Below are 144,179 nucleotides of genomic sequence, written 5' to 3' on the forward strand. Positions count from 1 at the left end.
CACTCTGGGTCTTTTGGTTTATGTGAAAAATGCAGGTGCTTACGCTATGCTGTCTGAATTTCCCACGTACACCAAGAAAGAGGGGTTACATCTTGGTTTCCTTGAGTCACAGAAGCCAAGGGGAGAAAAGAGGAAGAAGCAAGGGTAAGCAGTGCTCCAGAGCGGGCAGCAGAAAAGGGAATGTGGGAAAGTCTGGGCTCCAGAGCCTGTTCCAGTTGCCAAAACACAAGTATCAAGGATGAGTTTACATTTTCACATCGTACCATATGAACAATTATTCAGGCAGACTATCCAGCGCTCCCACACAAATCACTTCATTGCTTGGTAGGACCACCAACCGACAGTAAGACTATGAAGCCTACTTTCGGCAACTTGAAACCCACTGTGGAAAATTCTCTATCCACTTTATGTCCACAGTCTGGACTATCTGCTCAATGACACAGCGCTGGTCATGGATTTTGTCCGTCTGGGTTTTTGTTGTTGTTCAACAACAAGACCTTAATTTTATAAAGCACGGGGATGTTAGGCAAGTTTCAAGGTTCCTGCAATTCACCTCCAGAAGTCAGGAATGAAAAAGTAGCCACTAATTTTCAGGTACTCTGGGTTTTGTTAACAAAGGTCCAACAAACATCTAATGAAGTGATTGATCCGTTTCTACTGTCAGGGAATGAGAAGATAGGATCTTCCAGAAAGTCTTGACAGGCAACTCATGGAGGAAGCAAGCTTTTTTAAAGTTGTGGTAAAACACATGCACATAAAGTTATAACCATTTTAAGTGCCTAATTCACTGGCATTAAATACATTCACAGGGCTGTGCAACCATTTCCACTATCCCTGATCTGGAACTTTTTCATCATCCTCAACAAATTCTGTCCCCACTCAGCACTCACTCATTCTCACTCCCCACCCCAGCCCCTGGTCATTGGTACTCATTCCATCTCCAAGCATTTGACAATATTTATTTAGTTAGTTATTTAGTACTTATTTGTTGGAGAGAGCACAGCAGGGGTTGGGGCAGGGAGCCCGATGTGGGGCACAATCCCAGAACTCTAGGATCATGACCCGAACCCAGGGCAGATGCTTAATGACTGAAGCGCTCCAAAAGCACAGGTGCCCCAAAGCACTTTTTAAAAATTTTTTATTTTTTATAAACATATATTTTTATCCCCAGGGGTACAGGTCTGTGAATCGCCCGGTTTACACACTTCACAGCACTCACCAAAGCACATACCCTCCCCAATGTCCCTAACCCCACCCCCTTCTCCCAAACCCCCTCCCCCCAGCAACCCTGTTTGTTTTGTGAGATTAAGTCATTTATGGTTTGTCTCCCTCCCAATCCCATCTTGTTTCATTTATTCTTCTCCTACTCCCTTAAGCCCCCATGTTGCATCTCCACTTCCTCATATCAGGGAGCTCATATGATAATTTTCTTTCTCCGCTTGACTTATTTCGCTAAGCCTGATACCCTCTAGTTCCATCCACGTTGTCATAAATGGCAAGATTTCATTTCTTTTGATGGCTGCATAGTATTCCATTGTGTATATATACCACCTCTTCTTTATCCATTCATCTGTGGATGGACATCTCGGTTCTTTCTGGTTCTTTTGGCTATAGTGGACATTCCAAAGCACAATTTTTAAAGGCAGGACAGTGCAACAAAGGCAGTTTCAACTTCAGTAGGACCTGCGTGGTAAGGTCAAGAGAGCCTGTTTTCCTAGCATCTCCATCACAGTTAATTTTTTATGTCTTTGGACCGAGAGACCATACATGTTAGACCATACATGAGAGACCTTATGAATCCACCAACTACTGAGTGCCCGCACGTGGCAGGCACTATTTCAGTCCTGGCACGTGGCAGAAAGGGAGCTAGACCTATTCTCTGTCCTCCCTGACCTGCTCTGTGGTCACCCATGCTTCTCATTATTGCCGACCTCGGCAGAACACAGGGATGGCTTGCGATGCAGGGAAGGTTCTGGGGCCTGACGCTTGTACCAGTCATCACTGCCAGCAGCATGGCAATGCTCGGAGATCGTACAACAGAACATTTTTCACCTCTCGCTGTTCATGCTCATCGTGGCCTTGGTCAGGAATGGAGAGTCAGAGTCGAGCTATGTTCTTACGTGTAACTTGACACATTACACCCTTAGTGTGGCCTTCTACATCTCCATATCCCTTCATTCAACACGTGATAAAACGTTGTATATCATAGGAACTGCTGCTTATGGAGAATTACGTCAGGTTTTCTCTTATTTCTGGTTTTAAATAGAGAATCTGGGATGTCATTTATATGAAATGTCCAGAATCGCCAAAGCCACAGCGACAGGAAGCAGGTTAGCGGTCGCCAGGCTGGGCAGAGGGGAGAATGGGGAGTGACATCCCTACAGAGTTTCCTTTGAGCATGACAAAAGGGCTTTAGAATTACATAGTGGTGATGGCTGTAGGACATCTGTAGGATGAGAATATACTAAATATACTAGAATATACTAAAACCCCCTGAACTGTATTCTTTGAAAAGGTGGGTTTCAGGGGCGCCTGAGTGGCTCAGTAGGTTAATGCCTCTGCCTTCGGCTCAGGTCATGATCCCAGGGTCCTGGGATCGAGCCTCACATTGGGCTCTCTGCTCAGCGGGGAGCCTGCTTCCTCCTCTCTCTCTGCCTGCTTGTGATCTCTGTCAAATTAAAAAAAAAAAAAAAAAGGTAGGTTTTATTGTTGTGAATTATATCGATAAAAGCAATCAAGTCAGCTATTCCATGAATGTGGACACAATGGCAGTGAGAGGCCAGACTGTAAAATTCTGCTCGGAGCTAGCAGAGGACTGGTCTTCAGACTGGAAGAACAGGAGGTATGTTTTGTGAACTGATACCTGACATTCATGCTGGGCAGCAGTGGACAGAGCAGTAGGTGGTCCAACCAGACTATTCTCTCCCCCAGATGTTTCTGTGGTGCCCCAATCCATCCTTAAGTCACACTCAGACTCCCCCATCTGCAAACAGGAACGCAGGTCTGGTCGAAATCACTGGGCTGCAGCAGTAAAAGAGCTCTCCAGGTCTCCAGACCCTGCACAGCCCTGACTTGGCCTAGGGCAAGACCCTGACTGACCGGGCACAGCCCTGCTGCCCCCTTCCCACGTAGCAGGCACCAGCCTCAGACGTGGAAACTGGGCTTCCCCTGTGTCAAGGAACCCCAGACATCTTGGAGGGGAATTTTGTTTCACATAGAAATACACGACGAGAGGTCTGCCGTTCAGTGTGGTAATGAGGAAGCCACCTCCCTCAGCAGGCACCCCCCTTCCTTCACCTACCGTGCTGACACTCAGTTTTCCGACCCTGGGAGGGTCATGAAATGACCCTTGTGCACGAATTGGCTGTTGCTGAAAGACTGCAAAAGATGGCACAATTTCAGATGTTCCCCAGTGCCAGACCTATGAAAGCACGGGTAATGTACGCCCCTAAGAACCCAGCCCACAGGGTGACAGGAGGCGCCGGTCACGGGCCTGCTCTGTGGAGGCACAGAAGTAAGAGACTGCTGGGGCACTCCGTGTCCGCAGGATTCTGGTTTTTATTGCTGAAGCTACAGAGCCAGAAGCTAGCTTTACAGAGGGCGAAGTGAACCACACACCGGAGAAAAGTCCTTTTCATTTCTCTAAATCTGAGGCCCCCTCTAGTGTCGGAGGACAGTCAGGCGCCGCACACCAACCTCCCGAAGGCACAGGGGCTGGATTTCACCAGCGCCCTCCTGCAACAGAAATGCTTGGTTCCACGCGTGTGGCCCCTGTGGCCGGAGAATCAGTGAGAGAAATGTCTAACCATAACGAAGTTCACATTCCTGCTGGGAGTCAGAGTTGTTAGTCTCTCATTCAGTCATTTTGGTCTCTGTCATTGTACTGCTGGGGTGTTTTTTAGAAGATTAATACTTTGTTATTAAGGAAACAAAACAAAACATAGACTGCGGCTGGGACTTTGCTTTTCCCCCAAAAATACACCTTCTTGAAAACGATAGAAAATTTTGTTTCCATCCTATTCTGCTTTTAGGGAAGTACTTGGTAAACACTATATATTTCCTAAAATCTACTTAAATGTATTATATCTGGGAATCAGAAATTGCAAACTACTTCTATTTTAAGACTCGCATAATCTGTGAATTGGCTAACAGACTCTGGAAAAGGAGGTGGAAAGTGCTGCCCTAAGGGCCAAGAAGGGCTATGAAGCCGAGCCCTGTAGGAATTCTCAGAAGTTCGCAGGGGAGGGCACTCCAGAGGGAACCCCCAGTGACTGAATCTCGTGTACTTTAACATCCAACTGATCAAAATTAGTGGAGTAAAAAATAGTTGTTTCTCCCTCTTCTTTCTCAGCAGAAGCCTTTGTGTCTGTTATATTACAGAGGGTTTAGGTTTTCAAGAAATCAAAATACAATCTGGGGCATGGATGGGCAGACAAGCATCTTTTTAAACTGTGACTTTGACTTGTATCTTCCTAAAAGTTAGGAGCACAGTGAAAATTTGGAAATTCAATGGGTGTGGAAACAAGTTTATTCTGTATTAACTTTATTTAAATAAATGCCTAGGTTGTCATTCAATAGAGCCTAGCGCTTCTCTGCATTGATCTTGCTTTCTGTTTTCAAACCTGTCCAATATTATAAGTTAAAAACACAAGCTGTCTAAAGTAAAATAAAATTGTTTACAATTGGCCTCAACTTTCAAGATAGCCATATTCAAATGAATAGGATGCAGCATTTTTAAAGTGCAACATATACTCTTTCGGCTCAATGTGAAAAATTATACAACTGGAAATTACTGCAGTCATTTCTCTAAGGACAAATCTCAGGAAAAGCTGCTGGGAAAGTTAGCCAGGAAATTATAAATTATGAGAAACACTGAAAAGTCATTTAAAATGAGTATATAAAATGCAATTACAAATAAAACCAGAGTGGGAGAGGTAGCATAAAGTAAATAAAATCAAATAAATACTGTACAGTAACATACAAAATTTTGCTTATAAAAAATTGAAAATTGATTTTAAAATATCCATTTTCCCTTCTTTCGAGGGTTTTACAATGAAATTAATATTCAGGCCTGGAGTCTCTGTAAAGATTTTCCAAATGGTATTAATTACTGGCATTGTTTTTTGCCAAAACCTCTCTGATCTGTCGGTCTAGTTCACTTATTATTCGATCCTCGTGATTATACACACCCGTCCTCATCAAAGTATCCCTTTCTTCTATGAGTCGAGTCAAATAATCATCCAAACCCTCTTCCAGGGCATTGCCACGCGGGCTGTCCAGTTTTCCGCTCGCAATCTCTCTGGAATCCTGGTACTGTTTCTGTTCTTGTTGCCTTAACCTGAGAAGTCAAGAACAGACGCCACTCTAAGCAGGCAATAAATGCTGTTTGGGGTTTTGATTTTTTTTTTTTTTTTTAGTTAACAAAACACCGTTTCAAAAAATGATTTAATGGGAAATTATGCCTGTAGCATTATTTTCAGGAAGATAACAAAAACCAGTATTCCACTTGGCTAGCCAGAGTGAACATGCTCATAAAAGACAGTTTTGAAAACAATACTTGTTTTTCTAATTATAAAATATGTAAGAATTGTAGCAGTTCTAGAAATGTGAAATTCTAGAAAAAGGAAAGGAAATCATGATGATCTTATCTAAAGATAACCAATTTAAGTAATAATTTTCTGTATTTCTTTTCAATTAAAAATGCGTATGTCTTAAATATTTTTCTAAGAAGCCGATGATAGGATATAGGCAAGACTGTGTACTACTTTTTTCCACTTACTGATAAAATGTTTTCCTGCATCTTTTATTGTCTTCTAAAGGGCTTCACAACATTCTCTCACTTGGATGTACTCTTATTTAATCACCCTTTATTGCTGGCCTTTAAGTCGTTGGTAAATCCTTTTGGTTGTTTTAAACAGAATTTTCCCAAGTCATTCAAGCAATACCTCTATATACCCCACAGTGCTAGGTGTTGGAGATAGCGTTTCGATGCGAATGCCTGGTTTAGACAGCATGTTCATTGGAAGATCTTGTATGTTTGTGATGCCTCATCTAGAGGTCAGAGAAGCGACAGCAGGTACCAGCCTGGGACTTGGGTGTTTCCAGTGGAATACTGTTAATCGCGTGACCTTGCGAATGTTAAGTATACTTTGTATACTTTCCTAAGTGAGAGTAATACCAACTTGGACAGTGGAGTAGGTTTTTAATTGAAATTGTACAATAAAGAGAGAACTTTATACTCCCTTATGCAAGTGGCTATAAAAATGTTTTAATTTGTAACTACTAGATTTTATCTTTATAAAGATGGTGCTGTGACAGTCGTGTCACACCCCTGGTCGTGGCCCCATGTGTCTGCCCAGGCCCCCTCACATCAATGGTCTGCTCCTGCCTTTCCCATCACTTAGGTCAATCGGGTCTGCCCTGTAATTTATACAGAAGACTCTGCTTTTATTTCTAATGTACTTAGTGGCTTAAGTTCTCAAAATTCAATTGTGCTTGATCTGCAAATTTGATAGCCAGATGGCTTACTGGTATTTCAGCCACCAAAAGAGTGCTTAGTGAACAGCAGAGGCTTAATACCTATATGCTAAAATAAAGTAAAACAAACAAACAGAAGTATATGACTGCAAAATTTTAGAAAGCAAGGGTCGTTTATAACATCCTCCCTGTTTGTAACACATTGCATACTAATTATCTGCGGAATAAAAGGAAAGAGTCAAAACTGACCCCTGTCGCATGGTACTTGACCTTTTCCAAATGACACGTATACAGCAGTATTGTAAATGCGGTTATTTACTTCAGCTCTGAAATGACCTGATAGTGACTGCAGATGTCAAACGTATGTGCTCTGAACTGAATTTTGTGTCCCGAAAAGTAAGAGGCTAAAGCTCTCACCATAATGTGATGCTATCTGCCAAATGGGTCTTTGGGAGATGATGCAGTTTGGATGAGATCCTGAAGGCGGGGACCTTATTAGAAGCTCTTATTAGAAGAGACACAGTATGAGGCAGATGTGAATAAGCCAGTGGGTCCTCACAGAAACTAACCATACTGGTACTTGATCTTGAACTTGCAGCCTCTAGAACTATGAGAAAATGAATTTGTTGTTGAAGCCACCCAATCTATGGTGAAGGCAGTCCACGTTAAGAGAGTAGGCTTTGCTGGGACAAAAATACTAGTGTCTTCACAGACTAAGTTAAAAAGCCTTCTCCCAAAACCCCTCCAAAAAGAATTTGTTCTTAAGTTGTTTTCTAACGATGGCTTTTCAAACATGAAGTGCTGCTGAAATTGTCACTAAGATGAACAGGACATTACAGAGAGGCCTGGTGTTGAACGATAATTAAAAAATACAGCCACAGGGCCAACTGGGGGTGGTGTAGTCAGTTAAGCGCTGGACTCTTGGTTTCAGCTCAGGTCACAATCACATTCCTGGGATCCAGTCCTGCCTCAGGCTCTCTACTCTTCGGGGAGTCAGCTTGAGGCTGTTTCCTCTGCCTCTTCCCCCACTTGTGAGCATGCTGGCTCCCCCACCCCCTCTCTAAAATATAAAGTCTTAAAAAATATACATAGCCATAGAACCACATTTCCATGCTGGCTCTATGATGTACTAGCTATATGACCTTGGAAAGGGTACGTAAATTTCTAATCAGCAGGTTCCTCATCTCTAAATGGGGATATCTTCCTCAAAAAGTTGTTTTTAAGAGAAAAAAAAAATGAGCAAAGAAAGCACTTAGCATAGCTCCTGGCATACAGTAAGGGCTTAATAAGTAAGGGCTATTTTATTTATATTAATAATATAACTAGATTTGAAGTGTCTATTGTTATTAAAAATTCAGTATAATCAATTACCTTGAAGTAGTAACAACAATCCTACATTAGTCACACAAAAATAAAATTTAAAGTGCTAAGGATATGAACAGGAACGAACCAGCTAAATACAGCTACATTCATGGCAATAAATGTGAGCAGAACGGTCTTTTGGGTAGACTTGTGGTTGTGGCAGCCCACGTACCACAGCTGACATGGGAAGTCCTTTATTTCGGACAGCCCTGGCCCCATGGCTAATGAAGAGGTTTTCCTACTGGAACTCCCATTTCTGTATGGGGGGCAAAAAAAAGGAATTTTTTGGTTATTGTACCTGTTTAATTCATTTCTGATATCCAGCAATTCCTGTCTCTCGGTCTTCACCGTATCTTTTTCCTCAGCAGCCAGGTAGCGTAGTCGCATCTGTTCCAGCTCTTCTTGCTGTTTTTTTAGATGGGCCATTTGACTTTCTTGCTCCCTCTGGAAAGAAAGAAACAAGCCAGAACTTGAATGTGAGGAGTAAATATATTTCATATGACTCTGGCTTGATACTAATCCTATCAGACAGGACCCATGATACAGCCATGTGGGCTCATTCCGAATCACACTGTCTAGAAAGGGCCAAGTTCTCTTCAGAAGCCCCCTCTTCGGGCACCTGGGTGGTTCAGTGGGTCAAGCCTCTGCCTTCAGCTCTGGTCATGATCTCAGGGTCCTGGGATTGAGCTCCACATCGGGCTCTCTGCTCAGTGAGTAGCCTGCTTCCCCGTCTCTCTGCCTGCCTCTCTGCCTACTTGTGATCTCTTTCTGTGTCAAATAAATACATAAAATCTTAAAAAAAAGTCCCTTCTTCTTGCGGTCAGCCACAGTCATTCAAGGCCCAGTCAGTACTGAGGTTAGCGAAATACCATAAGAGAACCCAGGATGAAGGAGGGAAGAGTCTTCTGGCAACACAGTGAGTTGCCAAGGGACCAGTGGTAAAAGCATCTACGAAATGGTAAATTATACAAAGATAAGATACACCGTGAAAACCCAGATGAATGGTCTCTCCACTGGTCACTAAGTTCACGTCCGCCTCAGGTCAGAGTATGCCTTGCTCCTCCTTTCTCTAAGTTCACACAAGAATCTCTGCACACAGGACAAAATGTCTTGGAATAAAATGGGCGAGTTTCCCCAGAATGGCTGGCCCATGACTGAATCAGCCGGTCTCAGGAACGGACGGGTCTGGTACTGCAGGCGGGGCTGTACACCCCCACCATCAAACAGTTAGCTCAGAGTTCTTTGTACAGATTGCTGTAGGGACATTTCGTTTGAGGATTGCCATTACTACATAGTATCACATTAGATGAATATACAATCTGTTCATTCCGCTGCTAAGGGACATGTGGGTTGGTCTGTAGTTTCGTTCTCGAACACTGATGTAAATACTATCATACACGTCTACAGGCCTAGGTTTGTATGCCTATGTTGGTATGCCTTTCTACTGGGGAGATACCTAGGACTTAAACGGAAGGGCCACAGGGTGGGAGAATTTCCGTATTAATAAGTATTGTCTAACAGTTTTTAAAGTAGCAGTACTAATTTATACTTTCCTGTGAGCACTCCAGTGCTCCATATTCTTGGCATAATGTGATTTTTTTTTTTCATTTAAACCATTCTGATAGGTTTATGTAGTGGCATCTCGCTGTAAATTTTCCATTGTTTTCCAGCACTAATGAGGTTAAACATGGTTTAGTATTTTAATGGTGTTCTTCTTTTGTAAAGTTCCTGTTACCATCTGGCGCTTAGGTCTACTTGGTTATGCATTTTTCCTTACTGATATATTCATTGTACCTTATATATACAGGGGTTAAGTCTTTTGTTGGTTATTTAAATTGCAAATATTTTCCACTAGTTTTGTCTTGCATTTTTCATTCCTGTAATGGTGTTTCTGACTTAATGTTAACATAGTCCAAATTTATCGATTCTATTCTAGCTAGTGCCTTTTATGTCCAATTTAAGGAAGTTTTTGCCTGCCTTAGTCTTAAAGACACTTTTGTATGGGGATGCTGTTTTGTAGCATCTTGAAGCTTCATTTAGATCGATAATTCATATGCACTGGGTTTTGAGTATGTGTGAAATCAAGTTTCTCCCCCACCCCACCCCCTGCCAAAGAACTCCAACTGATATGGCAACATCTACTTAAGAAATATCCTCTCCTCCTGCTTGGCAGTAACCGCACTCACACACCACTTCTGTCCATATATGTATGGGTTTGTTAATGGGCTTTCTAACCTGATCTATTTCTCTACCCTTGCATTAAAGCATATAGCCTTAATACTGTAACTTTTAAAATAATGAACCTTGATGAGGGACAGTCTAAGTCTTCCATATTTTTATATCAATTTCCGTTTCTGTGGCTGAAAAAAAAAAAAGGCTCCTGGGATTTGATTATGATTATGCTTAATCTTCAGACCACCTTGGCCAAACCATTATCTTCACAATATTGATTCTTAAATCAGTGAACAACATTTACTTCAATTATTTAGGTCTTCTTTAATTTCACTGAGTATTTTATACTTTTTTATATAGTAAGGGTAACAACTTTCTTAGAATATGCCTCTGGGTGTTTCTTCTTTCTGGATGTTATAGTAAATGGCAGAGATTTTAAAGTCTCCTTTTCTAATTGGCTCTAGCATAGAGAATTAACATTGACATTTATATACTGAATTGGTTTCCAGCAAACTTGCTAAACTCGCTAATTCTACTTGGTCATCTGTAGATACTTTCTGGTTTTCTAAGTGTAAGTGTCATCTACAAATAACAGCAGTTTTATTTTCACCTTTCCATCTAATAGACCTTCCTGATTTTTACTCCCTTGTATTTTTTTAAGGTAGTAAACCCCCATGTTTGCTTTTAATTTTTAAAAATTTTTTTTATTTTTAAAGATTTTGTTTATTTGACAGACAGAGATCACAAGCAGGCAGAGAGGCAGGCAGAGAGAGGAGGAAGCAGGCTCCCTGCCGAGGAGAGAGCCTGATGCATGGCTCGATCCCAGGAACCTGAGATCATAACCTGAGCAAAAAGCAGAGGCTTAACCCACTGAGCCACCCAGGCGCCCCCATGTTTGCTTTTATTTAATAAACTCTGTTGTGATTGTTATAAGTGGTTTATCAGTGTTCTTGAAACGGTCCCATTTATTTTGTTCTTAAATGTTCCTGTTGATTTGGGGATCAAGAGTATGCTAGTCTCATTTTAAAAAAGAAGTGTTCAGACTTTCTACTTTCTGAAACAGTTTGTCTATGATTAGTGGTATTTCTTTCTAATGTTTCTACTAAAATTCAAATGTGAAGCCATCTAGGTCTAGAGCCTTTATGTGAAAGGTTTTCATTACAGATTCGATTCAATTTCCTTAATAGCTACCCAATTAATATTTTGTTTCTTCTTGTGTCAGCTTTGTAAGTTCTGTTTCTCAAAGTTTACAGAAAAATTGTATTACCATTCTCTTATTTATTTTAGTGACTATGGGATCAATAGCCCTGTGTCACTCTTTTCTATTCTTGATGCTGGAACTTAGTACATCCTCTTTTTGTCCTTGAATAGTCTGCCACGAAGGAGGTCTTTTTAAGAAAGAACTTTTCATTTTTTTCATTTTGTTGTATATTTTCATCCTATTTCATGAATTTTTATTCATCCCTTTCTTCTAGCTGCCTTAATTTCTTACTCTTCCTGACCATCTGAAAGGAGTATTTAAAAAATAATTTTTTTGCTTTTACTTTTTAAGTGTACTCAAGGTTATAAAATTTCCCACTAAGCATAGCTTGCATTAAATGTCCTGTCTTGATATGCTGTTATTTTTTGGTTCAAAATGTTTTCTAATGTCACTTGTGGTTTTCAGTTTAGCTATAGGTAATTAGAAGTATATTACTTAATTTTCAGTCTTTTGGGGATATTAACTTTTTGTTATTAATTTTTAGCTTAATCTCACTGTGGACAGAAAATACTCTCAAATACAACCATATGAAATTTGTTGAGAATAGTTTGATCTTGCATGTGAGCAATGTGGCTAAATGTCCTGTGGGCACTAGAATATGTGTATTTTAGACTTCTCTCATGAAATAATTCTATATATACACCAACGGTTGTACTGATTAAATCTTCTAAATCATTACTGATTTTGTTTGCTCTATCACGTCCCAGGAGAGTTAGACTAAAATGTACCATTTTTATGAATTTGTCTATTTCTCCTTTTATGTTTTTTTTTAATAGTAAAGTTTATTGCGCAATAGTAGAAAGCTCCCAAAGAGGGAGGGGACCCGAGAGGGTTGCCCCCTTTTAGTGCTCTTGATTTTTTACTTCGTATACATTTGTGGCTGTTGCCAGGTGCATACACAGGTGGAACTGTTGTCATCTTCCAGGTGAACGGACCCTTTGATGATGAGGAACACTACCTACAATAATCTCTCTTGCTCTCAAGTCTTTGCCTGACAAAAGTAGTGCTAGACTGGCTTTCTCGCGATTAGTATTAATGTGTAAAATACTTTTCCTTTTTCAAATTTATCCATTCTATATCTTGACATTTAAGCCACATCCCTTCTAAGTAGCATACTGCCATTGTTTTTAGTTTTTCATGTAGTAGTTGTCTCTAATGACAGTATTTCGTCCATTTATATTTAAAGCAACTGGTCATATAATTGGTTTAAATCTTTACATGTTAGGATGCTGTATTTCTTCCATATTTTCTATGTTATTCTCTGCTCTGGTCTTTTCTTAGATTAATCCTTTGTCTTTCCACCCCCACCCCCCCAATCAGCTTCTTAGTCATTTTTACTTTTTTTTTTTTTTTAAGATTTTATTTTTTTATTTGACAGACTGAGATCTCGAGTAGGCAGAGAAGCAGGCAGAGAGAGAGAGAGAGAGGAGGAAGCAGGCTTCCCACTGAGCAGAGAGCCCAATGCGGAGCTTGATCCCAGAACCCCAGGATCATGACCTGAGCCGAAGGCAGAGGCTTTAACCCACTGAGCCACCCAGGCGCCCCATAATTCTACATATATTTTAAACCCAACAAAGCCTGTGAGGGTTGTTTCCTACAATCAACAACTATTTCTATTTAGTCAGATATTTCTTTCCATTCCTTTTTATTCTCCTGTTTACGTTCTGGGATCATTTTCCTTCTGCCTGAAGAAAACCCTATATTTTTACTTGAGGTTTGCCACGACAACGTCTCACAATTTTTGTTAGTCTGAAAAGTCCTATGTCACTGTTATTTATGAAGAACACTTTCACTGCATAAAGCAATTGAGGTTGGCAGTGATTTTCTTTCAGTACTTCAAGGATGGTATTCTTATGAATTCCTGCGCTGCTGTTGTGAACTCATCTGTCTGACTGTTGTCCCCGTGTAGGCCGTGCCTTCCTCTACCCCCATTCCTTACGGTTTTGCTCTTTCTGGGCAATTTTACTATGATGAATCTAGGTATGATTTACTTAGTATTTATTCTGCTTAGAGTTCATAAACACTCTTCTATCTACCTTTTTTTACTTTGAGAATTCTCACCTAGTATCTCTTCAAATACTGCTTTCTCTCCCATTCTGTTGTCTTCTGAGGGCTTGCTAGAGGCTTAATATCTGTGTCTCTCCAAAATGCATACAGGTTTCCCACCTTTTTGAAAGTTGCTATTATATGGCTTCATTATTCCAAAAAACCTACGTTAGTACCGGCTTTGACTAAACGAATCCAAAGAAGAGTTTGACTACTACTGAAAAAGCCATTACCATACATGTAGGTCTTTTGTAAAAGCCAAATGGCAAAACACCAACTGGGGGAAAGTTGGGGATACTCTCTGCTTTGTGCCATCTCAACTTCCAACAAGTTTCTCAGGAACTCTCTATTTCTGGATAGCTGGGGAAATGTGCCTGATGAAACTCAATTCCCATTTTGAGCTGTTAGGGGATGGGGCCTTTGGGAGGTGATTAGGTCGTGAAGGCAAGCCCTCATAAATGGGATTGCTGCCCCTATAAAAGAGGTCAAGGGAAGCTCCCGGGGGCCTCCACATGAGGACACAGCAAAAAGGTGGTCATTAATGAACTGGGAAGCAGACTCTCACCAAACGTAGAGCCTGACATGCCAGCACTGTGATCTTGGCCTTCCAGCCTCCACAGCTGTAGAAATCAATCTGTAGTTTAAGTCTGTGATATTCTGTTATGGTGCCCAAACAGACTAAGACAGGGGCACAGATACACACAAAAGGAAGCCAGTCTCATATAGTCGATCCCATGTGATGCTCATGTTCTTGACTCTATTTTCCATCCTTTTAAGCCCTCTTTCAGGTTGGATGCCTTTTACTGACTTCGGTTGATATATTCGTGGTTCTGCTCTAACCAATATGCTATTAATTCATCCACTGAAATCTTCCATTGCACTTAAAGTACTTCTCAGTTCTAGAATTTCTGTATCACTCAAGATTCCAATTTTCCATCATATCACCTACTTCCTATCACAAGTCAAATTTGAAATAACTATCACTGCTGTAATTTGAAAATCTGGATTACTTGTTGCCTTACTTCTACCTAAAAAGCCATTCCCCAGGGACGCCTGGGTGGCTCAGTTAGTTAACGGCTGCCTTTGGCTCAGGTCATGATCCCAGCGTCCTGGGATCGAGTCCCACATCAGGCTCCTTGCTCTCCCTCTGCCTCTAGCCTGCCACTCTGTCTGCCTGTGCTTGCGCTCTAACAAATAAAATCTTAAAAAAAAAAAAAAAAAAAAAAAGCCATTCCCCAGTGATACCACACAAGTGGTTAATAAAGAAATGAAAACAGGGACGCCTGGGTGGCTCAGTTGGTTAAGAAGCTGCCTTCAGCTCAGGTCATGGTCCCGGCGTCCTGGGATCGAGTCCCACATCAGGCTCCTTGCTCCGCAGGGAGCCTGCTTCTCCCTCTGACTCTACCTTCCACTCTGTCTGCCTGTGCTCGCTCTCGCTCGCTCTCTCTCTGACAAATAAATAAATAAAATCTTTAAAAAAAAAAAAAAAAGAAATGAAAACAATGCTCCAAAGAAGTAATCAGGGATATGAAAATTGAAGCCACAAAGTGATACTATTTCAGACTCACCAAAATCGAAAAAATTAACACGTTATAATAGCCAAGGGCTGGACATGGTATGGAGAATAACAATTAGCACGCTTGGGAACTGAAAAGTTGTACCACCACTTTGGAAAGTAATTTGGCCATATTTAGCAGAAGAAACCAGTGAACCCTATTACCAGAAACTCTACTTTTTGGTATAAATACAAGAACAACTCGGGCACATATAAAAATTTTCAGTGTTGTCTTATTCTAAGTTAAAAAAATAAAATCACTGAAAAAGGACTTGATAAATGGTGCGATATGTTCATATTTTTTTAAGTAATAAAAATTAACTATAGCTAAATCTTAAAAGCAATTCTAAGTCCTATAAGGTAGACAACAAAATGATTCCATCTATATAACGTTTAAAAACACACTAAAGAAAAGCAAAGGAAGAATAGCTACCAAATTTAGGCAAGTAGTCGGTCCCCTCTGGAGGGGACACAGTTGAAAGAAGGCACATGGAGAGCTTCCAAAGCCCCGATAATGCTGTTTCTTAAAATATAAAGTTGGAGTTGGGGTGTCTAAGAATCATCATCTTTTCTTTAAGTCCCCTCTTTGGACTGTTAGACTATCTTAAAAAGTAATGATTAAAAAACAAAGAACAAGAAAGCTCGACCAAAATATACCAAACTCTTAACACTGGCTAAGGAGGGGATAAGAATACTGGTGATTTCGTTCTTCTGTGTTATGCAGTGTTGCATAATTTGCAATTGTTTACAATAAGCAAGCATAATTACAAGCAGAAAAAAAAAATACTAAAGCCAATTATATGATACGAGCTTTACCTACAAAACTGTCATTTTACGAAACTGGAAACATTCTAGTTCTAAAACACTAAAGAAAAGCCTTTAAATGCCTTGCATTTTTCTTCAGGTCTGTGGCATTAATAATCATCGCACATGCACGCACAAAAATTAGAGGTTAGAGCAAGAAATCCTCTCTGTTGCCAGGTGCTCTGGGTTAAAGGCTCCTCCATCAAGTGAGTATAATCTTTATTTTGCCTTAGCTGCCTATAAATCCAGAGAGGAGATGTAAACATGCATACACTAGACTAAACAGCGGCTAAAAAGTGGCCACTACTGACTCTCCCACTCACACATACCATGTAAGTCTGTGGGAAAAACTTACAACGAAACTAAGGAACTCAAGTCAAGTTTTCTGAAAATAACCCAGAGCTGACAAGTCAGTAGGAGGGCCTGGATGGTTTCAAGACACAGTTTTTAACCAAGACTTGGACCTCCAACTGTTTTCTTAAACAAAGATTTACATCCCCTCCTTGGCTAAATTACTTATAAATTAATCAAATTAATTACCCCGAGTGGATAAGCAGGAGGCTGGACAAGATAGTGCTGATGTCAGCCAATGAAGTCTGTGTTGTTTTAACTAAATACATCAGAGCTTAGTTTTAAACAGATCTACTGGGCACAAATATGGTAAGAGACCCACACCCTACCCCCAAATCTTCGTTCTGTTTCCTGTCCTGGGAACAAACGTACCTAGTGTTAATGGAGCTGACATAATGAAAATGTTAAATTTTCTCCAGCACCAAATTCATATCTCTTACTGATTTTTGTTTTTAAAATAGTGGCTATCATGCTACCTAGACAATTATTTTATAAGGTGACAAGAAATGCTTTTAAGTAAACATATTATTTATAAAGCAAAAATTAAAGCCACAACCTTCAGTATCTGTAGAAAAACGAAACTCGAGCGTTTGGGTTTAAAAATAGCTGTAGAGTGTATCTTGGTGGACCTGCGGGAAAAAGAAACTAAATTCCCCCTTAACTGTCTAACAATCAGAATTCTTTAAAGATCTGTGCTACACCCTGTAGGAAAGACATCAGATCCAGAATGTCTGGGGCTCATTTCCTTGTTTTCTAAGTTCGGACCCATTTTACATTCCATTTTACAGCTTTTGTCTCCCCCGTTTGCAAAGACCAACAACAGCAACACAAAATTGCAGCTTAGAAACACAGATTTTTATGGGTGTGAGGCAATAGAAAAGATTTTTTTTCCCCCCTAAATCATTAGAGGAGTATGATTTTTTTAATTCACAAATTGACTATACTGGGTCACCTTTGAGTAATGGAAATCTGTTTAAACATTGTTTTGGCAAAAGGCACCAAGCATTAGATCTTATTTCCAAGCTTTACCAGCTGGGTTTTGTCATTAACATTTATTAACAATCTAAGATATGGCTTTCCCCATCTAATCCGTACTACACAAATGTTTTGTATGGCCCTCCAGAGGATTTTGCTGTGACAAATTACTGGCAGAGATTAGAGCCCCGTGGCTATTCACCAGAGGCAATGTAAAATTAACATGGTACTAATCCAATTTAAACAAGAAGTTGCACAAACAATCATCTGAACAAAAGCAGAGAGAGGATTCCAATTTTATATTCAAACACAGTAAATGTGTTTTTAATAAAAAGTTCTAAAAAATTGTATTTTCACACATACAAATTGTGCTTAGTTGAAGTTATTAATTTTAATCCTGCAAAAACAGTGAGTGGCAGAGCACAGTTCAGTCTGGCTCTTGCCTTTCTTCCCAAGTGCCGAACCTCGAAAGTTGTCTGCAGACCATCAGTGATTCCTGCTGACCTCAAAGTTTGTTTACAGTGTTGTTTCCAAAGCAGAAAGTTTGTGGGCTAAGGATGAGAATCAGTCTGCAAGGAAGATCACTGCACTCCAAGAATGAGATTTTTTTTTTTTTTTTTGGAGCAAATAGTTCCGAGGTAAACCAGCCATGTAGGGCTGTTCTGTTCTTAACACAGACACTAAGTCAGAGCAGCGTCTGACTTTTTTTTTTTTTTTTTAATTTATTTGACAGACACAGATCACAAGTAGGCAGAGAGAGGAGGAAGCAGGTTCCCTGCTGAGCAGAGAGCCCGTTGCGGGGCTCGATCCCAGGACCCTGAGATCATGACCTGAGGCAAAGGTAGAGGCCCCAAACCACTGAGCCACCCAGACGCCCAGCATCTGACTTTTGTGACAATAACTTCTCTGGAGGAATAAACTGCCAGAATTACTTTGCCAGTGGTTTTTAGGCAAGAGGGTAGAAAAGATGAAGGGATAAAGTGTAACCAGAAAAGAAGGCATTAAATAGGAGGAGCCAGAAAGAGCCAAAGTGTACAAGGATGCCTGTGACAGGAAGGAGGGGCGAGGGGGGGCAGCCTTTCCCTGACAATCCCAATGAAATTCCATTTCAGTACTTAGGGTATTTGCTTTGGAGAAGCAAGTCATCCCTAGCCAACAGCTAACCCTTTTCTACCTTTTCATTATGGCTTTAGCCCTTCTCTGAGTCTCTGAGCCTTCACTATGTAACTTTCCTTCAGCTGCAGGCAGGGTCCTTCCACGTCTTCTCAGTCTACTCTCAGTTTTAAGACTGGAAATGACTGCAAATCTAATCGCGGTATTGCAAACACGGTCTTTAAAACATTTTTCCCTTAGCTTTGAAGGACAAAATACAATGGTAAGCCCATTGTCCTCGAACTTTTCTAACAATATTGTATTATTTTGGCTCACTTCATTCGCATTTTTCACCACCCGGCAAGACCCTGGGGAATGATCAGGGCTCCCAGCTGGACATGGGACTCCACAGGGAAGAGCGCCGCTCAGTGGGGAGCAGTCACTCCTGGGCAAGGGGCACCACAGGCTCCCAGGAATGACATGCTGACAGAGCCACGGCTTCCGTGCACTCTCATCTCTTTATACCCAAACTTTAGGAAGTTCTACAACCTACCTGGTATATCTGCACTTTAGGATTTTTTTTTTCCCTTCTACACAGTTTTCTAAAGAACATCTATAAAGCTACCACATCAATATAAAGTACTGTTACTACTCAAACTATAGCCTGCCCACTTGCCTATTTCTATTATTATATAATCACATCCACCGCTTTTGGAGACTTAAAAATCTGAGATTGTTGAGTAGAACACTGTAGTCACAAATCCCTCCAATATTTTTCCCCAAATACCCAAACCTAGCAACCAATTAGGTCCCCGATGACTAAATCTAAGAATACTCCAGGTTTAGAGCTCATCTCCTTGTAACAGTTCCCAGGTAGTGGGCACATCCTACAACCAAACCTTTATTAAATGCTGTATGAGCCACTCATTCAATTCTCAGAAAAACTTGTGATGAGAGATTAGTCTCCTCATTGGTACGGTGAAAAATCAAGAAGTAGAGCCCAGATTCCGCTCACCTCTTAGGACTCCAAGCCATGTTCTAAACCAACCCCGTGTGCCGCCTCTGAGAGAATTTTAATCCTGTTACCTCTAATAGCTACTCTCAACACATTACTTCCTGTTCCCAATTCCTTGGGACTCCTCCTTCTCATATGGCATGTAACCTAAGGACCTTGGCATCACGACTTGAGCTTCCTCCTGTCCAAAGTCCCTGAATTCTCACCATCAGAGCTCTTCTATCTAACATTTTCCTGGCTGGGATGTGCCAAACTGTGACCAGTACCTCAGTCCTTGGTCAGAAATCTCTAAAGCCTTCCCTGGGTCCCTTTGTTCTTCCTGAAATTCTTTCACTATTTGGCTTCTAGGGAATAAAAAGCTGACTTTAGGGCCCTGGAGTGGCTCAGTGGGTTAAAGCCTCTGCCTTCAGCTCAGGTCATGATCCCAGGGTCCTGGGGTCGAGCCCCACATCAGGCTCTCTGCCTGGCAGGGAGCCTGCTTCCTCCTCTCTCTCTGCCTGCCTCTCTGCCTACTTGTGATCTCTGTCAAATAAATAAATAAAATCTTAAAAAAAAAAGCTGACATTATAAAGGGGAAAGAGCCTGGACTCCAGTTCTCAGTCACTGTATGAGCAGGTGCACCTGACTTGACCTCTAAGTCTCAGTGTCTTTCCTCTGGAAAACAGAAATAAAATGACCTGCTCTGGAAGGATCTTGGTTAGAATGGAATGACAAGTAAGGGGCTAGAAATCAGGATCACTCTCTTTCCACCTGCTGCCTCCAGGATTGGCTCTCATCTGTCCACTGCAAACCTAAGAATGCTCAGTTCTGCCTGCCCCAGCTTCAGTTCCCACCCCTGCAAGGGAGTCCTTGCTGTGTTCTTCAGCCACGGCATCCTCCCCACGTCGGATCCGCATTTCTGATTGCTCGCTGAATGTCCCTCTGCACGAGTTACAGGGCCCAACTTTGTAAGTCCTTTCTCCTTCTCGTCTTAAATTTTCAGATTGTAAGGCTTACGTCTTGGGCATCATCTTTGACTGTCTACTCCACGTTAAAATCAAGTAGATGGTGCTACACAGCATCTACCAAAACTATGTGTGTTTTTGTTTTTTTACATGAGTCTGCATGTCACGTTCCCAATGATGTTCCAGTGCTTCTAGCCTCAAATGACTGCTATGAGGGGTCCTCCTCTTGGAGTTCAAGTACAGCCTCTGCTTTCCAATTTGATCCTGTTCGCCATAATCATTTTGGCAGTTTTATTTCCAACATTTCCCTCACTACTCTCCTCAATCACTACCCACTCACCAGAGCTGTATCTCACATACCTCCCCTTCCATAAGCCCCTTCCTAAAGTGCTGTAAAACAGATGTACTTTCCCCTCCTGACTACTCTGGATGGTTCTTCTCAGGGCTCTTAAATATATATGTTATACTTGTAATTTTCTTCCCTACTAGCAAATTGCAAGCTCCCTGAGGGAAAGACTTAAGTTTTACCTACATCAATCAATCTAGGGCAGTACCTTGAATACAGGAGGCCCCCAGTTACACTCATCTATCTTTAGTCCTGCGAACTTTCATAGTCATTCTGTACAATCTCAACTCTTCTAGGAGCTACGTTAAGGCAAACTGTACTATTAATTCTTCTACGGTCTTGGACATAATTCTCTTTGAGGGCAGGAAGTGATCACTACGATACCACGAATTTGTTTAATAGCATTTAATGGTCATGGAGACAGATTAAAAAGAATACAAATTTGAAAGGCCCAAGTGCCAAATTTCCTTCAGAATAAAACTGACTGTTAAAGAAAAGGCAGAAGTTAGAATAAAGCTAACCATTATTGATCCTTAGAAGTGTCAGGTCAAGTAGGTTGAATTCCAAAAAACCTGCTCATATTTTACTTGACCTTAATCATCTGAGGAAATTACATCCCAAAATGAGATTAATTTCTCCTGAGGCTTATGGCATTTGTTACCAAAGGGGGGGGTGGGAGAGGTAACCTAATAAGAATTCAGGAAACCACTATCACCTTTTAAATTCTTGTAAAATTACGCAAAAAATTGTCTCTGATTCCTTTTCTTCACTGAATATAAATGACTATGAATTCTAGGAATAACATTTAAAATAAGCTGTTCAGTTGCAGGACATGTTATATTTTTAAAGTTATTCTTAAAGTTCTCTCCTGAAAGATACTTTCAGTGGAAGGAATTTCTACTAAGAGAAAAAAAAATGACCATTTTAGAAGTGAAAGTAAAATAAATTATTCCCACTTTCTTCCAGGGAGGATAGCTGGCTATTACTTAAAACAAAACAAAACAAAACAAAAAACCCTAAAAGTTTTTTTTTTTTTAATTAAGAAAAAGCTCTTTAAAAAAGCCCCTAACCTCCTAATGTCAGAAATAGCCCTGACAACTGAAATGAACACATCCGAACATAAGAGATATTGCCAAATATGCATACTTGTAAAGAATCAAGGGGGAAAAGACATAAAACGACCAATCCATGACCAGCTATCAACTACATACCTGTTTAAGTCTGGCAAGTTCTTTCAAAGCTCGTCCCCACTGCTGCTTGTAATGCAGTTTAGACTTAGTTGCAGATTCCAACTTCCTTTCAAGTTCAACCTGACAGTGATTAAAATCGTATCAAGTGAAACACTATACCACTGTGTACAATCACTGAAAGATAATATATACAAAGAGTCTGTCTTAAGAAAAGAGTTTATACAGTGTAACATACGACATCATCTAAAACTGTTATATAATTTACTATAAATATTATGGCACATGAACATTTTCTTGTTTAAAATATAGTCGTATTTTTACTGCCTAACAGCCTATACTAAAAGGAACTGAATCAGTCTTAACCTCCAGACAGTTACTATAAATGTATTAAAACGTGTAGAGAGTGCAAAACACATTCATTTTTTACAAAAAGCAGTTCTTACTGTTAGCATTCCAATTCAGCTGGCACTCTCAATCTGAGAAACCAACTTATTCCTTTTGGAGGCCTCTCATGACATGGAACTTGGTCTTAAAACAAAAAAAGCTAGTAGAGATACTTTTGTATTTCGGCAAAAATCAGAAAATGTCGAAAACAGTGAAATGTTTTATCAGAGCAGTTTACGAAGCGAGAGTACAAAGTGAAAAATATTTTAAGAATGTTAAAATAAACCCAAGAGTAGGGAAAATAATGTTCCTAAATACTCATCTAACTCTTATTTTCTGTTTTCCCTCAAATATATAAAGAAAAACATGAAAGTGATTCCATTAAAAAAATGGTTATTTATACTTGCAGCAGGCAATCTGTTGTGCATGAACTCAAGCCAACTTGGCTAAGTTCTGGAATGTACTCTCTCAGTGTTTCAAACCAAGTACCAAACAAATTCATGAAGCCAACAGACAGTTTTACTATTTAAGTGATAATGTAATAATATGCCTGAATTACAGTAAAATACTGTGACTCTAAACGGGTCTAAGTTTTTTTATATCAAGTCTAGTTTTTCCCATACACACAGCTCCTTGTGTTTTGCAGGAAAACAAACCCAAAGGCACTCTCCCAAAATTCAAACTCCAGAAAACTTTTGTTTTATTTTCCTGTAAGGAAAAGCTGATTGCCAAATTCCCTTCATAAAAGACCAGAACCATTCTCTGCAGTAATATATGACTTCATGGAGTCAAGGTTTTTTCGGCTTTACAAATCCCTGGTGCTTGGATTTAAAGGTGTTGACATTTCACAACTAGACTTACATGTCCTAAATTGAATAATACTGTGAGATTATCAAAGATGATCTCTTCTACTTATGCCCTCCAGATTTGTCCATATTACTTGGTAATTTAACAACAGGGTGTCACTCAGTGGAATAGCAATATGAGATATTGCTCTGAGATAAAAGGGTCTTTTTTTTTTTAAAGGATAGTATTTAATTATGAATTTTAAAAGTATTAATCATGTCCATGGGTCCTGGAGAAGGTATAGTAGTCTGGACGGGACCAAGGAGGAGAGTCAGGACGGGACTGAAACCAGAGGGGTCACATAAACCCAGGGATTGACTCAACAGAAAAAGCAGGATAAGGTTTTATCCGTTTTGCCATGAGTCTCAAAATAATTCCCATTTGCGTAGCTATTCATGCTTAAATAAAAAACTATAGTTATCAAATTTCAGGTTGAAACCTCACTTTTCTGAGTTCATTCCTTTGGCCCAATCAATTATTCCTACCTTTATTTTAAGAATATAGGAGCCTCTGTGATTCTAAAGAAAACGTACCAACCCAATTCCCAGAAACATGCACCCGAGAGAAGATTTGATCTACTTCCAGGACACTCACAGACCTCAAGCTAAGACGTCTCCCTGTGAGTAGACGGGAGGCTTGAGCTAGTCCGTACACATAGATCCTGAGCCCAGTTACAGACCTCTGGTGTGCAAGCTCACTTCAGGACCTGGAGTCAGTTGAGAGGCTAGCATGGCAGTAGGCACAGAGCCGTGCTCACTGCTGCTCCCATCTGCCTGTCTCTATGCCCAGAGCTCGCATCCCCTACAAGACAGAGGGCACTGCCTTCATCACTGCTGCTCTACTCCCTGGTTTGAGTCTGTCACAGACCAACGATTTAGATTTCTTCCTGGAAAACCTTGGTGGTTTTATTCTTCTACTTTCCTACTGCCATTTCCTTACCCCAAGTTCTTTTCCTCTTCTCTGGTTTCTTTAGCCTGAATCCTTTCTATCTACACGCCCCACTGCCCTCTCTGCTAAGAATCATCGACCATCACTGCGACTTGCCTATAGTCTGGAGCCTGTTCTTCTCTGTCTAGGTTTCACGGTGTTCCAGAATCACACCTGTTCTCTTGCTGAACCTATCTCCTGGGTTTTCCTCAACAGAAGACCCTCTCCTCCTGCCCTCTGGTCCATGTCCTATACATCACCTCCCCTGCCCCACTACTTCCTGAGCCGGTTACTTTTCTACTCTAACTTAAAACTTGAAGCTGTCTTAAAACTGTTTCTAAATTGCCAAGAGTTTCTATCACATTCCCTGGTAGTTGATTACACACAATCACTTAAGGCTGAGTCATCTCCCTAATTTCTTTACAAACTCTTTCAAAGTGAGGTCCCAAAGGATAATGTGTTTTTTCCCTTCATGTTTCCCTCTACCTTAAGACACGAGTAGACAGGCAGTAGCTACCAAATAATAAGAAAATTTCAGCATTGGGGTGCCTGGGTGGCTTAGTGGGTTAAAGCCTCTGCCTTCGGCTCAGGTCATGATCTCAGGATCCTGGAATCGAGCCCCACATCAGGCTCTCTGCTCAGCAGGGAGCCTGCTTCTCCCTTTCTCTGCCTGCCTCTCTGCCTACTTGTGATCTCTGCCTGTCAAATAAATAAATAAATAAAAATATTTTAAAAAAAAATTTTAGCATTTTTTTTAAAGATTTTATTTATTTATCAGAGAGAGAGAGAAGGGGAGAGAGCAAGCACAGGCAGACAGAATGGCAGGCAGAGGCAGAGGGAGAAGCAGGCTCCCTGCCAAGCAAGGAGCCCGATGTGGGACTCGATCCCAGGACGCTGGGATCATGACCTGAGCCGAAGGCAGCTGCTTAAGCAACTGAGCCACCCAGGCGTCCCTTAGCATTTATTTTTAACTTCAGTTTGCCCTACTAAATTGTTTTCCATATTTTATTTAAAAACTGGATTATTTCTAAGCCATTGAAGATACTCCTACCAAAAAGCAAATCATAAACTGACTTCTTATATAACGAAAGGAATCAGGATTGTATTTGGTAAAACTGTATCTTAACTTAATGTTACACCATTTCATGAGAATAGAAATACTTCTTTTACTCCGAAGAGAATGGGCAGTCAGAAATGAAAAGCTCTCAGTCAGACATAACCAGAAAATTATATGGAGAACTAGATACTTTTTTCACTTATGCCTTCCTTTTTGTGCTTTTAGGTCTTAGTTATTATGTAGAAATAACAAATAGGATTCTGCCCTCTTCTGGCTCCAAAAAAAATTTACCAAGAATTTTCACAAGAGCAGAGAAGGCTTGTTTTACTGAACACTTACACATGCTGGGTGAATTTGTTAGGTCTGGTGAACTAGTAATTTCTTCCCTCTTGCTCTTAATGACAGTTTACACTTGTATGTTGAGTGATTTTTACCCTTTCACTATAAGTACAGTTGGAAAAAGAGATTCTGAAAATCCCTTAAATGTGTTTCTAAAGGTGGGAAGTGTCAGGTTTATATTTGGAAAAGATAGTGCTTCTGTTCTAATTTTGAGATAGACAGTGTCTAAAGGGAAAAATGAAAATCCTGACACCTACATAACAGGGCCTGTGAGAAGGGCTGAGAAGCCATGCATGTCACTTGTCCTTGGCAGGTACCACAGAATTCAGAGTGGTCAACATGGAAGTAGCTGAACACTTGGTTTATCAAGAGGGGTTGAAGAGGTCTAGCTGCAGTCAAATTCACTGGCAGACAAATGAACAGGCCACCAAATCCAGTGGAAAAATGCAAAGATTGTCCCGATATGTAAGAAGCAGCATCAACCAGGCTGGGCAGTCAAACCCACGCTGGGTAAGAAAAGGAACACAGCACACAGACGTGGACAGGCCGTGAAAACATTTACTGAGTTTGGAAACAGCAGCAAAAACTGTTTAATTAATGTCCACTTCTAAAAAACTTGTCTTCAACTTTTCTATGTATTCTCTTTTCTGCCTCTTAAACAGTGGCTCTATTTCCCAAGAGAAACTCTTACATGGTCCACTACTCCCCTACTCTGTAAAAGCTCAATTTGTTTTTAATTGCTTTTCCTCAATCTAAAAATATGTGTAGATTTTCCTTCTACCATTTAAGGTTTTTTTCACCAGTGTGAAGCCCTTGGTTTAGATTTTATTTTTTCCTGTGCCCAACTTTTCAATAAGCCCCACCAATTTGGCTTCTCCAAAGTTAGTGACTTCTTACCTGTCAAACCCATGACCTTCATTCACCATGTTTGACTTGCCCTTCATGAGGTATGGCCTCTACTACTGATTCTCAAAAGTCCTCCTCTCCTGGCACCGCACTGGACTGTTTTTATTACTCCTCTCAATCTTTTTAGCCTCCTTCTCCCTCACCTTCTGTCCCTGAGGTTGCACGTCCCAGAAGTGTTCAGGGGTCCTTCCTCAGCATGCCTGAGCCCATTGCATCTGCATTATGGTGTTTACTTGATGCCACTGACTCCCCAATCTATAAGTCTAGTTCTTTTCTCTCTTCCTACTATACTCCCCATTTTTTAACCACTCCATCCACTGTTCCACTTCCCTTCTTCTGCTAGCATCTCAAACGTAGTATGTCTAGAACCATAATTCTCTACAACTTCCACGCCCTCAAAGATCTTCCTGAAAATTCTTCACTTCCATTAACATCCATGAAGCCAACCTGATAAACTTGATTGTCATCTCTGACTTTCCTTACCAGATGAAATACAAATTCTTTAACTTACTATCTAAGGTCTTCCCCTGCCATAGAACCAAAAATTAAAATTCCCAGCATTCTCTTAGCAGTCCTATTTTTATTTTGAAAATACGACAGTAATGATTAGGTTCTAATCAAGCTATTACCAAAATACTAAGACTTTCTAACCTTGCTCCTTTGCTTGCATACCTCTTTCTGGAATATCCTTCCCTACACATTCACCCATTAAGAGGTCATGTGTCCTTTAGGTTCCACACTTCATGTGCGGATTTCACTAGAAGTAGCTTTGTCTCCCCTTTACATTCACGGCTTTTAGTAAGACAAAGTCAGACAGTAGGAGCCATCATCTTCCTTTCCACTGTTATGACCACCTAGGCTAGGTTCCCTGCCTCTCCATATGACTTGCCGTTTAAGTAACTCTATCCTGACTGTTTTTTAATCATTCAGAACAGGATTTAACAGTGTCAGCGTACATCTTTGCTGGATAATGAAAAATCAGTTCTGTCCATCAGGATCCTGCCAGGAAACCAGAAACCACTCTAGGTCTTCCAAAGAGATTATCTTAATACAGGCAACTGGTGAGACAGGTGAAAGGCAGAAATGCGAGAGGGGATGAGCCCCCACCCCACCCCCCTGCCCCCCACCCCATGATGAGCTGCAGCAGCCAGTCCCACCTCTCCCAAGTAGGAGGGACTACAGAAGGAAGGAGCAGGAGTAGTAGTTTTTCCTACCCAGAACCCAGATACAGGGGTTGTCCGTGAGCTAGAGCCCCAGTGGGGATAGTCCAGGGCAAGCTGAGAGAAGGCCTGGCTGTTGGGAGAGGAAACCATAAAGTACACCTACTACCTGAGAAAATATGAAAAGCCCAGGGACTACCCTGGCATCTTCCCAACTTCCATCCTGCCATCTTCGGGTGGTGCCCCCTAGTGGCTTTTAACTTCCACAGATTATTTTCTTCTTTATAACCTCTGCCATGTTCTTATGTAGGCTGTATCTTTTTAATAATGCCCAGAGAACATCTAATGATAAAATGCAAGAGCCTATACTGTCAAACTTAAATTGGCTGTTGGACCTTACAAATTTTTTAATGCCTAGAACCAGAATATACTTCCTGTTCCCTCTATATAAACAGAGGGAGGACCTGGATTCCAACCACAGGAAACAGAAGAGGATAGACGTCCCCCCTCGAGAGGGACATCATCCTAGAGGAGTGCGGGCTCGAAATGAATCCTCCTGTCGGAGAGTAATACACAGAGAGCATTCCCAACAGCAAGACTGGCACCAGAACTGGGGGATACAGAAATCTAGGGACAGGGCCATGATAGCACCAAAAGTAGCAAGAGAAGAGAGTTTTGCGACAGGACAGGCCATGCTGTGCTCCCCTGGTTCTCATTCCTACTCTGAAACCTGTTCTGTAGCCTTCCTCAAAGTTTCGGGGATTCCTTTATTCCTACATTTAGTCACTTCTGTTGTTTACAACAAACAATTCGGATCAGTACAAGCTAGAACTGAGAAAACTGAGAAAAGCCAAGAAATTCAGGTACTGACAATGTCTCAGCTCTAGAATTCTGTTCTTAGTTGACATCAGAACACTACAGTGAAATATTATTATATTTTATATTCAAATAATACTTACTGACTTTATAAATTATTAGAATTAAATTGCCATGATCTGACATGGGTACCTTTTCCAAGGTGAGAAGATTTATTTCAGACTGTAGACGAATTTCTGGTTTGTTGCTTTGCTGATCCTTGAACTGAAGAAACTCTTTTTCCAAAATCTTATACTTATTTTCAGCATCATTAAGCTGTATTTAACAAAGGAAAAAGTACAGCCATTAAAAAATACCAGTATGCTAAGTTCAATACTACCAAATTCAACAGGGTCATTTTTCCCTTATGCTAAAACATGTTTATAGCAGAAAATTTAGGAAATCCCTAAACTATAATGAGGAAAATTAACAACATACAAAAGCTTTTTAAAAGTATGAAACTTGTTACAAAACCAGTATCACCAGAACATTTTTGGTAAATTTTAGATGGCAAATGAAATTCACTTTACAAAAACACCAATACTACTAGGAGGGCACATATAAGAACATATTGTGCATTATATATATATACCAGCTAATTATGGATGAAAACATAAACTTTTAGTGTGGCATTTATTTTATTTATTATTTGAAGTTAAAAGAACTTCGTAATTCAAATACTATTACAACTTAAGTCATTTTAAGATGATTTGCGCCAATCCCTTCATTTTTGTGAGCCAGGAAGTAGCAGAGACCTAAGTAGCATCGAATGTCTTCATCCCCTAGAATAATGCTCTAAGGAGAGCAGGCAAATACTCTGTTAAATTAAAAAAGCAAGACCACCTTTACTCAAGTCTATATATAACTCCCCTCTAAAGAGTTTCAGAACTACCAACCCCCGCCCCCCCTAAAAAACCAGGATATTAAAATGTTCTTTTTGATTTGATCTGGGTTTTTTTTTAATGAAATGAAAATAAGCACTGTTAAAGATGCCTTCCAAAAACACGTCACACTATGACTACCAATCATTAGATAAACCCATTTATCTTCTCACTAAGACATAAGACTTAACTGAATTTGAAATACTGAGAAAACCTGTGACAGAAATGGAAATTCAATTATCAATAACAAATTCTTATTTCATGCCAGTCAATACAAATCGTTCTAATTAGGATTCATCTAGCATCTAGGTATTAAGGTATTCTGTTACCTGAAAATTCTTCATATGACTGAAGTTTACCTCTGCATATCTGAACTTTTATTTTTAAACTTGAATTAGAACCTTTCTCAAGCATCTCCATCATACTTATTTCTGTTTTAAACAAAAGCTAACAGACTTGATATTTGTTATTTTTTCCAGCATTCAGAGAACTCATCATAAACAATTACTGTGGCTCCAATCAGGTTGTACAAAAGTAAGCTATGAGGCATAAGGGCCTCTTTCTCTTGTGCTAAGTGGTCCCTAAACACGGACGGAGCTGTGCGACTTGCTTTTCTATACGGGCACACAGACACTTGACCACCTTTCACTGACAGGGTGTCTTTTTGTCCTTTCTACCTGTCTTGTTAGAACCGTGTGTTGAGTATATGGAACCTGGTTCTGAATCAGGGCCGAGCATGTTTTCTTTTATATGAACTGTGAAATGTTCCCAGGTAAGGGCTGAGCACTTTCAGCTCCCTGACATGTGTGCTGCCCCACAGCTCCCTCCTACCTCCCCACTAGATTTTCCCCAGGTCTCAGACTATGTTTTAGGAGAGTACTTGGGATAATTTTTCCAAAATACCAGTTTGTGCCAGAAAGGTTCTTCCCACAAAGATGTGAGCTAATTACGTCAGTCTGGGACAAGATAGGAACGGTTTTTTTTAAAAGATCCCGTGATGAGTCTAATACACATTAGAAGCCTCGATCTTCCTGCAAAGTGGGAGAGGCACTACCTGTGAATCCTAGTCACAACTGCCCACTTACATAACTCCATCTTTTATATTTTAAGTGAGGCCTCTATAACAATCATGTTTGTATTTACTATTGCCTAAACAATGGGACTTTAACTGGCCCTGAACAGTAATGGAAACTATTCTTCATGCCAGAATTTACCGAAGAAGTCTGGAGGCATTCACTGTGCATATTTAATCTATGCTGAAATTTCTGAAGAAAGAGAAGCTGAATTTTTAACAGCTTGATCCTGCTTTTTTTTCAGCAAATATTAAGCTCCTATTATGTTTTGAAGACTGGCTGGACTCCAGGCATACAGATACAAACCCAAAGAATTTTATGGAGCTAATCATTTGACCTTGATCAAACTATCATGCTAATGAAAATAAAAACAAACTGCTCTAACATCTAATAAAAACTCGACTGAGACTTAGAAAATAAGGGTCAGGGAAGATGGCTCTAGGGAAGTGTGCTATAAACCCAAGGAGGCTAAGAGAAGTAGCAGACACTGAGATGCTCTGGGGAAGGCAAGCACAGTCGGCCTGAAGACCGAAGGACACCCAGTGTGGCTGGAGAGCCTCCAGCAGAAGTAAAGGACTGGGAGAAGTGGTGAGAGAGGTAGGCTGGGTCCCCAGGGATGCAGAGGTTTGTAGGGCAAGCTTATCACTCTGATCTTTATCCTAGAGCAGTAAGAGGACACTGGAGGATGTCGGTGGAGGAGGTCAGGCTTCCCAAGTTTCAAAATTACCACACTAGCTGCAAGAGGAAGACCAGAGCAGAGGAGTCCGTGACTGCAGTGTATGGACAGGGGCGTGAGGGTGGGTTTCCCATGCTTTTAAGAGATCCAAGTACAGAAGCCAAAGGGCGATTAGATATTTGGTTCTGGAATGCAAAGGAAAGGGTTGGTACATAAATGTGAAAGTCCCCGAGGTGCACAGTGTCTCTGAAGACACAAGCACGAATAAGACTGTTCAGTACCAACTGAAGCCTGGGCCGGGAGGACGTCCAACACTGACTGGCTAGAATAAGGGAAAAGAAGCCCACGGAGGAGCTGGAGGGGTGGCCAGCAAAGCAGAGGCAGACCAGGAGACCAATGGTGCGCAGGGTGAAGGAAGACAACACACCAACACCAGGATGGACAACAGCGAGGAAGCCACGAGGAAGTGTGAGTCAGAGGACAGGAGTCAGAGGAGAGGTGGCTTCGCAGCACCTGGGCTGACACCTGGCTGCAGGGACAGGGCCGCAGAGGGGAGTGGGAGAGGCAGACAGGGGAATGTAAGGTGACAGAGCACACACCGTTTGTTCCCCAAGCCTGGCTCGCAACTGAACCAGGTCCAGGGGCACATGAACAATGTATTGGCCCCCACGAAATTTACCAGAAATAACAATCTGGAGTGAAACTTAGTTCCTTCTCATGTCAATAATGGTAAAGGAAGGAACATTATCCCAGCGTCATCTTTCACTTTGATTTAGGAAGACAAGCTCTGACTTAAAGTATATCTGAATCCCGCCGCAATCAATATGATCAACAGTTGGATTGACTGTGTATCTTTCTAACTTTTCAGCGACTACAGCTTATCTCTGAGCACTGCTCCCACCTGCTGCTGCAGTCGGAGTTTGTCCTCTTCGAGCTGTCTCATCTTCAACCTCTCGAGTTCAACTTGATGCACACAATCCTCTTTGGCTCTCCGGATAGAGTCCTGAAGTTCTTGCAGGTTCCGTTCACGTTCTAATTTCAGTTCCTTTCTTTCTCTTTGAACCTGACAACAGATGCATCCGTCAGAGGTTGGCTTGCTCTGGGCTACATGACACTTGTCCAGTACTCTCTCATCCTTATATACAATGTTCAGAATATGTACAAATTTATCTCCATGTCCTTTTCCATTATTAGAATTAATGTTTAAACATACTGAAATGCCAAATTTTAATCCATCATTTAATTCTAATATAAAAAGTACCTCCAAAACTCCATACATGACTTGCAATAAACTCAACCAAAAAGGCCCTAATCACTTAAAATTCCTATTTGAATAAAACCCACTGTATTTCCTAAGCAAATATGCCCAAGTTTCTTTTCTTCTTTAGCCATTTCTTATATTCTGAGGGTGCCTGGGTGGCTCAGTCGGTTAAGCATCTGACTCAGTCTAAGATTCTTTCTTCCTCTTCCTCTACCCGTTTTTATTTGCACATACTCTTTATCAAATAAATAAAAAATCTTTAAAAAAAAAACAGGGCACCTGGGTAGCTCAATGGGTTAAGCCTCTGCCTTCGGCTCAAGTCATGATTTCAGGGTCCTGAGATCAAGTCCTGCATCGGGTTCTCTGCTCAGCGGGTAGCCTGCTTCCCTCTCTCTCTCTGCCTGCCTCTCTGCTTACTTGTGATCTCTCTCTGGGTGTCAAATAAATAAATAAAATCTTAAAAAAAAAAACAAACCACAAATGGGGCTGCCTGGCTGGCTCAGTTAAGCAACTGATGTTCAATCTCAACTCAGGTGTTGATTTGCGGGTGAAGCCTAGCAAAACGTGGAGCCCACCGAAAACAAACATTCTGCCTAGTAACACAGAAGGTGACTCAGCCTTAGTATTGATGTTTGACCTTAAATATATCAGTTTCCAAATCATTTTAGAAATTCCAGAAAATATATGAGGACAAAGTCAGGGAGATATGCTGAAAAAAATTTTGAGAAACACACGTGGTTAGGGAAGGGGCATATAAATTTAATGTGGAAGAAATTCTAATTATTTTGAAACTTCTGTAGTAATTTAAATAAATACTTTGGGTAAAATTCAGTAAGACCTAACAAAATGGCTAGGTAGGCATAGCACTAACAGAAGTTTTCATCCATCCTTTGGAGCTAACCTTTAATGGTCAACCAAGAAGGGTATTCAGTTCTTACTGAGAACAAGGGCAGAAGGCTGGGCCATGAGCTTGTACTACATTTTCTCTATGTGGGAAACTTCACCAAAAGTCTCTACCATTGCAGATGTCAGCCAAAGCTGGCTGAGTAACAACATTTCTGATAAATACTTTGTTATCTACTCCGCCCATTCTGACCTCTTAATGAATAGCACTTTTCTCCATCATGCCCACAAGACCATTTCCATGAGATGGATTTCGTACGAACACAAAGGAAAAGTAATAGCATGTACCTAGAGTGCAGATTCTGGAAAATGAAGACATAAGACAGGAATAGTTACCTCCGATTCTGCAAGGACAAGCTGCTGCTCTCGCTTCTCTAAGTCAATTAGGGTTTTTTGAAGTTTTCCTTCTAGAACAGTATATTCAGCCACCTACAGTACAATAAAAGAAAAATTACCTTTTCCCCCAAATCAAAACATGAACAAAGTCAACACTGCATACATTTTAACATACTGAAACATATGATGTGGGAACAGGAAAATCATGAATTATATCCACCAATTCAAAGCAGAAATTCTTGCTAGTACTCTAAGGAAGGAAGCCCCTCTAGCGTCTGCTTGGCTATCTCAAGAGACATTCAGTTTCCTGAGGAAGCTCGTTCTCCCACTGGACAATTAAACTGCCAGTAAAATCCTATGTTCAGTCAACATCCAGTTCCTTAAAAATCTGCCTTGGTCACTATGCCAGTATTTCTCTGATGCCCCCTTCATCACTTATGCTCCTTCCCTAGAACTACTTCTGTTGCTAGGTCAGCTCATCAGTTTCAAGTCCATCCTCCTCATGGTTCAGATCCAACTCTTCCCCGCAGTTCCAATAACTGACCTCATGATTACTTCTGACCTCATGATTAGCCTCGTACCCTGGCTGCCGTAGGCCTGCAGTCCTGCTGTGAGTCCCGTTCACAGTAAGAGGTGTGCTAGCACAGCCTACACAGCATGTAGGACTCTTTGACAGTTTCCTGTCCTTCATTTCTAACTGATCATTTTTACTAGGACTTTCTGAACCTCACCAATTAGTCTCCACAGCCCAGGCCACATATTAATCATTTTCCCATAGTCAACAGGAACTCAGTTTTATTCTCCCGAACCTTACTTGTAATCCTTAGAAGAAAAAAATATCTGTCTTCACGTATTTGAATCTGGTGATAGCCATCATATATCCTCTGAGTCTTTTTTCTTCTCCAAGATAAACACAAGTTTTAGCAATTATTCACATATTACCATTTTCACATCTAGTATCTTGGATTTAATCTAGAGTCTAGATTGTAGACTAGGTCTTTTCCAAAAAAAATGTGGTACCCAATGTGATCTCACTACTTCAGAAGCCAAAGAATGTTCCCCGCCAGCGACAAGAACAGCAAGTACATTACCTTGGTCTAAACTCACATGTGCTATTTCAGGATCCTAATCACACCATTTGCTATGTTGGAGAAATTCCCCCAAGGCTTTTGTTTTTAAACCTGGGATAACTATACCCACACATCTATTGTCCAGAAGACTGCTGTAACTACAGAATTTGACATCTGTCCTCATTAAACTTTATTTCAGTGACTTAGGCCCAACATACCAACCAATCATGATCACTTACGTAAGAATTCTGTTAATTCTACCACCTACTTTTGGTTTATCTAAAAAAACAAAACAAAACAAACAAAAAACCAACTAAGTGTGCCCTACCTCCTTATAAAGTCATAGAGAGACACAGAAACAGGATGGTGAGTCAGAATTCCAATGTTCTGCCCCTGGCAACGCAAATGCGTGAGTTCCCAGAGCTCTGTCTCAGGTGGTGTCCTTTCCTGCTACATGACCTCTGCAGATGACCTGAGGCACCTACCATCACGTATATGAAGAACTCCCAAATCCAGACTGCCAAGTCAACCCCCTCCAGAGATTCAGACCTCGAATCTACTGCATATACCATTACTCCCTAGATTATCTCAAACTCAAAAATGTTTAAAAACTGGAAATCACCATCATTTAAGTAACGAGTTTTTATGGCAAACCTAGCAGGTATGGGTAAAATAAAGTCATGTGGTACTTATATTTTGAGGGAAGACCCAACTATGAACAAGGAAGTGGATATTTAAGGTAATCTGAAGTAAATGCCAGGATAAAAATAAGGAGAATGAGTGTCTAGTTGGTGGCCAGGAGCAAAGGAAGAAGGCATATTTCTAAAAGATTATCCTGAACAGAGACCAGAAAGTACTTCTAACAAAAGGACATTCTATAGATCCTGACGTGGGGGAAGGCCAGGTTGTTAAGAACAAACTGTAGCAGCAGGCTGACAGAAATGAGGTCACAGAGGCAGCCAGGAGGTAGATCACATAAGGCCTTGAGGCCTTGTAGGACCCAGTAAACCATGGGAGTTTTACTCTATGTGCCAGGAGGAGCATCACAGGTTTTTAAGTCAAGGAGTGCATTGTCTGACTTCTGGTACCAGAAGTGAGCTACTGGGGTCAGGAAAGAGAAAGGGATACTGAGTTAAGAAGTAAGAAGTAACTAGTCATCTGTGAGACACATAAAGTCATAAAGGAGGGAGCTCAAAGTGGTTTGTTTCCAGGATACATATTCAACGTGGAGCCATGAGGATTTGTTAATAAACTAGATGTGGAATCAGAGAGTCAAGGATAACTTGCCTGTAGCCTGAGGAGCAGAGTAAAAGGTATCCCCATTTATTTATTAAGAGGTGGAATCAACAGGAACAAACTTATACAGGAGGGAGATACAGAGCTTGTTTTTAGGCAGGTTACGTTTGAGTTGCTTATGAGACAGTCAATAGACAGTGTCAACAGCCAAGTGCAGAGTCCAGGGAAGACGCAGGGGATGCAAGCAGATAAAAGTTATATATAATACATGTATATTATGTACACTATGCGTACTTGTACCTAACTCATATAGGACAATCAGAAAGTGGATGACAACACCTGAAGAAATGTAAAAACAGAAAAGAGATTTAAGGACTGGGCCTTGGGGCAAGCCAATAAACCCAGCAGAGGCTGAAGGGAAAAAATGTCTCAGCACGAAAGTGGGGGAGACAAGTGAATTCAGTAGACAGGAGGAGAGGTCAAGCAGAGAAGTGTTTTAGAAAGGGCAAGACCAAACTGGGTGAGCATGAGGGAGAGGGAATAGAGTCATCAGGGAAAGCAGGAGTGGAGGGTAGCCGTGAGTATTCCTTAAGTCTTCAGATGGTAAACCTCGTTAATGCCTTTTCTTTAACTCCCATTCCGCTTTTCTCCACCACCTTATCACAGCTCTGACTTTTGGGCCTTCATCTCCTTTTATATCTATTATTGCCTCCCTGGTCTTCCTGACTTGAGCTTTACCCTCCTCCACTCTCTGCCCACTAGACTTCCACCAGAATAACTGTCTGAAAATGAAAATCTCATTTCCTTGTTCTCTTACATAAAAGTCTTCATTAAAAAAACTAAGTTTCTCAAATTTCTACCTTTCCCAAGCTGGGTTACCAGCTGAACCACAGAACATAACAAATGATTCAAGTAAGTATTTTCTCTGTCTCCTCCTAAAATGGCACACGACTATACCAACACATAGAAGCACAGGCTAAAATTAATCCATCAGCAACCTTGGATGCTGGCAGGCATTAGGCCTTAATTCTCTCAGGAAACCCTGGCTGAGAAAGTCTGCAGCATCAAGTATAACCTCCTCAAAATGGAACAGAACAGAATTTATATTCCATAAACCTCTCTATACCTTATTTCTTGAGGCATATTCTTTCCTCCCTCCTTCCCACATCAAACTACATACAGTTTTCTTAACGCCAAGCCAATTTCAAACTTCTTTGTTTGGAATGTCCCTTGAGTCCACCTAGTAGTATCTGCTAATCTGTATCAAAGTGAATGCATTATCTTATCCATAAAACACTTCCTCACATTATTCCCTTATGTAGAACTGAGGTCTTCCTTCTTTGTGGGTACACGATAGCAATCTTTTGCTATCTGATGGAAGTTATGCAGAAGACAGAAGAAACATGATGTCAGCTATGCAGAAGGCAGGACAAGAGTATCATACTCATACAACATTAGTTTAAGACACATTCATTACTTAACAATCACTGGGTTTAGCTCATCAGTCTATACAACCAGGTCTTTAGCAATATACTGGATTCTGGAAATACAGATTTGGAATATTTCACTTTTCCCACAAGGCCTCAAGGCCCCAAGTGGATGGTAGATATAGGTCAGTATGTTATCTGTTTCAAGGTTAACTAACCCTTCATTTATTTGGGGGGAAAGTTTATGTATAACTCCAGAGAATAATAAATTATTTTATCAAACAGAAAAATTTCCACTAAAATAATCTGCTCCTTCTCAGGGAACAAAATAATCCCTCCAAAATGGTCCCAGAACATGACCACAAAATATTAACTGATAGACTAATAAACCCAATCACCCACAAGGATATATACAATTAGATGCCTATCATAAGCTTAAAATATTAATTTGTTATTATGAAATACTGGTGTCTTGCAGATCTGACTCCATGTAGTTTTATTTACTACCTATACTCCTTCACCACTACATCCTGAATTGGTGGGCTATTAGCTAGTTAGCATCTTTTTGGTAAGGCAAGATGGAAGTTCCTCATAATAAGCAGATGAGTTCCATTTTACTATTAACTAGTTATTTTGTGCCAAAGAGCAGAAATAAGAAGAACTTTAAATGGCTGCATAGTATGTTCCACCAATATTACCCAGACTCCTTCAGATGAACTTTCTAAGTATTGAAAGAGTTATACATTGAAGAAAACAGGTAAATAAAGTGAAAATGAATGAACAGAAAAGGCTCACACATTTTAGACCTAAAATAGTACAGTGAGATTCTCAGAGAATTCAGCTTGAAAGGTTTCATCCTACTAAGGAAAAAATTGTTTTTTTCTCCCCTAATGGACTTAATTTTACAGTAACTTATCAAGTTTTAGAAAACAGATCTCATCTGAGTTGACCATATTCTTCTAGATGACTTGTTACTGTTCAGTGTATTTCAGTCGAAATACAATGGCAACATCCAATGTACTTTTTGATGGGACTAATTCAAATAAACAGCTCAGCCACTTACTAGACAAATTTCATATTCCATTTTCTGAGCAGAGCCCTTACTAACTAGTCAGAAGCTTGTCAATTCAAGCTGAAATGGTAGGAGAAATTGTATATATGGGAAGCCAATTGAGAAGATTAAAAAGCAAAATTACAACCAACCAAAAATGACTTTTTTTCAATTCATTACATAAAAACTGATTTTTCTTTCTTTCCTTTTTTTTTTTTGGCACTAGAAAGCTCAATTAGGGCACAAGCTGGATTTGTCAAAATTATTAACTAAAAAATGTTTCAAGATTGGACTTTTGCAAACCTCAACCCTGAAAAATTCTTCAACAGCATTTAAAAAATGATACAACAATAAACTCGTCTTGGGGCACCTGGGCTGCTCAGTGGGTTAAAGCCTCTGCCTTTGGCTCAGGTCATGATCTCAGGGTCCTGGGATCGAGCCCCACATCGGGCTCTCTGCTCAGCAGGGAGCCTGGTTCCCTCTCTCTCTCTGCTTGCCTGTCTGCCTGCTTGTGCTCTTTCTGTCAAATAAATAAATAAATAATCTTTAAAAATTAAAAACAAAGAAACTCCAATAAACTCGTCTTGCCTTAAAAGCTAAATGAAAAATTCAAAAACTTTAAATATTATATGGCTCACTCAGATGCAATTCATAAAGGATACATGAGAACTATAAATGCTACTTAATATACAAGTCATATTTAATACAAATACACACATACTATAAAGTTTTTGTGAGGGCCTCTGACTTTTTAATTTTGGTTATTTGCATATTAAAGAACAGATGCTTTAAAGTAGTCCTATTATCTTTTTCTTATAACTCACTGGTTTTTCACATTTTTAATGGTTGAGAATTAAGGGAGATAAAGTTCTGTTCCTTTCAAGTCAAAGGCTTGGGGGCCTTCTGCTCAGTCTACCCACAGAAGACTAACTGCCCTGACCTCCCCCAAAACACAACTGGAACAACCCACACAAAACAACTGCTTTCACACACTGAAGAATGGGTGGCCTGGGACCATCATCCCTGACAGAGCAGAAAAAAATGAGGCCCTAAAAGGAACTCTAGTGCACTTCCTAGAGGCATTTTCCAGACACTAGTTCAGAGAAGGGGGGACCCAGCAGAGCCTCACAATCTGGCTGAGTTGAGGCAATAGGTGAGTGAAGAGACAGAGGTGAGTCAAGTTCATGAGGGAGGAGGGAGATGCAGAGAAAGTGAGCCCCAGAGATGTGCAGAGTAGTCTACAACCCCGCAAGGCCGGGACATTACCACTGGAAAGCTGTAGGATGAAGCATTCCCAGAGCTCGGACAGGTCTAAGAGGAGTGTGCGTTCTTACCTGTCCGATGGGAGAGATGCTGTAACACACCAGGCATCTACATAATCCTATGGAGCCCAAGCAGAATGGGGTGTTCTCAACTCACCCTAGCCAAACTAAATTTAAAGGATCCTACTCATCCCAAGTAACATCACGTCACGACAAGATCCATCAACTGACAATGTAAAGTTCACAATTTCTGGTATCTAACAAAAAATTATCCATCATGCTAAGGAGAAAATGTAACCTATGACCAGGTGAAAAAATCAACAGAAAGGGACCTCAAAATGATATAGATGTTGGAATAAGTAGATAATATATTATAAAAATATTGTAGATACTAAAAAGGAAAACATGACCATGAGGAAAAGTGGAATATGTTTAAAAAAAAAAAGGAAAAAGGTCCTAATGGACCTTTCAAAGATGAAAAGTGCAGTATATGAAATGAAAAATTATGCTCAATTAGGTTCATGGCAATTTAGACCCTTCAGAAGACAAGACAGGTGAACCTCAAGTCCCACCTCTAAAAACACCCAAAATGAAGCACCGAGAGAAAAAATCTAAAAGCAGATTTAAACCCAAGCATATTAAAAAAAACAAAATAACAAACCCCTAGCATGTCCGTAATTACCAATTAAAAAAATGGTTGAAGTCAGAGAAGAAAATAAAGTAACTTCCAAAAACATTCTAGTCAGTACCCTGCTCCTATCTCCTGGTCAAGTGTAGCAAACCATCCTGCCATTGGCGTCTTCTCCCACTTATAGATACATCATTAACCACTAATACAAAAGTTACATTTCAGTATTTGCAACACGTCTAATTTTGAGGGTTTTTGTTTTACACAGTAACTTGAGTGTGAATAGGTTAAGTACTGAACTTCTGCTTTCTGGATTAAGATCAGATGGTCTCATTTTCTTTTTAAAGATGCCATTTTTTCCAGAATTAAGTTCTTTAAAAGGGCTTCTAAGTTTCTGATTTTTTTTATTAACAAATCATAACATTTATATATACTTAAATGTCTTTTCTTTTTACATACAGAAGTAGGCTTTTTTCCTAGAGTATTCATTTTTTGAAAGAATAATACATTTGCAGGGTTCAAAATCGAAAAAGCACCTAACAGCTTAAGAGAAAGGCCTTCCTCCTATTCCTGACCCATTCATCCACTTTACCCAAGCCAATGTACAACCACTATAACTTCGATATTCCACAGATTTTCTTTAATGCATGTACCAGGTACTGTCGTTAATAGTTTCTCTTTCCACCTTTGATGTCTACAGATGCGATTACCTTTTTCTTTACAAGCGATTCTCTCTCCCGGTCTCTTTTCTTCCATTCCTCTGCAAGAGCCTGCATATGAGCCAATTCCTTCTGCTTTAGCTACAAGAGGAAGACAAAACCGTCCCAGCAAACACATCAGTATTTCCAGCACACAAATCAGCTGTTCTATGGTAAAGAATTAATACTGTTCACCACTATGTTTCTTCCAGGATTCTCTTTTATTCCTAAACTAAACAAAGGGAAGGCCTGAGGCAAGGAATGCCCATATGAGAATAAAGCTAACGTAAGACCTGTTCGCTCTCTTGTTTCCAGAAGGATGATTCCAGGCTCCAGGAGGGAACGCTACACGAGGGCCTGAAACTAAAGGAAACATTCAAGTATTCAAACTTTGCCTTGTAACCTTCAGTCCGAATCCTGCCCCAGAGTCACGGAGAAAGTTTAGGGGAATTCTGTGTAGCTTCTGCCCACTTGTCATTTATGGAGTACTTTTTTATTGTTTTTCTGTAAGAGCAAAGCATTCTGGATATTCAGAGGGACTGGGTAGGGTACCCAATGGACAGAGGGAGAAAAGCCTTACGGAGAAGAAAAGCAATGTAGTCAGTGGATAAAGTCACCTGATTTTCAAAAATGTCTTCCTGCATCTCTTTCCACATTTCCAGCTCCAGAGCAGCTTTGTATTCTAAGGTTTCTCGAGGCTCTGTCAGGACTTCTGAAGGACAAGGTGCCGGAGGAACGGAAGGTGGCTTTTGCTGCACAGCAGATAAACCCTGACATCGGAACAAAAATGAAATGAATCCCACACGCTCACACCCGCAGTGCAGGAGATCCACCGTAAGGAGTCAGGTTTCATTTTCAGGGATACTGACCTGAGACGAATCAGAGACAAGGATCTCACGCATTTTTACGAGTCCATAATCTTCGAGAGTTACTGTGTAAGAAAGATCCATTATCCTGTTGTTTGACCTACAGATGGATCAGAAATATCTTAAAATTCATGAAAACCCTTTCCCATTATTGCTTCGTTTATTTCCCCAATGCTATACAGTGACTCGGTCACATTTCTTAAACCTGACACTCTCGCTACTCCAACTGCAGTTAAGTTCTCTGGGCTTCAATCAAGACCTTCCACATACAGGATCGTACTTGAGCATAAACACTCTAATTAGCACATACCCACATTTATTTTAAAATGACCTCTAACACTGTAGATGTAGAAAAATGTAAAAACCTAATGTCGGTAGGTAATCATTACTGAGCTTTCATTTCCTTCCTCTCTTCCGTTTTCTGCATGTGCAGAGGGACATGCACTCGTGCACGATAAGATCAAACCATTCTGTCCCTCTCTCCATTTCCACCTGGAGCACTTTTCTGAGGTCATCAACATTAACTCAGTGTATGCTTTAATACCAATACAATATCCTAATGAATTTACATAGTAAAATTAAGAAAAAAAACAATTCCCCTCATCTTGATTATATAAAGATTATTCTGAATTCTTATTCTACCTTTTCCCTTGGACGAAGCACTTGTACATAAATCTTTTACTGGATGTGAGTGTTGCTTCAGGATAATTCCTAAATATTTATTAATCATATGTAATTATTACAATGAGGATTTCTCTATCAGAGAACTACTAGGTGCATTTACAAAACTGTTAGAGGAGAATACAATCTTGGGTACAAGAAATGTAGCTTTGTCTAAATCTATCTGTTCCATAAATCCTTGGTCAAACACAACTTCAGTGAATGGAACCCACACATGCAAACCTTTAATAATCAATTTTTACATTTTCTTCTAATCTCATAGCCTTTAGAAGACATGAATAAAGCAAAATTAAGCACTGTCTTACCTAAGTGTCCTAAAACGTTTCTGTCTACAGAGCAGGGCAATAAAAATTAATGTTTATAACCCACAGATTTAAAAGAACTCATAATGATCTGATTATTTTCACGATTTCCTACTTATGTGACCAAACCATGGTTATTATTATTTTTTTTTTAAGATTTTTTTTATTTGGGGTGCGTGGGTGGCTCAGTGGGTTAAGCCTCTGCCTTCAGCTCAGGTCATGATCTCAGGTTCCTGAGATCAAGCCCCACATCAGGCTCTCTGCTCCGTGGGGAGCCTGCTTCCCCCTCTCTCTCTGCCTGCCTCTCAGCCTACTTGTGCTCTCTCCCTGTCAAATAAACAAATAAAATCTTTTGGAAAAAAAATTTTGTTTATTTGACAGAGCTGGAGAAGGAACACAAGCAGGGGTAGTGTGAGAGGGAGCAGCAGGCTCCCTGCTGAGCAAGAAGCCCGACGCAAGGCTCCACCCCAGGATTCCCAGATCATGACCTGAGCCAAAGGCAGGCACTTAACCAACTGAGTCACCCAGGTGTCCCAAGAATGGTATTTTTAGAATAATTTTCAGTTCAGCAGAATAACTGACACTGTAAAATACCTGTTCCCAGATCCTCCAAATAAGTCAGTTTTATTCAACTCTTCACTCCCTGGAAGTAAGTAGACGTGGCGAAGAGTAAGGGAAGAGATTTCAACATTACTTTTAGGACCACAGCTTTTTACTGATCCTGATTTCTTTCTACATTCTAATTATGCTTCAAAAATCCAAGTATGTGATGTATAATGTTCAAGTTTATTTAAACTTCTGTTGCTAAATTTAAAAAGCTCAAAAGATGTCTTTTGTGGAAGACATGTGAACTTCAGTTTTTCACTGTGGTAATAAAGCCCAGGGCAGAAAAACAATACTCTTCTTAAAGTGCCAAACATTTGTAACATTCTCAGCAATTAGAATTAAAGCAGAAGTTGAAATATTGTCAAGTAGAAACAACAGTCACTCCCAATACAAGACAATGTAACAATGGATCATAAATTTGACCTTGACTTACCAAAAAAAAAAAAAAAAGGCCAGAATTTACAATTGTCAGGCTTAAGGTGGGTGGGTGGGAAATACTTAAGAGCCTGAATGTTAACAGTATCACAGGGTATGGTGGTACCTGAAAGCTACAGGGGGCTAGATAGCAAAGGAGAATATAGACCCCATATGAGAACAAAAATGACAGGAAAGGACAAGGCTGTAGCCAGCTAATGAGAAGAAAAGGCAAGGGAAGGCCAGTTCTGGGAAATCCATTACCCCTGTGCAGCTATGAAAGGCACACTTTCACTGTAAGTCTGACGCCAACACTGTTCACCACTGGAACCTAAAAAGCGAGTTTTTTCTGAAGACAGGACGTTAGAAAGCTGGATTCTGGCGATCCCCAGAAGTAAATCTTTACTCATTTTATCCTTGTGCCATAATTCAACCAGCAATGGAATCCTAAGGAAAAGAGAAACCAGTGTTCATAACTATCAGTTCTGAACTAAGGCACGGACATCTTTGAGTTTCCTGAATGTATTCAGAGATGGTTTGTTACCTGGATCAGAAAGGCTCGATTCCATAGGTAACAAACAGAAAATACTATCACATTTTCAACATCTCTTTCTGTGCAATAAAGAAAACCCTTCAAATACCATTCTTTTTTTTCTTCCTCCTTCTCTTTAAATTAATATGCAAATTTGAATGGCGATACCCTGAGAAAGTAAGAAGACATTTCTGATCTCACTTTTCTTCACAAATCCAATTCAGACGGCTGGATTAACACCTCCATTTTATACAGATGACCAATCAGAAAAAGCAAGCAATACACTACAGTCAACTGGTGAAGCAAGAATAAAAAGTAAATAGCTTGCTCGTATTTATCTTCACATATTAACAAAAAAAGAGAATACTTTTCAGAGTTTCTTCTTTACTCGTAGACTGTATTAACACAGGTCTTCCATGCAAATCAAGACAAATAAGACACGAAAATCTACAAAGAGCCTCCATAACTACATTAAAACTTGACATCAGAAGGACAAACGTCACCACCCTTCTTAGCACATTTATTTCTAGGTTTTTTTGTTTGGGTTTTTTTTCTAGGTTTTCAAACGCACTGACTGATGTGAGTCTAAAACTCTAGGAATTCCTCTTGTTAACAGGGTATCAATTTTCCAGACTGACTTCAGAGCATACGCACCGTATGTGTATTACCTTAAGAAGGTATCCTGCAGCTGATGAGGGAGAGTTGCAAAATCAAATGCACAGTAAGACTGTGGAAGAAAAACCTCCATGTTTTTGCGAACTTCTATGGGAGGATTAGTCATAATGGGAGCTGCGCTACCAAAGAATGGATAGGAGTACCTAGAATGTAAGAAAAACAAAGTCCTATGATACACTTGACAGATAAAACTTAGTCTGTTTTTTAAAAATAAACTATGAATATAATGAACAAATACAATTTTTAAAATTGGTAGATGGTACAAATACATGATGGTTTTAGGCCTAACACCAACTTTAAAATACTGCCAATACTGTCAGTGTTGACATAGAAACTGTAGCAGTTCTAGAGAAAAGCATTCTGTGTACAGCAGTAGTTCCCAAAGCTGCTTTACAAGTGATCCTAGAATGACCTTCTGGGGAAGAATTCTGGTATTTTGAAGGCAATGACACCAAATAAGGAAGAGCTGATCATTTTGACACATTCTAAGTAAGACTAAGATTTAGGAAGGACAATGAGGCCACTAAACAAAGACCAAGCTGCTATTTGTTTAGGAGTTCCTTGAGGGCACAGGGTCCCATGTTTTTTATCTGTGCTGTCCCAGGAACAAATAAACAGTTTGGGGCACAGAATAAACATTCAAGAAATACTTGCTGAATTTAATTTCAAAACTTATTTTCTTTATTCAATAATCTCTTGATGTTTATGGACTAAAAAAACTCCTAGTCAGCGCCAAAAGGGTACACCCCTGGCATTCTGTCTTTGAAAATCAAGGATGAAAGCAGATGAGTAATGAGTACCAAGTCTTTCTTCCTGTCATCGCAGAAGCCGCACCAGATTAAATGGGAGGCTGCCTGACTACTGCAGCACTTACTTTGTATTGACAACATAATGCTCACTTAAATTTCATCTTCTACCTTGTTATCCATTAGGAAAACTGGGGCTTAAAGCCTAGTAGTGAAAACTCCTTTTCCTACAACTAAGAATCCTGTGCCCGCACTCACTTCATACATAATTACACATCACTGAAATCAGGTCATCTCAAAAATCCCATTATGCAGTTGCCAACTGCAGTTTCATGATAGTTCATGAGAGCACAACACCATAAGATTTCTCAAACTCAAAGGTAAAGTGTTTTTTAAAAAGCCATAAAATGACTTCCAAGACAGAACCAATGGCCCTTATCATCAAGTGAATTCCATGGAGGGTGTGTAAGTGAATCTTAACTGTACCATTGGTTTATGGTACTCTCCCCCTTTTCTTTGCCAACTGGACTTCTGGCCTCCCTCATGTGTTAACCTCCTTCTCAATGTGTCTTCTTCACGAGGCTGAGCACTTTGTTTATATGACCCATAAACCCCCTAACATCAGGCACACAGGTATTCATGATTCAATGATGGCCCACAAGACAGGACTGAACCACAAAAACTACGACGAGTACCTACTAAGTGGGCTGGTTCAAGGCTTCCCCCTCACAGCTTCTAATTTCACATTATCAGTATTTCTATGCTCTGGCTAACAACATCTCTAAGCACCCTGAGGTCACAGTCTCTACCAGCAGCAGTAAAGAGATCTCAGTTAGAAAACTAGAGGGAAAAAGACAAAAAGGTAAAGTAGAAAGTCAATAATAATTCTATTTCTAAAAACCATTTTAAGGGATGTTTTAGAAACCCTCTGAGAAAAGCTCTATTTGTGAGATAAGCCTTTTTTTTTATTTTGGGCCCTCCATTTTCATAATGATTCTCGGCCTCTAACAAGAGGCAAAAAGCAAAACAAGCTGTGACAGAGAGACACCTGTTCTGTGAATTCACAATCAGACTCAGTGTTGAGTCCCTTTGATTCTGTCCGTTATTCACACCAAAGTCCAGAGGATTTTGGAAATCTAACAACTGAAAAATGAGATACAAGTATGAGTTAATTTATGCATCGGCAAAGCAGGTATACCTTAATACCATCAGGGAGCACTGTGTAGTGGTGAACATTTCTGCCAACGGAAATCCCAAATGACAGAAAAGATTTTCACATTTTAAAAACATAAGTAGCAACAACTTTATTAGAAATGCTAATGCTTGCTCCAAAGATATGTATAAGGAAAAACTAAATACTCCAAACTGAAACACATTATTGTATTACATTTAATAATAAATTTCAGCCAGAAAGTTGATGAAAATTTATTTTTTTTAAATTTTATTTATTTATTTTTTAAAGATTTTATTTATTTATTTGACAGAGAGAGATCACAAGTAGGCAGAGAGACAGGCAGAGAGAGAGGAAGGGAAGCAGGCCCCCCGCCGAGCAGGGAGCCCGATGCGGGACTCGATCCCAGGACCCTGAGATCATGACCTGAGCCGAAGGCAGCAGCTTAACCCACTGAGCCACCCAGGCGCCCGATGAAAATTTATTATTATTAAAAACAAGCTAGTGAGGGCGCCTGGGTGGCTCAGTGGGTTCAAGCCTCTGCCTTAGGCTCAGGTCATGATCCCAGGGTCCTGGGATTGAGCCCCACATCAGGCTCCTTGCTCGGCAGGGAGCCTGCTTCTCCCTTTCCCTCTGCCTGCCTGCCTGCCACTCTACCTGCTTGTGCTCTCTCACTCTCTCTCTCTCTCTGTGTCAAATAACTAAGTAAAATCTAAAAAAAAGATAAAATAAACCAAGCTAGTAAGACCATTTAACTGACTAAAATATATACGTAGTTCAATTTTGTACATGGAACGGGGTGAACACATTCCACTTGTGCTTCTGTAAGTATGGTTCTTAACAGTTTCAGTTACTTAGTGTAGGTAATAGACTACAACCTCCCATTATAATAGAATTTTATAGAAAAGTTAGATACTGGAGCACCTGGGTGGCTCAGTGGGTAAAGGCCTCTGCCTTCGGCTCAGGTCATGATCCCAGGATCCTGGGACCAAGCCCTGCATGGGGCTCTCTGCTCAGTGGGGAGCCTGCTTCCTCCTCTCTCTCTGCCTGCCTCTCTGCCTACTTGTGATCTCTGTCAATAAATAAATAAATAACTTAAAAAAAAAAAAAGAAAAAGAAAAGTCAGATACTATACTTCCCTTATTTTGACCTATGGTCCCTTTTCTAGAAACAACCACTTTTAAGCTCAAGAGTCACTTTGTTTTGTTTTGTTTTGTTTTTTAACAAAGAAGCCTGAATCAACTGTCATCAATACCTACAATTAGTATTAGCTCTCCTACCACCAATGCCACCCTGGTTTAAGTTCAGTCATTATGAAAGAGCCTGGCCTCCTTCTCAGTTCAGGGGTTTAACAATTGTTTGAATGTCTCTAGTGAGAGTTGTCCTGCTGCAATTCCCAAAGAGAGGAAAGGTATTGCTCTTCAGAAAATAATACTTGGGGACAAAATCAGATCACACCTTAATATACAGTTGATTGGAAAACCAACTTCCAAATCATGGATACTCCTTAAGTCTATTGAAAAGCAAAAATGATGTGATGTCGCCGGCACAGCAATCTTCTGTCCTGAGGCTGTTTCTGAAGCATGGGATGCGGGCACTGGCTGGGCCACAGAAGCAGGTATGGAAGGACCAACGGCTAGAATGAACACAAAAATTCCAAAGAAAAAATTCCACTTGGTAACCGTTTCTCTTAAGTTATTTACATCACTTACAACTATCTCCCTTTACATGAAGTATGGCACTTTTAAGAAAAGATACCTCATTTACCTTCAAGCAAGGAATTTGGTCACTTGCCTCTGTGAACATATGAACTGAGCCATCAACTTCTTAAAGTAACTTACCCAAAACAAGGGAGGCTTTCAATGCCATCTTAGAACCATGTAAAAAAGATCTTACTCTTCACACAGCATGCAAAACATAAAAGCATATGCTACTGTCTATTGTTGCAGGGATGTATGCCTTCAGCCTGGCAGGCACCAACTTCTTTCCAAGAGGCAGCAACACTTAATATTTGAAGGGCTGTACTTGAGGCTTAGGGCAGATAATAACAACATCACTTTTTAAGAAGTAGCTTTGGCTATTTTAGGCACATATGTTGTAGTCTAACAGAGCCATCTAGTGCAATCCTATTACAGACCAGAGAGGTTTAGCAAGTAGTTCAAGTCCTACAGCTATTTGGTGACCAAGTGAGAAGCTCCACCTTAACCCTTCACTGCTAATCCCCCACTACTCTAATTACTTTCACTACGAAATCCAACCGCAGACCCTCATGCAGCAGATGGGAAAAGTTTTTAAAACCAGGTAAAACCATTCCGAGTCTCTCCCTTAACTGTACGATCAAACAATAAGTGTAATGATTACTGCCGTAGGCAGTAAGCTCTTCTCCCTCAAATTCCAATGAATTCACAATGTTTAAGTGTTTACTAGTTAAAAATATGTTCAAAAGAACTACTTTCTGTAATTTCTTCTGAATGAACTATTGCTTCTAAAATAAAAGTAATAGAAAAATTCTCTTACCTTTTAGCAAATTCTATGGTGAAGTTATAAACTCAATTTAAATTTAATTCAATTTAAACTGATCTTTTTTTTTTTTTACATCACCAAGCATCATTGGCTCTTTAAAAAAAAAAGCTCACCATTTACTTACAAACCGTGAAAACTCTCTTAAATCATTAATTAGACGGCTATAAATGTACACCTAGAATATCTATAGAAAGAACATCTTACCCTTTGGATTTGGTTTTGTGTCCTTATCATACTGTAAGCTTTCCGCTTCACTTCCTGTTGCATCATCTTTTGTGGGAGGTGATGGGTTTTGAGGTGGAACAGGGGACACACTTGGTGACTTTGGCCCAGTGAGTGTCTTCTCTTTTATAGGAGTTAAAACTTGCTTCTTTGAATGCTGTAGTTCATGTTCATTCTGGGTCTTTAACTCAATTAAAGACTAAAAACAATTTTTAAATAAAGTATAATTTGCAAAGCACTTTCCTTCATAATTAAGCAAAAAACGGGACGTTGTTTTTTTAAAAATATAAGCTTCCTTTCCCAGTTTGGATATTCCTAGTCTATTTTTCTTCATAATTTGCAAATTTTCTTATAGCATCTAGGACCAGAAAAAGGAAGATGAACAGGAAGGAAATATGATATCCAGAGCTGAGTACCAAATTGCATCCTAACTGGTAAGAAGGGATATTTGATATAACAAGTCAGGCCAGATGTCCCTGGGAATCGTTATTACCAAGGCAATGAACACAATGGAGGCCTGTTACTCAAACAAAAACATATCTAAATTGATTTTCTTCCTCTCCTTTGTTCAACTTTCTTCTAAAGATATATACATACGTACACACACACACACACACACGTATATGCACATACTTAAACTCTCGCTTCAGTTTTTCTACCTTCAACTCATAACCTACCTAAAGATCAGTTCCTCAAAAGAACAGTACCCTAAAGTTGATTATATAGAATCAAAAAATGTTTTTACATCTGAACAAATACCGATCTCTGTTGCCTAAAGACAGTATGAGGGCCATAAAGCACCAATGAACCAAGAACTTTGTCTTGGCTCCAGCAGTCAACTGAAACCATTACCATCAACACAGATTCCCAGAAACTAGGTCTAACGACATTCTCTTTCCCAGGAGTTCCTTTTCTGGCAGTGACTGACCAGGAGCTGGGGTTGGGGGGAATGGTTCCTACTACATGAGAAGACAGTATGGGGGCATCTAGGAGTCTGCTTGAGATTTTCTCATTTTGCACCCTCCTCTCTAAAAATAAATAAATCTTTAAAAAAAAAAAAAAAGAGCAGAGGGCATCTGGGTGGCTCAGTCAGTTAAGCGTCTGCCTTTAACTCAGGTCATGATCTCCAGGTTTTCGGATCAAGCCCAGCATTGGGTTCCCTGCTTAGCGGGGAGTCTGCATTTTGCTCTCCCTCTGCCTCTCCTCCTGTTCGTGCTCTCTCTCTAATAAATAAAATCCTTAAGAAAACAAAACAAAACAAAACAAAACTGCACACATGGACTCTATAAATACTTAATGAAGCAGAGTTGGGAAGCTAAGGTACTTTTCAGAAAGGAAGTTATCGTATAACGTAGGCCACTAATTAATAATAACAGTTTCCTACGAAAGGTAGCTCTATGGAAGTTCAGCTTTTAGGAGCAGTCCCGAGTGACACCGCAAAAGCTGGAGGAGGGGCTGGAGGGTCACCACTTGCCTGGGCGTCTATGCCTTCTCTCTGCAGAGCCACAGACACGCCGACAGTCGGGGCTAGCTCCACAGGAATAGGCGCAAGCTTTTGTTTGGCTCGGTTTGGAGGGTCAAGAATAAAAGCACCCTCGACTGTGACTGGGCGCTGGTTGATTTCTGTACTCCCTTTTTTCAGGAGTCCAGTTAAGGGTACCTCTGTACTTCCAAGTGACTGGTCTCCACAGCAAAGATGGATCTAATGTGAAAGAGAAAAATCAAAAGAGGCTTAATATTCTCTCCGGTCTCCTAAACACAGAAACTTAACAGATAGTTAAGGGCACCTGGGTGGCTCAGTCAGTGAGCATCCAACTCTTGGTTTTGGCTCAGGTCATCTCAGGGTCATGGGATCAAGCCCCATATCCAGCTCTGCACTCACGCTCAGCACGGAATCTGACTAACAGATTCTTATACTTGATGGTTAACATTGTTAATAAGGCACAAAGTTTACTAAGAACTCAATAATAGGGGCATCTGGGTGGCTCAGTGGTTAAAGCCTCTGCCTTCAGCTCAGGTCACGATCCCCGGGTTCTGGGATCAAGCCCCACATTGGGCTCTCTGCTCAGCAGGGAGTCTGGTTCCCTCTCTCTCTCTGCTTGCCTGTCTGCCTGCTTGTGCTCTCTCTGTCAAATAAATAAATAAAATCTTAAAAAAAAAAAAAAAAAAAGAACCCAATAATAAAGCCATTTGCCTCCACTTTTTTTTCTCTCACTACTACATACTCATAAATTACCACCCTTCTCTCTTTTAGGAGTTATGGTTACTTTAATATTTTACTATGCTATTTCACAAACTGTATCATTAATACATGCATGTAAACAGAAAACTAATACTTCAAGCATTTTTTTTCTATTTCCATTTCAACATTAATTTAAACACAGTTCTAAAAAGATAAGTAAGTTAGTGGATCCTGCCCTATTTGGCAACTATTTGTGTTCCCTCTCTCATTGTCTCTCTGTGTCAAAATAAATAAACAAGCAAACAAATAAATAATAAAACTAAAATAAAATAAAAGCAACTTTCTGCAATGCTTACCTGTAGTTTAGACTGAAGAGCCAGGTAAACATGAAGAATTTCTATGCTGCTACGTATTCGAACAGATGCTCTCTCTGGCTCAAAGTTTGGGTTGATTAAATCATTGAAGGGTTCATTTGTAACATCATTTCCCAGCAAAGAATAGTAAAAGAAAAATTCAGGCTGTCTTTCTGGAAGCTTCATGGTACATGGAATTAACTAAACATTCAAGGAAAAAGAAGAGAGTATTAATTTGTAAACCACGCATGTCTTTAAGATATCTGCTTAAAGACCTATCTTGAAGACAAACTTTAAGATATCTGCTAAAATACTGATTTTTTTTTTAAACTTCTAAGTCTACAATTATTCACTCAGAATTCCTACATCTCTGAAAAATTACAACCAAATGATCGGTTTAATGTTTCAAGGCTTATTTCAGAAAAGCCCAGAGACTAAAACATTTTTAGAGACTTCTGTTGTTTTCAAGTTTACTTTTCATTCAACTGACCCATGAACGAGTACATGGAAGTTCTTTTAGAAGGAAGTGGTCAAGTATTTTAAACTGAGCTTTCTTTATTTCCATTTACCTTATTTCATCTTATTCTCACTCTCCTACCCTCTTCATTTCTAAGAGAAGGGTTTTACACAACTGTAATCCAGACTATTAAATGTAACACCTTAGCCCAGGCCTTCGCAAAATACGCTTTCTAGCCAATCTGTCCAAACTGGGAAAACTATAAATTAATAGTTGCAAAAAGACACTTGCTTTAATGGGAGAGTTACTTCGCAAAGTTTGTACTTGCATAGCCACTCATGGCAAAGACGTGGATTCTTGGACAATACAATATGGAGTCATCTAACAGACCAAGTGCTCACTAGCACACTGTTAAAAAGACAGTGGTTGTGTTCATCGATGGGTTTTGAATATATCCTAGTGATCATACAACAGGGCTGTTAAATAACTATATCCTGACATGACAGTTACCTAAGACATCCTTTTAGGCCAAGCAGAGTTACAGGACAGCTTGTAGAGTTCGTGACAATAAAAGAATTAGCCACTTAGAATAAAACAGCCCCCCATTCAATAGTCACTGGTCTTGTGTGAAATAACACAGTAGATACTCAACAACTCTTGTTTCATATATATTTTTGTATGTGAAGTAAATGCTTACTTGAACCCCATACATTCAACTGTATTTGAGTAGGTTTTAGTCTATCTAGAGAGAGCCAGCACTTCTATACCTACAGTTGTTAAGAGCAGATTCTGAATTAAGCCCCCAATTCTGGTTCCATCCATGGGTTACTGTGAAGCTTTGGACTTCACAGTACTACTAACTACTCTATCAATCTGTACCTCCATTTCTTTTAGGCTTGTTGGAAGGACTGGAAGAGAGAATACTGGTTCAATAGGACAACTCCATCACACAGCACAGAGTCAGCTGTGCACAACTGAGCTGTGCTCAGGAAAAGCTCTGAGGCAAAAATATAGTATCCTTACCAGTGACTATTTCAGAGTTTAATTAGACAAGACTTTTGTTTCTTCCATCATCAGAAAGCAAAAAAAAAAAAAAAAAAAAAAATCTTAAGAACTAAAGATAGCCCTTAAATATTTCACAGTATATTTAATTTTAAGTTAATTCCCACTAAGAAAAGATTCTTTCAAAAATCCTTTAACATCTTTGTATTTGGAAGGTAATTTTTTTTAACCTTCGACATTCAATATTTAGAAAACCAACCAGTCCTCCTGCTCCTAACTCATTCCTCCGTTCTGTAACAGGACAGCACATGTCCTGAGTCACTGAGGAGCACCTGAAAAGGTATTATTTCTTACCTTTATTTGTTGCTTGGTGCTTTCTCACACTACACTTCTCACTAGCTTGAGGAAAGAACTAAATGACTAATTTATAAAACCCTTGGCTTGTCTATACATAATGAAAAAAGGAAACAATATCAAAAGATAACTAGATTACTGGGTCCAATTTTTTGTGTTTTTTCATTATTGTAAAATACATGTAACAGAAAATGTGCCATTTTAACGATTACAAAGCATGCACCTCAGTAACACTGAGTACATTCATAATGCTGTGTGTGCACTGGTCACATCTGGTTCCAGAATGCTCTCATCATTCCCAGGACAAATACTGCACCCATGAAGTAAAAGCTTGTTGAGAGTAGTCTCATTAGTAGTCTCCATTCCCCCTCTCCTCCAGCCCCAGAAAAGCACCCATCTGCTTTGGATCTCTATGGATTCACCTATGCTAGTCTATTTCATATAAATGCAAGCACACATCAGGTGGCCTTGTGTGTCCAGCTTCTTTCACTTGGCATGCGTTCAAAGTCTGCCTACACTGCAGCACCTGTCAGCACCCTGTTCCATTATAGTCGCGTAATATTCCATTGTACGGACAAGCATTTGGTTTATCCATTCATCCAGTGGCGGACAGCTGGGTTGTTTCCACCTTTTGGAAACTGTGAATACTGCTTACTACTTTGCTGTGCACGTTTTCATTTTTACACCTGCTTTCAGTTCTTCTGATTCACACCTAGCATTGACATTGCTGGATTCCACACTAGTTCGGTTTACTCTTGAGAAAAAACTGTTCGGCTTCCTTTTTAGCAGAGGAGCCAATGGTCAGTCATCAATCTGGTTTTTGAGTTTTTAAAAACTAAACGGAGTGACTGGTCCCAGTAAGTCATCTTGTATTACGAAGAGCTGTTTTAGTTGTGGATTCAATAAGTCAATTACTCTCAACAAGCTTTTACTGTACAAATGTAGCTTCACACATACAAACTACATGATAGTCATTTTGGTTATATTATCTCATCCCTCATCCTTATATGGAAAGTTGGTATTATCGCCACTCGACTCCTGAGAAAACTCAAGCCTCAGGAAGGTTACGGTGCCTAAACTGGAGGAGCCAGCTAGTAAGCAGTGAGTAAGCAGAGAGAACGCAAGCCCCATAACAATCCATCTTACTCCAAAACCGTGTAAGAGGGAAGAGAGCATAATACTGGAACAAGAGAATGAGGGAAGTGACTCTATGTCCAGAAATACGCAGGCCCTTTACTTAGCTGTAAAACCTTCCTAAGAAATGGTTTCCTGATCTTGAAAATGAAAATAATAATCCCCTAAAGTTGTGGGAGGATTAAACACAGTAGTTAGCATAATCCCTGGTCCATAGAAAAGGACACACAGTAAATGATGAGGAACAATTATGCCACCCAGAAGAGTTGAAAAAAATTAAAGTGGTAATGTAAAATGCCTTCGCATCTACTTAATAACACAGTAAAAATAGAACAGCCTCATTATCTAACATGTACCCTGATGTGGTTAATGAAGGCAGTGACATCGGACCTTCCCCCAGCAGGAACGGCATATTAAGGTGGAGCAATTCATAAGCAGGGCTTTATGAAGAAAAAGAGAGAAACTGATGGAGAGAGCCAAAAGCATGAATATGGAATGAAAAATTTTAAATATTTCCTGAGAAAAAGTGTTACCTGACACTCTTCCAAGTCATGTAGATATATATGGTCACTATCAGGTATTTCACTTATAAACATAGACCTTGTGGGAGCTTTGTACCTCTGAGGAAGTTAACAGTACAGTAAAAATTGAAGTCATAAGCCATTTTCTCTATTTTCGAAATTATTATTTCAGCTGCTATAGACTAATATAATGTTGAAAGTGGGCTGGATCTTGAGAAAAACGATGGAAGGACAGCTCATTTTGGAAGGAGGCAACGTTGGCATGGGTCATGAGTGTCCCTGCTCTCCTTGCTGAGGGCACCGAGACCACCAGGCCCGGAGCACTCTCCCCCAGGCTACTTCCCGGGGTTGCTTGTACAGCTGATAACCTCGAGGGATTAAGTATGTTCCTGGAGAGAGACCAGGACTTTTTACATTGCCAGTGGTCTATCTCCCAAGTTCTGTGCTCCTCAGCTGTGGAGCTGTTGCTTCTCCTTCTGTCTGCCAATCCCCCTGCTTGTGCTTGCATGCAGTCTCTCTCTAACAAATAAATAAAATCTTACAAAACATAAATGATAAAAATAAAAGAAAAATCAATGTTTTCGGATCATTGTGAATCCCTCATCAGAGGGAATGTCTCACCTGCTCCAGCTGGGTGGCGAAGGCTATGGTCACCGACATAATGAAGAAGTCAGAGCAGTACTCTGCTGGGCCGATCTGATGGTAGCCTCCCTCCTCATTTAGCACCACCACAATGTCCTTGGGGTCAAGTCCAGACAGGCTGGCAGGTACTTTATGGGGAAAACCACAATGCAACTACATTACAGTTTGCCATAAACCACGGTAAGATTTTGAAAGCCGGTTATGCTTTGTATTTTGCTGGAGAGTTTTCATGGATACACTCAGTACCTCGGTAAATTTCTCTATTCTTTTTCTTTCTTTCTTTTTTAAACACTCTCTCCCAAGAAACCATTTTTAACCACCATTTTCCTTCTAGTCTGAAATATGGTAACATTTTAAAATTGAAAAAACTGCAGAGAAGAGACCCCATAGGTTTCCAGAAGGAAGTGAATCTTTTTTTTTTTTAATATTTTATTTATTTACTTGACAGAGATCACAAGTAGGCAAAGAGTCAGGAAGAGAAAGAGGAGGAAACAGGCTACCCATTGTGCAGAGAGCCCAATGTGGGGCTCAATCCCAGGACCCCGAGACCAAGACCTGAGCCGAAGGCAGAAGCTCTAACCCACTGAGCCACCCAGACGCCCCAGGTAGTGAATCTAAACCACAGACTGAACCATCAGCCCAGCGTGGCTAAGAAGAGAAAGGGCAATGAATGGAGAATAAGGGAGTAGGAAACAGTGTTCCAGGCAGAAGGAACTGGAATACACAGCCTGGGAAGAAAAAGCACGCAGTGGGAGAGGTGGAGGGGTGGCGGGGGTGGCGTGTTGGCTCACAAGGTGAGGACTGACAGGCAGGAAGATGCGGGGTCGAGGCCCAATGAAAGATTCCCTACACTCCACACTCTAATGCTGGGGTCATTTTTCAAGATTAAGAGGAGAGCATGAAACAATTTTGGGAAGAGAAGTGATATAATGCATACCTCAAAGATATACATCCCCCATCAATAAGCAATCCTCTCCAGATTCCTATTTTGCAGCCTGAGAAATTGTACCTTTGGCTTGAAAAGGAGCTTTAAACCAAACGGTTCCCCCAAACAGTCAGGCAGCTGGAAAGACAGCTCGGACTCTAATAGGGGGAAGGCAGCATGCAGGGTTACCCCTGAAGAAATGAACTTCCTACAGCACTGGCTAAATATAGCCAAACAGTTAAGCACACAGATGCTCCAGTAACACAGACCGAGGTTTCAAACCAATTCTGCCATTTACCAGTTTTATGGAGAACCTGTAGGATTTCTTCCTGTTTCCATTTTTTGCTCTGCAAAGCTTTTATAATGTTGTTTAGAAGATCAAATTAAATAATCAAAGTAAAGCATCTGACAATCACTTTAATTAAAGACATCCACAAAACAGTAATGTCAGCAGAGCTTAAAAATGAGAAGAGGATGGGCGCCTGGGTGGCTCAGTTGGTTAAGCGAATGCCTTCGGTTCAGGTCATGATCCTGGAGTCCTGGGAGTCTGCTTCTCCCGCTGATCTCTCTCCTCTCGTGCTTGCTCTGTCTCTCTCAAATAAATAAATAAAATCATTAAAAAAAAAAATGAGAAGAACTATGACAGGTCTCCTAGTGCCAAGGAGTTACAGGCACAAGTTAAAGTTAAAGGGACGAGAACAAGGATAAACCTCCTGTAAGACTGGAAGGACTAAAGGTGTCAGTGTGAATGTACATGGTTCACTAAATGTACAGATAAACAGATATAAAGGCATATGTACCCATTTTCATATATGTGTGTTTATGTATACCTACATAAACCAAATCCCTCACTTTTTTCATTAGAAGGCCCTGGCAGCAGAACACCCCAATAGCAATAGGCATACCTTGCACCTAGACTCTTTCTTGTAAGGAAGCAGGGCTCCCTGAACAAACAGCTGAATCCAGGCCTAGAGAGGAAAGGACATCAGCCTGTACCATCTTCCTATGCCAGAAACCAAGAGAAAGTGCAAAGAATTATGGAGACAGGCTAAAGGAAACAAGCAGCTTGAAGGGGTTCCCCTTGCACAAATATGGGACAAACAATGATAGATATTTTAACCCATTAAAAAAAAAAAACAGTAAATTGAAGGTTTAAGGAATGAGTACTTTGGCAATTTCTTAATAATGAGTCACAAAATATCAATTCCCTAAGAAAATAGTAATTTACAGTTGAGAACAGATACACACTACACCTTAATCAAGTGATCAGAATGAGAATCATTTTATCATCAGTAATGAAGCAAATCCAAATTACATGCCACCTGCAAAGATGAAATGAGAACAACAGAGAGCATCACATCCGTGATATTCATGCCAAAGATGTACAACCTTCATCTATTAACAGACAAGCTGAAACGGTGCAGGGGGACAGGCTCACCTGCACCCAGTCATGGGACTACAGAAAGGTTCCCCCTCCCCACACCTTCCCTCTATGTTACAAAAGGCTTATTTTCTTTTTACCCAGTATATCGTGTCCACCTTGCAACAAATAATTACAAGGCATATTAAAAAGCAAAACAAAAAACTAGGTTTCTAGCTCAGGAAAACAGAAAAAACGGCAGCAAATTTTTGCAAATTAAGTTCAAAGCCAGCAGAGGGAGAGAAATAATTAAAAACTAGAGCTTCAATCAATGCAGGAAATCAATGAAGAAAATCACAGAAATCAAAAGCTAGCTCTCCACAAACATCTATCAAACCATTAAGCATTTTGCCAATGTAACTAAGAGAAAAGGAGAGAAAACACAAATTATTATCAGAAATAAAAGAGACATCTCTACAGATTCCATGGACATTAAAAGGATACGGGGGGGGGGGGCAAGATGGCGGAGAAGTAGGAGACCCTGTTTCAACTGGAGCCCCTAAAGTGAGCTAATTATTTACCAGAACACCCTGAAAACCATGAAATCAGCCTGAGACGTAGGATTATACACCTCTGGATCTCTACAGGGGCAGAAGACACCAGAGAGAGGTAAAGCAGAGTGGGAATGCTCAGACTGATACTGGAAGATAAGCAGACAGGGGAGGGAGCCACCAGAAGCGACCCATTGGAAAGTAATACCCCACACGAAAGTGCTCTGTGGTTGGGAACCAGCATTAACTTGGAATCTCGTTAAAAGCACTCAAAAAAAGCGAAAGATCTTAAGGGGCAACTGGTGGAATCAGGCAGTCATGGGCACGGGCCTAGGCCCACAGACCCAGGATGGCCACCGCCAGCAACCACCGGTGCCAGAGAGAGTGCGGCGGAGCCTCCAGTTTCTGGCCACCGAGCTCCCCCCGTGTTGTGTAGCTAGGCTGGGCGCACTCCCGCCCCCACAAGAGGGAGTCTGGTGACCTCGCCAGCCTACGCTCCCTAGAAGTACAGCCTTTTGCGCTCTGTGGTACTATGCAAACGGGGTCTGACCCACTCCCCAGCCTGGGCCTGAAGGAACTCAGCTCGACCTCTGGTCGGGATCCCTTGGCAGCAACCTGGGCAACCATCAAGTCTGGACCCCAGAATCAGTCCCAGCAAAGACAGCCAACGGAAGTAGACTCCCTGGACCAATATCACTTGCAGCTTTAGAGGCACAGGGGTGCAGAGACAAGCGGGAGCTTTGGGCGACCCCTGAGACAGTGGCTGGGGACTTACACTGCCTGCACTGAGGTTGCACGGTTCATGGAGTTTGCAGAGGGGAGTTTGTGTGCTCTGAACCACCCAGAAGGGAGCAGACTGAGGCTTCTCTCGGAGATGGAGGTCTGGGTGCAGTTCCGCCTTCCACTAAACTTAAAAGCCACTAAAAACCAAAACCTCCAGAGAACAAAAGCCTGAAAAACCGGTTTCCACAGAGCCCAGCCCCTTGATAGGGGACAGGAGGACTCAACCCACAAATCTGACTGAAAAACAATGGGGCAGTCCTCTCTCCCAGAAGACAAGCCAAAAGAACGGGAAGACAACCACTACAGGGTCCCCATAAAACTGTAAAACCCCAATATCAGGGGAAAACAGTATGTTAAGCTCCTGGTATTGCCCTAAAACCTGTATATTTCACAGATCCAACTTTTAATTTTTAATTCATTCTCACTATTCTTGTTCTTTTTAATTTTTTAACCTACTTACCATTTCAACCGGAGGATTAATACAACATATTCCATAATAACCTTTTACTTGAACTTTTTTTCATACACGTACCGTGTTTTTTCCTTTTCTATTTTTAATATACATATACATATAAGCTTCAAAGTAATCCTCTTTCACTAATCAATACTACCCCTATATATAAACCAGTTTTAATCTCCCTTCATCTCTAGAAAGTTGAGTCCTTTAACAAAGTTATCAAGATACACCCAGGAATAATTCCTCACCCACATCAAGGATTTATAACCACCCTCCCATCTTTTTCTTCTGCCAGTGTTTCTGTGTATTTGTTTTTGTTCTGGTAGTATATAAATCTTATCCTTGGGGATCATTTTGGCTGGGTTGTTTTTTTTTTCATTTACTTTTGTTGGTCTTTTGGTTTGTCTGTTTTTGTTTGTATACCTTATAAATCTTATCTTTGGGGTCCATTCTGGCTGGGTCTTCTCTTTTTTTTCCCCCTCTCTCTTTCTCTTTCTCGCTCTCTTTTTTTCTATCATGACTGATATATTCAGCGATACATCCCCTCAACCACCTCGCACCAAAATGATTAGGAGGAGGAACACCCAACAGAGGAAAAATTCAGAGACTGTGCCCTCTCCATCAGAATTATTGGATAAGGACACAATTCAGGGTTAGAATTATCTAGGCAAAGGCTAGGTTGGAAAAAACCATTAGTGACAACACAGACTCTCTAATGGCAGAAGTGAAAACCGCCTGGGAAGAAGTTAAAAATACTATCAATGAGATCCAATCTAATCTAAATACTCTAACAGCTAGGGTAACCAAGGCAAAAGATCTAGAGGACAAATTGACAGGAAAAAAGGATCAGGAAGAGCCCTGGAAGAACACCTCAGAAGCCATGAAAACAGAATTAGGGAAATAAATGACCCTATGAAACGGTCCAACGTCAGAATTATTGGGATCGTGATAAGGTGGAGAAAGAGAGAAGACTAGAAGATAGAGCTGAACAAATTTTGGATGAAAATTTTCCCAATCTGGGGAATGGAACCCACGTTTGTGTCCTAGAGGCTCAAAGATCACCCCCCAAGATAACCACTCTAGAAAGACCTCGAGGCACTTGATTGTGAGACTGACGAATCGTAATTTTAGACAACTGCTTCTGAGGGCAGCTATGGGGAAGATTCCTTACGTACAGAGGAAGGTCTATCAGAATAATGTCAGATCTGTCCACAGAAATCTGGCAAGGCAGAAAGGAATGGCAAGACATATTCAGGGCACTAGATGAGAAAAGCGTCCAGCCAAGAATACTTTATCTAGCAAGACTGACATTCAAAATGGATGAAGAGATAAAGAGCTTCCAAGACCTGCAGAGTTTAAAAGAGTATGTGACCACCAAGTGAGCACTACAAGTAATAGTAAGGTGGGGGGGTATAAAAGAAGAAAGAACCCAAGACTGACTTAGAACAGAAATTTACAGAGACAATCTACAGAAACAAGGACTTCACAGGGAACATGAGGTCAATAAAAACGTGTCTTTCAATAATCACTCTCAATGTGAATGGCCTAAACGCTCCCATAAAACAGCACAGGGTTGCAGACTGGATAAAACGACAGGACCCGACCATATGCTGTCTACAAGAGACATGTTTGGAACCTAAAGATACATCTAGACTGAAAGTAAAGAAATGGAGAAGCACCTTTCATGCCAATGGGCCTCAAAAGAAAGCTGCGTAACGATTCTCATATCAGATCAATTAGATTTTAAACTAAAGACTATAGTCAAGAGATAAAGAAGGGCGCTAAAACATTCTTAAAGGGTCTATCCACCAAGAAGATCTAACAATTGTAAATATTTATGCCCCCAATATAGGAGCAGCCAATTACATGAGACAACTGTTAATCAAGATAAAGAGTCACATTGATACGAATACATTAACAGAAGGGGATCTTAACATGCCACTTTCAGTAATGGACAGATCACCCAAGCAGAAAATCAATAAAGAAACAAGAGCATTAAATGACACACTGGACCAGATGGACCTCATAAATATATACAGAACATTCAACCCTAAAAAAACAGAATACTCATTCTTCTCCAGTACACACGGAACCTTCTCCAGAACAGACCACATACTGGGTCACAAATCAGGACTCAACTGATACCAAAAGACTGAGATAATTCCCTGCATATTCTCAGACCACAAAGCTTTGAAACTGGAACTCAACGACAAGAAAAAGTTAGGAAGGAATTCAAACACCTGGAAGCTAAAGACCACCTTGCTTAAGAATGTTTGGATCAACCAGGAAATCAAAGAAGAACTTAAACAATTCATGGAAACCAATGAGAATGAAGACACATCGGTCCAAAACCTATGGGATATGGCAAAGGTGGTCCAAAGGGGGAAATACATAGCCATCCAACCTCACTCAGAAAAAACTGAAAAATCCAAAATGTACCAGCTCTCTTTACACCTTAGAGAACTGGAAAATCAACAAAAAATTAAGCCAACCACACACACAAGAAGGGAAATAATCAAGATTAGAGCAGAGATTAGTGAGATAGAAACTAGAGATACAGTAGATACATCAATGAAACTGGAAGTTGGTTTTTTCAAAGAAAGATCGATAAACCACTGGAATGAATCCAAAAGAAAACCAAATGAATCCAAAGGAAAAGAGAGAAGGACCCAAATTAATAAAATTATGAATGAAAAGGGAGAGATCATGACTAATACCAAGGAAATGGAAATAATCATCAGAAATTATTATGAACAGCTATATGCCAATACGTTAAGCAACCCAGACGAAATGGATGCATTCCTGGAAACCTATAATCTCCCAAAACTGAATCAGGAAGAAACAGACAACCTGAATAGACCAGTATCTAGAAACAAGATTGAAGCTATGATTAAAAACCTGCCCAAATACAAGAGTCCAGGACCTGACAGATTCCCAGAATTCTACCAAACATTCAAAGAAAAAACAATCCTATTCTCCTGAACCTGTTTCAAAAAAAAAAAAAAACAGAAACAGAAGGAAAACTTCCAGACTCTTTATGAAGCCAGCATTACCCACACCAGGCAAAGATCCCATCAAAAAGGAGAATTTCAGACCAATATCCCTGATGAATACGGATGCCAAGGTTCTCAACAAGATCCTAGGTAAGGGGCGCCTGGGTGGCTCAGTTCGGCTCAGGTCATGGTCTCAGGGTCCTGGGATCAAGCCCCACATCAGGCTCTCTGTTCAGCAGGGTGCCTGCTTCCTCCTCTCTCTCTGCTAATTGTGATCTCTCTCTCAAATAAATAAATAAAATCTTAAAAAAAAAAAAAAAAAAAAAAAAAAAAAAAAGATCCTAGCTAAAAGGACCCAACAGTACATTGAAAAGATTATCCCGGGCATATGGATGGCTCAGTGAGTTAATGCCTCTGCCTTCAGCTCAGGTCATGATCCCAAGGTCCTGGGATTGAGCCTCGCATCCGGCTCTCTGCTCGGTGGGGAGACTGCTTCCCTCTCTCTGCCTGCCTCTCTGCCTACTTGTGATCTGTCTGTCAAATAAATAAATAAAATCTTCAAAAATAAATAAATAAAAATAAAAAGATTATCCACCATGACCAGGTAGGATTTATCCATGAATTTATCCATGTGGGATGCAAGGTGGTTCAACATTCACAAGTCAATGTGATAGAAAAAAAATCAATAAGAGAAGAGAGAAGAACCACATGGTCCTCTCAACTGATGCAGAAAAAGCATCTGACAAGATACAGAATTCATTCCTAATTAAAATGCTTCAAAGTGGGCCACCTGGGTGGTTCAGTGGGTTAAAGCCTCTGCCATTGGCTCATGTCATGATCTCAGGGTTCTGGGATTGAGCCCCACATCAGGCTCTTTGCTCCGTAGGGAGACTGCTTCCCTTCCTCTCTCTCTGCCTGCCTCTCTGCCTACCTGTAATCTCTGTCAAATAAATAAATAAAATCTTTTAAAAAATAAAATAAATAAAATGCTTCAAAGTATAAGGATAGATGAAACATTCCTCGACTTCATAAAATCTATGAAAAACCCACAGTGAATATCATCCTCAATGGGGGAAAGCAGACAGCCTTCGCTTTGAGATCAGGATCATGACAAGGTTGCTCAACATAGTAATTTAAGTCCTAGCAACAGCAATCAGACACCAAAAAGAAATAAAAGGTGTTCAAAGTGGTAAAGAAGTAGTCAAACTCTCTCTCTTTGCAGATGACATGATACTTTATATGGAAAACCCAAAGATTCCACCCCCAAACTACTAGAACTCATACAGCAATTCAGTTATGTGGCAGGATACAAAATCAATCCACAGAAATCAGTTGCTTTCTTATACACTAACAATGAAAATACAGAAAGGGAAATGAGAGAATCAATTCCATTTACTATACCACCAAGAACCATAAGATACCTGGGAATAAACCTAACCAACAAAGTACAGGACGTGTACTCGAGGAACTGCAGAACACTCACAAAAGAAATTTAAGACTCAAAAAGATGGAAGAGCATTCCATGCTCATGGATCAGAAGAACAAACATTTTTAAAATGTCTATACAGCCTAGAGCCATCTATACTTTCAATGTCATCCCGATCAAAATTCCACCAGCATTTTTCAAAGAGCTGGAACAAACAATCCTAAAATGTGTATGGAACCAGAAGAGACCCCAAATTGCTAAGGAAATGTTGAAAAAAGAAAAGCAAAACTGGGGGCATCACGTTGCCTGATTTCAAGCTTTACTACAAAGCTGTGATCAAGAGAGCATGGTAGTAGCACAAAAACAGACACAGACCAGTGGCACAGAGTAGAGAGTCCAGATATGGACCCACAACTCTATGATCAAATGATCTTCGACAAAGCAGGAGAAAACATCCAGTGGAAAAAAGACAGTCTCGTCAATAAATGGTGCTAGGAAAATTGAACAGCTAGGTATAGAAGAATGAAACTCAACCATTCTCTTAAACCATACACAAAGATAAAACTCAAAATGGAAGACCTCAATGTGAGGCAGGAAACAATCAAAATCCTAGAGAAGAACATAGGCAGTAACCTCTTCGACATCAGCCACAGCAACTTCTTTCAAGACATGTCCCCAAAGGCAAAGCAAACAAAAGCACAAATGAACTTGTGGGACTTCATCAACATCAGAAGTTTCTGCAGGGCAAAGGAAACAATCAACAAAAGAAAGAGGCAACCCATGGAATGGGAGAAGATACTCACAAATGACACTAAAGACAAAGGGCTGATATCCAAGATCTATAAAGAACTTCTCAAACTCAACACACACAAAATAGATAATCACATCAAAAAATGGGCAGAAGACATGAACAGATGCTTCTTCAAAGGAAACATGTGAATGGTTAATGGACACATGAAAAAATGGTCATCATCATTAGCCATCAAATCAAACACATTGAGATACCACCTTATACCAGTTAGAATGGCCAAAATTAACAAGACAGTAAACAATGAGTGTTGGGGAGAATGTGGACAAAGGGGAACCCTCTTACACTGTGGGTGGGAATGCAAGTTGCTGCAGCCACTTTGGAAAACAGTGTGGAGATTCCTTAAGAAAGTAAAAATAGAGCTATCCTATGACCCTGCAATTGCACTACTGGGTATTTGCCCCAAAGATGCAGATGTAGTGAAAAGAAGGGCCATCTGGGGGTGCCTGGGTGGCTCAGTGGATTAAGCTGCTGCCTTCGGCTCAGGTCATGATCTCAGTGTCCTGGGATCGAGCCCCACATTGGGCTCTCTGCTCAGCGGGGAGCCTGCATCCCCTTCTCTCTCTGCCTAGCTCTCTGCCTACTTGTGATCTCTCTCTGTCAAATAAATAAATAAAATCTTTAATGTGTCTGTTTAAAAAAAAAAAAAAAAAAAGAAGGGCCATCTGTACCCCAGTGTTCATAGCAATGGCCACAGTAACCAAATTGTGGAAAGAACCAAGATGCCCTTCAAAAGACGAATGGATAAAGAAGATATGGTCCATATATATAGTGGAGTATTATGCCTCCATCAGAAAGGATGAATACCCAACTTTTGTATCAACATGGACTGGACTGGAAGAGATTATGCTGAGTGAAATAAGTCTAGCAGAAAGAGTCAATTATCATATGATTTCACTTACTTGCGGAGCATAAGGAATAACACGGAGGACATTGGGAGATGGAGAGAAGTGAGCTGGGGGAAAACAGAGGGGGAGACTTATCAAGAGAGACTGTAAATCCTGAGAAACAAACTGAGGGTTTGGGAGGGGAGGAGGATGGGGGGTTGGGTGAGCCTGGTGGTGGGTATTACGGAGAGCAGGTATTGCATGGAGCACTGGGTGTAGTGCATTAACAATGAATTTGGGAACACTGCAAAAAATAAAAATTTAACAAAAAAGGATACTGAAGAACAATTGTGAGAACTTTATATACACAAACCTGATAACCTCTATGAAATGGATTAATTCCCTTAAAAGACAAAGTCTGCAAAACCTCACACAATCTGAATAGGTCTGTATCTTTTAATGAAATTCAATCAATAACTTTACAAAACAGAAAGCAGCAGACCCTGATGACTTCACTGGTGAATACTAGGCAACATTCTAGGAAGATAAACAAATTCTCTCTCATCGTTCTCAGATGACAGAAGCAGAGGTAATAATTCCCTACTCAGTCTATGAAGCCATCATTACCTTGACTTCAAAACCAGACCAAGACATTACACACACACACACACACACACACACACACAAACCAGACCACTATCTATCATTAATACACATGTACAGATTCTCAACAAAATAATCGATGACTGAATTCATGGATTCAGTCATTTATCTATGGATAAAAAGAACTATGTACCACACTTGGAGGAAGCAAGGAGAAGTAGGAGACTGAAATATCATTAGGTCCCATGAGTTCAGCTAAATACTTACCAAACCATTCCAAACACCTACAAACACAACAGGAGATAGAAGAGAAGAAGAGCAGCAATTCTAGGAAGAGAAAATCGACCACTTTCCAGAAGATAGGATGTACAGAGAAGTGAATCTAAGTGAATCTACAGGAAGATAGACCGTGGGGGGAGGGGCTGGCTCCCAACAAGCGGCAGAGCAGCAGAGCACAAAATCAGAACTCTGAGAAGTCTGCTCCACTGAGGAACATCATTCCAGAGGCTAAGCGGGGGTAGAGCCCTTGTGGGGACAGTGTGGTCTCAGGTCCTGCTGGGTCACAAAAAGACCAGGGGTGTGTGAATGTGGCAGAGCTCCCAGGTATCAAAGCGGAGAAGCCAATTACAGAGAGAGACAAACAGTGGGCTCTCAGCTCAGGGCTACCTTAAACCACGATCTGAGACACAGCAGGGCCACTACTCTTCGAGCAGGGACCCCACAAGTGGCAGATCTGAAGAGACCCTCTCCTTCTTCCTCCAGGAGGAGCAGCGTGGGAAAGCGTGATAAGAATCTGCTGGGTTTGGAGACTCCAAATGGGGCCATGTGACAGAGACAGAAATGCTCAGTCACAGGCCGGGTAAGCACAGCTAGAGACCAGGGAGAGGGGAGGGACTGACCTTATCGCTGACGGCACACTCAGGAGCGGGGCCCTGAGCTCTCAGCTCCTACCAGCTGGAGATTGGGAAACCACCATTTTCATTCCTCTCCTCCAAAGCTGTATGGAACGCTTTCAGGGAATAAAAGCTCCTAGAGTGAACCAGTGCAGATTACACAGCCCGGACCCTGGCAAGGCTGGTACAATTCCGCCTCAGGCAAAGAAATTTGAGAATCACAGCAACAGGACCCTCCCCCAGAAGATCAGCAAGAACCTCCAGCCAAGACCAAGTTCACCAATCATCAAGAACTGTGGGGGCACCTGGGTGGCTCAGTGGGTTAAAGCCTCTGCCTTCTGCTCAGGTCATGATCTCAGGGTCCTGGGACTGAGCCCCACATCGGGCTCTCTGCTCATTGGAGAGCCTGCCTCCCCCTCTCTCTCTCCGCCTGCCTGTCTTCCTACTTGTGACTTCTTTCCCTGTCAAGTAAATAAAATCTTTAAAAAAAGAAAAAAAGAACTGCAGAACTACAGAGCTAGGGGAAAACAACGAACAGAATTCATGGCTTTTTCCCCCATAATCCAGCAAAGTTAAATTTTCTTTTAATTCTTTCTTTAATTTGTTTTGTCTTATTCTTTTTTTTAAAACTTTTCCTTTCTTCTTTTAATGTTTTTAAACTATCAGTGTTTTTAAAAAATCTTTTAAAATTTTCATTGTTATAGTCATATTTTATCCCTTCACTGTATTTAACCTTATTTTTGTATACATGGGGTTTTTTTTCCTTTAAAATTTTGGGATATAATTTCTTCTAATAGATCAAAATACACTCTAAATGTAGTGCATGGGCTTTGTTCTAGTCTCCAGCCTGATCACATTCTCTTTTTCCCCTTTTCCAACAAACTTATTAATTTTTTTAGAATCTTTTTTTCATTTTCATTTTTTACACTCATATTCCATCCCTTCATCATGTTTACCCTTGTTTTTTAATATACAGTTTCTTTAAAACTTTGGGAGGTAGTTTTTTTTTTTTTTAAGATTTTATTTATTTATTTGACAGATAGACATCACAAGTAGAGAGAGAGGCAGGCAGAGAGAGAGGAGGAAGCAGGCTCCCTGCTGAGCAGACAGCCCGATGTGGGGCTCAGTCCCAGAACCCTGGGATCATGACCCAAGCCGAAGGCAGAGGCTTTAACCCACTAAGCCACCCAGGTGACCAGGAGGTAGTTTCTTCTAAGAGACCAGAATAAACCCGAAATCAAGTGGGTGGCCCTGTTCTACTCACCAGTCTAATAGGAAATTATTTTTAATTTTTTTATTTTAAATTATTTCCCCCTCACTTCTCCCCCTGGTTTCAGGTCTCTTCTGATTTGGTTAGCATATAAAATTCTGGGGTCTCTCCCACCCCTTTTAATATTTAGTTCTCATTCATCTATTCCTATCTGGATAAAATGATGAGGTGGAAAAACTCACCACAGAACAAGAACCAAAGAAGAACAAGAGGCAGTACTAACAGCTAGGGACCTAATCAATACAGACATTGGTAATATGTCAGAACCAGAGTTCAGAATGACGATTATCAAGGTGCTAGCTGGGTTCAAAAAAGGCATTTTTCGAAGGAAGATATTAGAGAATCCCTTTCTGCAGAAATAAAATCCCTTTCTGGGAAAATAAAAGAATTAAAATCTAACCAAGTTGAAATAAAAAAAGCTATTAATGAGATGCAATCAAAAATGGAGGCTCTTACTGCTAGGATAAATGAGGCAGAAGAGAGAATTAGTGATATAGAAGACCAAATGATGGAGAATAAAGAAGCTGAGCTCAAGAGAGACAAACAACTTCTGGCCCACAAGGAGAAAATTTGAAAGATAAGTGATACCATAAGACAAAACAATGTTAGAATAATTGAGATTCCAGATGAAGAAAGAGAGGGGCAGAAGGTATATTGGAGCAAATTATAGTAGAGAATTTCCCTAATATGGCAAAGGGAACAAGCATCAAAATCCAACAAGCACAGAAAACTCCTCTAAAAATAGGTCCACAGTTCATCATCTAATAGCAAAACTTGTAAATCTTAGTGATGAAGAGAAAAATCCTGAAAGCAGCTCAGGACAAGTGGTCTGTAACATACAATGGTAGAATTATTGGATTGGCAGCAGACCTATCCACACAGACTTGGCAGGCCAGAAAGGACGGGCATGATACATTCAGAGCGTTAAATGAGAAAAATATACAGCCAAGAAAACTATATCCAGCTAGGCTGTCATTGAAAATAGGAGAGGGGCGCTTGGGTGGCGCAGTGGGTTAAAGCCTCTGCCTTCAGCTTGGGTCATGATCCTGGGGTCCTGGGGATCCAGCCCCACATTGGGCTGCTCCGCAGGGAGCCTGCTTCCTTCTCTCTCTCTGCCTGCCTCTCTGCCTACTTGTGATCTCTGTCTGTCAAATAAATAAATAAAATCTTAAAAAAAAAAAAAAAAAAAAAAAGAAAATATAAGGAGAGATAAAAAGCTTCCAGGACAAACAAAAATTAAAAGAATTTGCAAACACCAAACTAGCCCTACAGGAAATACTGAAAGGGGTCCTCTAAGTGAGGAGAAAGCCTAAAAGTAGTAGACCAGAAAGGAACATAGACAATATACATTAACAGTCACCTTACAGGCAATACAATGGCACTAACTTCATTTGTTTCAATAGTTACCCTGAATGGAAATAGGCTAAATGCCCCAATCAAAAGACACATGGAAATAGGCTAAATGCCCCATACTCAAAAGAGTAAGATTGATAAACCCCTGGCTATTTAGCCTATTTTATCAGAATGGATAAAAAAACAAGACCCATCAATCTACTGTCTACAAGAAACTCATTTTTAGACCCAAAGACACCTCTAGATTTAAAGTGAGGGGGTGGAAAAAATTTACCATACTAATGGACATCAAAAGAAAGCTGAGGTTGCAATCCTTATATCAGATAAATTATATTTTAAGCCAAAGACAATAATAAGAGATGAGGAAGGACACCATATCATACCTAAAGGGCCTGTCCAACAAGATCTAACAATTTTAAATATTTATGCCCCTAATATGGGAGCAGCCTATTATATAAACCAATTAATAACAAAATCAAAGAAACACATCGACAATAATACTATGATAATATTATAGGGGGGACTTTAACAACCCCCTCAATGAAATGGATAGATCATCTAAGCAAAGATCAACAAGGAAATAAAGGCTTTTTTTTTTTTAAGATTTTATTTATTTATTTGTCATAGAGAGAGAAGCAAGAGCAAGCACAGGCAGACAGAGTGGCAGGCAGAGGCAGAGGGAGAAGCAGGCTCCCTGCCAAGCAAGGAGCCTGATGTGGGACTCGATCCTGTGATCATGACCTGAGCCGAAGGCAGCCGCTTAACCAACTGAGCCACTCAGGCGTCCGGAAATAAAGGCTTTAAATGACACATTGGACCAGATGGACATCACAGATATATTCAGAACATTCCATCCCAAAGCAACAGAATACACATTCTTCTCTAGTGCACATGGAACATTCTCCAGAATAGATCACTTCCTGGGTCACAGATCAGGACTCAATTGGGATTGATTGGGATCATTCCCTGCATATTTTTAGATCACAGTGCTCTGAAGCTAGAACTCAATCACAAGAGGAAAGTTGGAAAGAACTCAAATACAAGGAGGCTAAAGAGCGTCCTACTAAAGAATGAATGGGTCAACCAGGAAATTAAACAAGAATTGAAAAAATTCATGGAAACAAACGAAAATGAAAACACAACTGTTCAAAATCTTGGGGACACAGCAAAAACGGTCCTGAGAGGAAAGTATATAGTGATACAAGCCTTTCTCAAGAAACAAGAAAGGTCTAAAGTATACAACCTAACCTACACCTAAAGGAGCTGGAGAAAGAACAGCCAAGAAAGCCTAAACCCAGCAGGAGAAGAGAAATCATAAAGATCAGAACAGAAATCCATGAAATAGAAACCAAAAGAAGAGTAGAACAAATCAATGAAACTAGGAGCTGGTTCTTCAAAAGAGTAAGATTGATAAACCCCTGGCCAGACTTATCAAAAAAAAAAAAAAAGAGAGAGAGAGAGAGAGAGAAAGGACCCAAATTAGTAAAATCATGAATGAAAGACGAGAGATCACAAGCAACAGCAAAGAAATACAAACAACTATAAGAACATCTTAAAAGCAACTACATACCATCAAGTTTCACAATCTGGAAGGAATGGATGCATTCCTAGAGATAAATAAATTACCAAACTTGAACCAGGAAGAAATAGAAAATCTGAACAGACTCATAACCAGTAAGGAGATTGAAGCAATCATCAAAAATCCCCCAAAAAACAAGAGCCCAGGGTTCGAAAGCTTCCGAGGGGAATTCTATCAAACATTTAAAGAAGAATTAATACCTATTCTCCTGAAACTATTTCAAAAAATGGAAGGAAAACTTCCAAATGCATTTTATGAGGCCAGAATTATCATGATCCCAAAAAGGAGAATTACAGACCCATCAAAAAGGAGAATTACAGACCAATATCCTTGATGAACACAAATGTGAAAATTCTCACCATAATACTAGCCAATAGGATCCAATAGTACATTAAAAGGATTATTCAAGGGGGTGCCTGGGTGGCTCAGTGTGTTAAAGCCTCTGCCTTCGGCTCAGGTCATGATCCCAGGGACCTGGGATCGAGCCCCGCATCAAGCTTTCTGCTCAGCTGGGAGCCTTCCTCCTCATCTCTCCCTCTGCCTGCCTCTCTGCCTACTTGTCTGTCAAATAAATAAATAAAATCTTTAAAAAATAATAAAAATAAAAAAATAAATAAAAGGATTATTCACCGTGACCAAGTGGGATTTATTCCTGGGCTGCAAGGTTGGTTCAACATCTGCAAATCAATCAGTGTGGTACAATACACTAATAAAAGAAAGAACAGGGGCACCTGGGTGGCTCAGTGGGTTAAGCCGCTGCCTTCAGCTCAGGTCATGATCTCAGGGTCCTGGGATCGAGTCCCACATCGGGCTCTCTGCTCAGCAGGGAGCCTGCTTCTCTCTCTCTCTCTCTCTCTCTGCCAGTCTCTCTACCTACCTGTGATCTCTCTCTGTCAAATAAATAAATAAATAATCTTTTTAAAAAAATAAAATAAAATGAAAGAACAAAAACCATATGATACTCTCAATAGATGCTGAAAAAGCATTTCACAAAGTACAGCATCCTTTCTTGATCAAAACTCTTCAAAATGTAGGGAGAGGGTACATACCTCAATATCATCAAAACCATCTATGAAAAACCCACAGCAAATATCATTCTTAATGGGGGAAAACAGAGCTTTCCCCCTAAGGTCAGGAACACAGTAGGGATGTCCACTATCACCACTGCTATTCAACACAGTAGTAGAAGTCCTAGCCTTGGCAATCAGACAACAAAAAAAGAAAAAGAAAAGGCATCCGAATCGGCAAAAAAGTCAAACTCTCACTCTTTGCAGATTATATTATACTTTATGTGGAAAACCCAAGACTCCACTCCAAAAATGCTAGAACTCATATAGGAATTCAGGTGAGTGTCAGGATATAAAATCAATGCATAGAAATCAGTTGCATTTCTAAATACCAACAGCATGACAGAAGAAAGAGAAATTGTGTCGATCCCATTTACAACTGCACCCAAAACCATAAGATGCCTAGGAATAAACCTAACCAAAGAGGCAAAGAATCTGTACACAGAAAACTATGAGTACATAAAGTACTCATGAAAGAAATTGAGGAAGACACAAAGAAATGGAAAAGCATTTATTCCATGTTCATGGATTGAAAGAACAAATACTGTGAAAATGTCTATGCTACCTAAACCAATCTACACATTTAACACAATCCCTATCAAAATACCATCAATTTTTTTTGAAAGAAATGGAACAAATAATCCTAAAATTTATATGGAACCAGAAAAGACCCTGAATAGCCAGAGGAATGTTGAAAAAGAAAACCAAAGTTGGTGGCATCACAATTCCAGACTTCAAGCTCTATTACAAAGCTGTAATCATCAAGACAGTATGGTATTGGCACAAAAACAGACATAGATCAATGGAAGAGAGAGCCCCAAAATGGATCCTCCACTCTATGGTCAACTAATCTTCAACAAAGCAGCAAAGAATGTCCAATGAAAAAAAGATAGTCTCTTCAACAAATGGTGTTGAGAAAATTGGCCAGCTACATGCAGAAGAATGAAACTAGACCATCTCCTTACACCACACACAAAAATAGATTCTAAATGGATGAAAGACCTCAATGTGAGACAGGAATCCATCAAAATCCTTGAGAAGAACAGAGGCAGCAACCTCTTCGACCTCAGCCACAGCAACTTCTTCCCAGAAACATCGCAAGGGAAGGCAAGGGAAGCAAGGGCAAAAATGAACTATTGGGATTTCATGAAGATCACAAGCTTTTGCACAGTGAAAAAAACAGTCAACAAAACCAAAAGACAACTGACAGAATGGAGAAGACATTTGCAAATGACATATGAGATAAAGGGCTAATATCCAAAATCTATAAAGAACTTATCAAACTCAACACCCAAAGAACAAATAATCCAATCAAGAAACGGGCAGAAGACATGAACAGACATTTCTGCAAAGAAGACATCCAGATGGTCAACAGACACATGAAAAAGTGCTCCACTTCACTCAGCATCAGGGAAATACAAATCAAAACCATAGTGAGATACCACCTCACACTGGTCAGAAAGGCTAACATTAACCAGTCAGGAAAAGACAGATGTTGGAGAGGATGCAGAGAAAGGGGAACCCTCCTACACTGTTGGTGGGAATGCAAGCTGGTGCAGCCACTCTGGGGAACAGCATGGAGGTTCCTCAAAAAGTTAAAAACAGGGCTACCCTACTACCCAGCAATCACACTACTGGGTATTTACCCTAAGGATACAAATGTAGTGATCCTAAGAGGCAAATGCACCTGAATGTTTATAGCAGCAATGTCCACAACAGCCAAACGATGGAAAGAGCCTAGATGTCCCCCAACAGATGAATGGATAAAAAGACGTGGTGGATATATATACACAATGGAATAGTATGCAGCCATCAAAAGAAATGAAATCCTGCTATTTGCAACGACATGGATGGAACTAGGAGGTATTATGCTGAACAAAATAAGTCAATCTGAGAAAGTTAATTACCATATGATCTCTCTGATATGAAGAATTTGAGAGGCAGGGTGGGGGCTTGTGGGGGATAGGGAAGGAAAAAATGAAACAAGATGGGATCTGGAGGGAGACAAACCATAAGAGACTCTTAATCTCACAAAACAAACTGAGGGTTGCTGGGGGGTGGGGGTGGGATAGGGTGGTGGGGTTATGGTCATTCGGGAGGGTATATGCTATGGTGAGTGCTGTGAAATGTATAAGCCTGATGATTTACAGACTTGTACCCTGGGGCAAATAATACATTATATGTTAATAAAAAAAAAAAAAGAAAGACAGAAATGTGAACCACAACCAAATGCAATTTTGCTCAGGTATATGCGAAGCTAGTTCAACACTGGAAAATCTGTTACTCTGATCCCTCACATCACCAGGCTAAAGAAAGCATAGGATGGCATCAAAAGATGCAGAAAGAGCACGTGACAAAATCCAACACTCAGTACTGATAAAACACCCTAAGGAAACTACAAATAGAGAGGAACTTCCTCAACTTGATGAAAAATGGCCACAAAAAACCTACAGGAACAAGGTAAGGATATCCCCTTTCCTCAGTGTTTCTTCGCATCATACTGCAAGTCCCGGCTAATAAGGTTAAGATAAACAAAGGAAACAAAGGCCTGCTGAGTGGGAATACAGACATAAAACCGTCTTTGTCAGCAGATAATGCAAAATATATTCCTAGCAGAATCATATCTATAAATACACAGAGAACAAACTGATGGCTGCCAGGGTGAGGGGGAGGGCAAACTGCATAAAGGAGAGTGGGAGGTAGAGGCTTCCAGTTATGGCACGAGTCAGTCATGGGGACAAAAGGTACAGCACAGGGAATACAGTGATGGGATTGTAATGGGCTTGTATGGCGACAGAGGGTATCTACACTTATGAGCACCGTGTAAGAAACAGAATTGTCAAACCACTGTATTGTACACTTGAAACTAATAGGACATTTATGTCAACTATCCTACAATTAAACAAAACAACACAACAGTGTTTGCCAGTTTGGCAGGAGGGAGAAGCAGAGCAGACAATTTTCAGAGCAGTGAAAGTCTTCTGTTGGATACTACAATTGCAGATGGGTGTCATTACACATTTGTCTAAACTCATAAACTGTAATACAAACACCGTAAGTAAATCCTAGTATCAACTATGGACTTTGGGTGATTGTTAATGTCGGTTCATCGATTTTACCAAGTGTTTCCCTCTGGTAAGGGATGGTGACAGTGGGGGGCTGCGTGACAGGGAGATCGGGGAATGCAGCAACACTCTGAATTTACACTCAATCTGCTGTGAACCTCAAAATGCTCTATAAGATAGAGTTTATTTAGTTAAAAAAAAATATGAAGGTGCTGTTAATAGGTGAGGGAAAAGAGAATAGTGTGTGTTTTTGGCTTTCCTGCACTCATCCTAGGAAAAAATTTTCCTATCGATTTTTAAGAAAACAAAATTCTGCTTTCTTCTGTTATATACCACATAAAAGAAACTCTCATTCTATTCCTTGGTTTTGTAAACAAGAGCTTGGAGCAGCAAAGGTTGCATGTTTATCAATCTCAAAACGTGTGTGATGCACTACAGTAAAATCAGTCCACTCCCGAGTGTGTTTTCCTATCAAGCCACTCAGCCACTCACCATTCCTCAAGTCCCAGTCCCCAGTTACAACTTTTTGGAGAATGACTGTAGAGATGATGCACAAACCTTTTCCATCTCGAGGGGGGGCTCCTTTGGCTTTAAAACTATCCACTGGGGCCTTTGTATCTGTTTCCAAAGCAATGCCTATCTGTATCTCAGTCTTGAACTTGGTGTATTTATTGCTCAACAACTGGTACCATTTTGGAGCCTGGAGAGTAAAACAAAACAAAACCACTTTAATCATTAATAGGCAATCAACGAGAGTGGGCAGCATTCTATTAGGTTCCTAATATATCCCCTGTCCTTCCTCAGTACTTTCTCCTCTTTTAAAATATTTTTCATTTTCCTCCAAAGACTTTAATCCTGCTTGGGAAGCTAACTGAACTTCCTCTTGGAAAAAAAAATAAGTAGTTTCTACTACCAATTTTCCATTTCCCTAAACCCTCATTTTTCATTTTCTCTGGCATACCTCTGCTGCCTGATCCCATCTCTGCTTTGTTCGGCATGTATCAAATGAGGCAAAAGGAAAGCTAGTGGTAACAAAAAAACACCAACAAAATACTAAAGCAGAGACCTCAGGCAGAGGGCTGGGTTACAAACCATGCACTTGATGGAAACACAAAGGCTTTCTCACAGAATCAAGGATCCTTGATTATTCTAGTACTGGTGAGCAGTCTATAACTCAAGTCAGCCAGCGCCATCACGGCCCAGGACCTCCTGTTTCATTCCTGCAGGAGCACCACCGTCGCTCACGGAAAGACGCTCCGACTTTGACCACTGTTACATAAAGCCATAGAAGCAGGTGCTTTTACAGATCAAAAGCAAAAGCTGCTGTTGTGTATCAAGTTACATGTGACACGTAAAAGAGGACTAACTAGGCCACAGACTTTAAAAAATCCACACCCAAGGTAAAAGCAAAAAACTCAAGAGTCTTGTGCTGTATTTTTTATGATGGATATTTTATCATTTTAAGTATGAGCCTGAGGAAAGCATTTCAGCAACTCAAAATTTATGACCTATTTTTCTGTTACACAACTTAGAATAACAAATCTGGGTTTTTCTGTGTGGATGTTCATATATGGACAATTTATTTTGAACTTCATATATTCTACTCACCAATTCAAATATTTCTGCTAATAAACAGGAGAGAATAAGCAAGACAACATCCGGGTTTCCTAAAACTCTTAATTCTGAAACATTTCTCCTTAACAATGATAGAGATAAAAAACCACTAGGAGGACAAAGTGTCCTATAGTACCAGGAGTGGGGCCAGGGTGGGGGAGAAGAGAATGCCAAGAGCATTTACGGACATGACCTCCTCTTAGGTATCCTCCCCCTAAGAGAATTCACTTTCTCTGTAACCAAAGACACTGCACAAGTGTCTAGATCAAGTAGTAAAGCTAGTTAAGTAAAATATCAGGGGCACAATCATGGTTGCAGGGCTAAGACTAGAGAGAGAAAACTTTTTTCAGAAGTGGGTGCAGAGAACTGAGGAGGAGTATCCAAAGAGAAAGAAGAGACAGATTCTTTTTATTTTTTAAGATTTTATTTATTTATTTGAGAGAGAATGAGTGAGAGAGAGCATGAGAGAGAAGAAGGGCAGAGGGAGAAGGGACTCCCCAAGGAGCTAGGAGCCCGATGCGGGACTCGATCCTGGAAGTCCGGGATCATGACCTGAGCCCAAGGCAGTCGCTCAACCAACTGAGCCACCCAGGCGCCCAAGACATTCTTTTTTAAAACATTTTAAAATTTCAGTTTCTTCTCAAGGATTCCAAATTCGGGCTAAGCTAACTGGCCCATTTGTAAATATCATGGCTACCGCAGCAAAAATGTTGGTAACAGATCCATTTTCTTCACAGAATCCTAATTTAGGATTCTAGTCAAGAATAAAGGTCTTTGGGGCGCCTGGGTGGCTCAGTGGGTTAAAGCCTCTGCCTTCAACTCAGGTCCTGATCCCAGGGTCCTGGGATTGAGCCCCGCATCGGGCCCTCTGCTCAGCAGGGAGCCTGCTTCCTCCTCTCTCTCTCTCTGCCTGCCTCTCTGCCTACTTGTGATCTCTGTCTGCCAAATAAATAAATAAAATCTTAAAAAAAAAAAAAAGAATAAAGGATTTCAAAAGACAAATGTGTGTGTATTTACCTTCTTATCTTAAGAGAGTTGTGAAAAAGGTTATCCAACAAAAGCTGAAAGGAAGCACTTCCCAAGTCAGTGACGTAAGAGATTTTAAGAAGATGGAAGAGACATTTTCAGTAACAGAAAGCACTGAGCTAGGAATCAAGATCCTAAATTCTTTTTCGGGGCGGGGCGGGCAAGTGAAGGCAGGGTGGTGTGGGGAGACGGCTGTTTCAGTCATCTGAGAGCACTTCACGTGCTCTGACAGCTCCAGGAGGAACACAAGGAGCAGGACCCAGAGAACACGATCAGAAGGCTACCACCACAGCCACGTTAGAAAAGCACGGTGGCTTCGGCCGCAAGGGCCATGGTGAGAATGGAGAAGAGTAGCTGGATCAGGAAGTGGGGCTGGAGGCCTGAAACCCAATGGAAAGGGCTACAGAGGTTGAAGAGGGGGGGTAGAGAAGACTCCTGGCCTTCTAGGCTGCACGCCTGGAATAGGAATAGGGAGCACTCACTGAAGGGAGCACCACTACAGGAGGCTTACCACTAAAAGCAGAGCTTGGCAGGTAACTGAGCGCTGAGCTCCAGGTAACAGCAACATGACCAAACGTTCTAGCTCAGAAAGAACATTCTTTGAGAAAGACAGTTCTAGGTCAAAGAAGGGACCGAAACCTAAGAAGTGCTCTACTGGCTCCAACCCCCCTTTTCCCTGACCATTCAGGTCCATTATTCCACCACCTTTTCAGCAATCTGGTATCTACTAAAAATCGTCAACTAACAGAATCGGTAAGAAAACATCCAAGGCTACTACCTGCTTTGTTTCTTGAGCAGTCCTTAAGTCTAGAACAATGTAACCTATAGTCTCCTTGGCTGAAGATACAGGATCCAAGGCAAAACACTGTAGTTTGATAGGAGTACGCTGCAACCTGTAAGGTAACAACTTACATTAGAAATAACGTAGCTCCTGCTTAATTCTGAAATGATGTTCTGTTAGCTTTGAAAAAGCTGGTCACTACCGTAAAGTATATTATAATTTTGTTGAATAACACTGTTTTCTGAAAAATTCAACTGACATTAATGATTAATTAAGCCTATTTATCTTTATACCAAGTAATATTCAAAACCACGTCAAAAATCTTGGTCTCCTCATTGGAGATGGTCTAGGACAGTGTTTTTCAAGCTTCTGTAATATGCAGAACTCTTTTCAAGTGAAAAACTACCATGACTCCTCAAGACTGATTTCAAAATATTTTCCTTTTACTGTCACATACACACATAAAACTACAAATATATGTATGGGCCTAAAGCTCTTTTTTGACTAAAATAATGAAACAACCTTAGGAATTAACTGCCAGAAAAATCACAAACTACTCCAGAAGTCATTAAAAACACAATTCGGATCTTCTCTAAGAACTGATTACCCTTCCACATGCCCCAAATAAATCCATGGGCTCATTTAGCCATAGGAAAAAACAAATTTCTTCTGACATTCATTTTTTAACTCTGCAATTTTATTTGCTCTAGTCCTAAGTCACAGCAATGAATGATTTTGTGTTTCCCAGAAAAACAAAAACAACAACAAAAAATATTTTCCATGCCTTTTAAAATACAAGTATCTGTCCTCTTGCCTGTTTCTAATCATCTGGGTCCATGAAATAAGACGTTCTAACTTTAAGCCTGTTTTATGTACTGATACCAAGTGTTTTTATGTCTAAAATCAAGTATAAAAATAAATCAATAAATAAAATCAAGTATAAAACTAAGTAGAAGGGGGTCTCTTCTGTAATTACTACATACATATCTCTATATATCGTTAGCAAACCAGGTCAAGTGTATAATAAATGAAGTGACAGAAATTACAAGGAATTCCAACCCTTATTTAATACTGGGTAAGCATCATCACAGCCCTTCTAGAATAGTTACTTCTCTTCTAGAGTATCTATTCTCTCAGAAATCAGGGGGTAGTTGCAGGGGGCAGTTGCAGAGGTTAGTAAGGTACCCTCCAGAGCTCAAGTGGTTGGGCTCTAGTGCTATCCAGCTGACAAGTGACTTCGCTTCTTGGGCCTCAGTTTTCTCACCTGAACTGGGGGGAAATCCTAACACCTGCTTCATAGGTTGTTCCGATGCTCAAGTGAATTATTATGGCCAAGTACTCTGAAAAATCTCCTGGCACGTGACAAAAGCACTAAACATTATTATTATTGTTACTAAGTAAGATAAAAATTTATTCACCTCTAGGAGCCCAGAGAAACAGAGCAGAAGGAACGGACAGTAAGAGTCACCTGTGCTGATGGAGGGCTTTCCTGTCGATCTCCCAGGCTAACTCGGTAGCAAATTCTGGCTGGTCAGTGTGCTCCACAGGGTCAGTAGCCAACTGCTCTCCATCAAACTTTGCCTCCACTACAAGCAGATGCTTTGGACGCTTGGGGAAATGGCGACCTGGAATAAAAGACCACACAGGTGAATTAAGAGCATACAAAAATCAAACATCATCTTTTAGCACATGGTTTTAAAAACTCATCTGCATCAGGCTGACTTAACATATTCCACTACCTACCTACTAACACGTACTCAGACGTACAAATTCATGATCCTTAAGAAAGGGATCGAACTGAAGACTACAAGTTGTAAATTAGTGCTTCTCAAAGGTTAACATGCATGAATCATCTGGGGACCCTATTAAAATATAGATTCTGGTTCACTAGGTCTAGGATGGGCCTGAGAGGCTGCATTTCCCATGTGATGTCAATGCTGTTGTCCTTGGTTCACCCTTGGAGCAGCAATGATTTCAGTGACATTTAGAATTAAACAATTAAAAATGTGATGCCACCAATTTTAGATATTACTATACCGGCTGTTAATATAAAAGAGTGAAGTCATCCAGAGAGTCAGGAAATAATCAAATAAGCAATCACCCATCAACCTTCATGTTAATTTACCTCTTAACATGGTTGAGAATACTCAGCCAATCAGCCAGAGAAAAGCAGTCACATGTATTCATTCATTCATTCAAATCTCAAGGACAATTTTGTAAATTATTGAATTTGGTACTGCCTGACTCTGTTCTTTCACTGGTTACTGAAGGCCCAGCACGTCCAGCAAAAAGAGTGAAACGGTACTCGCCCTCAAGGAATTGAGGGTCTAGTGGAGAGAGACAAACTGAAGACACTGCAAACAGGAAGCTGAAGAACTAAAGCACAAGAATCTTATCGTCCACCTGTTCACAAGTTTGGTGAGGGGCACTTTGGTGAGACGAGCACTGACACCTATTAAATAAATGCATCCCAGCTGCTACTCACCCTGGCACAAACTACGTCGTATGCAAGGGCTCCGAGAGATCTTGATTGCCATCCTGTGACCTTCCACCTGAAGCTCTCATTGGAAACTCCCCGCTTAGCAGTCCTACCACATAGCACATGGCTCTCTCAACCAGCTATCAGAGAGGCCTCTCTCTGGACATCATTTTGAGCTGCTCTAAAAGATCACCAGCTTCCCCAAATGAAATCCATCAGTACCAAAAACAAAGATAGGGACGCCTGGGTGGCTCGGTGGGTTAAAGCCTCTGCCTTTGGCTCAGGTCATGATCTCAGGGTCCTGGGATAGAGTCCTGCATCGGGCTCTCTGCTCAGCAGGGAGCCTGCTTCCCTTCCTCTCTCTCAGCCTACTTAGGATCTCTGTCAAATAAACAAATAAAATATTTTAAAAATAAAAAAACAAAAAAGAGAAACAAAACAACAACAAAAAAAAAACCTTTATTTTCAGTCCCTCTACCCTAACTATAAGCTCCAACTAGCCTGACAAAAGAATATGTACTAGAAGGAACTGGTGCCTGCCTCCTTCCAAAGACAATACTTAGGAGAACAGAAACCTTGTCTTTTTCATTCTTAGCATCCACTATATAGCCCCAGTTTTGCTCATGGTAATTTTCTTTTGAATATAGGGCATTTCCAGAGGTGCAGTCAAGAAACTGCAGGTAGCTCACTATAACTGAAGAGCTGGGAACAGGACAGGAGAGGAGAGCAAACTGAAAGGCAGGCAAGCAGTGTGTCATAAAAGGCCATGAATCCTGTTCTAAAAAGTACAGACATTATCCTTTAGGACACTGAAGGATTTTAAGACAATTAGATTTGCATTTCAAAAAATCACCCTAGAGAGTAATGTGAGCAACAGAGATTCTCTGAAAAGGGGGAAAAAAAAATACCATTCACCAAACAGACTACTGAAAAGGTAACTACTAGAGCCTCAAAACAGGATGCTCAAAGTGGAGAAATTTTCATTCAGACGTTTACATGAAACCCCTAGTATTATTCTAAAAATAAAGCCAACAAAACTCGGGGACCATTTGGAAGGTGCAGATGGAGAAGGAACCCAGGTAGGTGAGGACTCTCAGGTTCTGGGCTTGAGGCAACAACACGGAGACGATGCATGGAAACACAAACAAAAGGAGAGTCTGCAGGGAGGCCCACCCTCCAGGGTCAGCCGTATTTGTGGCAACACCTAACTGACTTCCCTAAAGCCAGGTTCCCTTCCCTGCACAGTCCCTGCAAAATTTGCAAATGACGCTCTCCTGCTTAGGAATATGGGCAGGCTCTCTCTTTTTTAGAACATTCCCTCTAAACTCCTTGGCTTTCAAAATCCTCCAAGGTCTATTCACTCCAATTACGCAAGCTTATTTTACCAGAATATTCCTCAGTGTTCACCTCCCTTGACCCTGGGCATCCTGAAGGCCTCTCCACCATTCTATCCACCACACTTGCTCCATCATTGGCCTGGGTTATCTAACCACCAGCAAGGACTTTCTTCCACCCTTACTTACCGCTCTCAGTGCTGAAGCCATCATCCCCACTCACCCCCCAAAACCTATATTTACGGCCCACATCCAGTAGTTTTCATATTAGAAAGCATCCCAACATAAGGTGCCCTGCAGATCAATCTGATCTCCCCAAGAAGACAAAAGCCTGCAAGTTGGAAACGACAAGAGTGCCCTTTATTTTTGCCTTTTATGTTTGGTTTGCTGCCATGCTACAGGGCGCAAGAACCAGGTCCAAAAGCTTTTATTAACCAAATTACAAGGGGGATTCAATTCTCTGTCTTTTAACAATGAGTAATGGAACAGTGAAAAATGCCCCAGCACTTTACAGTCTCTGGTCAGCCTTCTGTCCCACAACTTATTATAACTCATTCCCTCTCATCCCCCGCAACAGTGGTAGGCCTCACAAAACACCTCCACTGGTGGTTTTTAAAAAAAAAAAAAAAAAACCAAAACCACCAGCCATTGCTCTGGCCCACTCAAGGCGACTGTTGTCACAATACTAGTAACTTGTCCTCACTCTCCCTCCCAAATCCTATGCCTCCCCTCTTTCTGCCACCTACTCCCCAACCACAGGAAATTTAAGCACTTGCAGAATATGCCTTGCTTTTCCATACCTGTAAGTGCTCCTTGCTCTTCTCTTCCTATGGAAAGCCCTCCCTTCCTTTAAGACCCAAATCAATGTCACCTCCGCTGGGAAACCAGTCCCCAGAGCTGGTCTTTCCTTCTTCCACGCCCTGAGGAATCACCCACCTTTCCCCATGCTCTCCCCTGAGTTTTTAGGGCTAGGGATCTTGCTTCCTTCCATTCCCAGCGCGGGGCCTGACACTCAGGAGGGCCTCCGATGAACAAATGCCCCTGATCCAACCAACCGCACTTCAAGCAAGGCACGTCCGGTGGACCGTCTTGACAACTCCAGTCTAAGTCCCCTACCAAGACCCGTAAAAAGGGAACGGCCTCCCGCCCGCGGTACTTCAGACCGCAGGAAATCTGCCCCGCGACCCGAAGCCAAGTTCTCACCAGTGGGGTCACCGGGAGGCCGCTGAACAGAACGTGCGTTGCAGGCACACTCCGCTCACAGATAAAAGTCATCGACAAGCTGCCTCGGATGGAAATCGTTTTTCCTACATTCTCTGGGGGCTCCGGCTCCTCACGCTAAATACCACGTATCCCTAATAGCTCTCGCGCTCCCTTGGGTTGGTTTTTAAAATCAATCGCCTCACAGACCTGACTAGCTCCATCTATGAACATGTCCGGGGGGGCGGCGGGGGCCGGGGGAGCGCGAAAGCAGCGATTCTTAAGGCTAACCAAGCCTCGGTCGCACGCCACGGTCACAGCTCAGCAAGCAGCAGCTGCAGAAGCCAGCCCCGCGCCGCTCACCTTCTAGGATGGACACGACGATGAGCAGTTGGTCGGACTTGGAGACCATGGTCGCGCTGCGCGGCCCGCAGGCGGGGTCTGCTTGGGGGAAGAAGGACCCGGGTGAGACGCGGCAGGCCCGCGACCACCAGCACGGCTCCCGGCGGGGCTCCCACCGCCCGCCCGGGGGCTCCCGACCTCGGGACCCCGCTCCGCGGCCCGGGCCTGCCGCCGCCTGCAGCGCGCCGGGCAACCCGGCCCCGGGCCGCCAGCCCAGCCCTCGCCCTGCCCCGACTGAAAGCAAAGGCAAAGGTTGCTCGGCCGCCCGGCCCGTCCGCAGGGAGCGGCGAACCCGCCGCCGGAAAACCTTTTGCCGCCTGCGTTGCAGCTTTTCAAACGCCCGGGCAGCCGCCGCGGCATCCGCCGCGCCTCGCTTCCGCCTAGCAACCAGGCTCGCAGGCCCAGTGCCGGGGGAAAGCTGGAGGACAAAGGGTGATAGAGACCAGGGCAGTGGCGGATAGAACGCCCCTCCTTTCGCTTCGCCTCCTGCCCTTTTATGCTATGTTCCAGAGCCCTTGGGAGAAGACGCGGCCATTGCCTCACAGCGCCCCCTGCTAGCGGGACGGGGGAAGGCGGGAGCGTTGGCGGGACACGACTGCGCAGGCGCACTACTGCGGCCGACGCTTCCTGCAGGGCGCCTACGAGGAGCGTGGATGTGGTGTATTCTCGGTTTTTGCACCCCCAGACGCAACCTGGGAAATACAGCAGTGGAGATGGAGAACTCTCGCGGGCACACACACAGACACACGCACACACCCCCTCCGTTCAGATCCCCAGCGTCACGACTGCTTAAAATTAAGTCTGAACTGAAAAATCCCTAAGTAGGACGCGCACCGCCCCGCAAACGTTCCCGTTTTGGAAAACAAGTAGCGTCAATACGGTAATTACTTGTAACTGCTGGCGGTGACGTAAACTCGCCGAGAATTTCCTGAACTTGAGAAATTACCCCGAAAGAAAAACACTGTCACGTGGGCAGGGAAATTAAAAGTATAGGTTCTACGGCCCCCTGACGAGAGGGTAACTAATTAGCACAATCAAGACCCAAATTAAACAAAGCACATCCCCCCCCCTCGCCCCGCCCCGCCCCGCCCCACAACCTTCGGGCTTTATTTTACGACCGATTAGGAATCCTCTGGAGGTTATAAGCTTGAAACTGAACCTGGTGTGCGGTGGAGGGGGTGAGTAAAGAGGAAAAAACAATCCCCATCCCACCGCCATTGGGTGGGCCTAAAAGGAGAGGAGAAGAATATGCACTTTGGGTTAGACGACTTCGAAGAAGACCCTTTCCGTCCCCTTCCGAGCTCCCTGAAATGAGGCATTATGCAATATAAAACCGAAGTAATGAGCTACTTTGGGTTCATCGTCGAACAATGCATTCTTTTGTGTAAGATGTCAAACAGATTCAAAAGTAGATAGAATGATAGAGTGAACCAGCAAAGACCCAAAACATGGCTTCAACGATTATGATTGAAGACCCATCTTCATCTGCTCTGTGAATTTGGAGGAAATCCTTAACATTGTATCAACTCATCTCTTTAAATATGTACCTCTATGGGCGCCTGGGTGGCTCAGTTGGGTTAAAGCCTCTGCCTTCTGCTCGGGTCATGGTCTCAGGGTCCTGGGATGGAACCGGAATCAGGCTCCCTGCTCAGTGGGGAGCCTGCTTCCCTCCTCTCTGCTTACTTGTGATCTCTCTGTCAAATGAATAAATAAAGTCTTTTAAATAAATAAATATGTAAATACGTAACTCTTAAACATAGTATATCTTCCTCAACCTCAATTGCATAAAAAATTTAAAAAACAATTCCTTAGGGGCGCCTGAGTGGCTCAGTGGGTTAAAGCCTCTGCCTTCAGCTGGGGTCATGACCTCAGGGTACTAGGATGGAGCCCGGCATAGGGCTCTCTGCTCAGAGGGGAGCCTGCTTCCTCCTCTCTCTCTTTGCCTGCCTCTCTGTCTACTTGTGATCTCTGTCTGTGAAATAAATAAATAAAATCTTTTTTAAAAAAATCTAATACTTTAAAAAAAAAAAAATTCCTTAAAACCTTTAAGTGCACACTCTTCAAATTTCCCTGATGATCTAATAATTACTTTTCAGTTGCTTCGTTCAAATCAGGATTCGAAGAGGTTCCAAAACACAGTGTATTTGGTTGATCTGTCTTTTGTGTCTATTCATGTAGAGGTACTCACTTCCATTTTTTTCTCCCTCGAAACTCTTCATTAAAGAAATTGGTCATGTACCCTGGGGAGTTTACCACAGTCTAAATTTTGTTGATACCAGAACAATGTTATTATTGAACACCTCACCTGTTGAGCAGTCTAATGAAGATGTCCAGTCCAGATTGACAATACTTGAGATCAGCAAACAGATCAACAACAGTGAGCCAAATACAAGCTTATTATGGTGTAAACACTATTTAGCTTAAACCCTAGACAAAAGGAACCAATCTTCAAAGCAAAGAATGATTCTGGAAGTCAGAGTTTGGGACCTAAATCTACTATCTTATGTTAGGTGACCTTAGGCAAGTCACTAGCCCTCTGAGCTTAAATTTCAGCTATACAACAGTAGTATACATAATTTCTTAGTTCTGGACTTAAGTGTAACAAAGGGCATTTATTTATTATCTTTTTACATGAACAGTAACAGACCTTAAGTTACTAGATGTACAAGAACTAGGAGATTGCCATCAAGATGTCTCATTGTTTTGTTTTAGGATATTTCAGGCTGAAAAGCTAGATTGTAAACCACCACTGAATGTCAGAAAATAATCTCAAATCAAAAAAGAAAACTCTGACAAACCATTAAAATTAACCAAGAAACTCTTTCACATAGTAAAATTTTCATACAGTTCCTTTTATCTGGACTCTTTCCAGCAACATTTATGGCCCAAGACAGGAAGGATCAGGAGCCCTGCCTCTGTCCGTTCCCTCTTCTTCCCCCTTCTCACCACACAAACACACGCACATACACACTCACACACACACACACACATGCACTTATTACAATTTCAGACAAACAACATGAGCACAGTAACTGAACACCTGTGATGTCTAAGAGCATGGTCCAGACCCTGACCTTCCAGACCCTGACCTTCCAGACCCTGACGTCCCCCTTCAGGCAGAGGGAGGGAGAGTGGAGGCAGTAACTTCTACTCACTCAGCATCTGCATGACTTGACTTCCAGCCCAGCATCTGATATCATTAAACCTGGCAATGAATTTGGGTGCCCTTACTCCCCTGAAGAAGGGTCACTAATGTCTATGGCAAGAGAGGCAGGGTAGCCCAGTAGTGAAGAGCCTTACCGACCTGTCTCCCAAGTTCCACTTTGTGACCTGGCCACGTCTGTTTTCTCTGAACCTCCGTTTTCCCTTCTGTAAAACAGGGATAATAGGTGTTCGTGAAGATTCGTTGGCGTTACTTCAGGGAGAGGCCCCAGCCATGATGAAATCTCTGAATGCGGCAGCCATTTTGATTGTTGATTTGGACAGATATATCATTGTGTCATTTGTTTTTGTTTTTTTTTTTTTTCCTTCTGGTCCTGCAAAGAAAACCAGCTTTTTTATACTCCCTCAGTTTGGCCTATATTTATGTTCTAAGGGTGATGTAGTCCTGAAACAGTTTCTCTCCCTGACTCTTAGGAAAGGCCACAGCAGGGCGCTCCAAAGTCACACACTCGTTCAGGTCAGGCAGGTGCTAGTAACAGTGTCAGGTGCACAGAAGCAGAGCCTGGTGCCTGCCCAAAGAGCAGCCCTTCCCAGCCCAGCTGCTTATGGCCAGGTAATAAAAGTCAGGCTTTCTAAATTTCCATAAGAAGCTAGAATGACAGAAATCAAGAGTCAGACACTTAACCAATGGAGCCACCCAGGTGCCTCCCTCATCTGATTTGTTTTTTTTTTTTAAAGATTTTATTTATTTATTTGACAGACAGAGATCACAAGCAGAGAGGCAGGCAGAGATAGAGGGGGAAGCAGGCTCCCTGCAGAGCAGAGAGCCTGATGTGGGGCTCAATGACCCTGGGATCATGACCTGAGCCAAAGGCAGAGCCTTTAACCCACTGAGCCACCCAGGCACCCCCTTCATCTGATTTTTAAATGCCAGTTATAGCGGCACCTGTTGTCTGACTCTTTTTTTTTTTTTTTTTTAAGATTTTATTTATTTGAGAGAGAGAGCATGAAAGGGACGAGGGGCAGAGGGAGAAGCCGGCTTCCTGATGAGCAGAGGGCCTGATGTGGGACTTGATTCTGGGACTCCAGGATCCTGACCTGAGCCGAAGGCAGTTACTTAACCAACTGAGCCACCCAGGTGCCCTGTTGTCTGACTCTTGATTTCGGCTCCAGTCATGATCTCAGGGTCCCTAGATGGAATCTGCCTTCTGTCTCAGCAAGGAGTCTGCTTCTCCCTATGCCCCTCCCCATTGCTTGTTCTCTTTTTCTCTCTGTCTCAAATAAATAAATAAAATCTTTAACAACAATAAATGCTGGTTATTAATTTCAGCTAAAAAACAAACGAACAACAGCAACAGCATTACAGGAGCCAACCAAAACTTCTTTCAATCACACTTCAGTTACCTCTGGCATTAATTCAGGAAGGTGGTTCTAATGGGTATTCCTGAAGGGCAGAGAAAGGACAAGAGTCAGGAAAGGAGACAAGATCACCTCCAAGTGGGAAGGAGAGGACTGAAGGACAGTGTGCTGGGGAACCCCGTTGCACTCCTTAGCAGAACCTTCAGAAAGGGCAGAAGCGGAGATTAGCCCTGTGGGATCCCCAGGAAATGGAGACCGTAGCCCCCCATTTATCACCCTTGGCACAAGTTTTTATGCCCCTAAATTGACACAGAATCAGAAGACTCACTAGATAAGTCAGGAGACCGCAGAGGCTTGGATGATAGACTACTTATCAGTTAAGAGGAAGGGTAAAACCTCCTAACCCTCCACAAATATTTGCTTCATGTAAGAACCCAAACACCTTTGCACAACATTTTGTGCGTGCAGTGGGGAACCCCAGGAGCGACTGAGACTGACTTTCTGCCTGACAGGAGAAGCTTGCAGTCAAATGTAAGCATCTAAAGAAGAGCAACATTCCTTGCTCTCCCTTCTTTGTGGATTAAGCTTCTGGAAGTTCCTTTAGGCTGGGACGGGGTCTGAGGTACCTAGTGGCTCTGCCTCTGAGGCGAGGCACAGAGCAGAGGGTGGGAGAATGCCTCCTACTTCACAGAGAACAGACAGAGCTAGAGATATTTCTGCAACTGTGGGTAAGGCCTGTAGGCCAACCGAATTTGCTTTAGAAGGAGGAGGCCATGAGTAGAGCAACGGCATACTAGAAGCAGCAGCCTTTTGAGAGGACTTCTTTTTATTTTGTTTTTATTATTTTATTATTTTATTTTTTTTAAGTAGACTCCAGGCCCGGCATGGAGCCCAGCACGGGGCTTGAACTCACAACCCTGAGAGCAAGACCTGAGCTGAGGTCAAATTCAGACCCTCAACTGACTGAGCCACCCAGGCTCCTTGAGAGGACTTCATTTTAGGGGTAAAGGATGCAACAGATGTTCTATGCTGGGATGAAAGCCCAATCACTGGGACACGGTGTCATTGAGAGACACTCTATGACGTGATGGGACTTTGATTCACCTATTATGTAATGTCTCCTGTGTGTCAATTTCTTTCCCCTCTGAAAAGCTTCCTTTTGAAACCTGGAAGCCAATGGTGGAGGAAATGCTGGAGTCTGCCTACTCAGCTATCTAGAGGAGACATTCTCCAGGCTTCTGGGGGTTTTAGCCCACAGAAGTCTGACCCCATCAAACGGTAACATGGTCTTCCTCACTGTGAGATATCTCTGGTATAAGGGTTTTGGTTCACAATGAAATTACAAGGACACCCAAAGGGTAGCAAACCATTCCCTGTCTGTGTTACGACCACCATCAACAACCAGAAATTACAACAGACAAACATTACCCATCTCCCCCACCCTTCCGCCCCCATCATATGAATTTGGAGAAAGGCTCTAAACATATGGCCTGGATTCAGAGAAGACAGACGGCTCCCTCAACTTCTCACCCACATCCCTGAGTGATAGCACAAGCAGCGCCCACAGCCAGCAGCCAGCGCGCTTAGTCACCTCATTTCCCAAGTGGTATAGCAAAGCTGATATCCCTTGGCAGTTGCCTAAATCACTAAACTGCCCTTCCTAAATTACTGTGTGTTTTCACTGCCACTATAGGATTTTTCATTTGCAAAAACGTGTCCACTTCCAGGCAGAGTCTAGTCAGTGTAATAGGTAACAGTATGTTGGATGGGGACTTTGTTGCCTTGGAGATGTCACCCATGACTCAAAGGATGACAAAGAGGTTGTCGTGTCTCCTTCATTGTGACAGGCACCCAGAACGATTAAGGCCCAGAAGCCTCTCCTGGGCCACTTATCTCCTGGGCTGTGAGGAGGTGACCACCTGGTTCAGCACGACCATCGCCTGGGTAGCCATCTAACACTATGTTCAAACATGGCAGGCTAAGGAGTGGTTAGTGATAAGCCTGAGGGCCTTCCTGTTGTAGAGAGTGAAAGTGCTCCCCTTAGAAGCTTCTCCCTCACTCTCTCCCTTTCCCTCTGCTCCTCCCCCTGCTCGCGCTCTCTCTCTCAAATAAATAAATAAAATCTTCCAGGCCGAGTACAAAGGAGTGAGTCAACAGGAATTTCTCACAAAGGTGCGTGGGCATGCTAATTAGCAGCTCACTATAGATACTTAAGTAGGAAAAGAGAGAGAGAAAGAGGCTGTGAGTCTATATGGTTATGACAGAGAGAGAGAGAGAAGCCTACTTTGTCTTGTTGTGTCAAAAATGTGTGCGATTCCCGTGGATGAAAAGAATATGGTGGTAGGTCCCATTCATTGAGCCATTCTGGTGTCCAAGAAGCCAAGTCACTAGGTGAGGAGGCTGCAGCCTTGAGAAGCTATGGGGTCGATTCCAATATGGGAATTGATCTAGTTCCAGAAGAGTTGAGCAGGAGGAATCAAAAATGACTGAGTGAGGGTAGGTCTTTGAGAATACAACACATTGCACTGGGAAGCTCCCCCATGCCACCCCCAACAACATTGCCACTAGATGCAATTCCCATGTGTGTCCCAAGAGAAACAGCATTTATCGGGGAGTCACTCACAGGACATCAGAGACAGATCTTGAACAAAGAAAGCGCGACAGACGAAAGAGGACCACAGCTGCATCTGCGAAGTTAGGGATATTTGCTGCTGTTCCCCATCTTGGATCCCAATTCTTTGGAGGATTAAGGGTCTCCAAAGAAAGGGAAGACAGAGGGTGAAAAAGTGGATCCCATTTCTTGCCCCATTCAAATACCATAGGTGGAAACTTTGTTGAACAGGGAAAATGGGAAGAGACGAGATTTCAAACAGATATGAGGTGACCTTTTAAAATGGATTAAATTGGACTAAACTGATATTTTAAGAGCTAGAAGTAATCAGAAACTTCTGATCAAGCTGTCATTCAGGGATAGGAGGAGACTCTGTGGAGCACAATTAGAAGCAGTAACTAGAGAAAAATGGAACCATTTTATATCTGTACCTTGACTGGGATCCAAGTGCAGAATCTTAATTCAAGTTCAGGTCATGGTCCCAGGATCCTGGGCTCCTTGCTCAGCGGTGAGTCCGCTTCTCCCTCACTCTCTCCCTTTCCCTCTGCTCCTCCCCCTGCTCGCGCTCTCTCTCTCAAATAAATAAATAAAATCTTCTAAAAATGACAGAAATTTTAAAAAAATAATAATATCCTATCAAGTCTTCCAATCTTCCCAGTGACCCCGTGGAAAGAAAAGCATCTCTGCTTTTCATTACTTTTTAACACATGAGACAATGTGAAGTTGGATAACTGGAACAATTGGATAATAATGAGAGGCCAGATGGTCTGACAGCTTGTGTTAAGCGACCCCGGTGATTTCGAAGAGGGGTGCACGTATGACCTGAGCCCATGGAGCCATGCTAGGAAATGAGTAGAAATTCCCATATCCTATCAGAGAACAGCAACGTTAGTCAATAGTAAAAAAACCCATGAAGCTATATGGATACAATGGACATTTTTGCATGACTTAAAAAGAAAAAACTTGGAGCGCCTGGGTGGCTCAGTGGGTTAAAGCCTCTGCCTTTGTCTCAGGTCATGATCCCAGGGTACTGGGATCGAGCCCCACATCGGGCTCTCTGCTCTGCAGGGAGCCTGCTCCCTCCTGCTCCTCTCTCTCTCTCTCTGCCTGCCTCTCTGCCTACTTGTGATCTCTGTCTGCCAAATAAATAAATAAATAAAATCTTTAAAAAAAAAAAAAGAAAAAACTTAATCCTTCAAAGAAATTCATTTTGGATCACATCTTCAGCCTTTTCCCCACACAGACTCCATCAGTATCAACCCTCTGCTCTAGCTAAGGGGTCATTTTGATGGACTGGCTGAAAAGTTCATTACTGACATTTTTTAGCCAGATTCGCTTTACTATTCACGATACTGAAAGAGATAAAGACAATATCTAAAGGGAAGGAATGTCTTACTTCCGCATAGCGCTCTAAGGGCTTGGAGAAGATTGTACATTGAAGTCATTGAAGTCATTGTTATTTCAAGATGGTGGGAAGTTCTCAGGAAAGCTGACTTGAATGTTCTAATTACTTCAGATATAAATGGTTGGATGGTTAGCTGTGAGGTACTCTTGTGTGATACCAGAACATTAGTATACTCTATAAATTGTTAGAAAAATTTTAAAAAGATTTTATTTATTTATTTTGAGAGAGAGAGGAGAGTACAAATGGGGGATAGGTGCAAAGGGAGAGGGAGGAGCAAGGAGCAAGGATCCTGACGCGGGGCTCGATCCCAGGACCCTAAGACCCTGACCGGAGCTGAAGCCAGACACTTAACCGACGGAGCCACCCAGGTGCCCCAAATTGTTACAAATTTTTACCATAAAATGATGAATGTCCCAGACAAGGGTTGATTTCAAGGTAAGAAGCAGTGATTTTTTTTTTTAACTTTTAGCCAAAAATCTGCCATGTCGGCATTAACTGGATTATTCTACCATTAACCAGAAATATGTAATCTCCCAAAAATCAGGAATAGCAAATTCCAGTAAACTAGAGAACATGTCTATTTTGTTCATTACTATATTCCTAGTGCCTAGAAGAGTGTCTTGAGTAAATTTGTAGCAGAGGCTCAAGAAATTCTCGTTAAATAAATTAAGCCAAACTTACAACGATGTTAGAATTGTATCTGTGCCACTGATGGATAGTCATAGAGATATAATCTTACACGAATAGAGAACCAAGGTGAATATGGAATTTGACACAGATTAAGAAATGTAGCTACGAGGGGCGCCTGGGTGGCTCAGTGGGTTAAAGCCTCTGCCTTCGGCTTGGGTCATGATCCCAGGGTCCTGGGATCGAGCCCCGAATCAGGCTCTCTGCTCGGCAGGGAGCCTGCTCCCCCCCCCCCTCTGCCTGCCTCTCTACCTGCTTGTCATCTCTGTCTGTCAACTAAATAAATAAAATCTTAAAAAAGAAAGAAAGAAAGAAAGAAATGTAGCTACGAGACTGCTTGTTCAGATTGTACCAGCCATTCTCTGATGCATTAGGAAACACTTCGCAGTCTATTTGATTTCAGAAACTTTCTACCAGGATGAGAAGAAGTGATTTATTGGACTAGAGGAGAAAAGAAAGATTTATGGCCTTATTTTGGGAAAAATTTGAAGGTTAAGAAGCTCTATAAACAGATAATTTTAGGGCACCTGGGTGGCTCAGTGGATTAAGCCGATGCCTTCAGTTCAAGTCATGGTCTCAGGATCCTGGGATCGAGTCCCGCATCGGGCTCTCTGCTCAGCGGGGAGCCTGCTTCCTCCTCTCTCTCTGCCTGCCTCTCTGCCTACTTGTGATCTCTGTCTGTCAAATAAAAATAAAAATTTTAAAAAAACAGATAATTTTACACAAATATCAAGTTAACCTTGAAAAATATAATTATTGTATAAGTGTCAAGAAGAGAAAGAGGCAAAACTGAAGGAGAGTAAAGGAAAAAAGAAACTAAATATGAAACTCGTATATTTCTTTAGCATTCTCATTGACAGTGCCGCAAGAATCTGATAAATGAAGAAGATTACTTCATCAGGGAGTGAGAAGGATACTTAAAATGACAAAGAAAGGATTTTTTTTTTAAGATTTTATTTTTATTTATTTCTCAGAGAGAGAAAGCACACAGGGAGGCAGAGAGGCAGGCAGAGGCAGAGGGAGAAGCAGGCTTCCTGCCGAGCAAGGAGCCCAATGTGGGACTTGATCCCAGGACACTGGGATCCTGACCCGAGCCGAAGGCAGCCGCTTAACTGACTGACCCACCCAGGCGTCCCAAGAAATATTTTTTAAAATCTAGACTTTTGCCGAATTTAAGTCAATGCTCAGAGAGGCAATGAGAAGTATCTTCCAAGTGTGTTTGCACAAATATGTATTCACCAGCCATTTCTCATAATTTTTACTTAGATAACATTGGCATCATACCAAGATATGGGATGTTATAGTTTGGTCCACCACCATCCAGACAATGTTTACTAACAAACCAGTTTCTGTTATCTCCATCAAAGAATATGAATACACCAAAAGGATATCTAGTCAGCAGAGTAAAGATAAAAAGATATTGTATTACTTGTTCATTATTCTTTTCTTATTGGGAACTTTAACATTATTTGGATACATTGCAACCCAAATCCTTGTTTAAATTAACAATTCAGTTGGCTAATAGCACAAATGCCAACAAAGTATAATCTATTAATTAAGTTCCATGAGATAGGGACCTTATCCCCAGGGTCTGGAATAAGTCGATGGCACACGATAGACATTCAGTAAATATTTGTTACAAAAATGGCAAAACTATGATGGATTTTAGCCAGGAGATGGTCTTTAAACCTGGCATGTAATATATTTGAGTAATACCTTCTATTATAAAGTAAAAATATAAGAATATTAAACATTTTTATAATTTTATAATATAAAATTTATATAATATAAAATGTTATATTATTTTTTTTAGATTTGGCCAGCGGCTTTCTACCTTGGTCAAACTCTTAAGCTTCAGGTTTTTAAATGTAGATATCGAAAGTTTTGAAGGACTTTCTCCTATTTCGTAATTGGACCAAAACAGAACCATCAGCTCCATCAGATTCCCAGGGGGTTCTTTAAATTTCAAAAATATCCAAATTCACATTGCTGTCTATCTTGGAAAATATTCTCACTGAACTTAATCAGAGGGATTAAATAAATTTATCATATATCTATTTTCTACCAAATTCACTGTTTTTTTTTTTTAAGTAAGCTTTTAAGTTTTAGGTAAAGTGATCAGATATTCCACTTTCCTTCCATTTTCAAAGCATTAAATATCAAATGCATTGCAATGGACCCAATTATCATGCTATCCAAATAGTTAACTTAACCACTTCTGAGACGGAGAGCCTAGGGAGTACTTATCTTACACACGTGCTGGGGTTTCTTTTCTTCTTGTCCTTTCCCTAAAGCGTTTCTGCCCAGATCAATTAACTTTCTCCCGACCCAGGATGGTCCTCATGTGTGTGGGTGCCCCGTGTTATCATTTTGATATGAAAAGGTAGAACTTCATAGCCATTCCTCAGATGCATTCACTTCAAATCCATTTAAAACAAGCAACGTGCTTCAATCTGATACTGGGAGTGAGACAAAATTATTCTATACGTTTTTTTCTCCCAGTCCTCTTAGATTAACTTTGGCTCTATCCAAAGATAATAACGTATCCAGTCATGTTATTCACTTTGGTTAAAATTTCACTCATTGAGATATTTTGTTTACAGGTCCTACCCCCCAAAGTCTTTTTGTATTAAAATGTGTTTGATTTTTTTTTTTTTTTTTTTTTTTTTTTTTGGTAAATAGAACCCCCAAATAGTCTCAGGTTAGCTGTTTGGACCCTATACACCCTATACACCTTTCCATTTTAAAGTCTCAAACATGAACTTCCACACACAAACAAACAAAAAAAAATAGAGATAATTTAATACATTTCCCCTTAATACAAGAGCTTTCTCTTCCAGCATCGCTCTTTCTTTTTCCCACTTTCTTGTGTCAGCAAAATAGAAATCAGTTTAAGTCTAGATGGTCAATATCCAGCCAGCCTGAATACTTTTTTTTCCTCTATGGCCACATACTATTATGATGTGTAAGAATGTACGAATCTAGCAAATTAAATATAAGTAAATAATGGAGGATGGATACGAAAGTGCCTATGTACCTTGAGTCTGCAGCATAGATACTGAGTTCAATGGAGAAAAGAAAATGGAAACCTCAAAACAAGCATCTTTGAAGGACAGAAGATTTCCTATGAAAAGGGAGCATAGCATTTCCACAATGATTCTGGCACCTAAGTAACCTTCAAAAACACACATTTTTCAATGCAGTTACATTTCTTCTAGAGAAGAATCCTGTGGATTACCTGGCATCTGGGTTTGGGTTTATGGTTTTTGGTTTTAAGGTTTTTTTGTTTGCTTGGGCTTTTGTTTTGTTTTGTTTTTTTCTATCACCTGTCCTTCCCATACACTTAAAGGTACGGATTACTTAGACAAGCAATTTATGGAACAAAACATGAAATGATTTTACCAAAGAGGGAAAAAGTTGAGTTTTTTTTTAATTTGACCTTTTATATTTACAGTTTTGTTATTTTAGAATATTTCAATAAACTTAAAGGAATGAATGGATTATCTGAAAAAAACATCCCTTTAAAAAAAAACCGTAGGATTGGGTACCTGGGTGGCTAAATGGGTTAAAGCCTCTGCTTTCAGCTCAGGTCATGATCCCAGGGTCCTGGGATCAAGCCCCGCATCAGGCTCTCTGCTCAGCAAGGAGCCTGCTTCCTTTCCTCTCTCTCTGCCTGCCTCTCTGCCTACTTGTGATCTCTGTCAGTCAAATAAATAAATAAAATCTTAAGGAAAAAAAAACATAAGGATTATTCTTGTGATAGTATAAATGGTTATTGAAATCTCTCTGCAATATAAGTCTTCAACTTGATGATCTGATACATGAATTATTCACTAAGAAATGTATCTTAATCACTTATCAGCACCAATATTTTAAGATTAGATCTCAAGGACCTTATAGGTAAAAACATAATTTAAGCACAAATCCTATTATTGAGATTTGCTTCACAATCATCGGCGTTCTGTGATTGCTAAAAGCCCTCATCTCTTCTAACCAACTGTATTATTATGCTGTATTTAATGGAAACTTTCGGTATTAATATTTAAGATGCTATCTAAGGGGATTAACTTAAATCGATAGTTAGAGACCGAAGCAGATTCTCTTTCCCTATTCATCCCAATCTATAAAGTAAAACTCCGTTCACACTAGAATCATGAGCCTCTATTTTGAGGAATTTTTCAATATTACCTACATTTTATCAGTATTCGTGTGCTTTCAGCTGTGAGGAATAGAAAAGTTCCCCCTACCCCGCTGGTTACAGACTAAGGCAATGGTTGCCACTGGGGCTTGAGCAGCAGGAAGGGTATCAGGTTGAGTGGGGGTAGCTCCTGTGAGTTCCTTATCTGGCTTCTTCAATTTAGAATTGTTTCATTTTCGCGTCCGCTTCCTTCACTGTGGAGAACGTGAAGTAGTCCTGTACTTCACGGCTACAGAAAACGACTTTCAGAGAAAGAACTTATCTCTCCCAGGATTTTCTCCTAACAGGGACAAAATTTCTTTCTAACCAGCTAAATAAAGTCCATTGGCTAACCTTGGCTCTTGCTCATTCCTGAATAATCCTGTGGCTGGGGAAACGCCACGGTTGACGTGCCCAGGTCCTAACCAGTCACTGTCACAAGCGTTTGAGATGACCTTTATTATTATTAAAAAAAAAAAAAAATTATGTCCCGTTAGCCAGTGCATAGTACATTGTTAGTTTTTGATGTAGTGTTCAATGATTCATTACTTAAGTAGAACACCCTTCAAATCACCCAGGCTTAGCTCTGAGGCTAGAGATGAAGTCACCTTGCCCTGAAGCATCTGGGTTTGGGAGACACAACAGGAAGGGCAAAGTGAGGAAGGGTGAAGGGAGAATGCTAACAGTGTTTAGCAGAAGACAGCCAAGCTTTTTTTTTTTTTTAATAGGTGATGTTGATCTACTAAATATTCAATAAAAGCCAACAAAATACTATAAAGCAGTAATTCTCAAAGTTGGGAGGGGGATATCAGAAGCAACTAGAAATAATTTTATCCAAGTAAAATCACTCCCCATTCTGATTTGCATCTGTATGAGGCTCTCTTGCCTGCCTTCTGGAAAATTAATTACACTTTGGAACCATGTTGGTTCGGCTAGATGATAGGGGTTCAAAAGACTGAGAACTGCTGCCACGGAAAAAGCTTTATGATACGGGGGGAGGGGGCAAAATAAATGGTCCATAAAGAAATAATATGATGTATCTGGTTATTGGTATTGTATCTTGCTGTCTGCCTCTTTTTACTTGTCCTTCGCTTTCACAAACCCTGTGATCAAACCTATGACAATTTTTTCGTCTCTTTGAGGAAGACAGAAAGATTTCACCTAACCTGGTGTTAAGAAAGTCAGGCAAGTTGTTTGGTGGTGTTGACCTTGTATCTCACCTAAGACCGTGTCTCTTGGTAGAAAATGGCTCAAAACTAGCTATGGCGTTTCCATTCCTTTCTCAGCAGAGGGCGAAAAGAATTTCTCGAAGAGCCCCCACACCAGCAGTGGTTCGGTCTTGCTTAGAGGGTAGAGGCTTCATCTTGGAAACATTTGAATAGAACAGTTTGTTCGTTTGTTGCCCCCCACCATGTGGTCTGTTTGAAATTTAATAGTATTTTGATAATTTTAAACAAATTAAAAATGAAATGCAGAAGATTGAGAACATGTAGAAAAAAGTATAAAGAATACAGTTAAAAACCCTTATCTGGGGGCGCCTGGGTGGCTCAGAGGGTTAAGGCCTCTGCCTTCAGCTCAGGTCATGATCTCAGGGTCCTGAGATCGAGCCCCGCATCGGGCTCTCTGCTCAGCAGGGAGCCTGCTTCCCTTCCTCTCTCTCTGCCTGCCTCTCTGCCTACTTGTGATCTCTGTCTGTCAAATAAATAAATAAAAATCTTTAAAAAAAAAAAAAAAACCCTTATCTGTTCAGCTAAAGAACCATTAATAACATTATGGCATACTTTTCTAATTACATATGAATCAATTATTTCAGATAATGTATGTATACATAGAGTGCTTTAAAAAAGTGGGTTAAAGCCTCTGCCTTCAGCTCAGGTCATGATCACAGGGTCCTGGGATCAAGCCCTGCCTCAGGCTCTCTGCTCAGCAGAGAGCCTGCTTCCTCCTCTCTCTCTGCCTGCCTGTCTGCCTACTTGTGATCTCTGTCTGTCAAATAAATAAATAAAATCTTTAAAAGAAAAAAAAAAGTAGTACATTACCAGAAATGCTGTTTTGTAAACTGTTCTCTTTGTTTAAAATGCATTTCCCCCATGGATTAATAATTCTTCTAAAACCATCATATATAAGATTATTTAACCAACCTTAACTGGGGGAAATATCTTACTCTTGCAGATAAAACATTTCACAAAGCTAGGAGGTCTCAAACACAGTCATAAACCAAGCTCCTTCTTGAACAACTTGAGTCCTAAAATTAGTGTTAAATCAGAAATCTGGTAGGGGGGCGCCTGGGTGGCTCAGTGGCTTGGGCCGCTGCCTTCGGCTCGGGTCATGATCTCGGGGTCCTGGGATCGGGTCCCGCGTCGGGCTCTCTGCTTAGCGGGGAGCCTGCTTCCCTTCCTCTCTCTCTCTGCCTGCCTCTCTGCCTACTTGTGATATCTCTCTCTCTCTCTGTCAAATAAATAAATAAATAAATCTTTAAAAAAAAAAAAAAAGAAATCTGGTAGGGAAGTGAGGAACGAAACCACAAATTGTAAAACAAAAATGTGGCAAAGAGACAGAACAAGCTTGGAAAAGAATGATGAGTCGAATATAGGCTGGGATTTCCTGGAAGTCTTCAGATCCAAGCCAGAAACGTTGCTTTGTCTACACGTGTCTGCTTTTAGCTTCTGTAATAAGTTGCTCCTTTACCAAGAGGAGGGCTGGATGTCAATGCTGGAACTGAAGTAAAAGGAATAAGAAGATCTAGAGGGGGAACCTTGAGATTCTTTTGGATCCTGGGTATGGGAGTTTTGAGAAGAACAGCTGGGGAAGAAAGCTGTGCCCCACTATGTCCATCACTCTGGGGGAGGGGAGCAGGACCCTGGAAACCAGCGTTGACCACCACACTGACAATGGTAACTCTGGGTTGGATCTAGAAGTGCCTTTGTTTTAAGGTAGCATCCCCTCGTGGACAATTCAAAAATCGAAGACCACTATTTCTGCTTACCTTAACCCGGGCGAGCGGCCTCTCTAAGACTTTCCATCCTTTGTAAACTGCCTTCCTGATCTTTCCATCTGTGCCTATAGCGAGCACCATCATTAATATTTTTCCCTCAACTGAGTCTTTTTTTAACTTAAAGACTTCGTGTTACGTTAAAAAAAATATATATATATCATGAATTTAGTGGGAGAACAGAATCACCACAAATGGAATAGTGGGTGACCTCATGAATCCAGTGAAAACCAACACGCTACAAAAATAGGATTTAGTTAGGGATGGGCGCTGCAGCTTGCCAAAGGCTCTTGAGCCTGAGGCCTGATTTCTGTTTGTTTAGGAAAAGGGGGGTAGGCGGGGGAAGCCATGGGTAGGGAGGACTCAGCAAGTGTTCAAAACATCACCAACAAACTCCCACTGCCAGATGACTTCCTCAGAACCCAAAGGAATGCGGTCACTTTCACTATGTGATTCAACTTTATTTATACCATCTAGCTTCCTGTCTGGTGGGGTACACCCCTCTCTAGCAAACACTGCTGGAGGCAGCTGCCCTCCTCTGTGAAGCAGTAGGGAAAATATCCCCATGCCACCCGTAGGCCAAGTTTAGGAGGTCTTAGGAGTTGAGGACTTAGCATAAAATCCTGTATACTCTGTAACTGAAAGACAGATTGGCTAGAGATGCTCTCCTATCTTGTAAACGTTCCTGTTACTCCCTGTCATGTGCCCTCACGCCGCTCACCCCCAGATTCATAGTTTGGAAGCCCTCACCCCCAGTATTTCAGAATGTGATTGTATTTGGAGATAGGGCTGATAAAGAGGTAATTAAGTTACAGTGAGGTCATTACAGTGAACCCAACACCAGTATAACTGGTGTGCTTATAAGAAGAGAGAATTGGGAACCACACGGAGCCAGACACACAGGCCCACGTAATGGAAGATGGTGTGAAGACACCAAGAGACAATGGCCACTTATCAGCTAGGAGAGAGGCCTCGGAAGAAATCAACCATGCCAACACCTTGATCCTGGATGTCCAGTCTCCAGGACTATGAGAAAAGAAACTGCTGCTATTCAAGTCACCTAGTCTGCGGTACTCTGTTCCGGCAGATCTCGTACACTAAGGCATCTTCTGAGTGGAGCAAAGTTTGAAAGAGATTTCATACAACTGCTGCGGCTTGTTTCCTGGAATATGACAAAGGTAGTGCTTCTAGAACACACATGGAGACCATCTGGATTTGGTTCTTTGGGTGGTGATGGGTATTTGGGGCTACTAATGGGAATTCTGTATTAGGGGCCAACCAAGGATGCATATTCAAGTCAAGTGATTAAAAGCAATCCTGTAGGGGTGCCTGGATGGCTCAGTTGATTAAGCTGAGGTCATCATCTCCGGGTCCTCAGATCAAGCCCCACATTGGGCTCCCTGCTGAGCAGGGAATCTGCTTCTCCCTCTGCCCCTCCCTGTTGCTTGTGTGTGCTCTCACTCTCTCAAATAAATAAAATCTTAAAAAAAAAAAAAAAAAAAAAAAAGCAGGGGCACCTGGGTGGCTCAGTGGTTTAAAGCCTCTGCCTTCGGCTCAGGTCATGATCTCACAGTCCTGGGATCGAGCCCCACATCGGGCTCTCTGCTCCTCGGGGAGCTTGCTTCCTCCTCTCTCTCTACCTGCCTCTCTGTCTACTTGTGATCTCTGTCTGTCAAATAAATACATAAAATCTTAAAAAAAAAAATAAAAGCAATCTTGAATATTGTTGATGGCATGAGGTGTGTGCTTCAAGGGAGGAAACCATCGGAAACCATCTCAGGCTAAAATGGCGCCATGAGTCTGACTGATGGTGTTCTCAGAGGTGTGGCCCTTGTCACAAGAGGTAATTGGAAGGTATTCCAAAATATGGGCCCCATAAAATCATACAATAATCCATAAGTGAGATAGGCATTATCTCTATCAACTAATAACCATCTATTCTGGTGTTCAAATTTTAAAAGTCTGACTGTCCACCAGATGTATCTGAGTGAGACCCAGTCCGGCCATACCGAGGGGAAGCTTGACTCCTGAGGAGGGCGGCGAGACTGATACAGAATGTGGGCTCTCCCTCCAGGCATGTTTCCCTCTAGCTTCCCGTACAGTGGAAGGGAGGAGCCGGATGACAGAATGGTCAGTAATACAAATCAAAGATTTTCTGTACTCTGTTTCTTCAACCTGCAAGCGTGCAGGATAGTAGACTGTCCATGAGATGCTGCTGTGTGAATGAGGGGGAAACACCTGACTCAGCAATACCACTTCCCCAGGAGGTATATATACCTGCCTCAGAACATATCACACAGATGTGATCATTTTCACCATTTGTATTTTTAATTTTTGTTTAGGACCCTCCTGCTAATCCCCATTGAGATCCAGAATTTTTCAGCTGACTACTTTATCCTCAGCATCTTCCAGGGTGTGTGACACATAGTCCATGCTCAATTAGTACTTTTCGAAGCAATGATAAGAGCCAAGGGCATAGATTGTGAAGCAAGAGCATCTAGATGGAAATCTCAACCGGGTCATTCAAGTCGGTCTGTGACCTTGGGAAAGACTCTTCTCAAGCCACAGTTTCTTTTTTCTTTTTTTTTTTTTTAAGATTTTATTTATTTATTTGACAGACAGAGATCACAAAGAAGCAGGCAGAGAGAGAAGAGGAAGCAGGCTCCCTGCTGAGCAGAGAGCCCGATGTGGGGCTCGATCCTAGGACCCTGGGATCATGACCTGAGCCGAAGGCAAAGGCTTTAACCCCACTGAGCCACCCAGGCACCCCATCAAGCCACAGTTTCTTTATTGTAAAATGGTTGGAGAGAAACCTACTTCACAGTGCCGTTTTAAGAAATCAGTATAGCATAGCACCTGGCATGTAACTGCCTAATAAATATTAATATCATTATAATTATTCTAATATAACAGAAAAACTGAATCCATTTAATTGACAGAGAATGGAGTGTTTGGCCAAAGTAGATCGTACAAATCATTGGTTTCACTACATTTTTTTTTTTTCCCCTGTGTGCCCTGTAGATTTTTAGTTTAAAAAAATCCTGAATTCCTTCAGCGCCTAGGTGGCTTAGTGGGTTAAGCCTCTGTCTTCAGCTCAGGTCATGATCTCAGTGTCCTGGGATTGAGCCCCCACATCCAACTCCCTGCTCAGCAGGGAGCCTGCTTCTCCCTTTCTCTCTGCCCTACCTCCCCACTCATGATCACCCTCTCTCTCTGTCTCTCTTTCAAATAAATCATAAAAAATTTTTCAAACAAAATCCTGACAGCCAAAACACATTTAGAAATTCTCAGAATATTATACTGTAGTAGTTATAAGAATCAGTCTACTTTTTTTATTTTAGAATTTTGGTGTTCAAATCTCGTCAGCATATTTTGTTTATAATTAATGAATAACTCAATATATAGACTACTGCATGTAATTACAGAAAGTAGTCTCTTATAGCATACAATGCATTTCAATGTTTTTATCATTATTTTGTATGTAATGAAACATGCCATATCTTTATCCATTATGAAATGTCCATAAAGGATAAGGTCGTTCATGCAAATCATTACAAAAACTTCAGATTATAACTGATTTATATAAGCGTCTAAATGAAACCCTTCTGTAACAAAAAGAGAGGCAAGCAGTAAATGTCTTGTAATCGGCTGTTATCTAGAAGCCCGTGTGGGCGTGTGGGTGTATATTTCAGGAACATAAGACACTCTTGGGTCCTCTGAATATAAAGGGTTGTACTTACAAAGGGAGGCTAACAAAACTCGAAGTTCCAGTTTAGCCTCAGAGATATGTCTAACGACAGCCTTTCATGCAAGAACAAATCGCTGACGGTCAAATGGTCACTTAGATTGTTGATTTTGCAGAAAAAAAATAAAGGTTTTTCATTATGTGTTCTTATCTACGACTCAAACTGTTGCAAAATGCTGTGTTTATATTGTTGATTATTTATCGTGTCTGGGACCAAAATTGATTTTCCCTTTTTTTTTTAAGATTTTATTTATTTATTTGATAGGCAGAGATTACAAGTAGGCAGAGAGGGAGGCAGAGAAAGAGAGAGAGGGAAGCAGGTTCCCCACCAAGCAGAGAGCCCGATGCGGGGCTCGATCCCAGGACCCTGAGACCATGACCTGAGCAGAAGGCAGAGGCTTCAACCCACTGAGCCACCCAGGCCCCCCCAAAATTGATTTTCCACCATGGTAGGGAAAGCCCACAGATGTGCATGCACACGCGCACACACACACAATACACACCAAATATATAATGACCTATTTTGTAGGAGATTCACTATACTCTCTGAAGATTATTAAATGTGGCTTTCTTCAATTCTTTTGAAATCCATCCTGTCTCCCAGAATTCTTTGACAGAATTTATATTCTTCGAGGCACAATCGTAAGTAAACTGTGTCACACAACCGTAGATGCCTTTAGCTCATTGGCCCAAAGCCTTGCAAAGCAATCTATAAAGAGATACTTGTTTTATATGGTGTGAGGTAATACAAGAAAATTATGAGATAAATCCCTGCCCAAAAGGAGTTGTCAGTCTGATTAGGAAATAAGATAGCCTTATAAAACCAGCAGTGACCCTGTGAACAAGACAGGATTTGCACATTCACACATTTTGTATTTTATTCTGATTTTATACAAACATTTGCCCCCTTCCCCTTTAAAAGACAGAGTTAAAGGAAGAAAAAAATCACACTTTCATTTTTCATCTGGCATTACTGGTGGCTTGACCCCATGAATGATGCCATGCTTTTCAAAGATCTTTCTTTGAACGTCTACTGGGTCAGAGCCATACCATTGAGTGAAGAGCTCATTCTTTCCACTCAAAAGGGTGAAAACAGAGCTAGATTAAGTAAGACGCTCCTTCTCTCCTCGAGATAGGGTCTAAGAAATTCTCCTGTAGATCTGTTTCTTGATGACCTAGAATTTAAACCAGACTCTACTCCCTGTTTCTATTTGAGAAACCTGCATACATTGTATTACACCCCACGTATCTTATTCTTCTATTTTTTGACTCCTGTCTGCAAGCCTGGAGGGGTGGATTTTAAGGCTCAGAATAAGAAAATTTCGTCTGCCTCTACGTTGCATTCTTTAGAGCCCCTGGCACAACGCAGAACCCTGAGACTCAGCTGAGCAGACACCTCAATTGACCGTGCTCCTCAGGAATCACTGGAGAAGCATTCATTTAGGGTGGCTTGCTCTCCCGGCCGTATGAGATGTGATCCTGCTAATTAAAGCCTAAGTGGGGACACAGGTGGCTACGTTATTTTCACAAAGGCAGCATCCCATTGTCCCCATTTACTTCTTGAGTTTCAGGTTCTTTTGTGTAAATGAGACAGAAAGTAGACACTGCGTCCTACCATTTTAGAGAGCTAGACTAGAACTCACAGGGACCGTAGCCTGAAAGTGTGCAGATACAAACCTAGGTTGGTTTTCCATTCTTTGGTTTGCCTTGATTTTCACTGCTCCTGATGAACTGAGTTCCTTAGATAATGATTATTAGAAATTATTTTGGGGGGGCGCCTGGGTGGTTCAGCGGGTTAAGCCTCTGCCTTCAGCTCAGGTCATAATCTTGGAGTCCTGGGATCGAGCCCTGCATCGGGCTCTCTGCTCGGCGGGGAGCCTGCTTCTCCTTCTCTCTCTGCCTGGCTCTCAGTCTACTTGTGATCTCTCTCTGTTAAATAAATAAATAAAATCTTTAAAAAAAAAATTATTTTTTGCAGCTCTTTTGAACTCTCTCCTGAGTGAAACAAAGCCTTTTAAAGCATTTTGTCCTAGCAATGTCTTTTTTTTTTTTTTAATACTCTTAGCAGAATTCTAGTAGGTCGCCTATACATGTAGGGATAACATTTTTACATTCGAAGCTTCCCAATAGAAATGTCGAAGAAGCAGCTCCTTTAGAAATTCAATAAATTCATTTCGCTTAATCTAATATATAGCGAGATCTTCAGTCAGCCAGAAAAATATTCTTTAATAGAAATACGGGTAAAGGATAAAACTATTACAAATGGCCAATAGGCAAATGAAAATAGCTTTTACTTTAAACTTAACGAAATGTAAATAAATACAACACTGACACAGAGTTTCTCACCTCTAAGAACTTTTCAAAAAATCTTTCAATGCCCATGGTTGGGGAGCTGGAGAGAACATGCCATCTCTTTTCTAATGTTGATGGGATTTGGATAGGTACAAATCTCTTGGAAGGCAGTCTGGCAAAATAGAACAACATCAAAAAATTACATAAGCTTTAACTTGATAATTATATTACTAGCAATATATCTCAGGAAGACAGTAAAGTAAATCCTCAAGAATATTTTATGGGAACATCACACCAAATCCTTAGAATAGTCCAATGGTTCATCAATAAGAGGTTTGTATAATAAATTAGGATAGAGTCATACATCAGAATACCCATGCAGCCATTAAAGAAAGCAATCATAATTAATTGCATGTGTATTTAACACGGAAAGATGTACAGAAGACCATGCAGATTTTAAAAAATAGATTATAATACAATATGTATAGTATTATCCTAATTTTATAAGCTATATATATCGAGAGATACTTGGAAGTACGTTACTCAAAATACGAAGAGCAGTTATCTCCAGGTGCTGAAATCTGGCATGGTTTTTGTCATAGTCTTAATATTTTTCTGTATTCTTAAAATGATTACATTGAACATGTCTTATGTTTATGTTCGAACCAAAAAGCAGACGCTCTCTCCTCACTTTCAGGAAAAATTTTTTTTTGTATTAATGACAATAGTACTTTTTTTAAAAATGGAAAACACCTCAGTTCCTTCACACTCTGTAGAGGCACACGCATTTTAGAATTATGTAGTTATTCTTAGTACATCAGTGTGAGGCTTTTATGTCTGAAGCTTTGTCTGACTAAGAGTAACCAGTAAAACAGGTGGGGTAGGTGGGGTGGACCATCTGTTCCTCCTCTTAGAGATGTTTTTCAGAGGATGGAAAAGGATTTAAAATATATTCTCATTGGCTGAAAAGCTAGAAAAAGAAAATTAATACCTTTCTTACAATCCGGCATTACCTTCTGTTGCTTTTCTCAGGGAACGTGTATTTAGCAACACCCAACAATGCTGTGCGTGAAGTTTTGCAAATGCAGACTTTGACTCGGGCCAAAGTTTACTTGCCAAAAAGATGTTAATTAATAGCTTAGGGTAAGGTGAAAACAGTCATGAATGACTAAGTTCTTTCCAGAAAGTCCCACTTGTGATTAAAGGTTTATTTTGTACTAGAAAGGTTTGGTGGGGGGGGGGGTCTCTTGAGTGGAGCAGAGAAAAATCTCTATTTGTCCTCCTAGCTTTATCATTTCCTCCCACTGCCTCAAGAGAAAATTACAGCAAGTAATTCACAGATGATTTTTGTTTTTTTAACAAAATTGTGTTTTTTCACACAATAGCTCTCTTATTTGGAGGGTGGGAGGGTGGTCATTAACGTGTACAACCGTTTTGGAAGACAGATTGGCAATTTCACACAAAACTAAACGTACTCTTACCATGTGACCCTGCAAACATGCTCTTTGGTATTATATGAATGGTTTAAACTCTTAACAGTATTTACCCAAATGAATTAAAAACTGCCACAGAAATGTTTATAGCAGCTTTGTTCATTACTGCCAAAATTTGGAAGGAACCAAGATGTCCTTCAGTAGGTGAATGGATAAACAGACTGTGGAACATCCACATAACAGCAAAAATAAATGGGCTTTCAAGATACGAAAAATCTTTTTTTTTAAATATTTTATTTATTTATTTGACAGGCAGAAATCACAAGTAGGCAGAGAAGCAGGCAGAGAGAGGGGGTAAGCAGGCTCCCTGCTGAGCAGAGAGCCCAATGCAGGGCTCGATCCCAGGACCCTGGGACCATGACCTGAGCCAAAGGCAGAGGCTTTAACCCACTGAGCCACCCAGGTGCCCCCAAGATACGAAAAATCTTAAATGCACATTGCCAAGCGGAGGAAGCCAATATGGAAAGGCTGCGCATTATGTAATTCCCACAGTGTAAGAATTATCTGGAAAAATGAGACAATGGAGATTGAGAAAAGTCAGCAGTTGCAGGGGGTTTGTTCGGAAGGAGAGGAAGAAGGGACAAAGAGGTGTGTGGAGCACAAGGGATTTTGACAGCAGTGAACTCTTCTGCATGATAATTTGATGGTCAATACACGTCCTCAGCCGTTCTTCCAAACTCATAGAATGCACAACACAGAGAAGTGAGCCCAGATGTGAACTATGGACTTTAGTTATTAACAATAATGTATCAAGACTGGCTCAACACCTGTAACACACTAATGCCAGATACTAATAACAGGAGAAACCACAGAGGTGGGAAACAAGGAGAAGCGGTGCTTGTGAATTCTTTGGACTTTCCGCTCAAATTTTCCACAAACCAGTAACTTCTCTAAAATATAAAGTTCAATCGTGATTTTAAAAAGTTATTCAAGACTTTCAGGGGCGCCTGGGTGTCTCAGTGGGTTAAAGCCTCTGCCTTCGGCTCGGGTCATGATCCCAGGGTCCTGGGATCGAGTCCCGCATCCGGCTCTCTACTCAGCAGGGAGCCTGCTTCCTCCTCTCTCTGCCTGCCTCTCTGCCTACTTGTGATCTGCCTGTCAAATAAATAAACTAAAAAAAAAAAAAGTCAGGGGCGCCTAGGTGGCTCAGTGGGTTAAGCCTCTGCCTTTGGCTCAGGTCATGATCTCGGGGTCCTGCGATGAGTCCCTCATCAGGCTCTCTGCTCAGCAGGGAGCCTGCTTCCTCCTCTTTCTCTCTGCCCGCGTCTGCCTACTTGTGATCTCTCTCTGTCAAATAAATAAAGAAAATCTTAAAAAAAAAAAAAAAGATGCTCACTGAAATAAAGACTTAAAAAAAAAAAGCCATTGAAGACTTTTATGTGAACATCCAAAATATGCATCAGAGTGTCTATAGCTTTGCTCTGAATGTCACTGACTGTCCGGGTTTGTGGCTTCCTGTGCTACAGCGTACAGCGTACCATATGAATGGTAGAATGAGTACCACAACGGGCGTGTCCATGCATCATGCATGTGCAAACTATTATGTCATTGTTTCGCATGATATATTACAATATTCTGGTCTCAACCCATATCTTCAAACACTTCAGCCCTGAATTACGTTCAAAATAGTGTAGTTGCCGTTTCTTGTATTCATCTCAGAGATTTCTCGGAATGACAAAGATGACTTCAACGATCTACAGTGTGACATCGCTGTGTCTGGATGACGATGTAGTTTGAACAGGGAGCGCATACCCTGGTTTTGTAGTTAGGCATTTTGTGCTTTCAAGACGACTTGGCTGAAAACTCCAGTAGCCGTGAAAACGCACCAGGCAAAAGTCCTGGTGCAGTGTGCATAGTTGATGGGAAGCTCAGCATTCTGGAGGCACCTCAGTGTACAAGCTGAGGACACGCTTGCAGGGGGCTGTCCCCAGCCTGTGACTAAGCACAGAGGGCTTGCTAGGGCACACTGCTTGCTGCTGTACACGAGACTCATCTACAAGGCAATAGCTACTCCAAGACTCACCGGTGGGCTGGCCCAAACTCCCTTAGACCCGTAAGCTCTGAGACTTCTTCTCAATCCTCTTCCCTTTGCTTCACCTTTCACAGGGGTTAGACCTACATTGCAGTCTGCTCTGTCTCTCTCTCTCTCTCTCTCTCTCTCACCTTATTCCTACTTCCTCCCCTTTATCCTGCATGAATAAATTTCCTGCTTGTCTCATCCCCTCTCAGTATCTGCTTCTCAGAGGGCCTGAACAAACACAACAGCCAATCTCTAACACATGGCTACTTTTATCTTTTGAAGCATAGTAAGTCAGTGAAAATCTATAAAGATTGCACTTCCTCATTTGTGAATTAAACTCCGATATCCAGAAATTGCAAAACTCTTAGTGAAGGAAACCACATAGTCTATGTAATTTTAAATCAGAGGACGATCAGTTTAATTGTACATTATTTGTCACTCAGGTCCCAAGTAGACATTGTGTCTTGGGAACTCACGTATTTGTTTCTCTCATAGGTATGAAGAACAAGAGCAAAAGACAAATTTCAATATAACATGGGTTGCTTAGTGAGCAACACGGTTGCTCACTAAGTGTTTTCTTACTTATGTGCCAACTTACTCTTTTCTTTTAAAGATTTTATTTATTTTACAGAGAGAGAAAGAGAGAGAGCATAAGCAGGGGGAGTAGTAGGAAGAGGGAGAGAGAGAAGCAGACTCCTTCCTGAGCAGAGAGTCCAATGTGGGACTCGATCCCAGGACCCAGGATCATGACCTGAGCGGAAGGCAGATATACAACAACAGAGCCATCCAGGTGCCCCTTTACTCTTCTCATATAAAGGCAAAATTCTCTTCACTTAAAAGTCATACATTTTCAAAAATTTTAAAAACCTCTTTACTTTGAAATAATTATAGACTCAAAGCAAGTTGTAAAAAAAAAAAAAAGTAGTACAGAGAGATACCATACTACCTTCATACAGCTTCCTCCAATAATCAAGTTTAACATTGTCTTTTATGTACAATAAAATATTTCAAGCTCTAGTTCAATGGTCGGCTTATTTTTCATGAGGCAAAATGGATATCTTTCAATAATTTTAACAACCTGCTGGAATTCAGTCTAACTACCCAGTGGTATTTCGCTGATGTGGATCCTGGAGAATACGTTTAAACAGAGACTATTGGGCTTCTCTAAAATTTTGAATTCACTAGGTTTCCGTCAGTCCTAGAAGTTGCAGTTCTAACAAACTTCCAGAGGGGGCGCCTGGGTGGCTCAGTTATTAAGCATCTGCCTTGGGCTCAGGTCATGATCCCAGGGTCCTGGAATCAATGCATCAGCATCTGGATCCCCACTCAGCGGGAAGCCTGCTTCTACTTCTCCCACTCCCCCTGTCTGCGTTCCCTCTCTCGGTGCCTCTCTCTGTGTCAAATAAATAAAACCTAAAAATAGAAAAATTTCCAGCAGATGCTGGATAATGGTGATGGTAGTTATGGCAGCCCAGGCCTCTCTCTCTGAGAACTGAAGGATGAAAACCACAGACACCACAGCTAACACCATATGTTCAGAAAGTAAGTGGAGTGATCCTGAGCTGTCCGAGAGTGAAAACATAACTGGTGAAACTAGCTGTTTTATTATCTGTCAATGTGTGACAGAGAAGATCGGGGAAAAAACCAAGTCCGGCCAATGTGCAAAGGTTGCTCTTTTCAGTGAAATGGAATTGCTAGAAAGTGACAGTGACATAGAAAGTTGAAACCCGATTAGCTGAATTGCAATGTGTCTGAAGAAGAAGAAAAAAAAGCCATCCACAGAGAAGAAGCGGTGTGGATAGATTCTGGAAAAAGACTTCAGAGTAACATATGTAGCGATTCGGCGTTATCCACACAAGAGGGAGACCTCAACTAGTGGCCATGGATGGTCAACCTGAAATCAAACCTAAAGTGCTCATGCATGTGTCAGACTTGACCACACTGACCCTTGAGAACCCCTCATTATCTCTGTAATTGTTACACCTGATGTGCATATAGAAGGGACATGGCTCTTCTCTCTTCCAGCAAACTTTTGATCTGCTTGGAAATATTTTTTATTCAAATGGACAAATCAGCCTTATAGACTATGTCCCAGACTCAAAGGAGTTTTGTTAGCCCTTAAACTGCATTGATTCTACACACCCAGACAGCATTGAATTTCTAAATCTGCAAGAGCCTATTGGCATGGTCAGTCTGATTTTATGCAGACACCTGTATCTCGTCTGTAAACAACATGTCCTGAAAAATCTATTTTAAACACATGAAATTTTTCATTACATACCCAAACTCCAGAGAAGAGACCACTATGTTTCCAAGATAATCAGCCATGTGAGTACTGTCAAGAACTTTGACGGTTCTGAGATTTTTACTCCACTTGCTAGTTCCCAAGTTAGCTGCTGCACTGTCATGGTTGCTGGTAGACACCACTTGAGTCCCCAGATCAGAGCTGAAGGTCAGCAGTAGCTGTAGTCATGTGTCAGCATTCTGTGCAGGTTCTCCGAGCCCCATCTCCCATAGGACAACATGAAGAGGGCCTGGTGACAGCTGTAACACACAGCTGACTGATTTGCGAGAGAAAGACCCTGAGCCTAGAGAGCCAGCATCTTCTAAAATGGGCAGTAAGCATGCCTGTCCTTCACCCTAGAGGGAGGGGTTCTCTTTGTTACACCAGATATGCTGCATGCCTGCCCATTCACTGCTCCAGTAGCGGATACTATCCCTCCCTCTGGATTATAAGGAAACCTGCCCTTTTCTCCAAAGGGCAACACTTTCTCTATTTTCCAAGTGTGTTCTCTCTACAAGTATCTTTGAGACTAACCAGAATAAAAGGCAGTCAGTACCTTGCTTATAATACATGCAGAAATGTGAAAGACCCACAGAGGATTATCTCCAAACAAGTGTATAGAACGAAATTGCCAGTCCTGAAAACATTAGCCCATAGATAAATTGTTTCCTTCTAAGAATCTTGTCCTTCCATGAAGAATTCATTATTCATTAGATTCATTAATTCATACAAATTAGAGCTAGGTAGAATTTATTACCCAGGCTAGTCTACTTTACGATAAAGACAGATTTGTTATAATATGTAATATATAATGACAGAAGATACACACACACACACACACACACACACACACATATATATATATACACATATTTATTTATTTATTTTCAGGTCGTGCCCTTTCAAATACTGGCTCTTTTTCCCTTGATATTTTAAATATTTTTATCATTGCAAGTTCTCATGATTTCTGTTTTTCTTGCCTTTAGAACTGTTAGGAAATATTCTGATTCTCTTTTTACCCAGCAAAATGACTCACTAGTTCAGAGCCACTTCTGAAAGGTTTGAAAGGTTAGTGAAATGCTACATTGTTTCATTATTACTGTCATGGTTACAGTTTTCTTCTCCCTTCTGCTTGCTGAGTTTTTGTTTATGTCATGCTACAAAATAGTTCTGATGCTCCCTTGATAACTTGTCCCAGACATAATGTCTCCTATCGGAGATCTGAGAGGGCAGTGGAGAAGACCTTTATTGTCTCTTTATGCTAATTGGAACATATGGTCTTATTCTCTTTTCCTCAATGAAATGTAGAAAATGAGAATTATATCTTTTTAAATTCCCCATCCCCCCCAAAAAGCATTTAGCCTCTTATTCAGAATAAGTGTAATCCTTTAAAATACAGTGGGTGGGGCCCCTGGGTGGCTCAGTGGGTTAAGCCTCTGCCTTTGGCTCAGGTCACTGTCCCAGGGTCCCAGGGTCCTAGGGTCCCAGGGTCCTGAGATCGAGACCCTCATTGGGCTCTCTGCTCAGCAGGGAGCCTGCTTCCCCTTCTCTCTCTGCCTGCCTCTCTGCTTACTTGTGATCTCTCTCTCTCTCTGTCAAATAAATAAATAAAAATTTTTTTTTAAAGACACAAAATAAAATACAGGAGGTGACCTTGAAGAGATTACCTGTCACAAATGGTTAAACTCGAAGGGGAAAATTATGACAATCCTTTCTAATTTTTGCAACCGTAATTGTCTAAGGCAGATTCATATGATGTGGATATTAGCTTTGATTCTTAGCTTGAAGTCAGTTGCTCTTTCATTATAAGCAGGCTGCTCCCTGTAAGAATAAAAACAGTTTTAGCCTCTTCAAAAGCTCATTATTTTGAGGGGCAGGCTTTGGCTTGATAACTAGAACCAGTTCTGGCTCATGGCCAGCTTTGTCTCCTTCCACACAAATATCTAGCAGTTGACTTGGATCGCGGAGCTGTAATGTGGAAGATGCATTAGGGAGTTCTGGTTGTTCTCCACATTTCACGTGGAATAAATGCACACGCCCCGGGGCCTCACCATGACAAGAACAACAGAAACAAAAGCAAAATACAAAATTTTCTTGGGGAAGGTTTTGTACTTTCTCTCAGTATGATAACGTCTTAGAATGTGTTCAGAGATGCAGGCATGCCACCTCGGCTCTGTCTTTGTTTTTCTTGGTTGAGAGCCCCTACTGGTTTCCAGATTAGGGAACAAGCCCTAGGGGCCAAGGTCATACAGCTGGCTGGTGGAAGAGTTAGGATTAGGACCCACTTCTCTTTCCTCTCAGAGGTATTTTCCAGTATCTTCCATCCTGAGGCACTGCGCAGATGCTCAGTTGTTCCTGCAGGGATCTACCCTTCTCCTCATGCCCGTAGTTCTGGGCAGAATCATCTGACAAGTGGGTTAGCCTCCAGTGTAAATGAGGCAGTATTCATTAATGCTTACAGGTCATTAGGGTGCCATTAGCAATAGCGTTTTAGTTTAACTAAAGGCATCCTAGTAGGGTGAAAGAATGTATGTTCCTTGATGTATATTAAACCAGAATTGAGGGCACCTGGGCTGGCTCAGCCCGTAGAGCCTTTAGAGCCCTAGAGCCTTTCAAGCTCGGGATCACGAGTTCAAGGCCCATGTTGGACACGGAAACCACTTAATATTAAAACAGAATTGAATAATTTAATTTAATTTGGTATTTTAACAAATAATCCAAAACTTTTGCCCTCTTCTAAATTATTTAAGAACCTACACTTTTCGGGCACCTGGGTGGCTCAGTGGGTTAAGGCCTCTGCCTTTGGCTCAGATCATGATCCCAGGGTCCTGGGATCGAGCTCCAGGGCTCTCTGCTCAGCAGGGAGACTGCTTCCCCCTCTCTCTCTGCCTGCCTCTCTGCCTACTTGTGATCTCTGTCTGTTAAATAAATAAATAAAATCTTAAAAAAACAAAAACCCTACACTTTTCATTTCATGAAAATTCCATCATACTTGCTTCTCATAGAAACACCAAGGGGTCTATTAATGAATCCCTGATTGACTGGGTTATTATTTGTCTGTGTCACATACTTCTTTGAGTGACACGAATTGAGAATAAAGATAAATCCAATATTCCCTGAATTCAAGATTCTCAAAATCTAGGAAAGAATAAAAACTACATAAACAAAAGGTCACCTGGCTTGACTGGGAGTGCAGAGAGTGGTAGTGTTGTAAGAACTTTACTTTCTAAAATATGTTTGAAAACCTGCTTCTGCTACTCATAAAGAATCTTATTTCATTAAGATAATCCCCCTTATTGGGAGGGGCCTGGATGGCTCGGTTGGTTAAGCATCAGCCTTTGGCTCAGGTCATGATCCCAGAGTCCTGGGATCAAATCCCCCCTTGGGCTCCCTGCTCAGCAGGGAGCCTGCTTCTCTTTCTGCCTCTGTCCACCACCCCTCCAGCCCACTCACACTCTCTCTCTCACTGGTAAAAAAAATAAAATCTTTTTTAAAAAGATAATCAAAATTATTAATTAATAATAAAATAATATATTTCAATAGCCCCTTTTGAAAAACAAAAGATTTTTATAGTTTTCTAGGAACTTACATGTACATCATTTCATTTCATTTAAAACAACTGTGGGAAGTAGGATATATGATGCTGTCATCATTTAATAAGGGAGGTACTTAGAACTCAGCAGTTTGGCACCGAGCACATTAAAACGGATTAATACACTGTAAATTGGTTTGTATTTATCTCCCTTTTGGTCTCTGCCCCGGTTCATGGTCCTCTGAACAGGGGCTCAAACTGAATGTGGACTTTGGTCCCAGACCAGGTTTTCTGCCCCTGAGTCCTTTGCCCATCATAGGAAGCCAGAAAGCAATGTAAACTCACTTTGGCTGCTGTCACTTAAGTCTGCAGTCAAACTTAAACAGAAAGTAGGCCATTGTATGTTCTTGGCAGTCTTGCCCAAGGTCAGTTGACTCTGTATGTGTGGGCTTATTTCTGGGCTCTCTATTCTGTTCCAATGGACTGTCTTTATGCCAGGACCACACTGTTTTTGACAGATGAATGGACAAAGAAATGTGACATATACGTACAATGGAAATTATTTAGCCTTAAAAAAAAAAAAAAGAGGAAATCCTGCCATTTGTGATAATGTGGACGAACCTGGAGGACATTCTGTTAGGTGAAATAGGGCCTGATTCCACTTATAGGAGGTATCTAAAATAGTCTAACTTGTAGAGGCAGAAACTTCAATAGTGGTTGTGAGAGGCTGGAGGGTAGGGGAAAATGAGGAGTTGATATTCAAAGGATACAAAGTTTCAGTTATGCTAAATGAGTAAGCTCCAGAGATCTGCCTAACCTCTATAATGAACAATACAGTATTGGGTACTTCAAGGTTTATGAAGAGAATCGATCTCATGTTAAGTGTCCTTTTTTTTTTAAGATTTTTTTAAAAGATTTTATTTATTTATTAGACAGAGAGAGAGCACAAGTAGGCAGAGAGGCAGGCAGAGAGAGAAAGAGAGAAAGAGAGAAGCAGGCCCCCTGCTGAGCAGAGAGCCTGATACAGGACTCAATCCCAGGACCTCAGGATCATGACCTGAGCCGAAGGCAGAAGCTTTAACCCACTGAGCCACCCAGGCGCCCCATGTTAAGTGTTCTTCGGGATCATGACCTGAGCCGAAGGCAGAGGCTTTAACCCACTGAGCCACCCAGGCGCCCCATGTTAAGTGTTCTTAACACACACATAAAATGTAGTCTCCATGAGAAGTTTGAAGAAGATGGTCTTCACCCAACAGGCTAAATTCTCAAAGACCAGAACTCCAAACAAAAACAAAAACAAAAACGCAAGACAACAAAAACTGTGTCTGAAAGACATCTCCAGTGTTCCTAATGATCAGGCAGAACTTTCTCTCATCAGACGCACATCCTGTCCTCAAGTTGTAATCCTTCTTTCTAAAGGCAGAATGATTCAAAGGGAGGAAGGTTGGCCATCCTAGTCCCTGGAGTTGGGCCTTATTCTACTTTCTTTCCATCTTTTCCTAGCTTACTACTATCAACACCGCTTACATGTTCCTGGTGATTGGGGGGGGGGGCGGTGGTCTTCCTTCCTTTCTTGCCATCTAATAGGACTTCTCAGAGAGGAAATTCAAGTGAAAATGGTAAAAAAAATGTGGCCAAAGAATCAATTTGGGACTTGTTTTGTCTCACTTCAGGTTCATCGCACACATCAAGCTTCCTCATCAAAACTTTTTATATTTTAAATTTTGCTTCAGTGATTTGAGGGTTGTTTATGAGTATTTAGATAAACTGCTCAAATTAAGGAGTAAGTAATACCAGTGTTTTTATATACTGATTAGCCACCCCTGAGTTAAAGAATCATTTATCTTTCAAATCAAACTATATTTAGAAATCTTTCAACCTCAAGTAATTTATATAATAGAAGTAGTCTCTAAAAATTAGAGAATTTTTAAAATTTTTTAAAATTACAATTTTTAGGGGCGCCTGGGTGGCTCAGTGGGTTAAGCTGCTGCCTTCGGCTCAGGTCATGATCTCAGGATCCTGGGATCGAGTCCCGCATCGGGCTCTCTGCTCAGCAGGGAGCCTGCTTCCCCCTCTCTCTCTGCCTGCCTCTCCATCTACTTGTGATTTCTCTCTGTCAAATAAATAAAATCTTAAAAAAAAAATTACAATTTTTACTTAGATTTATAAGGGCTTGGGGATGTTCCTAAAATAAAATAGAAAATCACATATGTTCCCTGTATGTTCCTGGACTGTTGGCCAATATGATAAGACAATGAGATAAAGGGCTCAGGAGTGGGATCTGGGTCTAACTGCTTTGGTGGGCCTGATCTGGGACTCTCTCACTTACTTGCTGTGTGATCTCAGGCAAGTCATTCACCTTCTCTGTGCCTCTGTACTATGCTCATCTAAAAGAAATCAGGGATAACAATAGTATCTATCTCATAAGACTGATACAGTTGTCTTTGGTCATGATTGCACATGAGCTAATATTCATGTGAGTGCACTGCCTTATTCCCCTGCCTGTTGTTGAGAAAATTCTGGCACCACTTAAAGTCTCACCAGTTTATTTCTGGAACTTTCCAATAATGGTTCCTGTGAGCTCACAAAAAACACATATTCTTCCATGCTGGCCTAAGCTACCCAAGGGCATCATTTGACTCATGTGCTTTTGGCCCTGTGGTAGCCTGATTAGCCAGACCCAAGGTGCCATCTCTCGATGCTTCCAATCCTGGATTCCCACTGCACCAAAACTAAGGTCTGTTTCACCCGGAACCAACCTCCTGATGTCATGTTCTGCCCTCGGGAGAGTATGCCTCAGGGAATTTACTTTTAGGTCTCATGCCTTCTGCCTCTTTCTCTGTAAGCTCCACACCTGGGGCCCTGGCGGTTGGGTGGGGGAGGGGTTAGTGATGACTGAGGCCCAAATCCCCTTGTGTTCTCTACACCCTCCGTTGTCTTCAGTGAGAAACTCTCCTGCAGATGGACGCACGGAAGTGCCATCCAGCAGTTCCTCAAGTGAGCTTGGTGGCTCAAATCTTACCTCAGGCTCCAACCAGGACTCTGAATTCCCCCCTACATGATTATACAAAGATGCTCGTGAAATCCTGACACCCTCTTTGAGCAACCAGTAGAGAAAATTTCTTTTTAATGCTCTCTTAGGGGCGATTCCCAAGCTGTTTTCAGTAACTACATTTTCTAAACAAAGACAAGTTTTCCATATGCTTTGGTGATTTTAGCATGCTGCCGAACAAGGACAGTAAAAGTCTGAAATGTGTGCATCACTGGTAAGATAGTCCCACATGTGTCTACTTCCTTAAACAACTTTCCATTGAAAGTACTAAATTTCTCCATAATATTAATTATTATAAACGTTCTCAGTTCAGTGTTTTATCAGTTGAGGCAATTGACTGATTTAGTGTTATCTGGAAGGCTTTTTCTTTGAGATTCACAATGTCAAACAAAGGGAATTTATATGCAACCAATGAATTACTGAATTCTACATCTGAAACCGATGATGTTCTATATGTTGGCTAATTGAATATAAATTAAAAGGAAGAAAGGGAAGTTAACATGCATAAAGCTCTGGGGAAAAAATAGGAAGGCTTTCACAGTAGTGGGGAGTAGTAAACTTTTTTTCTGCAGCTCATTCCTGACGGGTAATGTTTATGCACAAATAAAGATACCCACTGTTTCTACAAGCTTAGCAAAGGTACACTTGGAAGCAGGCCACACACGATACTCTGAAGGCTAAACTGTAAGTCCCTCTCTTCACCTCCCACTAATCTGCCACACACTGGTGATTAGGAATTCCGGGTCCTGCCATTAATCCTTTCTACCATGAACATACGGCCATACAATTTATGGCTGCAGTTGCTAATATATCCTGAAGCAGAGCTAACCTTCTGTTGCTGTCCCATCTGGTGGTGTTTCCAGTTTTGTGAGTTTTATCTCTGATTCAGCTTCCATGGAAAATGGCAACGTCCGTAAGCATTTCTAGTAGTCTGGGTCCAGAACTCTATTTACTGCCGTATTTCAATAAGGTACATTTCTCCCCTTTAACTCCAGTGATCTGGGGATGTTGAAAGAATGCTTTGTACAGTGTTTCCCTCATATCTGCATAGAGGTTCCCTAAGCCTCTAACTTTGTGGCATTCAAGTGTATTGTCAGGTAGGGGGATGGGTTAGCCTGGCATAGAGCAATTGCAAACATGGCAGCTTGCCTGAAATGAAGGCTGGGGAAAGATATTAAGATGAGAAACACCAGCTTACCAACAAGGCCAGGCTGTACAAACAGTTGTGCAAGGCTGAAACCAAAAACTGACAAGTACAAGTCAAAAGGACTATCATTCCTGCATGAGCTTTCCAAAACCACTACTACTTCCCCATCATTACCCGGGTGCTACCACCACCTTGCAAACACTTCTATTTTTAAAAAGACCTGTAGAAAACCTGGCAATTCATAGACCTGTAACCATGGGGCTAATCATACATTATATGTTAATTAAAAAATAAAAATTTATTAAAAAAAAAAAAAAAAAGATCTGTATGGGCACCTGGGTGGCTCAGTTGGTTGGGCAACTGCCTTTGGCTCAGGTCACGGTCCCGGAGTCCCAGGATCAAGTCCCGCATTGGGCTCCCAGCTTCATGGGGAGTCTGCTTCTCCCTCTGACCTTCTCGCCTCTCATGCTCTCTCTCACTCTCTCTCTCTCAAATAAATAATAAAGAAATAAAATCTTAAAAAAAAAAAAAAGACCTGTAGAATTTGACTTCTCTCCTGATTCAGACACCTTTTATTTCTCTTGATGTCTGATTGCTGAGGCTAGGACTTCAGGTACTACATTAAACAGCAGTGCAGAGAGAAACCAGGATGCTTGTTTTAACATAAAATGAGGCTTTATGATCCAATAAAGAATATATTATTTATAAGCCGTAAAAGGAAGACGAAAGCCCTTAAGGGAATTACCCCCATCATTCAGAGATCGCTAATGTTCCTCTTTTGGTTATCCATCCTCTCAAACTCAGTTCCTGGGGCCGACGGGAAACGGTGGTTAAATAATGACTGGTTATGGTGCCACTAGGCTGTCCATCACTGTCAAATTCCTAAATTTGACTAACTAAAACAAAAAACAAGAAACAACAGAAAAAAAAAAAAACACCCTAAAATGTTTTTTTAAAATCTAAAGAGGGAAGAGGGGGAGAGGAAAAGGATTGTGAAAGGGAAAAAAAATCTTAGCCCTTGAAAGTCAGCTCACATATTTGCACTTAATATATTCTACGCTTTGATGATTTGGCAGGTGTGGTGGTAGAGACTAATGTCCAACTCTGTCTGGCATTTATCTCAGCTTATCCTCTGTACCCAGACCCAGAGTCAGTGGGAAGTTCCATGCAAAGTGCTCCATGCATGGTGGAAGCGTCTTAAACCCATGAGCTATTTTGTCTATGAAGTTGTCCCACCAAATGAATAATTTCTTATTTATTGAGTGCGTTTCTTTCCCCCTAAGGGAGTAAGAGATTTTTCACCTAACCATTTGTATACACTCACTCAGTTCCCACTGGTGGCAAAGTCCAGTCTTTTATCAAGTGATGACCTAGGGCATGCAGCACAACGTCTGATCACACCCAGAGATCACTCTCCATGGAGTAGGAGGAGAGTCATACAGTGAGCCCTTGACCTGGGACTCATAAATACAATGCCCTTGCCAAATGAACTTGCTGGTTACAAAAAAAGAAAGTACTTCAAATTAGGAAACAAATCTGGTTGCCCAATGTTTCCTACTGAATAGTAAGTTATCCTCAGCGCTTTTGCCTCGGGTTCAATAACTCAGTCACTTTTATTCTTTACACAGGAAGCTCTCGTTTCCAGATGCCTGACAACCAAGTACATCCGTGAAATTGGACTGGATCCTGATTTGGGAAAAAAATACATATATAAGAGATATCTTTAGGGTAAGTGGAGAAATTTGAATATGATTATATTCACGAATTACTGTTAATTTTCTTAGGAGCAATAGGCTATTACACTTTTACATGAAAATATCCTTATTTTTAAGTTACAGCTGAAATATTGAGGCATGAAGTGTGATGTCTGTAACTTTCAAATGCTACACCAATGTGCGGGTACGCACACACACACAAACTTGGGAAATAATGAAATTGTTAACAAGATGATATCTGATTGGGGCGCCTGGGTGGCTCAGTGGGTTAAGCCGCTGCCTTTGGCTCAGGTCATGATCTCGGGGTCCTAGGATCGAGTCCCGCATCAGGCTCTCTGCTCAGCGGGGAGCCTGCTTCCCTCTCTCTCTCTCTGCCTGCCTCTCTGACTACTTGTGATTTCTCTCTGTCAAATAAATAAATAAAATCTTTTTTAAAAAAAAGATGATATCTGATTATTCATTGTACCATTCTTTCCACTTTTCCGTATTTTTTTTTTTAATTTCACATTGGGGCGCCTGGGTTGCTCAGTCGTTAAGTGTCTGCTTTCAGCTCATGTCATGATCCCAGGGTCCTGGGATGGAGCCCTGCATCGAGCTGCCTACTCAGCGGGGCCCCTGCTTCTCCCTCTCCCATTCCCCCTTGCTTGTGTTCTCTCTCTCTGTGTGTGTCAAATAAATAAATAAAATCTTTAAAAAAAATTTCACATTAAAAATTGAGCAATATTAATTTCCCTTCCAAAGTCAGAGCAGCTTGATGGAACCAAACACTCCAGGCAGAGCCAATGGTTTAAATCCAATACAATAAAATAGAGATAAGAATTCCTCTCCCCAATTAGGTTGCAAAGGAAAATAAATTTGAATTTGTTTCATTCATTCATTCATTCATTCATTCATTTATTCATCTATTTAACAAATTTTTATTGCATATTTACTCCAGGCTACATAATATGGGGTAAGGTGACAATCAGAAATTCCTTCAGGGGGGCACCTGGGTGGCTCAGTGGGTTAAGCCTCTGCCTTCGGCTCGGGTCATGATCTCAGGGTCCTGGGATGGAGCCCCACATCAGGCTCTCTGCTCAGCAGGGAGCCTGCTTCCCCCTCTCTCTCTGCCTGCCTCTCTGCCTACTTGTGATCTCTCTCTGTGTCAAATGAATAAATAAAAATCTTAAAAAAAAATTCCTTCAGGAACTTGTAATTCAAGGGAGAAAATCAGCCGTATATATTGTTAATTTTGCCTCTTACAGCTTCCCAGCCCCTTCAGGAGCACTATTCAACCATCATCTAATGCAGGTACAACCACTGCTGAGTACCTTCATCCACTCTCACCTGGGTCACTACAATTTAGTACAGACTTCATCATGTCGTCCCCCTGCTAAAGCTCTTGCCTCTCCTCGGACCTCACAGCTCTATGATTAATTGGGTCTCTCGGCTTATCTATTATCTCTTCATAACTCAAAATCTACACTCAATATAAATTAAATTGTTTTCCAGATTACTGTGCTCCCAGTCACTCTAAATTTGTACATATGACATTCCCTCTCCTTGAATCATATTCTCTACTCCATTCCTCCTCAACCGTTGCCTGTCTACCTCTCATCCTGGAGGTGTCGTATTACAGGTCACTTCCTGCAGGAAGCTTTCCTTGACCTCCAAAATCATCACCTTGACAATACCACCATGTACTTCCCCTATCGTTCCACTTGCACACCATGTTGGGATGGTCAGTTGAATAAACCATGGAGTGCTTTAAAATTAGGATGGCAGACTTCTCCCAGTGAATTCAGGCACCACTGATAAGGATAATAGCATTGACTGGAAACATCAAAGGGATATTGGAAGAGTTTTCAGCTCTTTGTATACGGGTAACCCAGAAGTAACAGCTAGTATCATAGATCACTAGGGACGAATGGTCCCTAGTGGGATTTGGATGAATACAGACCAGATGGCAATATTTTAGCTGCCTTTTGTTTTGAATTATAGTATCTTTAGGAATCTAAAGGAAGTCAGAACTTGACCACATTGTAGGTGCCCAGTATGATACCACGTGCCTTTAAATGGGGCCTGTGTGCACATGTACACATACACCCACAGTGGAATGGAATAAATGAAAAACTCACAGTCTGACAAAATGCTTATCAATTCCCCTAGTTACTTCTTGACCTCGTCACTAGAAAGCCTTTCCCGAGTCCTCTGGTAATGTAAATAATTCTAATTACAGTTCACTTCGTGCTTTGCTGAGTATCTTGCTCGCGCCACTCCTACGTTTCCTTCTCTTTCTAAATTCCCTTTCCCTTTCTGTCATGCGTTATTAATGATGGCCGGCTGTGATTTATTAGCCTTCTTGCACAGGGTTCCCTAAGTGCATCGTTGACATTCACGAGGTGCCAAGGCCGTAACCCTCTCCCAATCCCTGTTGTGCTGTTTTCCACTGAAACACTTGCTATTTTGCCCAAACTTCATTCATCACTGAGATCATTTGAATAAGCCAAAGAATATAATGTTGTCTACTGAGCTTTATTTTTAGTAATGCTTTGGTTCAGCATATTTCAATTTTGAAAGTTGCCTTAAAGGAAACTCAAATACAACGTGGCATATTATCACGTCCGTATCTTGAAGTAGTCCCTTTATAGCTTTCAAAACCAACTAATTCAAGTAATATACCAGATACAGGACCAAAGGGATAACTCAGGCTCTTTTGAAAAATGAGGACTCACCCTGGTTTATATGTAACACAAAAGCGTATTTACTCAGCTTTCTATCATCTGACACTTTCACAGATTTACAGTAAATCATGCTCATCATAATGAACTTGAAGAGTCTACAAGATCAGAAACATTCAGTTAGGCTTGGCGTGCTTTTAGTGTTGAGTGCGTTTACTCTCTGATTTCTTTTGAAATGTACTGTGAGTTTTGTACAGGTAATCTATGGGGTATATATATATTTTTTTTTTTTAAGATTTTATTTATTTATTTGTCAGAGAGAGAGAGCGAGCTATGGGGGTATATATTAGTCTTTTTTCCTTAATAGAGTGCCCTGTGTGCACAAAGTTGTTGTTAAACACTCCAGGTTTTTTTTGTTGTTGTTGTTCTCATCTACATGATTTTTTCCTTTATGGGAATATGAAATGGGTCATTTCAGAATTCAGAAAGGAAAAGTTATAATATATAGTAACGAAAGTTGTCTCTCTACAGTTATAACCAGGAAGAGTCTGACATTGAATTTTCCACCAACTGTCCTTTAATTCTGTGGTTTAATGGTAATAAATGTGAGCATTGTTTTCAGTAATTTTAAATAGATTCCTGACCTACCTATCTATGGCTCTGTGGTCCATCCTAGTCACGACTTTCTTTCTTTGGAGAAACTGAGGTAAAAACTGTTCATGATTCTATAGGAGCAGAGCATGACACTTGGCCTTAAATCTTTGGGTTTCTTAATTCATGCTTATTTTGGTAGGCCAGCCATGAATCTTTTCTTTAATCCAAGTATTCTTAGAGCATTCAGGATTAGGAGCAAAAAAAAAAAAAAAAAAAAAAAAAAAAAAAAGATCAGCATCTGTCATTGACTAATCCAGGAAAAAAAAAAAGACTAATGAGACTAATGAGAGCTAGCACATCCATGGGATGTGCCTTAGTTTAAAATCTTCATGTGTCTTAAAATAAGCTTTAAATTTCTGAAGTTTTGATTAGAAGAGATGAAGCAGACCCAAAATGCTTTGTTTGACTTTTTTCACTCAATGAACTTTGTGTCTTTTCTGGTAACACAAGTCTTGTTCTAAATTCAAAGTTTGAAACAAACAAACAAACAAAGAAAGGGAACAGATAGAAAATCATGTGTAATCTTTCTTGATTTCCAGAAAAAAAACCTCTATTACATGGTAGCTTGTGTCCATCCCCTGTTACACATGTCCAGAGCCCAGATTTTGCTGCCTTTAGAATAGTCGTCACGTTTCTATTAGTTTAATGTTTGGTTTTCCTGTAGGCTGCCATCTTCTGGAAGCAGCATGGTCTGTGCCCTAGGCACTATCATATCCAGAGTGCCTAGGAGTGTGTGTGTGTGTGTGCATACCCTACACATGTTGGCTGTGGAAAGAGGACTATTCTCTATGCATTTTTATACATATATTTTTTGCTTCCAAAAATTAGTACTATATAGTCCAGATGGCATGTGTTTTCTTTTCTTTCTTTCTTTCTTTTTTTTTTTTTTAAGGTTTTTTGTTTGTTTGTTTTTGAGGGAGGGAAAGAGTGAGAGAATGAGCGGGGTGGGGTGGGGGGTGGGAAGAGCAGAGGAAGAGGGTCAAGCAGACTCTCCACTGAGCAGGGAGCCCAATGCCTGGCGGGATCCCAGGACCTTCAGATAGTGATCTGAGCTGAAGGCAGACACTTATTCAAATGAGCCATCCAGGCTCTCTAGATAGCATGTGTTTTCAAGTAAAAAGCCTTTCATACACAATTTAAAAGATTATCTCGGGTGATCCAATGGTTGATATGTTACTCTATTTCTAGTATGAAAAAAATAAATATATAGTAAGTCTTCAAGTAAATACTTCACAACACAGTACCTGTTGCAAGTCAGATCACACTCACACAGCAAAAAATCAATAGAGCCAAGCATAGATATCCAGCAAAAGACATTTATCTAAATATTAATAATGCTATGGTGGCTTTTCCAAATTTATAGTACCACATCTTTATAATTTGTGACAATTTCTCAATAGGAAAGCTGTTGAATTTCAGTGCTGTCAAGAGAATAGCTTAAGCTTTGACAAAAAGGAAGGTAGTGGGGACTGGAACAGAACAAATCACCAGCCTATGCAGAGAAGATAGAGCCTTGCAGAAATTTTAAAACCAATGTATAATTATAATGGGACAGGTGCTTCAATGTGGGAAAAAAATGATAGAACCTCTCATCTGATGCCTTATAACTATATTTCTCAGAAGATCTGAAATAAGATCTAAAATTAAAATATTGGATTTGAGGCTGATACTCACTATACAACTCCCCACGTGTACCAAGAATTATTAATCGCCAAATATAATCATTATCTTTTTTCAACCATTGATTTCATTGGCCTCTTTTTTCCCCCTTCATTTTTAATCTATGCAAGGCACATCCCAATTACTGTCACTTTCTTTACCTTCATATGCGTTGTATTGGTTTTCCTCTTCCCTATCTGGCCATGATTTCCCATGCTGTTAATGTACCGGGCTTCCTTTCCTTGCTTTGTAAATATTGACTTTTCATTTTCTTGGGCTCTGAGCTCTCCTCAGGCAATTTCATATATTTTTCACAGATTCATCTATAGGACCCTCCAGAACTATATTTCCAACAGCCTGGTCATTTCCCTTCTGTTCTCTGAAATTGTTGGCACCTCGCTCACTCTTCCTCTCCACTGTGAGCTAGGTTTCCATCCGAGGTGATCCTGGATGGCCCATCACCCACCTCTCACATCTTCCATGACCTCCCAATACCACTTTACCACCCACTCCTGCGGTCATTCCTTGCAACTTTTAATGAACTGAAAGCACTCAGCCTTCAGAATGACTAATTTAAATATTCTGTGCTGTGACCAAAGCTTCCTCTTTTTCCAGTTTTTTCTTGAACTATATTCTCACCACAATTTTTCTAAAGCTTCATTAGACCTCTAGTCTTTTAAGCTTTTATCTTTCCCCGACAATCAACCCTTTGACTTTATTTCTTTCCCTCTACAGCTGAGTTACTATACTGCAACGCTTCCAACGTTCTCTTCCCAATATCCTAAACTTCCTTTATTCTTCTGTCCTCCCTCCTCACCAGGCCCATTCAGGCTTCATTCAACACCAGGGTGCACTCCTACACTCTAGTGCTCCTGCACTGGACAGGTTACTGTTGCCATATTGTTATGATTGTTAACCTTAATCCTCACAAAGTCTAAAAAGACATTTATGTTACTTAGCCAACTCTCTAATTCTTCATATATTATTCCAATACATTTCTCATTATCCTCAAGATTCTGATACTCTCTCCCACTTTCAAATTCTTAGTCACCCACAGATTTTCTCATTTCCTAACATAATCACCAAAGCAGTTTCCTCAACTTGTCATCTACAGGCTTACTTACATCTGCATTCACTCTTCCTTCCGTCTTACTGCAATCTGTTACTCCATTTAACAGACATTTATTGAAGGTCTTCTGGGCCAGTCACTGTGCTAGGTGTTGGAAACACAAAGAAGACTAAGACAGACATGATCTCTCACCTCATGGACCTTATAGTTTGGTGGAGCAGAGATCCATTAAATAACTATCCGAATAATGAATTAATTTCATTCTTGATAGATTGTTGTTATGAGAACAGGAGGCTGTAAGACCACCTATCAGGAGAACCTGAACTATATTTAAAGTAAGACTTAAAAGTAAGTGGCTATTGTTCAGGCTAAGGTACTTATATGTAGAAGGAGTTTCGGTTAGGAAAATGGATAGGAAATGTGATGTTCAAGGAAATAAGAAATGGTTGATGTATCGGGAATACAGAGAAATAAGTATAAGGCGAGACGGAAGACAGATGGGTCCTTGTTAATCGTGCTAAAGATTTCAGCCATTTTTCTAACAACAAAGAGACATTTTGAGCTGGGGAGTATAAATTGAATTTCTTTTTGTTTTGTTTGGTAAAACACCCAATCCTGGCATTTAAAAGAGATTGTTCAAAATTGGGTGAGGGTGGGTGGAGCAGAAGCTTGGTTCAATTGTACTGAGGCGTGAGTGTGAGAACAAGACATGGATCAGGAAGAGCCTAGCCCACTTTCTAATTTGGTTACTGCAGGGGGCTATGAAGTTATAGGATGATTTGCTTTCACATGGAACACATTTGAGTATGGTTATTACAGAGGGCAACCGTGAAGATAAGAAAGATGTTGCATTTGCAAAGATTCAGAGAAACCTAAGAAATCATATTTCTTTCAGGGGGCTGACACTATAACTAGATATACTTGGACTTGAAAAGATCCTTCCTTTTATCAGGAAGAACCCATGTCACAATAAGGCGTGAGATACATAGTTCAGCCTGAGGAAAAGATGGCAAGGGTGGTTAGGGAAGATGTGGTATATAAACTAAGCTCTGGGAAATGGGTAAAATAAAGATGTTGTCAACTATGATGATGGAAGTTTTGATATAAGGGACATGTCAAGAGTCTACTTTACTTTGTGATTATGCCAGTATAGGTGGTAGGACTGAGGGTAAGTCCAAGGTTTCAAATCTAGGTGGTAATTTGAGAAATAAAAGGACTGCTATTCTGCTTCAGTGTCAGAGATGAATTTTTTTTTCCTCCCCTAATGAACCACAGAGCAAAAATAGGGAAATGCAGGGCAAGGAATAAAATGGAGAAACTGACCAACATCCAGAAAATACTAAAACTCTGTCTCTTTTATATGGCTTATTTTCTCTTCAAGTCTCCCAGAATGGCAAATCTACACACATTCAAGCATAAGTTCAACATTATTATCCATTTTTGTCTGTCAATTGGCAGGGGGGAAAAAAGAGTAATAATGCCTCATTGATGAGGGTTTGGGAAAATATGCACTCTTCTGGACTTGGAGTCAGAGAGTGAAACAGAAGAAACTCTGTACAGTCTAGCAATAAGTAGAGAAAGTATATCCTTTGGAAAAATTCCATGCCTAGATATTAAGTTCAAAGAAGGAATTGCAAAAAGTATAGGTATAAGGATGTTCACGTAAGAGTTATTTAAAAAGAGCAAAAAATTTGGAAAAAATTGTCCATTTTTTGAGGAACAATAAAAGTATGGTATATGTGTACAAGGAAATACCATGAAGTTGTTATCCAGAGATATGGATCTGTATGTATCAACATAGAAAGTGCTTTACAATCCAGAAAAAATAACAAGTGACCATATATGGTGTGTATGATTCCATCTATGAAAAAGGTATTTACTGACACATAATAAATGTCTGAAGAGAGACACAACCAGAGAAAAAATTTTTTGGAAAGACACGAAACCAAATGTTAAACCTTACTAAAAATGGGATTATGGCTGCTGCCTAGTTTATTTTTCCTTGTTAATATTCTCTTACACTTTCTAATGACTTGGTAATTGATACAGATTGTTCTTTTTTTTTTTTTTTAAAGATTTTATTTATTTATTTGACAGAGAGAGATCACAAGTAGGCAGAGAGGCAGGCAGAGAGAGAGAGAGAGGAGGAAGCAGGCTCCCTGCTGAGCAGAGAGCCCGATGCGGGACTCAATCCCAGGACCCTGAGATCATGACCTGAGCCGAAGGCAGCGGCTTAACCCACTGAGCCACCCAGGCGCCCCTACAGATTGTTCTTAAAAGGAAAATTTTTAAGCTTAAATTTTTAAGCTTAAAAATCCAAATCTAAATAGTTTGACATGATTTTATATAACCATATTCCTATCCATCTACAAGTTTAATGGGCTATCCACTATGAAAGGGAAAATACACTGAAAGTTTGGAGCTAAGAAAAGTAAATGAAAAGCCTTGTCATTCTTAGGATACCACAGACTATTTTCTCCTTAATGTGAAACTATCCTGAATGGGTCTCTAGAGAGTTGAAAGGGTTACATCACCTAAGTATTCAATGAAAAGTGAGATGCAATAAATAAAAATAGTTTTTCAAAACTGCACAAATGCCTGTGTAAAATCCAACTCCTCCAGAGCTGAGACTAAGAACCCATTTTCCTTAGAGTGGTCCTTGCTCCAGATCAGAGATCATTCTTTTAGGAATTCAGGTCTCTCCATAATGGACACAGATCAGTTTAGGATTCTTGGGATCTTAACGTATAAAGTAACTATGGGAGTGCCTTTCGCTTGGATGGCTCGCTGAATTGAACAAATTAATGAAAGAATAATTAGATAAGTAATTCTATGGCCAACAGGCCAGCCTAAGCATCAGAAATTTTAAGAAGCTGAAAGTGACAAAATTATAATTGTGTTGTTATGAAGTAAGGCAAACCCAAGGTTCTTAGACTCTAGTGAAAGTAACCCCAAGGAATGGTATCTGAAAAAGGCTGTCTCAGTGAGTTCCGGCTGCTACAACAAGTACCACACACAGGATGGCTTAAAAAAACAAACATTTCTTTCTCACTGTTCTAGAGACTTATAAAAGTCTGAAACTGGCGTGCCTGCGGGGTCAGATTCTTGGTGAGTGTCCTCTTCCTGGTTTTGTCCTTGCCTGGCCTTGCCTGGGTGCACACACTTAGAGAGAGATCCCATGTCTCTCTTTCCTGAGGGTCTTGATCACATCCTGGAGAACCAAATGCCATCACAAAGGGGAATAGGACTACAGCATATAATTTTGGGGGAGACACAAATATTCAGCCCACGGCAAATGCCAACCTAATTTCCAGAGGCAGAATGTCTCCTTTATCCTATTGTTACCAGTTACCCATCAATCAATCGATGCTATTGTTTTTCTAATAGAAGAAAGGAGTCACTGAAAGTTGGGTAGTCAGCATGAGTGCCTAGAAAAAAAGGAGACATCAGAGAAAAAACTTGGCAATACCCACTCAGCATGTCCAGTGGAGAGGGGATAGTCTAGTCCTACAACTCCTATACCCAACCCCCACAGCAACTGACCACAGCTCAGAGGCTGAAAAATCATGTTATTATAGGGGGATGTCATTAAGCATTTAGGCATTACAATTGTCACTCCTCCCTTCTCAACCACCACGGCTCTCGGTCTCTCATTCCATGTTCATTAAACAGCTTCTGATCGTAATGTGCTTTCCCGGACAGATTTTGCAGAGGACAGGAATGTGCTGCTCTTGCAAACTTGCAAAGTCCATGGGATGCCCACATTTCTCTTCTCAGCTAGCTGTCATTCTCATTTATACAAGTCCTCTTCCATCAGCTCGCATGGTGCATCCTGGATATCTAGAGATTAAACGTGGTCTAGGAATGCTGAGAGAGTAAAACAACATCTCTTAACTATTTGCTCATGCATAGACTTTGACCCCTTGCTCACAGTCTTCCTCTTTATCTCACACTCTGCCATCCTCCTGGGTGATTTAAACACCCAGATGGAAGTCCCTTCCAACGTCTGCTTCTTGGTTCTTTGACATGCAAATGTTTCCATTAGTTTCTCCTTCCCCACCAGCTTGCCCCTGGGGCCAGATCCCCAGACCTCCGGTCACCGCCCCCGGAAACTATTCTACATTCCAAATCATTAACTCGTATTTCTTGTTCTCTGACCACAACTGTTTCCTAGCTTACTCGCTCACCACGGTCCTGTCTACGGCTTCCTAAGTTCCTCTAAGGAATCAGAGCCATTCAGAGTTTCCTCCCAAATTTTTACAGCCATTTTCTTAAAGGTATTTCCTCATTCAACTTTCTTTCTTTTCTTTTCTTTTTTTCTTTACCGGTTAAAATAGCACAACATAAAATTTGCCATCTTGACCATAAGCGTACAATTTGGTGGCATCAGGTACATTCTCACTGTTGTGCAACCCGCCTCCAGAACTCTTTTCATCTTGCAAAACTGAAACTCTGTACCTATTAAACGCTAACTCTCAGTTCCCTCCACCTCTCCCCACCCCCAGACCCTGGCAGTCACCAGTCTACTCTCTGTCTCTTTGGATTTGACTCTTGTAGGTACTTCATTTGTCATACAGTAGTTGCTTCTTTGGGACTGGCTTATTTCACTCAGCATAATGTCCTCGTCCAAGGTCACCCATGAGTTCATGCGGCGTTCATCCATGTTGTAGTATGTGTGAGAATTTCCTGACTTTTAAAGGCTAAATAGTACCCTATTACATGGATGGACCATATCTTGTGTTCAGTCGTTTGTCTGCTGGTGGGCACTTAGGTTGCTTCCACCCTTTGCCTATTGTGAATGTTAGAAACACGGATATACTCATTTATCTTTCTTATTGCTCTCAATTTCTGAAAGGCTTTGTAATTTACTCATTTATGAACCAACCCAGTGTTAAAATAATCCCTCAAACATGTGCCATGTGTCTTCTCCCTTTGCCTTTCCTGAAAATGTGGTGATAACGTAGTGATGATTGTGATGATGGCCATGATGCCGTTTGATCATGCCATTTCATACTTGCAAAATATTATTCATTGATTGGCTCTGCTTTCCATGGATATGAGTTCTCTATGAAAGCTGGCTAGCTAACATTTATTTACTAAACAGAGAAGTATGTGAAGTACTTCCTTATCAGACCAATAATATGGCTGTCAAGTATAGCTTTTCAAGGGATCTGTAGTTAATTGCATGGACAGCTCTCCTCTCCTGGCTTAGTGGAGAATTTTACTTCCTTCCTGTCATTGCAGTGATGAGGGGCCATGAGATACCGGTTGCATGGAGAATCAGTTGCATAAAAACTGTGTGCATCTCTTCTAGGCTGAAGCAATGAAGGTTTACTTCTGGATTTAGACTCTCTCTTCTGCCTCTGCATCAATGGAGGACACTTGGTCCCGATGGTTCAGCTATAGGATGGTGGAAATGCTAACAAATGATCACTGAGTAGCCATATGGAAAGGCATTTGCCCTGGATAGTTGCCCAGAACCTCAACAGATATTTTTTAAGCAAGAAATAAACCACTGAGACTTGTGGGATTATTTGTTTCTGGAATATAACCTAGTCTATCCTGACTAATACAGTAGGGGACTATTTAAGCAAAATGTGAGTTGGCATCTGTCCAGTAATCACGCAATAAAAAAAATGAGGTTAGGATGGTTAATACAGAAAGATCCTCTAAATATATTAACTTTAAAAACCAACATACAGAATTGAGTATATATTATGTTACTGTTTATATAAAATACAAATAAATACCAACATATGTATTGAGTATCTGTCCAGATATACCAAAACACTGGTGAGAGGGATTGCCTCTAAGAAAAGGGAGGGAAGACAGACAGATGTGGGGGAGACATTTTTTGCTGCTTGAATACTTCAGAACATTTAGCATTTAAAAATATTTTGAGGGCTGCCTGGGTGGCTGAGTGGGTTAAGCCTCTGCCTTCAGCTCAGGTCATGACCTCAGGGTCCTGGGATTGAGTCCCGCATTGGGCTTTCTGCTAGGCAGGGAGCCTGCTTCCTCATCCCTCTCTCTCTCTTTCTGCTTGCCTCTCTGCCTACTCTGTCAAATAAATAAAATCTTTAAGAAATATATTTTGAAATAATAAATGTGTACAGAGTACCTGGTGATAAGTAAATAAACATTAAAAACAGTTATGAAAGTCTAAATCAATCCAGGGGTTAGAGGAACAGGTAAAAAAAGAACGAATTTGAGAAATCATGCAGTAATCAGTATGACACAGTTTGTGAACTGGTAAATATCAGGAATACAGGGAAGGAAGAAATCAAAGATAACCACAATGTCAGTTCCATGAGGGCAAGAATTGTAGTCTCTTTTGTTCATTGATAGTACATATGGACTGACTGACTATATAAGGTATCAATTATTATGTTGAAAAAGTGTTTTTGTCCTTTGCCATACATTATGTTTAGAAGTTGGTAATGTCTTTCTGTTTTCATGGAATGAAATTTCAGTAAAGGGTTCCTTTATTTTTAATTTGGCCTCGTTACCTTTAAGTGCAGGTAACTATGTAATGAGAACATGATAAAATATAGAACTACACCATGGAAATACAGTATTGAACATAAAGCTTTTGAGTTTATCAAACATTAAATGGTTCAGATTTAAAAGGTCTTTAAGAATTAGAGCGCTTGGGTGGCTAAGTCCGTTAAGGGTCTGACTCTTGGTTTCGGCTCAGGTCATGATCTCAGGGTTATGAGATGGAGCCCTGGTGTCCAGCTCTGAGCTCAGGGCAAAGTTGGCTTGAGATTCTCTCTCCCTTTCCCACTGTCCCTCCTGCTTATTCTCTCTCTCTTTTTCTCAAATAAATAAATAAATAAAATCTTTTTTTTTTTAAAGAAGGTCTTTATGAATCTATGGCAAACTAGAAAAATGTAAGCTGTTTTAGAATTCAGAAATTACTTTCCAGAAAATAACATTGGCTTTAAGGAATAATACCATGTGTATAAAGCTATTCCCAATTTGTAAAAAATTTTGTTTTTAAGTAAACTCTATACCCAACGTGGGGCTTGAACCCACAACCTTGAGATCAAGAGTGACATGCTCTACCAACTGAGCCAGCCAGGTGCTCCTATTCTTGAATTTTGTTTAAAGGTTTTTGGTGTTTTTTGTTTTTTTTTTTTAAGATTTTATTTATTCATTTGAAGACAGAGATCACAAGTAGGCAGAGAGGCAGGTAGAGAGGGGGGGAAACAGGCTCCCCGAGGAGCAGAGAGCCTGATGCGGGACTTGATCCCAGGACCTTGAGATCATGACCTGAGCAGAAGGCAGAGGCTCAACCCACTGAGCCACCCAGGCGCCCTAAACGTTTTTGTTTAGGAGCATGTTGATGGCTCAGTGGGTTAGCAATCAACTCTTAATTTAGGCTCAGGTCATGATCTCAGGGTTGTGAGACTGAGGCCCATATACGGCACCATTGTCAGCAGAGTCTGCTTGAGATTTTCTCTCTTTCCCTTCCTCTGCCTCTTCCCTTCACTCACTCTGTCTTCTCTAAAATTAAATAATCTTTTAAAAAATAATAATAAATAGGGGCACCTGGGAGGCTCAGTGGGTTAAGCTGCTGCCTTCCGCTCAGGTCATGGTCTCAGGGTCCTGGGATCAAGCCCCACATCAGGCTCTCTGCTCAGCTGGGAGCCTGCTTCCTCCTCTCTCTCTCTGCCTGCCTCTCTGCCTACTTGTGATCTCTCTCTCTGTGTCAAATAAATAAATAAAATCTTAATAAATAAATAAATGCTTTTGTTTAGAAACTGCCAAACAATAGCACTCATTTGCTTCAAGTTGTTACATATTTTGTCCACCTGGTCTGAATTTGGGATCCTTACCCTTCTCTTCTGAATTGTTGGAATTTTGCATACACTATAGTGTACACTATAAATACACTATATTTATTTATTAATTTATATTTCTTCCCCTATACACTATATTTATTTATTTATATACACTATAAATAGCATTGCCCATCGGAACTAATGTCCTTTCTCTTGAGAATTTTTTATTTTTATTTTTTAAATTTTATTTATTTCTTTGACAGAGACAGATCACAAGTAGGCAGAGAGGCAGGCAGAGAGAGAGGGGGAAGCAGGCTCCCCGCCGAGCAGAGAGCCCGATGCGGGACTGCTCCCAGGACCCCGAGATCATGACCTGAGCTGAAGGCAGAGGCTTTAACCCACTGAGCCACCCAGGTGCCCTCTCTTGAGAATTTTGAAGCTATTTTGACAATGTAAAGCCAACAGTGTCATATGTCATGGAACAATTTCTAATCTGTCAAACACGTAAGAGGAAGACAAATTGCTTGGTGTGGAGGAAACCCCTTTACGTGTAAGCAGCCCAGTTCTTTCTCTAAATAAAGGTGGAAGAAGTGCTGAGAGTTCTCATGTTACTTGAGGAGGCTGGGGGTGGGGGATCACCTTTCTTCTTCATGGTCACAGGTAGCCCAGTGACCCAGAAAGGGATATGGGAGGCATCCCCCAGTGGCAGAGTTCTGCCTTCCAGTGACTATGCTATGGGCACCAGAGCAGGTGAAAGTGTATTTGACTCTCCAGTCCACTTGCTTTGTTAATTCCTGATGCCCAGGCTGAGATTAAGAGGCTTTACCATGCTAAGCTGTGGCCTGAAATTCAGCCTCCCTGCTCTGGCCCAGAAGACTTCTGACTAGTGCCTGGTCTTGCAAGAGCTCAACATTTTCTGGGCTGTTCCCATATCACACAGCAACTTCCATGTACTGTATGAACTCTAGGCAGAAAGCTTTCCCCCTAAACCTTCTGCTTTCAAATTTGTTTCTGCTTTCCCAACAGCTGACCTCTTTCATAACTTTTTTCTTCATCGTGACTTCTATTCACCCCCTTGATTATGTTGCTTCTGGCTGCTTAAGGGGAACACCTTACCTTGCCCTACTCAGCCTCCTTATCCTCTCAGGCTTCTGCAGGCAAGCCCTTGCCATGTACCCTGAATCCCCCAGTGGGACCTAGGCAAATAACCAGGAGATTTCCAGAGACTATGTTCAAGAACAAGTCACATAATTGGTCACCTCCAGTATCATAAGGAAATATGACAGTGAACTTGTCAATGCATTTGTTAGCATGACATGATATTCTGACCCCTCAAAAGTTAAATCTCATTTCAGTAAATTATAAGGAATTGTCAAAATTCTTTTGCACTGCAGGAATTGTGCTGTCTTGAAACAAACTTGTTTTAAATATAAATTGCTTTCCCAGCACCATAGATTTGTTTAAAACAATGTTTCTGTTTACTTTACTTGTAGGGTGTTAGAATTTTTTTACACACATGCCAGATACTAATTATAAAAATGTTAGATAGTTGATTTTTTACTGCCTTTTTGTGGGATTAAAAAAGGGTGACCAGTACCTCAGTCTCCTTATTTGTATAGAATCCCCCATTGTGCAATCCCTTCCGATACAGAAGTCACAGTAGTCAAGGAAGCCATCTTCCTCTTCCTGGAGGTTTCCATTCAGGCAAGAGACCAAGACTCTCTTCAGAAATTTCTCTTGAGAAATACAGGTCACCTGAGAATCATTCAAGGTGATTTATCTGAGGAATTTATCTTATATATTTTTAAATATTTATTTTTTTGAGGGGTTAAGGGCAGATGGGGAGAGAGAGAGAGAGAGAATCTCAAGCAGACTCCCTGCTGAGCACATAGCCCAACATAGAGCTCGATCTCATGACTCTGAGGTCACCACCAGAGCCAAAACCAAGAGTGGGATGCTTAACTGACTGTACTACCCCCCAGTGCCCTGAGGAATTGATTTGAAACGAGGAAGGCAGTTGTCCTCATGCTCCGTCCTTATCAATATCAATTTCTTCAGACTTGTAAAGAGCATCAAGTTTCACAATGCTTTGGGGGATTATCAGAAAAACTCCAACACCACAAAAGATCTGAGTGACCAGAACGGCAATCCCACTATCTCCTGTGTTGTTGCTTCTTGACATGTCTTTGCCCTCTTATCTGGTGGCAACTACATGAACTTTTGATAGACTCAATTCCCCTAACCATCGCGGTAAGCAGGACCGTCTAATCTATGTGTAAATTAGGAAAAAATGATCTTTCTTCAAGATGCTTTCGGGACATCTGTCAGAAAATTGTTACAATACACTGATCTTATTAGAACAAGACACTTGACTACCTTAAGCCCAAAAATATTTGACATAGCGTGTATATGATTCCATATTGAAAAGACCATCACTTCTGTGTGGCAGACATGACTATAACCTCCTTTTGAATTTGTCTCCCAATGGCATGAAGGGTCACAAGTGGCTAAGAGGACATAGTTGTTTTCAGTTTAGCAGAACCATCATTGTTTACCTGGCAGAAGAAATCTTAGAGTACTAAGAATTCAAAATCAGGGGGCATCTGGGTGGCTCAGTGGGTTTAGGTCATGATCTCAGCGTCCTGGGATCAAGCCCTGCATCAGGCTCTCTGCTCAGCTGGGAGCCTGCTTCCTCCTCTCTCTCTGCCTCTCTGCCTACTTGTGATCTCTCTCTCTCTCTGTCAAATACATTAAAAAAAAAAAAAAATTCAAAATCAGCAGAACCCCATGCAGGAAGGAAAAGTGGACCATTAGATTTAATAGTGAGAGGTGCCATTGGATTTAACAGTGAGCAGTTTCACCATTCGTTCTCAGGCCCATATATTATATCACTATTTCTCTCTGGTTCAGAGGACATACTGCATCTACACATTACCGCCCCGGACTGGCACGATGTTTCTCCCTGAGCTACATAACTGAATATTCAATAGGCTTTCTGCTAGTCTGTAAGTCAAACTGCTTTGAAGTGATGTAACAGGTGTGACCAGTGATCCCACGGGTATTAGTATAATGCCTTATCTCACTGAAAATTACTCTCTCTCTCTCTCTCTCTCTCTATATATATATATATATATTTTTTTTTTTATTTGACAGACAGAGATCACAAGCAGGCAGAGAGGCAGGCAGAGAGAGAGAGGAGGAGGCAGGCTCCCTGCTGAGCAGAGAGCCCGATGCGGGGCTCAATCCCGGGACCCCGGGATCATGACCTGAGCCGAAGGCAGAGGCTCCAACCCACTGAGCCACTCAGGTGCCCCTAAAAATTATAATATTAAAAGCAATGTTTTGAAAGAGAAGTTGCGAATGAGTCAGGCGTTCAGTACGTCCATGGACTGTGCTACGCTGCAGGTTTATGACAGTCAGGAAAAGCAAATCCAATCCAAAATAAGTGTCCATAACGTGAAGAAATGTAATCAATGGGCTGCCCAGCACCTTTCTGGTCTCATGAGAGTTGGGTCCCATAATGGAGGCTTCCTGCCTGTAGTAATAGCAGGCAGGCCAGCCTTGGAGGGGAAGTCTGAGTAGCCAAGCCTGTGCTTAGGTTCTATGCACGGTAAACCACTTGGTTTATGATCTCATTGCAGGCATAGAGTATCTCGAGGAATGTCCGGTTTTATCACAAACATCTCATTTACAATGGGAGGTTCATGAATTGAGTTTATCAGGACAGGTGTTCAACCCCTCCAGGAACTGATCACAAGCCAAAAGCTGTTTCTCAAAAGGAGAATTATTACTCACCAAAGAGGGTGTGCTTATGCTCAAACATCTTTCCTTCCTCTCTCCCTCACTCCCCCCTTCTCTCTCTCTCTCTCTTTCTTCCTTCCTTCCAAATTATTTATTTATTTGAGAGAGAGAGAGAGAGAGAGAGAGAGAAAGTGAGCATGAGCTGAAAGGTGAGGCGGGGCAGAGGAAGAGGGAGAAGCAGACTTCCCATCAAGCAGGGAACCCGATGCGGGGCTCTGCCTCAGGTCCCTGAGATCATGACCTGAACAGAAGGCCGATGCTTACCGACTGAGCCACCCAGGCACCCCCAGTTTATTGGAATTTTCATTGGGTGCAGACAGCGTTCCAAACTGCTGTGGGACTTTTGAGTCATTCAACTAGGTCATAAAGGTCAAATAGTAGAGCAGCCCGCCGTGAAACTTACCTTTCCTAGCCTTCTTAGGTCCCTTTTTTGAGTAAGTCAAAATTTGCAGTCATTTGGGCCATCCTATAAATGAATCAAAGAAGCACACCTGTAGTATACGTTACTTGCAAAATTCAGTGAGGCTGATGGAGCGTTATGCCTTTTCTCTATCACTGTCAGATGCAAGGTATGTTAACTTGCCCTTCGTATTGACAAGGAGATCCCCATGGACTTCATACGGGTGAGAGGCCCCTCTCAAGTCATTGCTATGTTCTTTTACTCGGTATTTTGACAGGAAACAATAATATATTAGAGCAACATGATGCCCAGTGAAAAGATGGGACTATGAAGGACCCAACAGCCAACTGTGGTGCACAGTTCAAGAGCTACGGTGTGCCTGGAGCACCTGGGTGGCTTAGTCAGTTAAGCATCTGGCTTCGGCTCTGGTCATGATCTCAGGACCCTGGGATCGAGCCCCACCCACATGGGGCTCCCTGCTTGGTGGGAAGTCTGCTTTTCCCCTCTACCTCTCCCCTCTCCGCTCGTGGCCTTTCTCTCATGTTCTCTCTCAAATAAATAAAATCTTAAAAAAAAAAAAAAAAGAGCTACTGTACTTCTGAGATGAGATAAGTAAACTAGTGCTCCTGCCAAGTGAAAAGAACCTTCTGATGTTATTTATTGAAATAGCATTGTTGAGATCAACAGATGTAAAATAAAAACTGTCCTTATTTGCTTCAGTAAAGAAATTATATCTGGATTGGCCATTAGAATTTGGAAAATGGATTCGGCCAATGACAACCAGCTGGATAAGGATGTTCAGGAAACATTTGGGAGACTCTGGTGATGTGTGCATAGGTCAAACCAGCTACCTGTGCATCTTCTAAGTCTTGGAAGGTAGCATTTAACTTTGTATTTCCTCCCCACCTTTCCCAGCCTCCTCCTGAGGATATGATATGGATTTTGATTCACTTTCTGCTGGGGAGAGGAAGTTAGAAGAGTTTTCCTTGGTCTTTTCTACCATAATAGCTAAGGTAACCATATAATCTATCGTTAAAACCAGTACCTTTAAAAAAAGATTTTATTTGGGGTGCCTGGGTGGCTCAGTGGGTTAAAGCCTCTGCCTTCGGCTCAGGTCATGATCCCAGGGTCCTGGGATCGAGCCCCGCATTGGGCTCTCTGCTCAGCGGGGAGCCTGCTTCCTCCTCTCTCTCTCTGTCTGCCTCTCTGCCTACTTGTGATCTCTCTCTCTCTGTGTCAAATAAATAAATAAATTTTAAAAAAGATTTTATTTATTTATTTGACACAGAGAGAGAGAGACAGCAAGAAAGGAAACACAAGCAGGGGGAGTGGGAATGGGAGAAGCAGGCCTCCCGATGAGCAGGGAGCCTGACACAGGGCTGGATCCCAGGACCTTGGAATCATGATCTGAGCTGAAGGCAGACACTTAATCAACTGAGCAACCCAGGTGCCCCAGGAGAAAGAGTCTTAAGCCGACTCCACACCCAGCATGGAGCCTGATGTTGAAGGTAGATCTCAGGACCCTCAGATCATGACCCTGAGCCTAAATCCAAGAGTTGGATTCTTGACCAACTGAGCCACCCAGGCACCCCCACTACCTGAGCTCTTTCAGCCTCCCCACTAACCAGTGAACCCCACCAATGAGGATGGTCTCTCCCCATTCCCAGAAATCAGTGTTAAGCTTAGAGCCAAAATCCAACAATCCCTGAGAGGTGTCGGTATTTGCTTTCCCCACTGCACTGTCAATCTGGTACATGAACACTTTCCTTGTGGAAAGCAGGAAAGGAAATCCCAGAACACACTAGCTTATTACAAGGTGCTTTCCTAAGTGCATCGGGCCTCATCCCAATGTGCTAGGAATGAATGCCTGTGTATAGACTGAGGTCTGAGAATTAGGGGAAAAGCTGAGACTGCTGTAGGAGTTGAAAACAGGCCTCTTCAAGCCCAGAGGGGTGTTGCCGTTGTTATAGAAATCAAATAGAACCTCCATGGGCTCTTCTCCAGGGACTCTAATTATAGGCCTGGAGATGATCAGGGTTGGTGGAGGTCAGCACACAGATTCAGATTTCCCTAGCTTGATAACTTCCTCAGGTAGGGTTCTTACAGGCGCTTTTCCAAAGAGGAGAGAGACAACCCTCTGAGACATTCCATTCCTTCCAAATTTCTTTATTCCTATTCTCATAGATCCAATCTTTTTCAATCATGGCTCTAATTTTCACACAAGAGACCGAGAGGAGCTGAGGATTCCGCTGATATTACTCAACAACCCACTGGATCAGATGCTGTATTTTATTCTGGCCAGCAACTTAAAGAGATAAAAGGTTATGTGTGTTTATTTTACTTATTTATTTGGGTAAGCGCTGCTATAGGAGTTTGTTGTCATTCACTAACCTCAAGCGTTCTGGATCCAACTGAAACAACCATTTCATCCAATTTTTCTCAATCTCCTAATCCTAGATTAAGCCTGACATTCATGGTCCACACTGGGACACTTCAGAGAGTGAAATGGGCACACTGAAGAAAATTATGCTGGCGTAAGAAGCATACAATATCCAGGAGACACTAGACATAGGATCCCTCAACTCATACTCTTTAAACTGTCCTATGGCATTAGCCGTGTGGTTGCCCAAAGTCTTATTATCTTCAGGGGAAATTTCAATCCAGATGACAATCTGATTCAATCTGAATGAAAAGGTTGCCAGAGAGGCATGCCTTAATATTTGCTTTCTTTGATTTTAAGTCTAAGCCTACCAAACAACCAGTCCCAGACTCTCTGCCTTTCCATAAGGATCTATTGCTAGAAATTTCCCTATTTTCACTCATTTTACAATTTCTTATCAATTAGGGTATTAGTATCAAATGATATCTAACAGAGAGTGTTGGACTTCCTGGATTCTCATTAAGTAACTGTTCAACTTAAAGGATGGTATATTCTGGACTGCCCAGAAGATGTGATGTAGGGTCATATAACTTTGGTTATATGGCCTCTGATACCAACATCAGATCTACCACAAAAATGGCAGAACTGCTCTCATTTAGTTATATTTTGACATCTAATTACTATCACATGTTTTAAAGGACCATAGCCTAATTTTAAAAAGTTTACACAAAGCTTTGGCTTTCTGCATTAATGAAGACATACTACTTAGTCATTTAAATGTGTTTTGGCCAAGGCAATATATCTGGGTAACTTGTAGATTCAATTGTATGGTTTAGAGCTAAAGCTTTTGTTTTTTTGTTTTGCTTTCACTACCTAGACAAAAAGAATGATTCCAATGTGTACAGTAAGATAATAAAGAACAATGCCAATGGAATCACAAATGTGGCAAAAAGGAATCATTTTCACACTTTGGGAGGAGAAGGGAATCACAACCTATCCTCTGGCTCTAGAGCAGGATTTCCTCATTAATAAGGGAAGAACTGAATTTGGTGAATTAGCAAGTAACTTCCAGCCCCAGTAATTCTATGAGTTTATAAAACTCCAGCATGGAAAAATATCTGAAGAGCTAATCATTCCATGTTAGAAAAGGAGAGTTATTGCAATTCATTAAAATAATGTCCCTACAAAGCTCAGGGTGTTTTTTCTGCTTTTGTTTTCTCATGCATACGGGAGAGGTGGACTGGAGGGAAAAGAGCTGTCAGGCTTATTCCATACTTTGGCAGAAGGAAGTCAATGTAGGCGTAGTTCAGGAAATCACTCTGTCACCAGTCTGGAAGGTTCTGAAAAGAGGTGC

The 144,179-nt window shown here is 41.1% G+C and overlaps 1 protein-coding gene, 1 long non-coding RNA gene and 1 other non-coding gene across 6 annotated transcripts; 1 reads left to right on the forward strand and 2 right to left on the reverse strand.

Annotated features, from left to right (window-relative positions):
- Positions 1-3,540: 3,540 nt before the first annotated feature.
- Positions 3,541-85,177, reverse strand: CEP120 (centrosomal protein 120). 4 transcript variants are annotated; one of them, XM_004761349.3, is made up of 21 exons: positions 85,053-85,175; positions 84,707-84,784; positions 80,799-80,955; positions 79,328-79,442; positions 76,468-76,609; positions 55,929-56,077; positions 51,843-52,040; positions 50,779-51,006; positions 49,287-49,503; positions 48,018-48,195; positions 44,636-44,785; positions 43,700-43,882; positions 41,436-41,532; positions 41,184-41,336; positions 40,579-40,668; positions 33,195-33,287; positions 31,596-31,757; positions 28,218-28,340; positions 21,612-21,710; positions 8,138-8,283; positions 3,541-5,338 (listed from the first exon to the last, which is right to left on the reverse strand). In XM_004761349.3, exons 2-21 carry the CDS (start codon positions 84,753-84,755, stop codon positions 5,104-5,106), a joined length of 2,964 nt encoding a protein of 987 aa, XP_004761406.1. In that variant the 5' UTR covers positions 84,756-84,784; positions 85,053-85,175; the 3' UTR covers positions 3,541-5,103. The 4 variants fall into 4 exon arrangements, with proteins under 4 accessions (XP_004761406.1, XP_004761408.1, XP_012916300.1 ...); XM_004761351.3 differs by having other exon boundaries at positions 84,707-84,787; XM_013060846.2 differs by having other exon boundaries at positions 84,884-85,175.
- Positions 85,178-135,470: 50,293 nt separating this feature from the next.
- Positions 135,471-135,543, reverse strand: TRNAK-CUU. The gene has a single exon. It is a non-coding gene; the product is annotated as a tRNA-Lys (tRNA).
- A 2,378-nt stretch (positions 135,544-137,921) lies between these two features.
- Positions 137,922-142,766, forward strand: LOC101670855. The gene is made up of 3 exons (XR_200100.2): positions 137,922-138,015; positions 141,361-141,458; positions 142,630-142,766. It is a non-coding gene; the product is annotated as an uncharacterized LOC101670855 (long non-coding RNA).
- Positions 142,767-144,179: the final 1,413 nt, after the last annotated feature.

The sequence above is a fragment of the Mustela putorius genome, unplaced genomic scaffold, assembly GCF_011764305.1.
Source record: "Mustela putorius furo isolate JIRA1106 unplaced genomic scaffold, ASM1176430v1.1 tig00000561_pilon_pilon_pilon, whole genome shotgun sequence".
Taxonomy (NCBI): Eukaryota; Metazoa; Chordata; class Mammalia; order Carnivora; family Mustelidae; genus Mustela; species Mustela putorius.

What these genes read in the sequence shown, in the direction of transcription:
- CEP120 (XM_004761349.3), bottom strand. Translation starts at nt 84,755, where the DNA reads ATGGTCTCCAAGTCCGACCAACTGCTCATCGTCGTGTCCATCCTAGAA. An exon ending in CGTCGTGTCCATCCTAGAAG is followed by an intron (nt 80,956 to 84,706) that starts GTGAGCGGCGCG and finishes CTTTTATTCCAG; the next exon opens with GTCGCCATTTCCCCAAGCGT. An exon ending in ATCAGAAATGAATTAAACAG is followed by an intron (nt 5,339 to 8,137) that starts GTACAATAACCA and finishes TTGACTTCTCAG; the next exon opens with GTTAAGGCAACAAGAACAGA.